Below are 101524 nucleotides of genomic sequence, written 5' to 3' on the forward strand. Positions count from 1 at the left end.
CTATGCCCCCAGCTAAGACAAAGCTGGAACTCGATTGAAAACTGAGTTCTATAACAGAACTCTTCCTATGGGGCCATGCTGTCACCTCTGTAGTTCTTCAGACCTTGTACTGAGAGTGCCTTTGCTCACCCAGTCTCCAGTGCCGTGGCCCAGACTGTGACTGGGTTAGCAAAGGGCTTCACCTCCCTCACCCCTGACTCAAGGACACCACTATTGGTTCCATCTAGGAGAACTACAATCCTTTCGCACAGAAATTAGCAGATATGTTTTGGAAATGATTGCTAATGGAAAGAAGGAAATAGGAACAGTTTCCCAAAGTATACAAGTCTCAAGAGTTTGTATTAGAGTACCAACTGCTCTCTGAACAAGCCCAAAATCTCAGTGACTTAAAAAAATTTTATTTCTTGGGGCGCCTGGGTGGCGCAGTCGTTAAGTGTCTGCCTTCGGCTCAGGGCGTGATCCCGGCGTTCTCAGATCGAGCCCCACATCAGGCTCCTCCGCTATGAGCCTACTTCTTCCTCTCCCATTCCCCCTGCTTGTGTTCCCTCTCTCGCTGGCTGTCTCTATCTCTGTCAAATAAATAAATAAATAAAATCTTAAAAAAAAATACTAAAAATAAAATAAAAAAATTTTATTTCTTGATCATGTGATAGTGCTATGTGGGTGAGCAGGGGTGAGAAAGGAGGCACACATGCAGAAGGCTTTGTTCCAGTCGCTCGGGAACTGAGGCTTACTAGTCAGCCGATAGGGTCCATGGCCCCAAAGTAGGTTAAGAATCCCTGATCTAGTGGCTTCTCTAGGGCCTCATAGGCTTCCATCAGTTCCTTGGATTTAGTGGGCCGATGAGGGAGGAAACAGTGTGATGAATCACTTGTAAAGTTGAAGGGGAGATAAGAAATGACTTACATCACCTCTCTCCTCTTTCCATTGACTAGAACTCAGTAATATGGACCCACGTAACTGCAGTGAACACTGGGAAATGTAGTCTCTCTGGGTGCCCAGGAAGAAAAGGAAACGGGCGTTAGCAAACACACAATATTATCTCCGCTACGCTGTCAAGCACACATTTAGTGGATTATACCAACCATAACACAACTACTAAATGATACAATACTAAATGAGAGAATGACACTACGTGCTACAAATACTGTAAATTTGTAAAAATGCAAATACAGGAATACTTTAGACATTGCAGGTTCAGTTCCAGACCCCAATACAGCGAATACCATAGTAAAGTGAGTCAAATGAATCTCTTGATTTCCCAGTGCATATAAAAATCATATTTACACTATACTGTCATCTGTTAACTGTGCAACAGTATGTCTACAAAACAGTATGATGAAAAACTCTTTTATTGCTGGGGCACCTGGGTCGCTCAGTCAGTTGGGTGTCTGACTCTTGGTTTTGGCTTGGGTCATGATCTCGGGGTTGTGGGATCAAGCTCCACGTCGGGCTCCACGCTCAGTAGTCTGCTTGAAATTCTCTCCCTCTGCCCTTCACCCCACTCGCGTGTGTTCTCTAAATATTTTGAAAAAAAAATCTTTTATTGCTAAAAATGCTAACCATCATCTGAGCTCTCAGCGAGTTGGTGGAGGGTTTTGCCTCAATGTCAACGGCTGCTGACTGATCAGGGTGCTGGTTGTGGTAATTTCTTAAATTAAGGGGACAGTGAAGTTTGCCACATCGACTGACTCTTCCTTTCATGAGTGATTTCTCTGTAGCGTGGAATGCAGTTCGATAGCACTTTGCCCACAGCGGAACTTCTTTCAAAGTTACAGTCAGTCCTCTCAAACCCTGCCTCTGCTTTATCAATAAGTTTATGTGATATTCTCCATCCGCTGTCATCATCTCAACAATCTTCAGGGTCTTCACCGGGAGGAGATTCCATCTCAAGAATCCACGGTCTTGGCTCATCCACAGCTCCTCATCTGTTCAAGTTTTATCATGAGATCACAGCAATTCAAATATAATAATGACAGAAAAGCCTGAAACACAGCCACGACGTGAGCAAACACTGTCGCAAGAAATGCAGTATCTGCAAGGTGCAACGAAGGGAGGTCTGCCTGTACCGTAAAAATGCCAGGTAGTAAACTTTATTTCACAAGCAGCACATGATACTACAACAATAGGAGACGATGGAACAACATGAAGTGAGACGATACCAAATACTGGATGGTACAAGGATACCCATACCAGGCATCTGTTCACGGAAGAAGCACCTCCTTGCTCTGACGCAGGTGTGGCAGGACTGTCTGGCCAGAGACAGCTGCAGAGGCTTGGCCTCGGGGTCCTCTCTCTGCCCTGCCCAGAGACCAGTTAAAAGGAGCAGCCTCCCTGGCAGAAGAGAGGGCGAGACGGCCTTGGAAAGGGTAGTAACACTCGTCTCCCATGAGCTGAGAGGAAAAAGGCAACGGAGGGCTTTCTGAGCTTTTACTGAAGCTTTTTTTTTTTTTTTTTTAAAGATTTTATTTATTTATTTGACAGAGATAGAGACAGCCAGCGAGAGAGGGAACACAAGCAGGGGGAGTGGGAGAGGAAGAAGCAGGCTCATAGTGGAGGAGCCCGATGTGGGGCTCGATCCCGGAACGCCGGGATCACGCCCTGAGCCGAAGGCAGACGCTCAACCGCTGTGCCACCCAGGCGCCCCTTACTGAAGCTTTTGTACAACTCCCCCGGTGTCATTTTCCAAAATTATCTAACTCTAAGGCATGTTCTTTTTTCTGAAGTAATTTCTTGGCTTCCACGTCACCCTTAAGTAAGTCGATTGATTCACCTGACTGACGAGCCAAGTGGTTGACATGATCACTGGTGCCCAGTTCCAGCGATAAGATGGCGCCTCCCGAGAGGGCTCAGAGGGCCATGTGTAGGTCACTGTTCCAGACCCTACTGCAAACCCGCAGCGGCACCACCCTGAGCCCCATACACAGGAAGTTAGATGCCAAAAAGGACTTTGAGGTCAGCCAAAGTGAGCTTCTTGACAGATTTGCCAGATCCTGATAGGACCTGTTTGGCCAACGTTTTCTTCTTCTCTTGGAGGTGTAGGATCTTCTCTTCCACTGTTCCCTCACAAATAAATCTAAAAAACAGATAAGCAAATACTCAGAAACCCAGAACAGCATATTTAATAACATATTCAAACTTCTACTTATGCTTTAGTTTTTACGTGACATTTCTTCCTTTACTCGGGTTTTCTTAGGTTTGGTTAAAAACTCCATGTTTACGAGATCCAAACGACCTTGACTCACATGTGCCTGTTTAAATGATGCAACTCAAATTATGTTTCATTTCCTTCTGAAGCTAAGGTAATTGGAAAAACGCCAAAATAGGCAGATGGTATCCCTAAACAAAAAAGTGCAGAGATCCAGCTTTCACCCAAAACGCACAACCTTGATCAAGTCAGAAGGTCTTAAAGCTTATCAAGTTCCTGCCAGGTGTATGTGTGCCGGTGTAAGCACAGTGTCTTATTTCTTGGCTAATTCACACTGAAAACAGTTTTTACCACCTGAAGAAATGCCGCTGTTGTCACGCCCTCATTCGACAAGCACCGACTGAACTTTTACAACGTGCCAAGTGCTATGTTAGGTGTGGGGACGGAGAGACGTATACGGTCCAGTCATGCGCTCTCACAAAGAACACCGGAAGAGAGGCATGAAAATAAACCACCCTACGAGCCGGAAAGTGCTACAGAAATATGTCCCGTGTGCACAACGAGTAAAAGGAAACGTCTGGCTCTACTGAAGACTGAACTCGTTACGTGTGGCTTGTGGGATAAGCAAGGGTCTGCCAGACGGAACAGAGGGAGGGCGTCCTAGGGAACGGGAATGTGGAAAAATCATGGCCGAGTTTAGAACACGGTTAGGTCGGAGGAAGATCAGGCGGTCCAGTCTGGCCAGGGCAAAAGTCAAAAGGACTCCACCATGTTGCAGAGCAATGGCGGAAGCTCGAGAGGCTGGTGGGGGCCAGGTCATGCGTGGCTTCACGTATCATGCTAAGAAATTTAGATGTGGAAGAGGGAGGGCGCAGTTTGCATTGGATACAGGGACACTATTCACACAGATGAGGGATTCAGAAGCACCGAGAGGAAGGAGGTGGTATCTCACTTCAGTCTGCGACTTCTGAGTTCCTAGACCATGTCACAGTACTTGCTGCATAGTGACTGCTCCACAGGTGTTAGATTTAGGAGCTGAATGAGACGAGTGCACGAGTGAACGATAATGGGGACGTGCACACTCGGATTCAGAGAGTTAGCAGGGATTTGGGTATCTAGGTCTGATGCTGGAGACCTCGGGGAAGAAGGCTCAGACTTTGGACTGCCTGGAGTGGACAGGATTACTAAGGGAGGTGCACACAGGATGAGGTGAGAGCTAACGACAGGGAAACCAGCATGATCGCTGTGGAATTCCCGTAACAGGACTGGTTTCAGCGGAGCAACAGGGGTGAAAGGCTGAGGAGTGAATACGAGAGGTAAGCAAGTCAAGACGGTCAGTGATTTCTAATTCTTCAGGAAACCCGGCTGCTAGACTGGATTGTAGCATTAATGCTGCTCGTGGTTTTTAAGGAAGGAAAGTCCTGAAGAGAGGGACATTCTCAAAGTCGTTGGCTTGTGCGCTTCAAAAACGTCAATGTCATAAAACACAAAGGAAGACGGAGGTATTGCCCCAAATTAAAGGAGACAGAAGAGTCAGGGCAACTCAATGCTACGCAGGCTCTAGGATTTTCCTTTGCTGCGAGGGAGCTCACGGGACAAGCGGCAAAGCGGAATGCAGCCCACAGCTGAGATAGTAGCATTGTATCAGTGTTAACGTTCTGACGTGGGGCATCTTACTGCGGCTATGTAAGAGAGTGTCCTCAGTTTACGGAAACACACCTTGAAGTGTTTAAGGGTAAAGGAGCATCACGGCTGCAACGGACTCTCAAATGGTGCAGAAAGAAGTCTACGTTCACACGCACACGTGGGACAGCACGCGAGCAGTTTCCGGTATTATTTTCACAAACAAGATTTTGGGGGATATTATTCTTTTAAGAACTTTTACATTCATTTCTCCATGTCCGAAATTATGTCAAAATAAAAGTTAAAAGCAAAAAACTAATAAATAAAGGGTAGGGCTACTTTCCCTAGCCCTAATACACAAGGCTTTTCTTCTCCTGCAGGGACCAACCCCAAGGTCACCCCCAAATTGCTTGTGTTCCCTTCTGGACTGTGAGTACCAAGGAGGCCATGCCTCGGGAGCTCCAGCAGGCAAGCGGTCACCAAATACTTTACGTTCTGTTAAAACACGACCCAAGAAAGACTTGTACAAAAGGAAAGCTTGTGAAGGGGCCTAAGTTCCGGGGGGCCTTTACTCACTTGTGAACGACAACATCTTTCTGCTGCCCGACTCTGTAAATTCGGTCACAGGCCTGGTCTTCAAGTGATGGATTCCTGTGAGAAGAGAGGCAAGGCTCAAAGGTGCTGCCACCTGGACTGGGTGGGCAAGTCTCCTGGGCAGAGCCAGCCTGCAGCTATTTCTGGATGGCTCTGCAGCTACAAATGGTGGTCGTGATTTTAAAGGGTTGAAAAAAACCAAATAAACAAAAAACCCACAGTGATGAATACAGGACAGGGACCTATGTGGCCTGCAAGGTCTAAAACAGTTACCATCTGGCCGAAAATATTTACAGAGATAGTTTGCAAATCCCTGTCTTTGGCTATGTTGGCCCCAGGAAGGCTAGTGTCAGATACCTTCTTTCCCTCGAATGAGAAACTCAGGTCAGTTTGCCAGTAGAAACTCAGCACCACCGTCAGCTGACGACTGTAAGTAACACAGGTGAAACCAATGCTCCAATTCGGTCACTAACTAGTTGGACGAACTTGGGCAAATCACCTCACCTCAACCCTCTGCACTTTAGATTGCTACTTGGAAACGTGAGGGCTGCCTAATGATAGGGAACACCTTTCTTTTTCTTTCTTTTTTTTTGTAAAGATTTTATTTATTTATTTGAGAGAGAGCGAGAGCACAAGCCGGGGCGAGGGGCGGTTGGTGCAGAGGGAGAAGCAGACTCCCCGCTGAGCAGAGAGCCCAATGCAACGTGGGGCACAATCCCAGGACCCCGGGATCATAACCTGAGCCAAAGGCAGAAGCTTAACTGACTGAGCCACCCAGGAGCCCCGAAACACCTTTTTCACTTTTAATATTCTGGGATTCAACTAAAGAGACTTAATTTCTTTCCTTCTTTATAGATCCTACCAACTCCAAACTAGTTTCTCATCTTACCCCTTTAAAATCTTGGACAACATTTCTCCATTTCAGAAAACAGCATTTATTTTTTTAAGATCTTATTTTTAAGTAATCTCCACACCCAACAGAGGGCTCAAACTCACAGCCCTGCGATCAGCAGTGGCACGCTCTACCGACTGAGCCAGCCGGGCACCCCCAGAAACCAGCATGTAACTCCCACTCTGCTTTCCTCCCTCAAACGTATCACGGAGTCCTAAGACCTAAACACATCCTCCCGGAAGATGATCCCAGGTTGGCCTCCGTGCGTCAATCTGGGCCGCCTGGAGAAGCAGATGAACGTGCAGCAGTCTCCGCTTGGCATAATTAGAAAACCCCAAACTGAGACTAATTATGACATTTTTCTCCTACCAACACACAAACTCATTTATCTTATTTCCGGGAAAGTTGCGGTTACGCTCCCCATGTTGCTACTACATGCGCGGCCAAGGGCCTTGTGTTAAGTGTATTCCGAAACTAACTAGAAAATTCCTTCTCCTTTTCCTGTTGGAGTAAAGCTGCTTCTTCTTTTCCAGGGCTGAGATTTCCCTGGATGTCCACAAATGGCATGAAATGTGGTGTTCTGAAGAGGTAAAACTGAGTGCTGTAGCTCTGAGCCACGGGAGAAAACCTTCTTCCCAGTTTCCATGGAAACAGATGTAAGATTAACAATAAGGTGAATGCTATTTTAAGCAGTCATTTGAAGCCTTGCTTGCTCAGGAAGTCAGGGCCATCAACAGCCGCACACCCTGTACAGACCAGTACCTGTACACAGGCAGGCAGCAGGGGTTTCCACATGACACAAAAAGAGCATCCTCACCAGGAGTCAGCACCCTCCTCGGGCACCCTGACCCCCCCCCCCCCCCAATGCTAGGACAAGGCAAGAAAAATCCAGTCATTACCAGTGCATATCCAGAAGAAAAAGGTGGTTTCCTCCAGTCAGGTTTAGACCCACACCTCCAGCCGACAGAGAGATGAGCATAACCTGAGAAAGAAAGCGCCGCATTCCCTTTATACAGACCTGATCTCGTAATACATCCCTCCCTCTGTCTCAGGTTCAAGCCCAAGACCAATACAGATAAGTACCATGCTCCTATCAGATTTCCCTCTGCTGTCAAAAACCTCTGAGATGCACTCTCCCGTGCCTCACCTTTAAGAAAACTCTCACTTCCTATTTTCTTGTGACTCAACCTCAAAACACGAATTGTCTGCCTGCCAAAATACACACACGCTACAATTTAGAGCACTGGGGGTGCCCAGCTCAACGAACTTTCCATTAACCAGATTCCGTCCACTCCCTTGGTCTCTGCACCCCCACCCCCCGCCATTGCTACTCTTCCTGCCGCCTCCCCCCCAAGGCCACCAGTGTTTTCCACGTTCTTGCTGTCCCTCCACGTCTCCCCACACTTCCTCGTATCAAATTCCCACCTACCCTTCAAGGCTTGCCTCCTCCACAAAGATCGCTCCAGCCAACCAGCTCTGCTCTTCCTCTGCTTTCAGCCCTCGTATTTCACTCTCTTTAAAGTACCTGCACGCTTCGATGCGCACCCCAATAAATGTCTAATAAATTCAAAGCGCGTGGAGGGATCAAGGCAACGAGCGTGTATGCTCGGAGCGGCTACACTGTAGTTCTCGCTGTGCTAACTAAGAACGAGGTGCGCTCCGTGACAGCTCTGCTGTGACCCACTCGTACCTGGGGGCCCCTGGAGCTGTTAAAGGCCTCCACCAAGTCCATTCTCTGTTTGGGGTTGACAGAGCCGTCGATGGTGGCAAAAGTCAGGCCATGCCTCTTCAGGTGCCACGCTACGACCTGCAGCATGCTGGTCCACTGGGAGACCACGACACTGGAAGGAAGGGTCACACAAAAACATCAACCCCCCGAAGACATGAACCAAATTCACCGGCAGGGTCTCAACACCTCTTGAGAGTAACACCACGTTACTCTTGATTCAGTCATCAAATGTGGACCAGGAAAGGCCTTCTGCAAAGGCACACGCTTAGGTCACACTTTAAGGTGAGGATGCTTCCAGTTGTTTCCAGATCCAGGGTGTAATTGGTCTCATGCTAAATGAGGTCACAATAAAGCGGCAGCCGGCCTAAAATAAGGACTGCAGCCTCCTATTATTTGGAGATCTGTGGTCCTGCAGGAAAGGGATATACGGGCCGCCCTCCCTTTGCCAGCCACATCTAGCTGCTGGGACGTCTCTACCCCACACCCCATGCTATGCTTTAACTAGGGTTCTAAGTTTTTAAATCAAAATATCCACATATACAAACGCAGATCCCTAACACACATGAAAGGGTAACAAATAATGAATGGATCCAGGCACCCAGCTCCAGAACATTCCCAGCACTGTGGGGCTCCCTGTCTGATCACACAGCTCATCCTGCCTTTTGCACCTGTTACTCCCTTGCTTTTCTTTAGCTGCTTCTCTACTTTAAACACTTCTCCAGATGCTTAGCTCACTCTGACCCTCCAGTGACTTCCTTCTCAATCAGTGCTACAAATATTTTAACTAGAAATCAGAGAGAATGTGTGCTGTAACCTCAATGCTTTCTGCTGAGGAGGATTCAAGGTCCTGGATTTATAAAAAGCTGAGATTTAGAACTATCAGCAATATCAAAGTTTCTTGATTTATCACAAACAATACTTGGATAATAAAATAACACATTTACCTCTTTTGGGACGCTGAATTTCCTCGGATTGCCTCCAATTCCACCAACAGAGATGAAACCTGGGAAATGTTATTTAGTATATGTAAGTTGTAGCAAATTCGCTTTTCTCCATCATCCCTCACCTGAACTACTGAAGTGGCTTCTCTCCCTCTGGTCTGACCCCACCATAAGCCACTCTCCTCTCTGCAGCCCAAGGGCTGTTTCTAAAATGCCATTCTTTCACTTCCTTACCCTGGCTGCAGCCCCCGCAGGGCCTTCCCACTGAGCAGCAAGCCCCAGCTTCTGACATGACCTACCAGCTCCATGCTGCTCTGGCCTCAGCTTATGTCTCCAGCCTCCTGGCTCACTACCCCCTCCTCAAATGATGCTCCCGTCCTACCAAAGTTCTTCCTCTGCTAAGACATGCTTTGTCTCATCTTCGTCCACTCTGTCCCCTCCGCCTAGAACACCCTTCCATGTCAGATCAACGTCACTTCCTGGAAGTCCTCTCTAACCCCAAAGTATGGGTTAGGGGCCCACTGCCTACCTGCTACTAGGGCTTTCATTCCTATTATCATGGTCTTTTCCACCCCACCCCTTGTATATCAATCATCTCTTGCTATCATGACTTGACGTGCTCCAAGGAAGCAGAGCCAGCATAGGACAGGTTCGTTTCTGGTTCACACCCCTAGCATCAAGCACGTAGCTGAACCAGAGAAGGTACTCTCTGAACATGTGCAGAAACAGAAAGAGCAAGAGCTTTACCCAGTTTAGGGCCCGCTCCAAGGCTGCTGAAGAAGAGGAACCGCCCAGTCAGAGAGACACTTGCTAAGTTTTCCCCCAAAAGCTTTCTGAGTATTTATCACTCCCCCAGAGCACATTCGAGTCCACGAGGGAGCGGCTGGGCAGAACACATGAGCTCGACTTGGAGAGCAGCTGGACTCATCCCTCCCAACCGCTAATGCAAATGACCTTTTGAAAGCCTCGACGGGCCCTGGAGTTCATCTCCAGGACGGTGGAGGAAGAAGAAAGCTGGACAGGGAATCGGGAGATGAAGAGAGTTCTTCTGTTGTACCCTTCGGGACTCCTGGTGAAGAGTGCAGATGCCTCACGGCTGAAACAAGGGGCCGCCCGGACGGACTCTGGGGTGCCCTCAGTACCTACATCCACGCTGCCCTTGTTCGAGTGCTCACCTCCAGAGGTCCCCACCCCCCACAAGGCTGCCTTCCAATCTCAACAATGTGCTGGACAGGAAGTGAGGACAGCACCGGACCATTCTGAATCCGGAAGGAGAAAGAAAAGCGCCTGGTGTCCTGGCGACTTGAGGTTGTGTAAGTGTTTGGACTGCCATACAGAAACGCTGGCAATGGGTATTTTGAGACAACTTTAGTGGGAGAGCCGGACTCACGGTCCATGAGCTGGCGTCAAATTCCAGGAACATTCTGCATGGGTTTAGGTGTGCGCTGCCAAACTCCCTTCCCTGCGTGCAACAACCTTAAATGGTTTGAACCACTGTTAATGGGCTCGCATTAAAAAGCCCTGTGAACAAGTATTACCCAAGTATTAGATGAGGCACACAAAGTATGGGGACTCTAAGTTTTCATCCAGCAGCTAACTCTGAAGGTGCCAGGACATGAAGTTGGTCCACAAACCGTGTTCTTCCTATGTTTCTTTCACTTACTAGTGGTGAAGACCTCAGTAAATGTTTTCAAAATTTAATTAAAAGTAATTCTTAAGTAACAGCATTCCCGTGGCAGTGACCTCATTTCTAGTTACATTTAAAGAAAAAAAAAAAAAAAGCCTTTGAAGAGAAGTTGAGGCTGGGAATGGCCGCTTGAGACAGCAGCTGAGAGAGCCTAGCCCCACTCTCAGGGTACGCAGACTGATGGCGTATGCTCCAAGCCAGCCAACAGAAAGGCAGGACTCAAGTTACAGCACACCTCAGCCTCCCTCTGCTACAACGCTTCTGCCTTGAAAAGCTGTAATGAAAATAGGACAAAATGACTAATGAAGATAGAAGGCAATTTAGGAAATAATACTCACAGATGGATGCATTTCAACAAGTCCAAGCAATTGGCGCTTAGATGTATTACACAGTCTCTGGGGTCAAGCCTTTGTTGTTTTCCTTTAAAGCTTTCCCACAACAAATTGCTCACTCACGGAGGCCCTGTCACTGCTGTAAACCTGATAGGCAACTTTCCCAGTGATCCATGACAGAAAACCTGCCTTGCTGCTGGGGCTGGCCCAAATCACTCTCTGAAAGCCCACTATGTAATAAGACTCGTTTATTCGTGAAATAAAATGAGAATTTAAGACTGGAGGGGGAATTGGACCAGCTCAAATCTAATAGTTCCAGCGCTGCCATGCAATGGCTGTACGCACTCAGACAAACATGTCGCTCTCACGCACGGAAAATGTGAGAGGAAATCCAAGTTTTTCTACCAGAACAGAGGTGACAAAAGTACCTTGCTGCTCACTCTTGTGTTCTCAAAAAGCTCTGCCTTGAACTGTTCACCGTTAAGGGAAATGATGGGAGACGGCTCCGTGTCACAGAGTTCAGACAACGTCATAGCACTGAGCTGCTCTTCCAGAGAAAGGGCGAGGCCCTCACTTTTCAGTTCTGCTGGGTCCAGGGCCTGAAGGGAATACAGGAAGAGGACGGGGGGACAGGTGGACAGTTGAGGCAGCAAGCCATGTTATTTGCCAATGAAGTGACGACTGTTTAGCATTTCATACAGCAAAATGTCTTCTAATTCACCATCGGTATCTCCTCAGAGAAACCCTGATTAAAATGTAATCTTGCAAGTTTTTCACCAGATGAAAGATAAATCAAATGATGGAACTTCTTAGAGATTTGCCAGACAGATTACATGATCATTCTGTTTTCCCCAGCTAAAGCAGTATAGTTAATTAAGCTATTGATAATCAAAACACATTACCACAGCTCCTCAAAAAGACTAACAGACTCATCTTAATTATGGATGTGCCTCCATCCAACGTAAAGACAACTTTTCCAATTGCATAAATACTTGCTTTTTCATGACTAGCCTTAAAAGCCCCAATACTGCCTGAAGGCAGAAAGAACTAGCAGCTAAACTGGCTTTATGACATCCTAAAATACCGAAGTATTCATGAATGGTTTACCAAAATGACACTTTCCCTTCTAAAATAAAGTTTATTTACAAAAACAAAACAATAAAAGCTGTTCCAACACTATGGGAATTATCTCAAGATCAATAAAAACTAATATAAAGTAAAATAAAGCAGCTTCCTCTTCTCCGCCCCACCAGAAAACAGAAACACCCCAAATGCCATTCCCCTCGACCCGCAGACACTGTGGGGGAGCACACGAAAGGCCCTTCTTACCGACTTCAGCAGAGACAGGTGACAGCAACACTGGCGAAGTCTCAGCAACTGGGTCAACAGCACGTGGGGGGTGCCGGATCTCTGCGGGTCTGCCACCACCCGGGGCCCGGGCCCACTGGACCCAAACTCCTGGGCCACTTCCATGAAGGAACACAAATCACAGGAAACAAGACAAGGTTTAAAACAGTAATATGGGGAAGAAGCACAAACTGAAAGAGGCCATCTTGAACTTCTCTGATCTGCGAGTCAATAATATAGCTGTAACTGACCTCTCCATCAAGGAAGCCAAACGAAATACTGGTTTTCTTTATGGACCTAGTTGCGTTTTAATAATGCGGATTTCAAGAGTAACTTAAAAGAAGTTGAGATCACCAGGTCTGGCGATCGCTGATCAGCTTATTTTACTCTGGTCTGAGGTTCCCAGCTAAGGTCAAGTCTCTGATACCAAGCATTCATTACGTCCTGTAGCCGTAACTTTACCAGATCTAAAACCACATTTTCATTACTTGTACGTACTCATGAATGTCCCACGACTTACCTTTCCTGAACGGATTATCAGGGCTTCTTCCGGATTGGTTGCCCCCGCATTCATGCCCTTTTAGATAGGATCGCAGAGCTGACCTGCCTCAGATTGAAAGAGAAAATGCACTTGTAATGTTTGCTAAGACCAAAGAGGTTTACCAATGGTCACTGCTTAACTGTAGGATCTTGACTAAAACTTGTTAAATAAAGTCAGGCTCATGGCGGGCACTGGCCAAAGGTAAGAAAATTAATTATTTTAAAAGCCAAATCATTTTTAATTAAGTGTCAATAAACATATTAAGAGTATAAATATTATGTTTGATGATAACTTACTGTTAATTTATAACATATTACTGTAATGTTAATATTAATTAGTATTGGCTTATATTTATCAATAAATACGATAATATTACATCAGGTTTACAAAGAGAAAAAAAACATAGTCACATTAGAAGTAGACGTACCAAGTGGGAGAGGGTAAATCTAGAATTTCAGGAAGGACAAGAGGTTTAGAGAAAGTACAAAGAACAGGTGACAAGAAGGATTACAGAGCAGTTTGTTGTTTTAAGTTCCAATGAGATGCTGAGTAACAGGTCAAAGGTCAAAGAGATGTTCTTTCCCAATATGGCCCCATAGGATCAGGTCACTGGTGTACAGTGACCACACTGCTTGGCTCCCACGCAAGGAAGCCAATGGAGAACAGGGTGAGTGTGTATACAAGACACAGGTGAGCGAGGGAGCAGGTGAGGAGAGAAAGGGAGATTTAAAAACCAACACAAACAAACAGAAAAAGGAACACAGACATCCAAGTCATCAATAATACTATAAATGCAGTCTGAAGAAACCTGACCCTTAACTCACTCCCAAGCAAAGACCGGAATCACACAACAATCAATGGGAGGTGCTTCCTCATTGCACACACCTTGATCTTGCCAAAAGGACACTGTAAACATTCTCTTCATCGTCAGAAAGCTTTAAATGGTGCACTTGAAATTTCCGCTGGGGCAGCATCACCTGGAGGAGAAGAAATCAGCTGGTGAAGTCAGACAAATGACCTGGGCTTTGCAGAGTACCTTCCCCACGGAGGACACTGGAAACCTAGTCAACCCCTGGGCAGCACTCCCACCTGCCCTAAAAACAGGATGGCTGTGACACATGGCCACCTAGGGCCCCCTCACATGCAGATGGGACAGTCCGAGGCTGCCAAGCAAAGCAGATGGCTGTTCAAGCCAAGGGGAGGACGTATCAGCCTCCTTCCCTGGCCTCCCCCAGGGACACGTATAAAGACATTACCAAGGGCTGGCCCGTGGAGTCCAGCTGATCTTTTGTTCTCCTCAGCAAAAGGCTCTTGGTTAAAATACTTAAGCGTTCTCCTCCTTTCTTTGAACCATTGTCAACCTGGCTCTTCCACAGCCGGAAATCATCGAATGGAGAACAACGAAGAAATCTTTTTGTTGTTGAAGAAGAAGACAGTAGGAAAGAAGAATTGGAGAATGGTTTAAGGAGTAAATAGGGGTCCAAGGAAACACAGCAGATGAGAAACAAATCCAATTTTCTGTTACATCCTTCATTCAATCATTTTTTAACAGTGAATTTCATAGCAAAGTTCTGAGAGACACATCAAAAGAATCTAAGTCGATAACAAAACCGTATTATAAAATGTGAATTTTCCCATTAACGATGTCTGTATCGTCAAAACAGGACATATAACCAATAGCTGGAATTTATTCCTAAAGCTTCAAAGGCCGGCAAAGAAATTCCATATCCTCTTATGGGCTGACTTGAATAAAAGCAAAGGCTTTAAAATGAGCATTCTTTTCTGTTTGCTTCGAATAAATAGTAGGCCTGACCCTAGGCCATACGCTTTAAAGCAGAAAAAGCCCAAAACATTCACTGGGCTGAAGAAAGAGGACTTTTGTTCCCTTTCATTTTAATCCATCCTATATTTTTCCATATATAGGGGCTGGATGTAATCATAGCCCTGTATCTGCGAGTCCATCAACCGATTATCTCCTAATAAATATGAATTCTTTTGCCCTTTAAAGGTCGAGAAGCTTGCCCTCCGCTCCATGAGATAATCTGGTGCACACTCTGGAGCTTTGTCGTGAGATATGGGATAACGATGAAGGGTTAACTGACATGGTTCGCATTTACATAATCCGGAGGAGTTCTACTCACTTGAGCAGGGAATACATGTCCAACAAGGTGTTCTGAATGGGGGTTCCGGTGACAGCCCAGCGGGCCTGGGCTTGGAGACTGCACACAGCCATGGAAGTCTGCACTCGGGGGTTCCTCACACAGTGAGCTTCATCCAATATGATTCGAGCCCAGACTATTTGCAGCAAAGGTGTTTTCACACTGTCCTGGAAGAAACCCAAGCGCCATCATCAAGGGTATGGGAAAATGTACGTGTCTTCAAGAAGAGAAGGGGAAATAATGAACAAGTACTGAGGATCCACTCTTACTATCCAGTTTGAGGGCTGAGATCAGGTATACCGAAATGAGAATTAAGCTGAAGAAACCAAAGTGGAGACGGGGTAGAAATTAACAAGTCGACCCGAGAGTCCCAATCCTTGAGTTTAAGACGCTTAAGGGCGGGGGCACCTGGGTGGTGCAGTCGGTTGGGCCTCCGACTCTTGGTTTTGGCTCAGGTAGTGAGCTCAGGAGGAGGGGATCGAGCCCTGCATCAGGAGTCTGCTTGAAATTCTCTCTCTCCCTCTCTGCCCCTCTTGCTCATACTCGCTCTTTCTCTCTCTCAAATAAATAAATCTTTAATTAAAAAAAAAAGATACTTAAGAGTCAAGTGTTTTGAGTTTTCAAGTTAAAACTCAAAAGTGAGCAACAGCCGTGGGTCAGGACTACGCCAAGTGTCGAGCCTGGAAATTCACTCATTTCAATAAAATACTTACTAAATTGACAAAAATTCACTAAAAATTTACTGCAAGTCTACTTTTATAACGTAAGATACAAAATCAGACATAAAAGATAGTTCCCAGCCTCAAGGAACTCACAGTGTAGCGGGAAGAAAAACAAGCAGAAAGATTAATTACAGCACGATGTTTATATATTAAGTCCCACTGGATAATCCAATACATGCTGGAGGACCCTCGTCAGCGTGGTTCACTGCTGTATCCCTGATAGCTGAAATAGCATCTGGCACATAGCAGATACCCGGTATTGGCTGAATGTGTGCAGGGCTATGACATCAATAAGCACAAGGTGCTAGGAGAGGCATTTAACCAAAGGATTAAAGGATTCTTGAAGCAGGTGAAAAAAACACCCAAATTAATGTGGAAAAGGCACGAGGCAAAGCCTTCCATTCAGAGAGCGCGCAAAGGCACAGCAGCGTGACAGAGCAGGGCAGACACAGGTCCCCTGGTACTGCGCATGCGCTGAAACAGGGAGGGCTGGGGCGCAGGAGACAAGGGAGGGGCAAGTAAGGCAGGGTCATAAAAAGCCCCATACATCATGTAAAGGAACTCCAGTTTTATCCTGAAAGCAATGAGGAACCACTGAGGAATCTGAATAGTTCATTATCAACAAGAGTTGGTCTGACTGGAGAAGCATTCTAGAGATTTCCTCAAATACGGAGATCGGACGAAAAATAACATGCAAAAGATTCGTTGTGGGAAGAGCACTGTATTTTCAGGAGAAAAACGGCCCACAGTAACTAGGCAATAAAGCCTCTACGCTGTGTAACTGAGACGACCTTGGACGCCCTAGCAAACACTCAGGGTTTTCGACTGGTTATCGTTTAGCCTCGGGCCCCTTTGTGGCCTCCTTGTTTGCAACCTCTTTCCCTGAGAGGCAGAAGAGAGGCAGGCAATCACGACTTAACACAAAAATACTAGTACTCAAATCCCAGTCTTCACATTAAATATAAAGAATACCCTAAGAGTATACCCAGAGGACTCTAAAATACAGCGCGACAGGTGGGGCTTCCCACATTCACGTGAGGAGCACCACTATGACTGGGACGTCGTGAACATTCGTTCCACACAACAATGACCTACTGTGGCGAACCTCAACCTCTACTCCTGACAAAGTCTATCTAGAATAAACAGGAAAGGAAGAGAGGAAAGAACTTTCCGTTTCCACATGTGGAATGTGTAGGCCATTCCTGCCCGCACAGGAAGGTACCTTTGCTGTGTGTGACGCTGCGGAAAGACTCCGGTTAACTTATGAGGTGCGGCTCCCAGACTCACCTTCCCCACGCTGGGGTTTGCCCCAGGGATCACTCCCTCTTCTTTCTGTGTGGGAATCTCCTTGGCCAGAAGGTTATAGGTAGTGATCACGATGTCATATGTAGAGAGGCTGCACAGACAGGACACCAAGCAAACAGTAAACAATCCCTCCATGACTGACAGGAGAGGTGGAGTTGATCCCTTTATAAAAATGCCTGCAGCTGCAAGGACAGTTGGCAGAATTCATTAACTCATGTCCTCAATCCACACATACATGGTTTGGGAGAGGTAAGTTTTACTCACTTGCCTTACGTCTTACCTCTGATCATTGTTAATAGTCTGGTTACTATAGCTAAATGGCCTCCCTGTTCCCCTCCCATGAGTCAGAAAGAAAAATCTCTGGCTGGAGTCCTATAAAGCTGGATAGGATCTGGCAACAACAGAAGCAGGGTAGGGAATTAACATTTAGTAATGATTTGAGCTAGATTGATGCTGAAGGTCCAGGGAAGTAAGAAACCCTCAAAGCATTGTCATCTAGATCTGCTCTTGCGCCTTATCATTCTATAACGGATTTCTGAAAACCCATTAATCCAGCCTTGACATTTGGGTAAAAAAATACATGCTGTAAAGCTTTGCGTTTACCTTGCCTATACTCTTTACATGTAAAGATTCTTAACAAAAGGCACAAATCTTTTTTCCAATGAACTTAATATTGTGCACCTGGGGGAACATCCATAAATACTTTTTTGATAAAAATGATATGCCTAATTCAGAGGGAGCACTGTCTACACGTTGACTTAGCATCATACAGAGAAAGAAGAAGGATTAAGGATGATTCCAGTCAACCAGTACATTCTGAATACCAAACCAGCTATGACTGAAGTGCCAATCAAGTAAGCTTTCCTGTTTATTCTAATAACTATCTAGAACAGGGGTGCCTGAGTGGCTCAGTTAGTTAAGCGTCTGCCTTCGGCTCAGGTCATGATCCCACGGTCCTGGGATGGAGCCCCATGTTGGGCTCCCTGCTCAGCAAGGAGTCTGCTTCTTCATCTCCTGCCCCTGCTTGTGTGCACTCTCTCTCGAATAAATAAAATCTTTAAAAAAAATAGAACAAAGGCCAGTCACTGGCAGTACTCTGCTGGAGAAGGCACGCAGGCCTGTCACTGCTGCCCCATCTGCTAAAGTGACCCTCACTCATGAGAGTGGGTATAAGACTGAGGACCCCCAATTTTGCAACTCACCCCTGAAAGACTACTGCCCTGTTCTTTAGGAGATAAAATATCCAATATGACAGGTTGGGGGGATTATTCAGAAGCAGAAACAACTCTATTCTTGACTAGATCAGCAAGTATTCAACCCAGCCCATCATATTACAATTAGGAACAAAAACCAATATCTTTAGGGGAGCCCGGCTCGCTTGGTTGGTGGAGCATGTGACTCTTGATCTCGGGGTTGGAAGTTCGAGCCCTACGATGAGTGTGGAGATTACTTAAAAATAAAATCTTAAAATACAAAAAAATCCTTTAAAACCAAAAGGCAAAGACTAGGACTAAAATTACCATCTGGGGAAACATTTTCCTTCCTCCTTCCTAATCCTCCCCCTTCAGGAATTCAGTTAGGTCTAATCCTAAAGTGTTGAATCTAAAACTTCTTAGATGGTTCCTATATGAAAAACACAGCCAGCCGATACCAACTAATCATTAATATTCTACCAAAATCCTCTTTAAGACTGGGCTGGTTGCATACACACAAATGGAAAAAGACTGTGAATTTGGAATCAGAAATTCAACGAGGATGAAATAACCGTGGCAGAGCCTCGTGTGCCAGGGCTCCCTGGCCAAGAGCTCAGGCATCTCAGGCCACCTTGCACGGCAGCTCTCGTTGTGGATGGCGACAAGGATACAGCAGAAGAACACCATTCTCTTTCAAGATGCATCTCTTAGCACAGGTGAAGGATGCTGGGTGACAACGGTGCCTTCAGTCTGCACAAGTATCATTAGTCCTGACTACACGAGAGCTCAGGGAGAATAGGGAAGGCCAGTATGGCCGCTCCAGCCAAGAGGCTGAGGGCTCGCACTGACTGCCATGTTTCTGCACTTACACTTTTGCACGTTGATCCCGATTGGGCCCATGATAGAGACAGACTCTTAGCGTGTTGTTGCTCACACGTTTCATCACCTCGTTTTTCCAGTGATGGATCAGGGAAGCAGGACAGATGATCAGCGTTCCACGGGAAGTGAACTCACAGGAGTCTTGAGGGGAAAAAAATCAACACCTCATTGCTATCATCAAATAATCTTTAACTCTAAAGGTATCTCCTCTTCTTCTTGATTTTTATTCCTTCAGTCAATATTTTTAACAAACTGCTGCTCTTATTTCCACACACAGCGTATAATAGAACGGGAAATGAAAGGGGTGGTCTTTTAACTCAAAACACTTCTTTATTTTCCCCTGTAAAAAGGTCAGACAGAGCGAGTAGCTAAAGAGAGAGAGGAAAGGGTGCGGCACCGGGCCTCGGTCTAAAAAAACCGAGGTGCTTCCACAGTGGTCTAGAGGTAGAAGCAGGATCATTTCCTACCTCGTCCTGAGTTGATCCCCCTGATAAGGGGGTATTATTACTTTTTGCTGAAAAGCATAACTTAATTACATCCACATTATAAGTACAAAACCCCTAAGACAGGGAAAGATTACGTGGGAGCCAGTTAGTGATGGAGTATTTGTACCACTGCCCCCCCACAATCTCTTCGCGTGTACACAGTGTCACTCCTGTGCCTAGGGACACAGGACCCAGCTGCCACCGTGCTCAGGAGAGGCCCAGAGAGAGGACCGCCAGATGTGCGCCCGGCCTGCCAACCGAGCAATGTCCTTGCGTACATGGCAAGTCACGTGTGATGTGGTGTTGCCGACACATTTCATACAGAACCTCTAAAGTACCAGAACAGTGGTTTTAGCTTTACGACAGAGGTGAGGTGAGACAGAAATTGTCTAGAATTGGGAAACTCACAGACTTTCAGAAAACATGGAAACAGCTGCTGCTATGGCGGCTAAAATCGGAGCTTGCGACAGACCCTCCTTAAACAAATTATATATTAACTCATTTGGCCTGCCGTGGAGTTGTGTCCTCAACATTAACAAAAATCATCATCAGGGCCATTCCAGAGCCTCGGCTTTCTCTACGCACTTTTTTCTTTTTTTTTTTTTTTTTTTTTTTTTTTTTTAAAGATTTTATTTATTTATTTTGACAGAGAGAGATAGCCAGCAAGAGAGGGAACACAAGTAGGGGGAATGGGAGAGGAAGAAGCAGGCTCCCAGCGGAGGAGCCCGATGTGGGACTCGATCCTGGAACGCCAGGATCACGCCCTGAGCCGAAGGCAGCCGCCTAACGACTGCGCTACCCAGGCGCCCCTACGCACTTTTTTCTAATCACAGGTCAGGGTAAGTTTATAACCAAAGGGGAAATGATCACTGGTAATGAGCAGACTCAGCCTCGGAAACGGTGCCACAGTTCAGAGTCTAACACCGGTTTTCTAACGGATTAGTGACATATGACCAGATGTATTCTTTCATAGCTTAAACATGTCCACTCTCTGCTGACTCAGACAATTTAGGAAATAAGACGCTACGAAGGCATTTGTGTTACCATCTCTGGAAAGCCAAGTCAATGCCGTGTTTTTGTCCCCTGCTTTGTTCTTCTCTTGATTCTTCTGGGTCAGGATGAGTGCAATCATTGTCAGGGTTTTCCCTAATCCCATATCATCCGCTGGAAAAGGAAAACCAAAAGTCAGAGAGTTTATTACTTCGGGCGAAGAATCCCCTCCACTTCAAGAGAAGAAACCACCGGCAGAGCTTAGCCCTTGTTGTGCTGCTGCTACTGGTCCAGGCGCTATTCTTTCCGACCCTGAACAAACCCTTGACCTTGTGCACGAAGAGGAACCCTAGTCCCTGCTCGTCATCTAGATCAAAGACATTCACCAGGACTTTTGTGAAACGTAAAGCTTATTATTTAGACCCTATTCCAGTGCGCGTTATATTCCTGCTTATCTAATGCAATCACTGGTATCTGTCTCAGTTTGGTGATACTGTCTAGTCTTTTAATTTTTCACTCCCCCGAAGCAGAAAGATCCAGCAGACGGAGTCCATTCAAAACAGTCCTCCATTCCCTTAACTTACTCATCAAAGAACGGCATAAACTAACCTTTCTCGGGTCCTGTCATTGTGCTGGTCCCTGAACTTCCCGCACTGAATTTTCTATTTACGCACGATAAAATATTCTTGTCCTCACTGTAACAGTTTAAATGACCATGCTGACATAAGCAGAAGTCAAAGGTCACAGCATGGGTTCTGGTTCAAATTCTGGCCCTGCGACTGTGTAGACAAGGAGTTAACATAGCAGGCCTCACCAGCACCCTCCGGAAGGCCTGCTGACAGGGCTGGCCCTGGGCTGGCATCTGGGAACTCCAATTCAAGCAGGGTTCCCACCACTCCCAGAACTTCTAAGAATGGCTCACTGTGCCTGCACCGCGTGCCCAAACATTATGGTTTATGCTGAACATCTGCTTTTCTTCTGGAAACCTGGCATTTCAGGACCAACCAGGCCTGAAGCTGCCCGTGTGACCAGCTCCCAGTAAACACCCGGGGCCCAAACTCCCCCACTTGCCAACATTTTACACGTGTCATCACAGCTCACCCCGTGTGATTTCACTGCAAAAGGCCTCTGGAAGCTTCCACCTGGTATCCCCTGAGCGTTGCCCCGTGGGCCTTTTCTCTTTGAGATTTTGAGTTATAACACATCAAAATGATTTTGTCTCTTTACTTTGTAATAAACCCTAGCCAGGAGTACGACTATACACTGTGCATCCTCCTTGCAAATCATCGAGCCTGGAGGTGGTCCTGGGGAGCCCCGCCACAGCCACTTACTAGCCACTGTGGCCATCTGTCATGTTTCCTAGAGCACCTTGGAAAATTTTAGTTTGATGAGTCTCCAAAGCAGAACACAGAACGCTTGCTTTCCAAGTTCCCTTGCACCTAAGGCCCTGGCAGCACGACTTGGCTCTGGAGAGCACATGTACTCACACGAGATTTCGACTCAGACAAGCAACTTGAGAAAAGAGGTTCCCTGTGAAATCCTTTCTGCAGGAAGGGGTGGAGACAGGAGTCTCTGACTCTGGTGGGCGGTGGGGGGGAGGGCAACGCTTTCCTTTAGAGCCTGATGGAGCAAAGCAGCCACGACAGTTCCCACAAGACGCTCAGGTTCTTACTTGGCTTTGGCCATGCTCCTAGACGTCTGGCCTCCAGCCCGGCTCTCCACATCTCCAGAGACTCCCTGTGCCAGCAGAGAATGAACGCTTCCTCTGCTTAATTAGCCACAGTCAGCTTGTACCGCCTGCAGCCACGACCTGACTGATCCTACAGCTGTGTACTCGACCATGTTGCTTTGCCACCCTGCACCTCAGTTTCTTCATCTGTAAAAGGGGCTGCACCGTGCCCACCCCAGAGCTGCTGACAGGATCAAATGAGACAACATACAATACGTATGTTGGCTCCTATCATAACAACAGACTCACCCAAAATTCCTCCGTGTGGCTTCTGGCTTTCCCGCCATAGCAACCAGGCCAATGCCTGCTTCTGATGCAGCAGCAAGGGGACCTGACAAAGGGAAGAACCAAAAGCTGAGTATAAATTCCCAGAAAGGGCTGGACCCTGACTACACGGACTCTACGCTCTCCTCTCCTCTTTTCTCCCAATATGCCAACTGTCATGGGGCTGCTCACTGCACCTCGGAGGTCCTTGACTCCACCTCCCACCCAGGGTGACCGTACGTCCTGGTCTGCCCGGGACAGACTTGCCCCTACTGGCCGCATGTCTACAAGAGCGTCCCCCACCCCCTCAAGTCACAGTCTCGCTCTGTCTGCTTTAATCAGCCTGGCAGTTTCTACTGCCTCCAGCCAAGACCTCTGCCCGGCCACCTTCCTTTCACTGATGAAGCCGTTCCGATGGTTCTTCCTCATTCTCTCTTAAATGCGACTCTCCTCTCTGCAGGCAATGTCCCGATCTGTACCGTGAGTCATGAATTTCAACAGCCCTTTGGCGGACACCCCCTTGCAGTCTTTTCTTAACTCAGTTCATCTCCTCCTCCGGGACGAAAACAACCTTCAGCCAACACTGGCTCAAGACCCTACGTGATTTTGTGCCAGCTCCTGCGCAAGGCTAGGTGAGCTGCTTCCCTGTGCCGGGCTGCCCCACAAGGGAGACCCCCGCTCAGGGACGTCACCTGCTGCTCCCCGTCTTCACTTGCCAGTGCTACTCCCGCCATCTTCTCTCCAGCCGGAGTGTCTGGCTTCTACCCTCTGTGTTTCCCCCAGGCTTGCAACTTCGTGAAGACACGGGGTAGGCAGGCAACGAAGAATTCTTTACCTACGGTGGCTTTTCCCTTATTTTGTATACCGTCCGCAGTCCATTACGGTGCACATTTCACCTCTGTTTTCGTGTCGTTTTCTAGTTGTTTCATATATGTTGTCGATGCACTTCCCCCCAACTAGTTCCTTAAGAGCACCAAGTCCTTTGCACCCTTGTGGTACCTACCGGAGCTCAATAAACGGGTCTTTTATTGCTATCGACCGCCAGAACTTATTGGCTTTAAGGAAAAAAAAGTAGGTTTTGTACTTTTTTCTCACTGTGAACCAGGAGGAGAAAATACTAGAAGGGAAGCCACGAAACTGTTATCTGTAGGAAAGATCCATCAGGAGGGCACTCTGCGGGCAGCCCCGCAGGGTCTCCCCGTCCGCGGCGCAGGGACACTTGGAGAGGACACTCGGCACCACGAGGCTCCCCCAGCTCACCTTCAGCCCAGCCGGGTCCTCCGCCACAGCCGTCTCACCGGGCCGCGACTCAAGTGACGCGTGCAGCTCATCGATGGCTTTACTTATGATTTTCCACGTGGCATGAGGGCCGTCTTGTTTCGTAGGGCCTGCGTACAGACAGGTGGTATCTAAAGATGTCACAGGTGCTCCACTCAGCACTTTATGATTGGGGGGGGTCAGAGGGAGGGACAAGCAGACTCCCCCGCTGAGTACAGAGCCCAACACAGGGCTTGATCTCACAACCCTGAGATCACAACCTGAGGCGAAATCAAGAGTCGGACGCTTCACTGACTGAGCCACCCAGGCGCCCGAAACAAGTGCATTTTCTGTTCCTTTTTAGGCTGGCCTCGGCTGTATCCGGCACTGAGTCTATTTCTTACCTCTGTTAACTATGGCTCTTCCACCTTCCCCCTTTCTTCCTTTCTCTGCTTCCTTGCTTCTCTCCTTTCCCTTTCTAGATCTCTAGCAGTCCTCAGCTGGGAGAAAACTGAGTTAGTTTGCCCAGGCGCTGCCAGCCAGCCTGACCAGTGAGCTCAAGTCCCGTCTCCTGACAGCAAACTGACCCATCCTAGGACATGTGATCTTTATTTGCAGTGACTTCTGAGCCATCGTGTTTGGGAAAGTTCAGGACGGAAACTCATTTAAATAGGGTGTCACTGCTCTCGGCGGGTCTTTGGTCATCAGCTTGACGTCTGTCGCTTCTCTGCTCTGCCTTAACACACGCACAGGGGCAAATGTGCCCGCTGGTCTGCCTCCCTCATCATGGTGTAAGTCTGAGTTTTCCTTCATAAACATTTCCGAGAGATTCCCACGTGCCGGCCCCTGGGCTGACTGATCACGGCCCGCGAACAAGGTCAGTGAGCAAGGCAGGCACAGCAGTCTAAACAAACACTGTGCAAAGCTCAGCTGAGCATCCCAGTCTGTATCAGACGGGCAACTTACAACTCCAGAATGGCTTCTCCTTCACATGGCCATGGAGACATCTCCCGGGCAGCATTTAACTTGTAGGGGCAGCTAGTCACACCAGGGCCTGGCCCTTGGAGCTTACCTCCAAAGCACCAACCGGATTCCCCAGCAGCTCCCGGGCAGGCAGCCCTCAGTCCCTGAGAACCCAGAGACTGCAGACCCTGACCCTGCAGGGGTTGGGCAGGCACCAAGTGAGGGGGGTCAGTGGTAGTTTTGGTGGAGTTTCTCTGTTGCAGTCCTGGAGTGTTACTCTTCTCATTAGTGTCTGCTCAAAAAAAACAAGGACAGAACAGGCTACAGTTCAGGAAAGCAAAGGAACTGTATGTGTGAGAGGAGGTCAAGAGAAGTTGGGATCACTACCACTCCAACGAGCTGGGGAAGACCTCAAGAGCACAGCACTGAAAATTCCTTAAATGATGGGAAAGAGTTGAGTCCACAGGAAATGAAGGAAGTTTTTATAAAACACAAGTGTAATTTTAAAAAGCTCAGAAGTAGATAATCAAATGGAAAGGTGAATGAATCAACATATTCTTTATCGTAAGGGCTTCTCGAATGTCTGTTGTAAAGTTCCTGTGAACCCCGAGTTCTGCGGGCCATTTTACCTGGCTCTGGGGAGAGGGCAAGAGCACCAAGGGCTTCCTCCAACTCCTGAATTTGCTTGAGCAACTTCTGACCCTTGTCTGGAAGAGCCTGGATGTCCACCGACTTCAGTGTGCTCTGAAAAACAGATCCTCTAAGATGATCTCTCGTCCCAAGTTGTTAGAAAGACAGTTTCAGATTAAAGAAGCCTAAGATGTGAAAACTCTGAAATTAGGGTCCTTTAAGTATATGTGTGAAAACCAGGGTTTGTTTTGTTTTGTTTTTTTGCAGATTTTATTTATTTATTGGACAGAGAGAGAGACAGCCAGAGAGAGAGGGAACACTAGCAGGGGGAGTGGGAGAGGAAGAAGCAGGCTCCCAGCGGAGGAGCCTGATACGGGGCTTGATCCCATAACGCCAGGATCACGCCCTGAGCCAGAGGCAGACACTTAACAACTGAGCCATCCAGGTGCCCCTGTTTTGTTTTGTTTTTTTTTAAACCCAACTGATTTACCCATCCTGAAAATATAAACCCAGGGAAAGACAGAACCTAAATATCTACCTACAAGACCTTTCTCATGTTGACATATTTCACTTGCTTGTGGCCCCCAGCAAGCAATGCTCTGCACTTAAAAACAAAGCACACAGCAGGTCAGTAGTTACCTTCTTTTGCTTCAGTTGTGTTGTGAGGTACACACGCTGGGCTGCTGGGTCTGAAGGCTCTACCTTCCTGGAAACACCTGAGGCAGGAGATGCTTTTCTTTGCACGCTTTGACCAGAGAATGGAAGGTTCCCCACCTTCCGGGAGTCCAGAGTTGAGTCAAAGAACAAGGGAGGCTTAGAGGAACCGAGAGCAGCATTATTCTCCTCACGGTCACCATGGCTGGAGGCCGCTTGTGGCCTCTGCCCCAGGGAGCGGCCCGTGCCCGGTGGTGCACGCGTCGAGGCTGGTCCCGGAGCAGGGCCGTCCCCAGGCTCCGGCTGCCGGGTGGTCTGCGAGCTTGGGTCGTCCCTTGCCTTTGTTTCTCCTGCCTCCCGGCTCTTGGGGTGCTCTTTGCTCACGTGTTCCCCTTTCCGGGCCTTGCTCACTGGGTTCTGACTATGAATAATTCCAGGCAAAGGCTTGGTTTCCTTTTCCCTCAGAGGCTCTGATTTTTTTTGGACACGATGACTCTCAACGTCCGATTTCTCCTGAAGAGGCCCAGATGGTTTTCCCTGCTCCTCACCACGGCACTGCTTGGATTTAACCTCAGAAAGGTTTCTTGTGTGCGTCCCTTCAGTCTCCTTTGCTTCACACTGAAACTCTGTCTTCTCTCGCTGCTGCTCTTGAGGTATAGATTGTTTTTTCTTTACCTCCAGGCCAGATGAGAGATCTTGCTTCATCCGGCAGTTGGATTCGGGCTTCTGTTCCTTCTTTTGATCCAAGAGCACATCTCCCTTGTCCTTTTGCTTCTTATCAGCCATCTTCTCCTCACCTTCGCCTTTGGTGAACTGTTTCCAGAGGGACGGTTCTTGATTCTTGTCCAGTACCTTGAACGGGTTTCTCTGCTGGGTGGAAAGATAATGAAGAGGCTCAGAGGCATGGTGAGACTTGCTGGTTACAGAATGTTCTTTGGAACGAGGCTCCTAAAAGACAAAGAAAATAATCTTAATATATTATATATTAACGCGAGCATCATATTTAGAATGCCTTTTTTCCAGAGGAAATGGAAACAGTAGTCCAATATTTCGGAACATTCCTGGGACTGTTTCTGCCTCTTGGAAAGACTACGTGCCTAACTCAGAGTATTAGTTTCTGAACAGTTACTTTCAATGCTCGGCTCCTCTGTCTGTGACCACTGCTTTCCCGGGCCTCAAGGTCAAGTAGTGACCAAATCAAGTGCTTCTGCAGTTGTAATAGCCACAATGTACACCTTTCACAAAAAATTATTCTCTCGAGATGACTTTATCCCCAAACACATACAATGTCCTATGCTTGCTTTGAGCTTGGCTTTAGGAAGGTTTCAGTGTAGGAATCCCGAGTCACAAGTCTGAGCTACACCTCGACCAATGGAATTCTCACTGCTTCCCTGCGCCAAGCCCCCTTTTGCACTGGGCATCAGTCGGTCTCTCACGGTCTCGGAGTTTACGAATGACACCTCGTTTATACCAACATCAAGGAGATACCAATCTCTAAAAAGATGAAGTCAGTCACGTAAATCTAAATTTTTTCCTAAATAGAACAGTGACTATATTTAAGACCTTGAAAAATATTTAAGTGAAATAGGAGGCAAATAATTAAATCTCCACTATAACCAAACAGTCCTTGGAAGACAGGAGCGATTCCTACCTGCCATGGGATACTTCCGCACCACTGCTTCCCCGCCGCCTTACTTCTAAGGCACTGGAAGAACAATCTAATGAAGTATAAAAAACAAGCAATCAAGGCTGTGGAAATCCATTACGACAAGATAAACTTCTTTTTCATCCAAGAAAACATCTTGCAACTATTTGGCGCAAGTTTTGGAAGGTCACTTGAAACCAATTACTCCTATATTTACATTTAAAAATTCTCTACTGCACGGTGTTATGTATAAGGGCTAAGAAGTGAAAGAAAAGAGGTGTCATGGACACCAAGATGTAAACAGGTTTATTCTTTTTACGCTGCACAGGACTAAAACAGAAAGATGATCAGCAGTGGGAGCTAAAATCAGAAAAAGAGAGATAACCAGACATTAGGTATCCCCGATGGGAAACCATGATACGACCTATACAGTAAACAAAACAAAACTAAGCCAAACCAAAACAAACAAAAACAAACCCGGATCAGGTCAAACCCCCAGATTCAATTACCAATTTACGGGAAATACAAACAACAGGAACACACAGAGCTCAGCCACGGGGATGTGATCTGTAAAATCTTGACAGTGAGAAATGCTCTATGACGAACAACTGCCTTCCTTCCAAAAATAAATTACAAGGGAGAAAAACAACGGAGAGAGAATTCCAGAGACTTCAAAGACATATCAATCAATTGCAACTGTGAGCTTTATTTATTGATTTAAACAAATAAACAGAAATTATTAAAAATAAATTACTTAGGACATCTACAAAGGTCCTGGAAATCTGCACTCCAACTGGTTAAAAAGAGAGAAAGAATCCCTATCTCTTAGAGCCATTCACTGAAACGTTTACAGAAGAAATGATGGTATCTGGGATCTGTTCCAAAATATGGCAGGAGCTGGGCGGTGGAAGCAGTTAGAGTACACACGGAACAAAACTGGCATGAGTTGGTAATGGTTGAAGCTCATACGCTTCATTATTCTATCTTGCCTACTTGTATATATTTGCAATTTCCCATTAAAAAAAAAAAGATTGTTATTCAGACATACAACCCTATACAAAGATGGTCCCCGCACCAGTAAACACAGCCTACACACCCACTACACAGAAATGGTTACGCTGCTCCATTCACAAACGAAACCACACACATGCTCTCCGGCACCCCAAATTTTGCATGGGATTCTCCCTCTATCCAAAGGATGTCCTCCTTATCCCTATCTGCCTACCACTTCCCCCATCACCAGTTGGCAAAGTCCTACATGTCCCTCAATGTCCAGTTCAAGCCATACCTCCTCTTTAGCAAGGTTTTCCCACATTTCCTTCCCTGTTCATTCACTGTATTGTTTCTGTATTTCTGTTGCATTTAGTTGTATTACACTCATATCTGCCTATCTACCTGACTATATTTTCAGCAACTGGAAGGCTATAATCATATGTGATCTCTTTATTCCCAACTATGCTTTGCCTTTTGTACATAATTGTTAATCACGGAATTAAATAGAGCCAGCTGATTTTTTCCTTACCCAAAATGATTCCTCAAACGCATTTAATAATCAAAGAAGAGCTTTCAAATACCATTTTACTTAATTGTTTAACTAGGTAATAAACTCAACCAGAAAGTATAAAACGGCCATGAAAAGGATCCTCTCACGGTACCCTACATGCCCAGTTCCCATCTCTTCCAAGTACTGATTCCTATTAGCTTTCTGTTTACCTTTCCAGAGATTTTAAAATGTATATTCAGATCAATACAAATATATGAATCTTAATTTCTTCTTCCACGCAAATGGATAGCATAGTATACATACTACTAAATACCTTGCCTTTTTTTTTAACAATGTCTTCAAGATTTTTCTAGAAGAACATATAAAGGGGATGTGTGTGTGTGTGTGTGTGTGTGTGTGTGTGTGTATTTTTTCCCCTACAGCTGCACAGTTTCCCACTATCTAGAATTCCATTATTAATTTAACCAGAACGCTCCTGATAGACAGTTTGGTTGTTTCCAATGTTGTGCTACTAAAACAATGTCACAATGAATCTTAATACATCTGTAGGGTAGCTCCTTATTTCTCATATTGTATACTACAGCCTTCTCAGTTTTTCCTGATCAATTACCTTCTAGATTTTACTTACTGCTGTTGTAGAACTCATTAAGTTCCATTTTTACCTACATTAATCCTTTCTTTCAGTTTAATTTTTTGCTCTTTTTCTAACTTCTTAAATTAGTCCCATGATATACAACGTGAATCATGACAGTCTGAGTCCTAATTCAAACTCCCCTGATGTCATTATCTCACCTGGACATTTAAGCAAAGATTAGCCTCAAATGAACACGTTTCCATAAAAGTCAAACTAAAAAGAAAATAGGTTCAGCCCTTCTCATACAAACTCTCAATTCTCCCATTCAAACCCACAATTTTCTGAAAAAAATTTACTGGTCTCTTTAGTTTTTCTCACTGCAATAGGATATTATATTGAACACGTGTAATAAAATTTCTGAAATGCTTCGAATGCGAAACAATTCAAAGTATTGGCAACTATTAGACCATACCACTCCTTATAAAAGCAAATCAAGAATAAATTGCTGCTGTTTCAAGTGTATCAAGCACCTGAAATCTTCACCGACAAGAACATTTCATAAATCATATCTATTTGAAAGCCCAAGCCACTGCAGACTTTCAAAAGGGCAGGACTTGGAGACCAAGAAAGGAGAAAAGAATGCATCTACCATGCAATTACTAAGCATCTACTGTGTTCTAGCCACAGTGCTAAAAATGCTTGTACTTGTATTTTTATTAAAACCAATCTGGGTGGGCTTCTCTGTTTTTAGGATAAAGAGTTTGTTATGTTTATTAAATTGCAAATCAACAGAGAAAGCAATGGAAATATATTCTTAGAGAAAGCAAATATTGATTCCGCTATGAAGAACAGCGTACTTTCTGCAGTATGTTCATTATTTTCCAGGACATAAGTAATAAACAATAATGATAAACACTAGAGGAAGCCAGACCTCTTCAATGCTTCACGAGAAGGCATATCCTCCCTTCTGCCTGAAGGCTGATTGTCCAACCCAGACTTACACTGTCAGGCATGTTCACTTCAGCCAGGCCCGGATTCTCTCCAGCTCCAGAGTCATCCTCCCTTGGTTTGAATCCCAGCCTTACTAAATAATTAGCTCTGAATCCTCAGATACCTCATGGAGATATCTGTGCCAGTTTCCTTGCCTCTAAAATGGCCACAAAAAAAAAAAAAAAAAAAGAAAAGAAAAAGTACCTACCTCGTATGATCACTGTGAAGACTACATGCATTGATACATGTAAAGATAAGGTTCAGATCAACACCTGACTCATATCAAGGGCTTGCTAAGCAATAACAATCTTAGTTCACTCTCTGACCCTCTTGCTTATTCCTATATCCACACTTCCGCTTATAGCCCCCAAATATTCCTTATCTTTTATATAATGTATCCAAATTTTAAAGGTCATTCAAGGCCAAGCTCATGTCTCAACTCCTACACTTTCTCAGTAACTTGCACCAACATTTACCCCTTACTGCGGGTCTCACGAGATCACAGAAGCGCCTGCATTTGAACACATCCAATTTGGTGCTACGACATGTAGATCGTGCTGGCCGCCAGCCTTCGTGTGTAGGACTGCTCCCCCAGTGGTGTCAGAGCTCCTTAGAATACAGGTTCCCTTGTTTATACGTGCCAGCACTAGAGAAACACAAAGCTGGATTTCTACCGCATCCTCTTACATTGAAATTCAGGATGGAACAAATACATAAATGTAAAAAATGCAACTGTACATGTTCTGGGGAGAAAAAGAGAGACGAATTTTTTTTTTTTAATCCTAACGTGAAGAAGGCTTTTCTAAGTGGGACCTAAAGCCCTGCAGCTGAGAGGTAAAAGATTTAAATTCTGGCCACGTGAAAGTTTTAAACTTCCCCCTGAGGGGGCCACTGAGGAACAGCCCTGGAAAAAAAAGTTCTAAACTTTCATATGGTAAAACTACCATTAGCAAAATTATAAGACAAAAGGCAAAGTGGGAAAAGTAATTGTGACCCATATTACAAAGAGCTAATATCCTTCACGTACAAGGATCCCTTCCATTGCGCAGCACAGTGCGTGACACTCCACAGCATAGATACTGGACAGGATGTACTAGCTTTATTGAGGGGGCCTTTTAGGGGCGGGAGGACCTGAGGTGCTTGTGCACGGGCCTGGCTTATACCCAAATTTCTCCCTGTCAACTGCCCAGAAAATCATCACTGGGCTCTATCATCTGCCCCCCATTTTTACCCAATAACCAACCACACAAGCAGTCTGCTAGACATGCAAAGATTCAAGTGTTATTAAAAATAAAATATTCTGAACATCCCACAACGACCAGTTATTTAAAGAACTAAAACTTGTTTTACTTCGTTATAGATAAAAGAATACTTTCATCTACTTTGATTCTCTATTCTTGAGAAGTTGGAAGACAAAGGAGAGGACGGGGGAACGGGAGGGGAGCAAACAGGAACTCAGGAAGCTCAATGACAACGTCCAACATTTGTGAACCAAGGTGTGTGTGCCCCATTATTCAAGTCAAGGCAAGAGTTCTTCCCTCTGGTTCTAGTGAGTGACTGTTCAGTGTCCCTAAACAGAGGGCCAAGGCTGAGGGCCAGTCAAATGCTGGTGAGGAGCACCACCTGGTGTTTAAGTTCCAGAATTGCACACAAATGCACCCACGTGCCAAGGGATGAAAAATGGGCATCTCGGCCCCCCAGGGGCTTACACCTCCTTCCCATGACTCTGCTGCACCTGTCTCCTAGTCTGGTTATGCTTTAAACATACTGGAATTAAGTCAAAGATGTAAAGTACTTTAAGTTCGGTTTTCATTAGAAAACATTATATTCCCTGAGGTCATTCTCCAGAGTACAGGGGTTCTGGCTAAATGCCGTTACTATCTGCTAAGAAAGTCGTCTACTGGTGTACCTAATTCTGTTAAAATTTTCAGTCTGTACTACCTATCAGGGTACTTGTTTGTTTTTTGTTTTTTATTTATTGTGTGTTGTGTAACTATTTTATTTGTCTTAAAACAACCTTTTTAAACCTCCAGTAATTACCTTCTAGTAATAATGTTCTAGACTTGGGCTAAAGGAAAAACATTTGCATACTTTACTTTTCTATTTTATTTATTTTTTTATGGGGGGGGAGGGGGAGAGGGAGACAGAGAATCTTAAGCAGGCCCCACGCCTAGGGAGAAGCTCAACGCAGGGCTCGATCTCACGACTGGGAGATCATGACCTGAGCCAAAATCAAGAGTCGGACGCTTAACCAAATGAGCCCCCCAGGTGTCCCTTTACTTTTCTATTTTAAAATAATGATCAGCTCTCAGCCTCATCTACCTAGTATAAAGAATGTTCATGATAAATTCTCCAAATTCCATCTTGAGCCTAGACCTTTCTTTGGAGCTGCACTCACTTTTCTAGCTGGTTTCATATATACATAAGACGTGATTAGTTCAAAGCTGTCTGTGTTGGCCACACATCCCAATCCTCTATTGATGTTACCTTTCTTTCCCTGTCTTGCTTAATGGTGAACTCATTACCCGTAAATCCAAACTTAACAACCATTGACTGAGTGCTGACAGCGAACCAAACGCCACACCCCATGCACTATACCCATGACCTCACCGAATCCTCACAATCCAGGGAAGTGGGGACTGTGAGGAACCCTATTCCTGAGGGGAAAATGAGGGAGAAAGGCACATGATTAAATGCCCTACCAAAAAACTGTCTTACTGATTTTCTTTCAGGAAGTTTTCTGCAATCTAAGTGCATCCAACCCCACTGCCAATGCATCAATCCAAGCACAACTTTCACGAGAGACTGAAGTGGGTACATCTAGAATCTGCTAGACTGAGGTTTGCATCCCAGCAATGCCACTTGACAACCCTGGGACCTGCTTCCTTTCCCCGACCTCTCCCAATGTTAGTTGCCTCATCATCCTATCATAGAAGAGTCTATGGCGGTAAGCGCCCCTAACGTCAGCTCTTCCCAAAACGATCCATACAGACTCAGTGTAACACCAATAAGGTTTTCTAAGGAAATTTAGAAGTTGATGATACATTTTATATGCAAATGACCCAGAAGAGCCAATCTTGAAAAAAGAAGAATGTTAAGACTCACACTATCTTATCTGATTGTATCAGGACAGGCAAAAGGACCAGCAGAACAGATTAGCAAGTTCAAACAGATCCATAACATGGTAGTCACCGATTTTTTACAAAGTGCCAAGCATTTCCATGGGGAAAGAAAAGTCTTTCAAAACAGTGCTAAGACAACTGAAAAACATTCATTCAGTAATATATGGAAAAATAAATGAACTACTCCTGTCTCATAAGAGACCCAAAATTAAGTTGAAGTAGGTGACAGACTAAACAGAAAAGCCATCAAGAAAGCAAACTATAAAACCTCTAGAAGAAACCCTCGGAGAAATTTGTGATCTTCCGGCAGGCGAAGATTTCTTAGAATGTTTTCAGAGAAAACATAAAGCGCAAAGCACAAAAACATGATAAACTGGACTCTATAAAAACTAAAAACTTCTGCTTTTCAAAAGAGTTAAGAAAATGAAAACCAAACACTTGGAGAAAATATTCATTATATATGTATTTGCCAAAGTACTTGTACAGGAAATATGTAAAGAACTCTTCCAATTCAATAATAAAAAGACAACACAATTTTTAAAATGGGCAAAAATCCCCCAAAGTTACACTTTATGATTCCACTGATGTAACATTTCTGAAATGACAAATTTTAGAAATGGACATCAGATTCCTGGTTGCAAGAGATGAGGTGGAGGGAGTCAGGGTAGAGGAATTCAGTGGCGAAGGAACTGTCCCATATCTTGACTGTGATGGTACATACAAAAAATCTACACATTAACTATAGAACTAAATCTATACACACACACATCAGTACAAGGAAAACTGTTTTCACAAATAAGATCAATGGACAGAATCGATAACCTGATTGTAATATTATATACTATTTATATACACTTTGCAAAATGTTCCATTAGGTAAAGTCTACAGGGGATCTTTTTGTACTATTTCTTATAAATGCATGAGAATCTACAATTACCTCAATAAAATTTTCAATGAAAGAAATGGGCAAAAGATTTAAACAGATACTTCACCAAAGAAGATACACAGATGACAAATAAGCACAAGAAACTGATACTCACAAAATGGAATTCGACTCAGCAATAATGATGAATTACTGATACACACAACCACAGGGATGAATTTCACAGATACTGTTACATAAAAGAAGCCAGACATAAACGAAGGAATCAAAACAGTGGTTGCCTACGGTGGAAGGGGAGGATTAACTAGAAGGGGGTCCAGTGGCACTTAATGGGATAACAGAAATATTTCTGTATTTGACTGAGGCTTGGTTATATCAATTTCTCAAACTCAACTGTTGAACACTTAAAATCTATGCATCCTACTGTACCCACAACTCAAATAATAAAAAGAGCAATATAGGCAATATTCAGCTATGTACAAATTGTGAAGATGGTACTGAAATGCCAATATCGGGGGTGGGAGGATTGATCTAGAATATATAAATTCTGAACTGCACAGAATATCATATAATGACCATCATATCTGGCCCCTCCCTTCCTGGTTAGCCTTATCTTCTGAAATCTCTACTCAAACACATGCTAAATTATTACCAAACCAAATGCTCGCAATTCCTGGTTATTTCCTAACTCTATATCCTAAGGCAGGGTATTGATCTGTTAAATAGGACCCTTTTCTTGCCCCTACTGAATTCCTACTTACCTTTCAATACTCATGACAAATATCACCTGCCACCTATATAGATTTCCCTGCCTTACCTCTGAGTTTTCCTAAAAAAGGGTAACCAACATTTATTGAGTGCTTAACATACTTTAGACATTTTTAGACATTACTTCATTCTATTACTAGAATGTAAAAGTTGACAAGTCACGGCAAGTTAATTACTGTTGGTGGGCCGATGTTACTGGCTCCTGAAGAGCTGGAGAGGGAGGAAGGTAGAGCCGTTGATCTGAAATTAACCAGATTCGCAAATTAACCAGTTGCTCAGCAGTGAGGGAGGGACAGCTCAGAAGGCATTCAATACATACAGAAATCCTCTTTGTTAAAAATGATTTTTACAGAAGAGTCAATCCTAGGAAAACACACCTGGCTGTAACTCTTCCAGGCAAAGAAAGAAGCAAACACACTTAGATGTTCCTTTTGGACACTTACCTATATTCTTCCTTGCCTGGCGGTAGAAGCAAACCCTGAAGCCCTACCACACAGTCCTCATGCAATAAACAATGAGAAACAGGAATACTAGAGGGGAGAAAAAAAAGGAAATTTTGTTTTAGGAGACAACAGAAATCAACCGTCTAAAATTAAATGCAAACTATGGGTTTTATTTATGTATTTGTTTATTTTTGAGAGACAGAGAGAGTGCGCATGCACGCACGCACACAGGTGATGGGGGAGGCAGCGGCAAAGAGAGAAGAGAGTCTCAAGCAGGCTCATGCCCAGTGCCAAGCTGACTCGGGACTCAATCACATGACCCTGAGATCATGACCAGAGCCAAAATCAATAGCCCAAGGCTTAACCGACTAAACCACCCAAGCGCCCCTAGTTTGTAAACCCCATACATATGTACATCTATGTGCATTCCTCTGGGGAAAGGCTCCGCAGCTTTCATTTTTTTTCCCACTCCCCTCAAAGACAGGATGACAATAAATACGCCTTTTTCCTGATGACTCAAAAGCTCAAAACTATACTGTGTTCTGCGACCTCTTCATTGTGAGATCCCCCAGGAACGGCTGAAGTATCTAAGACTGGCTGTGAATCTTCCCCAAGTTCTTCCATTATCCTCTCTCCCATAACAATCTGTTTAGGAGCAGGCTCTCCTAACCTGTTTCATGTCTGGCTTAAGTCTTTTTAACTCTCTTTTCCAACTTATAATGAGAATGTATATATGACACATGAGGCTACATAGTTTTGAGTGGAGATCTAAAGTACTCTCACATGACCTGTGGCGCTTGTTTCTTCCCTTGTTTTGCATATATCCTGGTTACCAGATATATCCCAAATCAGTCACGTTTCTCATATAACTGTAATCAAGTCAAATATTATATTGTACTAGTTTGATAGCAGTATTCCATATAACGGTTTGTTTCTTTTTCTTTTTTAACGATTTTATTTTCAAGTAACCTTGACACCCAACATGGGCTCTAACTCACAACCCCTAGATCCCATGCTCCACCAGCTGAGCCAGCCAGGCGCCCCAAAGGTATTTTTTTTTTAACATAAAACTGAATCTTATGCTACGTTAATGCTTATTTCCTATAAATCTGAACATGCTTCCATGTTTCATGAAACTTAAGCTAGGTACAGAACCTAAGAAACTCAGTACAGAAATTATAAATAAATAGTAAATCCTGCTTAATGATATGTTGTTGATTGCTTAACTGGCTTGTCCCCTATCTTAAGATTTGGCACTGCTTTTCTCAAAAGCATTTCAGATTTAACTAAACTGGATAATTTCTTTCCGATAAAAGGACAACTTACTAGAGGGCTAAGAAAGTATTTCCTCTAAAAACTTATTTGCCAATCTGAAAACAGATACAAACTCTTTCACTTAGCTTCAAAGCACAACAAAGACACAAATCATCTAAATCACGTAAGGGAAACATAAGTTAATATATACATGTTAAAAAATACTTTATATTCTAGTATTGATATCGACTTTGGGCCTTATATGAGATGGAGAAAATTTATGTTTCTCTACCAAATTAATTAGAGAGCAGGAAAAAATGTTTAATGTGATAAGGTTTAAAAATTCATATAGGCTGTGGACCTTATTAACACTTTATGACAATAGTATTAACTTTTCTCACTTTAAGAAGCTGCTTAACATTTCTGGGTCTCAGGTTCCAATTTTGTAAAACCAGAATGCCGGTCAGGTATCTGATTTTCTTTCAGCGTTAATCCCTAACGTAACCTGTTTCTTTGGATTATCAATCTCACACTTTAAATACAAAGAATCTTTTTTTTTCTTTTTTTAGATAGAGAGAGGGCACAAGGGGGTGGGAGGCAGAAAGACAGAATCTTAAGCAGGTTCCATACCCAGTGGGCAGCCCCAAGCAGGGCTCGATCTCAGGTCCCTAAGATCATGACCCCAGCGGAAATTAAGAATCAGATGCTTAACCAGCTGAGCCACTCAGTCGCCCCCAGAGAATCCTATTTAAAAAAGGAGTTGATAATCTGACCACCCCCAAGTTTTAACCTCAGACATTTAAAAACAAGTTCGGCCTGAAACTAGTGCAAAACGGGGACCAATTATTTTCTACTATGTCTGCATGTCCTCACTTAGCTGGGAGAGGCAATGTCCGAGCAGAAGTCCTGACAAGCAAGAAGAAACCGAGAGCTGGAAAGGACCATAAGGTTCCAGATGTAGTTGACCCTCCATTTTACAGGTGGGCGAAACGGAGGCCCAGAGAGGGTGAGTAAGCTGCCCAGGGCCAAACAAGCAGGAACGGAGCGCCTCCTAAACACGCTACGCTGCCCTGGGATCACCAACTTCTTAAAAGCCCTGGCTGCACAGACCAGGGTCCCCACCTCTCCTAGTGCCTGTGGCGCCGGGCGGAGGGGAGCTAGCGCTGGCAGACAGTCCTGCCCAGCTCGAGACTTACTCGGCTGCAAGCACGAAGCTGCAGGTGTTAGCCGGGCACACATAGAAGCTCTTTCCTTTATTCGGGCCATCGCGGACGCCGGTCTTAAGAAAGCAGACGATCCCTGAAGAGAGGAGGTTGACAACGATTACGTCAAGCTAGACTGACAGACCCCGGGGGCCCCTAAAAGAGGCGGACCCCTTACCGTGCTCGGAACACTTAACTGCTTCCATGAGCGTTCTAGTCTCCAATTCCACGGAGCCCGCCCCCAATGCCTGCTTCCGTCTTTTATTCCACCCGCCTCGCTCAGGAGCCAATCAGCATCGATCTTCTGCAGGCTCAACCCCCATAATTCACCGCGCGGGGCCTTAACCCGCCAACCCCGCGGGCGCCCTGAATTTAAATAGTGGGGCGTGGCTGAAGTTGTCGGGGCATTTTGGAGGGTGGCTGGGCGTTTTGGCCAGGGGCTTTCCGGGGGCGGGGCTTCTCTTGGCTGGTGCTGGGAGCGGAAAGGACGAAGCTGTGTCCGGGGGAGACTCCAGCTTATAATTGAGACCAAGAGGCGGCCCTAGAGGGAGCACGCGTTGCAACTACACAGGCGAGCTCTGCGAGGAAGGCACCCTTCTGCTGGTGGGCTGCGGCGCCCGGAGCTTCGCGGTGGTCTCCGACCCGGGGCCCGGGCGCGGTCCCGGGGGAGGGGAGGCCGGGAGAAGCTGCTGCCCCGAGAGGAGCCTGTGAACTTGCAGGGCTGGGGCGCGGTGGTGTGCGGGCTCCTGGGCGCGTAAGCTGCGCGGTAACCCGAAAAGTCTGGGGGAGAGCAGGCACAAAGCCTTCTGTTGCACCCCCTCCAGCAATCCTTTTAACTTTGCATTGCGCTTTAGACTTAGAGTGCTCACACACCCACGTCTCTCTTGACTCGGCAGCCCGGTGAGATGGGCAGCATGATATGGAAGACCCCGAGGTTCATAGAAATTTGAGTGACTCGACCAAGGTCACGGAATGAGTGAGTGGGCGATCCACGGACAGGTGCCCCGGGGACTGCGCAGCTGCTTCCTGTGGACTGAATGTTCTCTAGGCCCTCTTTATGCAGGAACCCTGAGTTGGAGAAGTCAAAGTGGAAACAGCAGGGAAGAAATAGATAACCTTTGATGAAAGCTACTCTGTATATTTTGTATTGTCAAACTTGTCCTATTAGTATGCTTTTGTAATGTTAAACGAGGCTGAAGTTAAAGAAAAGAAAGGGAACTATTTGAAATGGTAATCAGAGCTATTAGCAAAAAGGGAGGAATAGAAATCAGAGACATATTGCAATAGAGATGGATTCATATTACAGCTATTGAGAACCATATGCCCGGACATATGGTGTGACACATGCAACTGTTCTTATGGGACAGTAGGACAGAAAATCTGTAATGTCTAGGAAATCCAGGTTATATGATAAATGTAAGTTGGAGGGGGAGACGGGAGGCAGGGGCTTCACAGGAGGGGAGACAAACCTGAGGTATCATTGTTAATTAAATAAGTACTTATTAAGTAGCTTTTTGTTTATCCAGTGTGAACGAGGTGCTCAAGAAATACAGAATTCATTTATTAACACACAAGGTTTGAAACAATTATTCTAACCACAAGGAACTTCATATATGAAGGAGGCTGAGTTAGCACACATCAAACACTTAAATAACAAAGTAAAATAGAATTTCAACGTCAAGATGAGTTAGTAAACACTGTAAGTCTAGATAAAGGTGGGTTTGGAAGCAAAGTGGAGGTAGTTTATACATAACCGCCTCTCTGAAACACCTATCGATAAACTTAGAAATAAGGCAGGAACAAAAAACAAATAATAAATAGAGGCATTTTCCTTGTACCCAGATTATAATTCTTTCATTGAGAGATTTTTGTGTGTATATCTACCGGATGCTGTATTGGGAGAAGTAGACCGTGAGTACTGGAGCTGCAGGATGGGGAGCATGGTAATTTAATTATTTCTTGAATAGATAAGCTTTTGGAAACAAATAAGACAAAATCAGGGCCTCCTAAAAAGCCCATTAAAGGAGCTCTTCCTCTGCAGGATCTAAGGCAATGTCTCAATTACAGAAAGGAGAGATATTTCTGCCATAAATTTGGGATATGCGAGATCAAAATGTTCAGGCTCCAGGCGGTTTATCCCACCTAACCATATTTATGAGAGTGAGAAAACAAACAAGGCGGTCCTTGGGTGAAAGGTGGCCATAATATAAGGAATGAGGCATAAGCTATAAGGAATTATATAATATATGCTTTTCAAAATATACATTAGTGTACATGTATTAACTTTTATTCTTAATTTATGTTTAATTTATATTCTAATTAGCCTGCAGACCCCTGAAGAGAATGTGTTTCATTGACCTCTATTTTGAGTAAAGTTTGAGAGTTTTTTTTTTAAAGAAGTTTTTCTTTTTTAAGATTTTATTTATTTATTGGGGCGCCTGGGTGGCTCAGTCGTTAAGCATCTGCCTTGGGCTCAGGTCATGATCCCGGGGTCCTGGGATCCAGCCCTGCATAGGGCTCCCTGCTCAGCTTCTCCCTCTCCCACTCCCCCTCCTTGTGTTCCCTCTCTCGCTTTGTCTCTCTCTGTCAAATAAATCTTTAAAAAAAAAAAAAAGATTTTATTTATTTATTTGTCAGAGAGAGAGCACAAGCAGGGAAAGCAGAAGGCAGAGGGAGAAACAGGCTGCCTGATGGGGGACTCAGATCTCAGGACTCTGGGATCATGACCTGAGCCCTGAGCTGAAGGCAGACACCCAACCGACTGAGCCACCCAGGTGTCCTATAAAGTTGAGAGTTTTATTTTGTTTCCCTTTAAAGCTTAATTTGTTCAAAAGGAATACCTAGGCTAGGTTCTAAAGCTAGATGGTTTAAATCCATAGGGTAATGATCCAGTAAATTCTCCCTATGGGGCTGGTCAAATGCAAAGTATATGATGGAATTATTCTAAAATGAATTGTGGTAATGGCTGCATAACTGTATATGGTTACCGAGACTCGGACAACTGTATATGTTAGAGAATTTTATGGTATCTAAATTATCCCTCAATAAAGCTGTTAAAAACAAACAAAAACTCAATGTATGAGTCATGCCAGAATATCTGCCTGGAAAATAAAAGCTAAGGTCATCTCGATATTTTGACATCCTCAGGAAATAGAATGGGTGAAGGAGTAATATAGTAGACACTCATTAGTTTCAGATAGCGTGCTGGCTGGCATATATTAAACATGCCAGGCACCTGTAAGGAACTGGTGGTGAGAGGATCAGCTACAACAGTCATCCCTTGACGTCCTTGTCACTCTGTATTGTTTAAAAATAATCAGTGAGAGTGCCTGAGTGGCTTAGTCTGTTATGCGTCTGCCTTCAGCTCAGGTCATGATCTCAGGATCCTGGGATGGAGTCCCACATCAGGCTCCCTGCTCAGCTGGGGGTCTGCTCGTCCCTCTCCCCCTGCCCCTCGCCCTGCTCATGCACGCTCTCACTCTCTCTCTCTCTCTCAAATAAAATCTTTAAAAAAAAATCAGTGATCCCAAGTTATTTGTAAAATTCCAGCTTCTCTGCAGCCTTTGGCTTTACTCAGTATTTTAATAATTAAGTTGTTCAAATGTGTTTTTCCAATCAGTTGATAATTCTAAGAAATACATTTTGTTTTCTGAACTTCTGTCTTTCAGGGGTTTTGCTTAATCATTTTGGGGGTGGGGTGGGGAGAAGTAACTACTTCGAAATGTCAGATAAAGGATTTTTGCCCAGGAGGCACGTGATTATTGGTGGGAACCATTGCAGCCCACTATTTTCTGAAGAGTATTCTGAGTGTTTTTATGTCCATTTTCACATTTGGTTGTCACGCCGACCTTGGCAGTGAGTATTCTTTATCCCTTTTAAAGAGTAGAAGACTAAAGTTCAGAGTAGTTAGGAACTTATCCCAACGCCATGCTCCTAACTGCTGTCTTACAGAGAGCCTCTGCTTGAACTTGGGGACCAGTTAGGACCCACATATTAATCTTGTTTGGGCTCAAAGTCACAAAGCTCAGGGGCTGGAAGCTGTTTTTTGAGATTCCCAATCCAGTTCTTGCCACTACAGTATGTTTTTGAAGCATTAATTATTCAGCGATCCATTCCGATATTTAACCTACACACAACCAGGCACTGAGGTATTTGTGGTATACAGACATGGCTCAACAAATTCAAGGTTAAAAAAAAAAAAAAAAAAAAAGCAAACCAAGTGGTGTCATTTTCTAGATGATCACGAGGTGGCGGCATTTGAACATAAACACAAGGCCCTCCTCTTCTATTTCATTCTTTTTGTTTAAGGATATGTAAGTGTAACTGGATTTCCTTTCATATTGTGCCTTTCAAAGATAGGACCATTTTAAACTCATCCTTTGACATAGGCACCTTCAGGATGATGTTATGTTAAGGATAAATCTGGTTATCATTTGTAAAGCCAAGAGACTTAACAAATTCTTTTGTTGTACCATATTTCTTATTAGATGCCAAATGTCACTCGTCTTAAAATGCTGTCCCCAAAATGGTTCAGAGTGCCCCTTCCTTCATCTACGTGTGTGTGTGTGTGTGTGTGTGTGTGTGTTTGGTAAGTGTACAATTCAATACTTTTTCAGTAAACTTATAAAGTTGTGCAGCCATCACCATAATCCAGTTTAAGAACGTTTCTATCACCCCCCACACTTCCCTCAAACCCACGCATAGTAATCCTAACACCCCCAGTACCAAGCAACCACTGATCTGCTGTCTTTATACGTCTGCCTTTTCTGGACATTTCATGTAAATGGAATATACAGCATGGAAGCTACCGCCTCTGTCTTCATGAAGCACGATGCTTTTGAGGTTCCTCCAGATGTTGTAGCATGTATCCACCTTTTATTCTTTTTATTGCAGAAGAGTATTCCATTGTATTCACTCCTCAGCTGATAAATATTGGGTTGTTTTCCCTTTGGGGTTGTTAGGAATAATGTTGCTATGAATATTAACAAGTGTTTGTGTGGACATTTGTTTTCATTGCGCTCAGGTACACGCTGATGGGTGGAATTTCTGGTCGTGCGGTAAATTTAGGTTTCGCTTTTTAAGAAATTGCCCCACTGTTTTCCAAAGTGGCTGAAGCACTTTGAGTAGGGTATAAAGTTTCCAGCCTCCGCACATCCTCACCAACACTTGCTATTGACTGCCTTTTTTTCATGATAGTCATTCTCCTACTTGTGAAGTGGGATCTCCTTTGGGTTTTAATTTGCATTTCCTGATGACTTTCGACGTTGAGCTCCTTTTCATGTGCTTATTAGCCATCCTCTTCCTCTTTTGCAGTGGTTTTGAAAGGCTTTTTCCTTTAAAGATTTGTATGGAACTTAAACTAAAACCTAAGTAAAAATGACATCAATCGTTATTAATCCAAGGAGATCAAAGAAAGAGTTATGGTGTATAATGTTAAGTAACACAATTACATATGCAATGATCATAGTCATGTGAAAAATGCTTAACTACAACAAACTATTAACTTTTATTTTTGAGACAGAGAGAGAAAGAGAGAGAGAACCCTGAGCATGCACGGGATGAGGGCAGGGGCAGAGGGAGAGGAAATGAGAGAATCTTAATCAGGGTCCACAGCCAGCACAAAGGACTGCACGTGGGGCTCCACGCAGAGCTTGAAGCGGGATGAAGGTGGGGGGTGGGGAGTTGCTGGATCTCAGGACCCTAAAATCGTGACCTGAGCCGAAACCAAGAGTCAGATGCTTAACCAAATGAGCCACCCAGCTGCCCCACAACAATTAACTTTTAAGACTACATATTGTATGGTTCCATTCCCATGGCTCTGAGAGGTTGGGTTGGGAGATGGGTGCGATTTTATTTTGTGCAACTCACATGTGTTACCCTTAGGATTGAAAAAAAATCCAAATGTCTTTCCATTCAAAGCAGAGGCATAGGAAAAAATGAGGGAATGACCCAAACAACAATCATGCTTATTTAAGATGGTAGGGTTATCGGTGGCTCTTTTATTTTTTTTCCATGTTTCTGTACAGCATGTGATGCTGTCAGCCTGTCGGCGGAAAAGCAGTTGGAGGACCCACATCTCCACACCTCTACCACTGCGCCTCTTAAAAACTCCTTCACTTCTCAGTCCTGCTGGCTGGTCCTGACCTTTCTATAGTCCTTTCTTTCTTTTATTGTCTTTTTTCCCTCCCATCCACTTTTTGGTATCTCACTTCAAACCTTATAGCAAGATAATCTTTTCCCCTATTCCCTTAATTCTATATGTTTTATTTTGCTTAATTCCAACCTTATCCTCAACCCAGATTCCAAATATCAGTAGAAAGCAAGGACACTTCTCACTCATTCCCTAAAACCCTTGCCTCTTCACAAGTTACAGACACCCTAGTCTCAGGACCTCGGTGACTGTGCCCTGGTGTCACTGTGAGTTGCATTTCTTCAGGCACTAGGGTAGATTCCAGATTCTCAAGTGGAGAATGAAGAGTTCACTCTGAAGACTTTTGCCATGAAGTTTTGAGCCTCCCCAGGTGCTGGGATCTTCGGGCCTGAGCAAACTCTGGCAGAGTTCTGGCTGGCTCCGCGCCATCTCTTTGCCGAGTTAACCTAGGGGCTGGAGGAGAACAGCCTCTGTTTTCTGCTGCTGTTCTTCTGTACTAGAATGGTCTTACAGAACTCATCAACCTTTTAAAAACATGAATCGATTCCCTTACTCTTTGCTTAAAACACTTCGACTCGGAAACTCTCCATTCAACTTAGAAAAAAAGTTTAAATGCTCATCCTGGCTCATGGAGGGCCCCATGTGACCTTGGCCCTGTCTGCTTCTCTCTCTCTCTCACCTTCTGCCCTTCTCCTCCCCGCCGCCTGTGTTCCAGCCATCCTGACCAGCTCTCCTTGCCTCACTGCGCCTGGCTTTGTCCTACCTTAAGGCTGTTGTTCATGTTGTGCTTTCTGCCTGGAACGTTTTCCTAGTTCTTTCAAAGCCTTAGACCCTAGGTCTTCAGGTCTCAGCTGAAGTATCCCCTCAGTGAGAGTTTCCATGACTACTTAATCTAAGGAGATCCTTCCTTGCTCTTCTCTGCCTCAGCACCTTGTTTGCGTTGTGCATAACATTTAGTTAGCTTGTTGCTGTTTCCTTGTTGATGGTCTGTCTCTTCCTCATAGATTATATACATAGGTGCCAAGAGAGCAGGGACTGGTTCCGTTTTGCTCACCACAGTATGTAGAAATTCAATACATATCTGCTAAGTGAAATAAACTAAACCACAGAGGGGAAGGGACCTAGAGCCACCTAGCTTGCCCACCCAATCCCCTCCCACATCATCCCTAATGGATTCAGCAAAGGAACTTTGGGTCACAGCAAATTCTCTATCAAAATGGCAGTTAGTTCTAATGTATATGGAGGAGGAATCTGTCTTTCCGTCCGAAGCTTCCGCTTACATATTATCTGGAGTTACGCATCATACACTTAATTCTTTTCAATGTCACTTCCAAATCTCTGAATGCAGCTCTCTCATCCTCCCCACATCTCCTCGTATTCCCAGTCCTCAGAGAGTCTGCTCCAATTGCTGCAATCATTTCTCTCCCCTCCGGACCCCCCTACCAGCACTTTTCAATGAATGTTTGCTTCATTTGAGGCATCGCCAATAGAATTCAATATGAAGAATCCTGTGGGATAATGATCTCCTTTATTTTAGATATGACCATGATACGCATGCAGTATAAAGCAGCAAAAAATTTCTCTCTCCTTTCTAACAAATATGTCACGCTAGTAATTCCTATCAAGTGTGCAATCAACCAGAACCACAGCTTTCATTTTTCACGCATGAACTCGCATCTCCTTTACCTGGTGCATCTAATTGCCTGAACTTAACTCTGGGTTCTATCTTTCACCCTGTTAGTGTGGCTCCATCATTCTAACCTGTCTAGATCTCTTTGAATCTTGCTCCTGTCAGCTGACCTATTAGTGCTATCTCCTGACTCCGTGTCAACAGAACACTTGACAAGCTTACTCCCTTGGACGCCATCTGAGTTGCCAGGAGAAATGCTGAAGCAGGCAGAGCACTTCAGCACGACCTGGGGAGCTCTTCTCCGAGTAAACTTGGTGCCTAAGGCATTCTGACTTGGGCCATTGCGGAGTGCCATGTGGCTCCTTCCGGTTTGAGTGCCTTGCTGCCGCTCGTGCATGCTCTCTACCCGTCCCTTGACTTACCAGCCTGCGAAGTGGAGCGGAAGCGGAAGTGAGGTTAATGTGGGCGATTTTTTTTTTTTTTTTTTTTTTTTTTTTTGATGAGCGTCACAGGAAGAGGCCTGGAAGCTGCAGGGGGATGTGGTTCTTCAGGACATAGGCCCTTGCCTGGCGCCAGCCTAGTGATTCATTCAGCCACACCATCTCCCGTCTCGTCGACTTGCCTGACAACATCTTTCACTTCTCACTTCTTATCTAATCTGCCACCTCCCTCCTGGTTCTCTCTCCAGCTTTCCATGCCTTTGGATGAGGGCCAACTGGTTCTAGGTGAGGGATTTGCTCCAGTCCAACAATGGGAAGAAGGAGAGTTAATAACTCTTTTGATGAAGATCTGAGACGGCCTTCCTGGGTAGCCCAGGGCATCCCCTTCAAAAGATGGAGCTCTTCCTAGCTCTTCACTTCTCCTTTAGAGCTTTCCCACCCTCCCTTTCCTGGACCGACTTCCACCTTACTCTAAGTAGAGGTCCTCCACACAGCAGACAGAGCTTCTGGTCCTCCCCAGTAGCCGGAAGACAGCGAGGGCTGGCCTTCCTGCTGAGGGGCTTGCCGCCTCTCCTGGCATCTGGAAGTTTCTTCCTGTAAGCAGGCAGCCTCCTTCCTTCTCCCAGTGGGTGGGTTCCTTCAGACCCTGCTGGTGCCTGGTGCTGGGGATGTGACCGACCCACCTCAGCCAGAGAGAAGAGCTTGGGTGGGGCCGGGGCTGTGAGGTGGTGCTTTCTGTGGTTTGTTGGCTTTTTTTTTCTGCTTTCTCACTCTTATGCTAATTGCCTGATTCTTCTCTCCCATTCCTCTTTTTCTCCCACTTTCCCCACTACCCCTCCTGCCAACCCTCAACACTTCTCCTTCAGTCCAGCATTAAAGAGGGGCCGTGGAAGACGACTTGCGCAGGTTCTGTGTATGCCTGCCTGGAGCTCTGCAGGCATGTTCAAGCAATCCCTTTCCATCCTCACGCTTTTTTTTCGGATGACACAATTTCTGCCCTTTCCTAATTGCCTATGTCTGACAGAACAGCTGGAACATGGCTAAGCGGTAGGTGGGGAAGTGCTGCCCACGTGAGCAGCGTTGATGTTAAGCTGTATACCCTACCCGAGTGTGTGCACGTACAATAGAAAACACCAAATAACTTACTCCCTCTGAACCACGCTAACAGGCATGAAGAACACAGGTACAGAGCAAACCACAGTTCAGCTCGTTAATTACGCTGTCAATTCTTCTATGGACTGAATTGTGTCTCCCCCAAATTCATGTGATGAAGCTCTACTTCCCAGTGTGATGGTATTTGGAAGTGGGGCCATTGGGAGATAATTAGGTTAAATAACGCCCTGAGGATGAGGCCCTGATGATGGGATTAGTGCCCTTATAAGAGAGACTCTCTTCCTGTGTGTGTGTGTGTGTGTGTGTGTGTCTGTCTGTCTGTCTGTCTGTTTCTCTTTCTCTGTCATATGAGGACATAGCAAGAAGTTGGCAGTCTACGAGCTGGGAAGAGGCCCTTGCCAGTTGGCTGGCATCTTGATCTGGGACTTTGAGGCTCCAGAACTGTGAGAAGCTGAAGTTCTGTTGTTTAAGCCACCCAGTCTACGGTATTTTGTTATGGCGGCCTGTGCTGACTAAAACAAATTCCCAAGCTAATTATTTGCTACCTGCCATAACATTTGTTTTCCAAATGTGCCATTTGCACTCAAATCTACATGCAAATTGAATTAGCTAATTAATACAGGTATAAAGTACCTTAGGATAGGAGTCTCTGGTGATTCCATTCCCCATTAATTCCCATGTATTTATATATCTTCACTTGCAACTGCTGGATTAAACTACCCTGGCTCTTCATTTAACTATAAAGCACTCAGACAATTTTGTCCAAATGTTCCTCTGTCCGCATTGCCTTGATATGCTGACTCTTTCCAGCAACTTCATACTTATCCTTCTCTAAATTAGGCTCTTGGGCTGTGCACCCAAACAATGATCCTGTTTTGTAGCAAAGCCCATGCTTGCATTTCATGTCCATGCCCTGCTCTGTCCACTACCGTGTTAAGAACTAGAATGTCAAATGTAGGTATCTGGTTTCCTTTTCAGGAATAGAAAGGATTAGAATGCCCAGCTTGTCCATGGTGATAACAGTGATACCTAACGTTCATGAATTCTAACTCCTGTACGTGCATATCTCATTTAACCCTTCCAACAGACTCCATGAAGTAATGGGCATCCCCTCCTTGTATGGTCGAGGTAAGTGGGACAAAGGGAGATTAACTGGCAAAGACGACACAGCCAGTGATGGACGTCAGGATTTGCGTGCAGGCAGTCTGAATCCGGAGCTCACCTTCCCAACTGTTAAGAAACCGGATGTATTCATTGGACATACTATCTAAAAGGAGCAAAGAGTCAAAGTGGAGAACCCTAAGAGGGAGGAGTTTAGCGGCCTCCATTTTATCTCCCTGCCTCTTACTTCCCACATGGGCCCACGCTCTGACGATTGCTTTTGTGTGAAAGGATTACTAAATATCACAGTCCCCATTTAGCCTGCTGTTGCCAGCTGGGAAGTCTCTTGGTTTACTCTGTTTGAATGACCCCTAGTTAATACTACACTGAATACCTTCCCTCGGTCAGGAAAAGTTTCAAGTGAGGAATTTGGACCTAAAACTTAGACTTTAGAATTTGGTATGTGTGTATTAGGACCCGACGTTGGACAGAGCCAGTAACCCTTCTTCAATGTCAAAGCTAAGGCTAGGCACTCTAGACTCCTGTTCCACTGCTCCAGCTTTGCATTAACAGTGATGGATTTTCACAGCATCCCCATTTGTCAGTTCTAGGACTAGAAGGTTTTGGGGCCATAGAGAGTAATAAAGGCCATTCTGACATCAGTGCCATCTTTTTGGGCTGGTCCTATCTTGGGTATTGGGAACAGAAGATCTTCAAAGAATTTTCTGCCACCAGCAGGGTGGTACAAATAGCTGCCATCAGACCATTAAACAATACACAGATTCACTAAAGATAGACTCAAGAACTTGTAGCATTTGCCTTCAGTCATGGGAACTCATAACAAAAACATGCATTGGGTTAAATGGGCATCTGCAGCAACCAGGGCAAAGAGTGCAAGGGGATCCCCTGTTTTCTAGTCCAAATTCATCTCCCTTTTTTAGAGCAAACTGGCACTTAGCGTGTGACAAAGCAAGCACCTATCATTATTTTTTCTGTCCCAATGGTCCTCCTGTTCTACCATGGGTGTACAGATCTTCGCTCAAAATGAGAGGGTAGCGTCTTTACAACTAGAGGAAGCATACTGTGAGAGACTGTTGCTTTTGGAGTTAATGCACCTGGGTTGAAATAATAGCTATGCCACTCATACTTAAAGCATGATATTTAACTGCTTTTTCCTAGTTTATGGTTTAATCTCAGCTTCACAAGTTCGTCATAAAGAGCCAGTCCTCGTAACTCGTGATGGCTGCCCAATATAGTGAACGTTAACTCCTTTCTCCTTTCCTCTCAGAGAGAGTGGATGATGTCCATTGTTTTTGCATTCCTAGCTCCTAGCATACGTCTTGGCACATGTGGAATATCAGAAAATGTTTGTGCAGTAAATATATCTTATGTCCCTTTACATTAAGATCCCTCACTCTGGGTTGGTCATTGAGTTGGTTCTCAAATACTTTTTGAAAGAGAGATGTTGTTTTAAAAAATGTAGGTTTAAGTTATTTACACACTGTAAGTTATTTAAGTTATATATTATTATATTTCTATAAGTTGTATATTATTTACAGAAATTCTTCTATCTTAAGAAAACAGCTTAGTAAATTTTTACATAGGTATACACCCATGAAACCATGAAACTTTACCTAGATAAAGATAAGATACACCCATGAAACTTTACCTAAAGATAGAAAAACATTTCAGTTTCCCCCGAAGGTTCTTCATGCTACTTCCCAATCAATATGCCCCCTGCCAGCGGCAATGATTATTCTGACTTCTGTCACCATAGATTTGTTTTGCTGGTTCTTGGACTTCAAATAAACCGAATCATATAGTGCATACCCTTTCATGTCTGGCTTCTTTCACTAAAAAAAAATTGCTGTGCTATTCATCCATGGTGTCATATAGGTCAGTAGTTTGCTCATTTTTATTACTGTGTAGTATTCCACAGTATAAATAAATTCTGTATCCATTCACCTCTTGATGAACAGTGGGGTTGTTTCCAGGTTTTAGCAAAGACGGATAAAGCTGTGAGTAGTCTCGTATACATCTTTTGGTGGATATAGGTATTCATTTCTCTTGGGTAAATGCAAGGAGCAGAACTGCTAAGTCATAGGGCAGGTATATGTTTAACTCATCAAAAACTACCAAACTATTTTACAAAATAGTTGAGCCGATTTACACTGCCACAGCAATGTATTAAGTTCTGGTAACTCTGAATTTTTACCTGTGTTTGATATTGTCTTTTACATTTTTAATTATCCTGATGATAGAGGTATCTCATTGGTGTCTTAATTTGCAGTTTACTGCTGATTGATGATGTCGAGCATCTTTTCAGATGCTGTGGCCATGGAGGTGCACTACTCAAATCTCCCTTCAAGAGAACCTTCTGCAGGAAACAGAGCTGACTGACAGCTTCCAGCAGCTAGATCTTCACATCTGTCACCATGCTCATGCTGACGCCACATTTTCCCAGGGCTGCTTCCAGTCAAAGGCTAAGCATGGCAGGGATACTAGAGCTAAGCTGTTTCTGCCCAGTGGGGGCAGTCCTCCACCAGCCAACCTTTGTACAAGAGACTCCCATCAGCTGACCCAGATTATCTCAAAATTGCCCTGAGTCTGAAGTTCTTCCTATGTAATCCTTCATCCTTCCCTGTTTCCTTTTATAGATGTCAAACCTGCATCCCAGTCCAGGGCCCTCCCCACCTTCTCCAGCCCCACCCCTTTCTCCTGCATAGGCATTTCCCTCAGTAGACCCCTTGCACATCTCATTCCATCTTGGCATATGCTTCCTGAAGCCTGAACTGATATATATGGTTCCTGACTGTTCTGATAATTCTCTTTTGTAAAATCCCTGTCCAAGTCTTTTGCCTATTTTTAAATTGAGTTTCAGGCTCCCCCTCTTTTTTTAAAAAAAATGGATTTGTAGGAGTTCTGTTTATACTCTGGATGTAAGTCTTTATTAGATATGTTTTGTGACTATCTTCCCCCCCCATCCATGGCTTGTGTAATCACTTTATTAATGATGTCTTTGATGAACAGAAATGTTTTATTTTAGTGATGTCCAATTAATTATTTTCTTTTGTAGTATGAAATGTGAGGTAGATGTCAAGGTTCATTTTTTTTCATACAACTCTCCGGTTGTATCAGCATCATTTATTAGAAGAAGAATGATTTCCCCACTGCAATGGCACCTATAATGGAAATTAGGTAAATGTACATATGTAGGTATATTTCTGGATTCTATTCTGTTCCATTGGTTTCCTTGTTTATACTTGCCCCTATAACACACTGGTCTAAAAAAAAATACTACCACACTGTATTTATTTTTTTAAGTAACCTCCATGACCAACATGGGGCTCAAACTCACAACCCTGAGATTGAGTCACATGTTCCACCAACTGAACCAGCCAGGTGTCCCTATAACACACTATTTTGATTATAGCTTTATAGAAGGTCCTGGAACTTGAGAGTGTAATTCCTCCAACTTTTTCTTTGTAAATATTGTCTATCCTAGATTATTATATTTTTATTTATTAGAATGAGCTAGCCAATTTCTAAAATTACCTGGAATTTTGATTAGGATTCCATTAAATCCGGGTTCCTTATCAACACTTGAAATTTTGGGCCAGGCAATTATTTGCTGTGGGGAAAGGTGTCTGTCCTGTTCACTGGAGGATGACTGGCAGCATCCCTGGCCACTAGGTGCCAGTAGCAATCCCCTACCCCAGGCTGTGCCACACAAAAACACGTGTCCATAAATTGCCCAATGTCCTTTGGAGAGCACAACCGCCACACCCTCCCTCTCCCACTGATAACCACTGCACCAACTCTATAGAACAATTCAGAGAAAATGGACTTCTCAACAGTGCTGAGACTTTCAACCCACGAAAATGGATTATCTCTCCATATAAAATTGAAGCACACACTTTCAACACCCTGTACCATTGTGACCTTAAAGGCATAATGAATTTGGGTTTTCATTTACTGGTTATTTATGACATATGAGCTTATTCATACCTCCTATCCAAAGTGGTCTTCCATCTCAGCAAATTGTTTAATGTGATAATTATGCTTCTCATCAAAATACCTCTATTTGAAAGTCAGAGCTGATCTGGAAGGAGCCTTGGTTTTGAAGACGACATTGTAGAGGCTCCAAGTATCTAACAAGTAAATTAAACATAAAAGCAAGCATCAAAAGATAAGGTAAGCGCCTCTGGCTGTCTCAGTCAGTGAAGAATGTGACTCTTGATCTTGGGGTTGTGAGTTCAAGCCCCACATTGGGTGTAGAGATTACTTAAAAATAAAATCTTTAAGGGGCGCCTGGGTGGCGCAGTCAGTTAAGCGTCTGCCTTGGGCTCAGGTCATGATCTCATGGTCCTGGGATCCAGCCCCACAAAAGCCCCTCATGGGGATCCCTGCTCAGAGGGGAGTCTGCTTCTCCCTCTCCTTCTGCCCCTCCCCCTGCTTATGCTCGCTCTCTCCCTCTCTCTCTCTTGCTCTCACACACTCTCTCTCAAATAAATAAAGTCTTTAAAAAAAAAAAAAGGTAAGGCAAACGGAAAGCCAGCTAAGTGAAAAGATATAACTCCCTTACCTCTACATTTACCAATAGAAAATTAGGTTAACAAATATTTATTAAACAGAAGAAGAATCTCATAACATGTTATCATTGTATTTAACAAATATACATTAGCTACCTCTATGAGCTTGATGCAGTACTTGAAACTTCTGATAATTCAGTCCAGTCCTCAAACCTCACAAAGTTGGTTTTATCCCTGTTACCCAAATTAGGAAAGTGGAGGTTGTTTCCTGAGCTTGGCTGCCCTGCTTTGCCTTGGTACTGCCCCAGCCCTCACTCATCCCCTACCCGTCATCTGTGGGGCTGCTTTTTCAATTCCCCTAATGGAGAGCTGCTCCTCGCCAGCAAAATAACATTCAATGGCTCACCATTGTCCACCAAATAAAGCCCAAGTTTTTGTGCTTGGTCAAGATCTGTTCTCTTGCCCCTTCTCACTCGAAACTGTCCACATTTAACATCTCCCATTGCTCCATAAATCTGACACTTACATCAACCAAAGCTGTTCTATACACTTTGCTTTTCATGGAGCTGCCTCTCTCCCCAGACTACTGTTTATCCCAACTTCTCCTGTCAAAATATTTCCTGACTTTAAAGCCTAGTGCAAATGACATCTCCTTTGTGAAGTTGTCTCTGATTTCTCTATTGCCACAGCACTTTACTGCATCCGGGTAAAAATTAATAGCCAACATAACAGTAGTCCCAGCTGAGTCTGCAGGGAATGCAAACGTCCCTGGATCTGTCTGATGAGTGGGAGGACTCCCCAGAAGTACATGTTGCATGACTCAACTGCAGGGGAGAAGGGGGCCTGGGATGAAGATGTACTAACAGGTTCCCAGGAGTTGAGCATGGGAAATGGAAAACAGCATGATGCCTCTCTATCCCAGACTGGGCCCAGACTGGCTGGTGCTGGACCCTATGGAGCAAGGAGGTACTGGGCAACAGCTAAAGGACCTGTTTTCACGATCTTTAGAGACATGGGGGCACAAGCAATTTTGGTTTTGTTTGCAATCCAGAGTGTGATATGAGGACAGAATGAAAGGTGTTTTTCCTTGTTGACCAATGAACGCCGTCCAGCGTTGACACCTCATATGTTCCAGCATTCCAGCTGCAGTGGGAGCCCATAGATCTGAGCAGAGCAGCAGGAAACCATGTGGGAGTGGACCTGTTTATGAGCTCATATGGATTCCCCGAATGCTATGGAATCCCCAGAAATACTCAAAGAACGCTTTATAGATGGCCAAGACCCCGTGTAAGTAGTTTGCGGGCAAAAGTCTATAGTATTTGAGAATTGTTGATTTAATTTCATTTATGGGCACAGACAGGTGAGGCCTGAAAAAAAAACCTGGTTATGCCCACATTCACTTATGACTTAAAATGGTTTACAACTTATCTCCATGTAAGTATCTGATTCCATGCTCATAACAACCATGCGAGATGGATATTATTTTCACTAGATGGTCCCCATCTCTGTGACTTTAAGCATAGTGTCTACTGTGGGAAGCGTCTAGGATTGGTTGCCAGCAAACCTAAATCGGAGCTCTCACTCTTCTGGATGATCCTGGATCCACCCAACCCCTCTAAGCGTCCCTGTCTTACCTGTAGGACGGGAATTACAACCCCTTTTGCATGGGGTGCCCTGAAACTCTGAGATGATGAACAACTTCTGTGCAATTGTAAGAAAGCATTATCGCACTTGACTTTCTACCATTGTATTCATGTTCTGCCTACATCAGCTGTTTCCTAGACATGTCTTCAGAGACTAAAAAGAACAAAAACAGCCTATTCGTGCCTTAGTCACCTCCACGTCATCTCATCCCGCACAGAGCAAGAGCGCCTCCGGGGTGCTGAGCATTCCATCTCTAGTAGGAGCGGCAGAGGATTCACACTTGACAACGGCTTGGACCAGACACCAATCTGGAGAACCTGTATCTGGAGAATCGGTTAATCAGGTGTATAACAGATACCGATACAACAGGTCAGGGGTCCCAGGAACACAGGGCATGGTTAAGACAGAGCATTAGCCACTGAAACACAGCAGGGTTGGAAAACTTTTTCTTAAAGGGCCAGAGAGTAAACATTTTAGGCATCCAGTCTCCATGGGAACTACTCACCTCTGCTGTTTTGTGATGACAGCGGCCTGAGGTAATATGCAGACAAACGGGAGTCGCTGTCTTCCAACAACTTGTGTTTTAAAACGGGTGGTGGGCCGCGCTTGGCCTGTGGGCCATAGGTAGCCAACTCCAGAGACAGGTTTGTTCTGTTGCCAAGGAGGACTGAAAACCCAAGACGCTGAAAGGAAAACCAGGTGCTGACATAGAATGGAAAAGTTTAAATCGGTGAATAAAAGTGAAGTTCTCCACTAAGTGTTAGAGGGTAAAATGGAACGAGTGCCTCTTTGGAAAGAGAAGAGGTTTCATGTAAAACGTCTACTGACTTAGGTGAACACAAATTTTATTCGGTTCAAAAAAGAGAAAAGACGACTTTGGGGTTTAGTTGCCTAAAAATTCACAATGGGCCAAATAGCACAACGTGGCTTCTTAGAACATCCAGCGTGCTGTCTGAAAGCACAGCAGCCAGAAGAAACAAGGTGACGGCCTGGGGGGACCGGAGCTGTGTCTGGCTGAGTCCCCACGGGACCCCTCACACCTCTCCCGGGGCCGGGATGCTCGGCTCCGGTCAGCGCAGTTGGACATCCCGGTGTCCGCTCCATGCCTTGTCTGCGTCGGATTCAAACGCAAAGAAGTGGCTGGTGAGCTCTGAGCTGAAAGGCGGGACCCAGGTGAGGAGAGAGGGAAGGAGTCAGGGGAAAGACGACCCCAGGCAGGGGGCAGCACTAGAATCCACTCTGATTATCTGACGGGGTTCCATTCTGCTCCCTTTCCCTTCAAAATCCCAATTAAAATACAGGTTTCTGAGGGGGGGAAAAAGGCAGGGGGCACCATACTTTTCCAAGAAGTCTTAACTTTAGCTTTGTTTTCTGGAAAATATGCCACCCTACCTGAAAGGGACGAGACAAATGTGTTGACACATTTAAGGAAAACACTTGGAGTATTTTAAATGAGCCCATAAAGGGAGATGAGCGGAAGGGACCTATAGGTCTACACTGGGGTTCTCATAGCCGCCGATGCTCCCGTTGCAAAGGAACTAATTATGTTTGGAGAAGACATGTGTGCTTGATAAAATAATTAAAAATAAATTGCTCTCCTTGGAAATGCAAATTAGTGAGTGATAAAACAACCCTGTTGGTCACATAGATAATAAATAGATACGTCTCCTCAAGTCTGTTAGGTGGCATTGATCGATTTCCAATTCTGGCTACAACAGGGCCTGAGCAGCTTTTGAAACAAAGATGAGGAAACCTCAGGCCCGGTGGGAACAGTTGTTATATCGTGGGGGACAGCTGTTGAAAGCCGTAGCCACGACACTCTCCAACCACCCCCGCCCCCCTGACCATTCCTGGCTGAAAACAGGGGACCCTGAGGAACCAGACTTGACCCACTGCTTCCCCTAAGTGCCTCACCCCTGCTGGGGGAGGAGGGGAAAGTGGCACTACCACAGTGCCCTGTGCTACAACCTAAGGCCATCAGGTCAAAGAAAATAAGGCATTGGCTCAGGGCCAGGACCCAGATGGATCTTTTGGCATGGGGAGGAAGGGGAGGTATGAGGCCTTGGGGGCTGATTAGAGCACTGCTGTAAAAGATGATTTTCCCCTTAGCAATGACCTAATGCTAATAGAGAAAAGGAAGGAAGGAAGGAAGGGGAAAGAAAAGAAGGAAGGAAGAAAGAAAAGAAGGAAGAAAGACTACGAAATGCTTTACAATTTCATCAAAGGACCAATACTGATCAGACACCCTCTATGCAGAACTTACTCCTGAGTAGCATTTATAGATGGGATGAGGGAAAGATGGGATTTCTGCTTTAAAGGAAGTCACGCTCACATTGGGAGGCAGATCGGATGTGAATGAAGGGCATATCCCCAATACCTTTTCCCTTGCTGACATCAGGCCCCTTCCTACACCTCTTATCTGGGGCAAAAGATAAACCTAGAGCCAGTGTGACTGGACCACTCCGCGTGCTTTCCCAGGAGTCAGCGACATAAGGGAGGAGAGAGCACAGGGCATTCTCACCCGGGCTTTGCCATGGGATCTCACCGAATACCCAAGAGGCTGTGTGAGGGAGGGTCTCTCCTTACAGACAGGGACCCTGAACCTCTGTGAGGTATGGCCAGTGGAAAACAGGGTAAATCACCTAGCTCCTGGGAGGATGCAAGGGGTAGATGAGGGTAATACACAAAGAAACACTTAGGTGAGGGACCCCCCATACACGCTCAATAAACATTCCCTCTGATTCCTAGGTAACTTGCCCAAGGCCACAGACGCCAAGAAGGACCAATCAGGATTCATTCACTTTCACTTGCTGCTCAGTCCGATTCCAAAGCCTGCACTTTCCCCGGGCTGCCCCAGGGCTGCGGGCGGCTCTCCGGATTCAATGGTCTTCCTCTTCCTCTTCCTTCCGGTTTGTTGTCCAGTCTCCAGCCCTTTTCAAGTTCACCCAGAGAGCCTTTTCTTTCTGTGCTTTTAGACTCAGTGCTGACAGCTTCCTGCCCTTGCGGTACAAGCAGAAGAGGGAAATGAACAGAAGAACCAATGGAACGCAGGGGCAGACCAGTAGGAAATAGAGTAAAGATGTTGATGAGCACACCCTGGAAGGAAACGTGGGCTCTGCAATGAAAAGGAGAACAATAAAGAAGATAATTAGTCTCCAACTTACCTGCACTAATAACGATAAACACCTGGGGGATTTACTGTTACAGGCAAACACAGGTAAAAACCACGGGGCCAAAGAGCAGTGGGTCCTTTAAATCACATGTGGGCAGAAAGGGGGAAGCGGTGGGGAGAAGAGAAGTCCAGAATGGTGCTTTTCCAGCCTCGCTGCCTTCACCCAGCAAGTTCCAACCACTGGGGCTCCAATGACCTACTTAAAACCAACAGCCGCGAAGAAAAACAAAACAAAAAAGAAAACCTCTCCTTTAATCTTCTATCCTCAGAAAAGAGATCTATAATTCAGCCCTCGTTCTCAACTCTGTTGCCGGTCCTGAATTTTTAACTGAGTTATTCCCACCGCTGCTTCTTCTGTGCGGGTGCACACATGCACACACGCGTGCACAACATGTGCGTGTGTGCACACTCACGCAGCCTGTGGTCCTTACCCAACAGCACCCACAGTGAGCAGCTCCATCCCTCCCTGACTCTCCAGAGGGGTCTCCCTTGGGCACCCTCCTTTGGGCTCTTTTCCTGTGTGGCTCTCACTATTGCCTCCAACCGGCACACTCTCTGCACCCTAATCCTCCGGGTCCTTCTGACCCAGTTCAGATGACGCTTCCTCCCCAGGGTCATCCTACCCGCCTCAGGCACAGTCTGCCTGGATCCTCTTCTCCCGCACCCCTCGGTGTAGACCTCTTCTGTTCCTAGAGTAGTGGTGGGTAGGATACTTAACCATCACCTTTGTTTCATCAGTTACTTGAGTATGCCTGATAGTGTCATTTGTTTCCATGTCCCCTACAGGGCCTGGCACACCATGCCTGTTCACTTCCACTGATCTGAATTGAATCGGACTGAGTGCCACCACACGGGCAAAGACACTGTATAAAGGCAGGCTGAGGCACATGACCATGGGGCAGTTGCAGCCCGTGGGGAAGCACCGTCAGCACGCAGACATGCAGAGCACTCACAGCCGCCCCAAAGTGGTTCCCGGCCACGTGTGCAGGGAAGCAAAGGGACAGGACTGCAAACACCGCAGATTCCAGGAAGCAGCGCCCAGAGTTACTCGTCAAAGGACCTGTGTCAGACTCTCCATGCGGAAACACACACGCTGGGAGAGACACCCACTCCCAAATGTAGTCTTCCAGCTACACGTATTTATGACAGGGTATCTGAAACCAGGGCTCTTCCAAAACATCGGGTGCTCATCGTAGCTGTGCTTTTATTGGAAAATCGTAATGACATAAGCAATTTCTTCTTCAAAGGTTAGGTTATAGGATTCATGGGATTATAGACTCCTAGAGATGTAAACAGCTTTAGAGGTCATTTCCACCAACCTCTGCTGCAAGAATTCTGTTCTCGGCATTGCTGAGGCATCTTACACCTTGAAGAACGTCTCTTTGTTGGAAGTCAAGAAAAGAATCTAAACATGTGTCCAGCTCCTGCATTGTGAACTCCTGAAGGACAGGGCCTATGTCTTGTGCATCTTTTTATCTTGCCAGCACTTGGTCCATGGGTCATCAATGGAAACTGATGAATGAATTAATTGCATGAGTAAATTATACCCACAGGAACCCAGGGTGGCTGCCAGCATGCTGCATGGAGTAAAGATCATCACTGAACATGGGCTGGCAGCTCTCAGGACTCACAAGTTGCTACAGGGGTTTGTGGCCTGGGTTTTCTCAGGTCTCATTTAGATTCTCCAGCCTAAATTTGGTTTTTGTTTTTGAAAGGGTGGGCAATGATAAAGCTAGACTTTTAATTCTTATCACCCCCTCTCTCCATATCCTACCTGACCCCTCTCTCCAAGGCCCTGTTTGACTCCAATAATTCTCCAGCTCTTATCTGAATATATTTGAGGGCGTGTGGATAAGGAGGAGGTACAGATGGAGATGCTGAAAGAGAATGGAGCTGTAGGGAACAGTGAGGAGGAGTACTGGCTTTGACACTCCCCACTACTTACACACAGAGTCGTGAGTGGCTACCATCTCCAAGAAAGCTGGGTTCACATTCTGGCTCTTCAACTTATTGTTATCGACATTGGACAAGTTACTTATTTTCAATAATGATTAGTTTCCTCATCTATCGAATGGGGATGATAATTTCTAGAGTTGTGATGAGATAATGCACAGTAAAGTATTTAACAGAGTGCCCAGCGCATTTGTTGAGTCAGTAAGAAATAAATTTTAGTTGTAATGCTAGTTAGAATGTTAGGAAAATCATAGGCAACTGTCTCTCAAGAGATGGGACAGAGAACAGGGCTGGACCAGCTGATTCCGCACACAGGGGCCACACGCTTGGCCATGTTCTTCCACTGGCCGAGACTCTCCCTTCAATCTCTGGTCCCTCTGTCTCCATGACTGGGTGACAATCCACTGAGAGTCTAATGACTACTCAGTAGGAGACTCTGACTTCCCTTCCTAGTCGTGGGTGGCAGAGAATTGGAAGGTGAGAGTTCATCTCGGTCTCACCGTTGCTAGATGATGGTGTGATCATGAGGGGATGGGGCAGGCACACAGAAGGTGAAATCTGGTACTTGGCTTTTTTTTTGCCACTGAGACTCTCACCTTCAGCACGAAGGGATTGCCGGAGGGCTTGACTATCTTAATGGGGAGGAGACTGCTCTATTTGGAGCAATCTGCCATCAAAGGATGGCAAAGTGCGCCTTCGCAGTGCTGAATTGGCCAACAGCTAGGAACTGTCAGCTCCAGTGCTTCTAAATTACCTCTTCTGGGAGGGCAGTGTTTGCTCTGGATCCCACGATCCCCATTTCCCACCATCTGCCTCTCACCCATATCTGGATTAGAATTAGTAACATTCAGAACCATTAAGGTTTGGCATTTTGGATCAATCCGAGTAAGTGTCCAATGCTCAAAGTACGAGGTCTGCAAGACAGAGCCAAATATGTAATGAGAACACTTCATCATGAGATTTAGTTCATAACTTGCTTCCACCCACAGCCAAACACACCACGAGGAGCACTCCTTTTTGAAATCACCTTGGAAATACTGAATTCAGCAGAAGAAAGACACAGGATAATGAGGGGGCTACCAACTCCTCTCCACCCCCACCAAAACTTTGGCAACTGACTATGCCAAGTGTGGCCACATGAAAGAGTTGACTCCTGCCAAGAAATAAAAGTAGGGTTAGGGAGCCTGATATGAGTGCGTCCCAGAATAAGTGATGCCTGACAGCATCCTTTTTCATTTGAAGACTCACCTGCTCATTGTTTCACCCAGCATTTTTTTAATACTATGTGCCAGTCTTTGTTGGAGGTACTGGGATAGCATAGATAAATTCTGTGGTCTCTCCAGAAACTTCAGTGTAGTAGGGGCACATATCTCCTTTGAAGGCTCACTTTCTAAGTTTATCCTTACCCAAATGGAAGTTGGGGAATAGTAGCAAACACCATACAATTACAACTAATCCAGTCCCCAGGAAGCCTTATAGTCTTGCCTATTAATTAATCACAGTGAATTCTCTAGAATAAGACATTTATGTCTGGGCTCTGAGGGTAAAGTAAAAAGACAAAGGTGTCTCTAGCCCCTACCTGGGCATAGTCATAGATAAGGAAATAAGACGGAGAAGCTGATGCAAGGTCCATTCCCCAGGGAAATTCCTCTTAACTTTTCTGCCTTCACTTGAGCCATATGCTCCACAGTTTAATTAGGTAGTCCTAAACTAACCTAACCTGAAATTGCCACTAGAGGTGGTGGAAAACCACTGGAGAAGTGAGAATTGGTAGCCTGTTATATCTGATCTGGACTTTATTAATACGTGGAGCAGGTCCTTACGAGGCGTGCGATTACACTGTCATACGGTAAGTCCTTGAGCATCTCTATGTGCCAGGCACTGTGCTGTGCTGGGAATGAGACATGCAGTCTTTGCCTTCTCAGAATGTACAGCCTGGCAGTGCTGATGGACATTAGACAGGTGTGATGACTAAGAGAACAAGGTAAGTCACTGAGAAGGTGGTGGTTAAGTTGGGAGGTGAAGGATCCATAGATGTTGACCAGAGAAAGATGACATGGAGGAGCATTCCAGACAGGATGAGGTCTATGTCGATGCAAGGTGTTGGACTGTTGGTCTAGCCTCTTCTAATCTTCCCCTCTGTCCTCGCCACTGCCTCTTTCCCCTCCAGAATGTAAACGTGCACAAGTCCCTACCACCTCCAAACCAAACCAGAACAAAGTGAAACTCCACTGACACCTCTCACCATGTTATTTTCTCTCTTGCCTTTCCATCAAAGCTCTTGAAAGTGTAATCTGTATTTGCTGTGTCCACTTTATCACTGCAGTCTGACTTTTCTCATTACTTGTCTGCAATTGCCCTACAGTGTGAAATCCAATGGTGTTTTCCCATTCTTATCTTAACTGACCTCTGCAATAGTTGAGTCTGTTGGTTTTCCCTTCCTTCTTGATACCTTCTCTGCTTTTGGTTTCTATGATACCACCACACTCTGGGTTTCCTCCTACCTCTTGGCTACTCCTTTCATTCTCCTTCACAGGCTCCTCTTCTGCACTCCCCCGATCAACGGTGATATATCTCAGGAATCCATCATCAGGCACCATTATTGGCTATAAGTTGATGCCTTCTAATCTATAACTCTGGCAAAGATCTCACTTGAAAGTCCCCATGTCTATTGGGTAGATCTCTTTGGATAATTCACACGTGCTTCAAACTTAGTTCCAGCCCAGCTTATTCACAATTGAACTAATTTCTCCTTTAGACCTTTCTCCTATATCCACCCATGTTAGAAATTTGCTATTCATCCTTGATTCTCCCTTTCTGCTCACGCACCCTCCACATATATCTAATCAGTATCTAACTCCTGCAGATGAGGCCTCCTGACACTGAATGCCCACCCTTCTCTCAGCTCTTAGGTGCACTGCCTAAATTCAGGCCTTCATCTCATCTCACCTGGGTTCCTACTATCAATTTCAGATAGTTCTCCCAACTCTGTGTCTGCCTCCCTTCCAGTTCATCTTTAACACAGCTCCCAATGGGAGCTTTCTAAAATGCAAATCTCATGATGTTCCTCGCCTGCCTGCACTAGTTTGTTGACACTCCATGATGTTCATGAATACGTTCACCATTCCCTTTGAGATCCGTACCCTCCCCATCTCACCGACTTCCTCTCTTGCCCTTGTGCCACAGCTTTTATGACCATCTTGCATAGTCTTTCCTTTTCCTAAAATATGTTCTTTTCCTTTTCATAGGCTGCATACCCTGGGGAACTTCCCGGATCTCCTCCCCACCCAGCCCTTTATCCCAGCCCTGCCTCTGTTCCTTCGTCCTGAGGCTACTACTTTGATGTCCCCTATCATTTTGGACTTCATCAGAATCTAAGCTCTTTGGGGAAAGACTCTGTAATACATGTTTTTGTGTTCTCAGATCCTCACATATAGTTACTTATTGAACAACTTAAAATATTTTTGTCACATACACGGATCTATCCATACGTATATATGTACTTGTGTGTGTGTGTGTGTGTGTGTGTGTGTGTGTGTGTAGCATGGTCGGTGGCATAAGGGGAAAGAGAGTTAACATTTTCTGAGTACTTACAATATTCTAGGGACTATGTTAGATACTTTATACACATTTGTATAATGATCCTCACGTTATGAGTAAGCTGAGATTCACAGAGGTTAAGTAACAGGGTATGATTTCAGAGCTCGTAGGTAGGTGGCAGGGCTGTGATTGGAGCCTAGGCTTGTCTGATTCCAAACCCTGGGATTTTTCATCCCCCCTCACTGCCTCTACAACTACGCAAATACCAGAAAGGAATAGACAGATAGAGGAAGCGAGATGCTATAATCGAGGATTGACTTGGGAACCCTTAACTGTGTTTATGATGAAAACCCTCAGCTTATCATGGCACAGGCTTTCAAGCTTCTTCAACTGTAAAGAATACAAAGACCACCGATTTTTAATGTTTTCTTTCCAGAGTTCATCTTTTTTAAAACCTTTCACCTGATTTCGAAGGATTCCACAAAGATTAACAGTATATATATGCTGTGAAGGATCCCATCTGTCTCAGAGGAGATGTGCTTTTTAGTCACAGAATAGATATTTCTTACACTTGTTATCTATTTATTCTGCTACAAAAAACTGCTGATGCTACAGGGCCTAGGAATTCCAGTGAGAAAACATGTATGGAATGTGCTCAGGGCTGTGGAACTTCCCATAATTGTTGGAATAGAAGAAAAGCCGATAGGAAGAAAAATTGTCTCTGGACACTTGGGAGAAGACTTCTGCCGAAGAATGGTCAGGGGAAGAAGATGATGAAGCCCCAGGGAACAAATCAGATAACTCTGGCTTCCACTCTAGAAGCCTGGCCAGGGCTGGGATGCAACTAACCTACTTCAGAGAAGTTGCCACCCATTCTGGGCAGCACCCTTTATCCCCGCTAAGGAGTGTCACCAAAGCCAGCCGATGTTTTAGGAATGTTGTCTTTCATTGATTCCTCCTACCTTCCTGGTGCGGGGCACTTAGAGCACATCTCTGAGTCTTCAGCATCCCTTTCCCAGTGTGCATTCAGTTTAGAGCTCACCTCTCACCCTCTCCTTAAACCCCACCAGAAAGAAGCAGCTCAGCCATGAGCTGGCTACATCAGCCAGCCCATTGATCACCAGGGAAGATTTACGGGTCTGGCTGGAGAAATTGTTGCTTTCGTTAACAAGTGCTTAATGAATGTCTATTACATGCTTGGCACTGGATTGGCAGGAAGGATGCTCTCCTCTCCTTCACAACCACCTGTTCTGCATCCCTGTGCACTCAGCTGAGTAGGATGGCCTTCCCACACAGAGAATGGCCACGCATTGGCCAAGGTATTCCAGCAGCTACCCTCCTTGCTGGACTCCGTAAACAAGTTCTATAGGGCACACTTCCTCCTTCAATGCCTGGCAAGCTGCCATTAGGAGAGGTACACCGAATGACTATCATCAAAATCCTGCTAATTTGTTGAACATATAGAGTGATAAGAATCTTGGCACTTACTCATTGAGAAAGGTTATGTTTTGTTTTTGAGGTGGGGAGCATTTAGATGTAGCTGACTTTGGTTCAACCAAATGAAACCTAAAGTCACCATGCCCCTATCCCTCATTTCAACTCCTACTGCAGATCTGAGCCTTCTGAACTGGAGAATCAGCCAAGAGGAAAAGATGTCTGCTGGGAACATTTTTGTTCTTTAAAGGGATACGATGTTGATGGCTTTTTTCTTTGGGAGGGGAAGGGGGGGAAGCAAGACAGATGCCCCTGACATTTAAATGGCTATGCCAAAACCTCACGTAGACCTTGTCTGTCCAAATGAGAAATGGAAACTATGACTGAGCGAAATGACAGTCACTTTCTTTAGGGAATCTGTAAATTGTTTTCAGCAAAACATAGCTGAGAGGGAAAGCACAAGAGGGGAGACGAAGATTCTCCTGACCACGAGCCAAGGCAGATTAGCCCCTCATTACCTGAAGGCAGCACTGTGAGCACCATAGGCTGTGACTCATCTGAGGCTTGGTTGACCCAGTTGCTTGGGCTGCCATGCAGCTGCCACTCTGTCACTCTGCACCAGTAGAGCCCAGCATCCTCCATCTCTACCCGATGAAGCTTCAGGACAAAGTCTGTATGGGATGAACGGTAACAGTGCAGATGCCTCCTGAGCCCCTCTTCTCCATACTCCAGCAAGCCATCATGCTGCAGGTGTACTAGTGTCTTCCTTCCAGAATTTTCCCTGTTCCGGTACCACATCACAGAGAACAGGGAAGCTGGGCTGCCAAAACTCTCCAGGCTGCAGTGGATGGCCACGTCTCCGTGCTCAGTAGCATTTTCTGTCCTGTACCCTTTGGAGACACGTACTTGACTTCCTAGGAAATAAAATGGCAATAAATTAGAGAAAAATCCAGATTTTTATGTTGGATACCTCCTCTGAAAAATCTAGCTCTTATTGAGGAGATGCCATCTTAAAATCCTTAGGCATTTAACATTTTTCCTGGACCCCTGTCCTTTCACATTTGCTAGAACATTCTGCGCTATGAATCAAACCACCCATTTTCCTTCTTCAGCCCTACCTCTTGTCTGCCGCAAACCTGTCCCTGAAACCACCCAGCTTCAGTGGGGGCCCTGCCCTGCTACTTTTACCCTTCCCTGGTCAACTCTTTCTTCTACTTCCCAAAGGGATCATTCAAAACTTCCAGCCATCCCCTCAAGCTGTTTACTGCACCACTGCCCCTCATTCTTAGCAAGTTACCCTCCTCTCTTACGCCCAGATATCATCTCAGTTCTCGACACAAAGAAGAGGCTATCTGAGAGACTGAACATCTTTATATAAGTGTTAGAATATCACTCAAGGAGAGATTTTAAATTATTGGATTAGACTAAGTTGGTTTTTTTTTTATTATGTTCCATTAGCCAACATATCATTAGTTTTTGATGTAGTGTTCAACGATTCACCAGTTGACTAAGTTTTAAACAGATTTTGACATTTACTTTTTAAAAAGTTCCCCTCCTAACCAGCAGGTGAGAACTTTGAATGAAGGCCAGAGTAGTTACAAACAAAATAAAGAAATTATAGTATACACTAAATTTTCAACTCTACTACAAACACATTTATTAATCTATCTCTAAAAGAATAACTTTGGGGTGCCTGGGTGGCTCAGTTGGTTAAGCATCTGCCTTTGGCTCAGGTCATGATCCCAGAGACCAGGGAATGAGTTCCACATTGAGCTCCCTGCTCAGCGGGGAGTCTGCTTCTCTCTCACCCCCTGCCCCCCCCACTTGTGCTCTCTCTCTCTCTCAAATAAATAAATAAACAAAAATCTTTAAAAAAAAATTTTAAAAAAGAATAACTTTGTCTGATCCTGGATTTGTTGTTGTTGTTACCATCCTTACTCTCTCCTTCCCTTCATGACAAAGCATGTGCAATATTAGTTTCTGTGATACTAAATCTGCTCCCTCATCTCAAATTCCTTCCTACTCGACTGCAATCAGGTTGCCAATTCCATCTCCACGCTCTGGCAAGATCCTCAGTATGGGCCCAATTTCCCAGGTCAAGATACTCTCATTTTGTTGTCTTCTCTGTAGGTTTCATCACTAAGTCCATTTTCTTCTTGAATTCCATCCTCTTTTGATTTCAGAGAAAATGTCTTTCCTACAATTCTGACCACTCCTTCTCAGTATCTTTCCCTGAGGACTCTTCCTTAACTCACACCCTACACCAGGGTGTACAGCTGGCCACCCCTAGCCAGCCACACCCTACCCACAGATATATTTTGTTTGACACCCTCAGAACTTGAAAAGAATTTGGATTAGTTGCGTACATTCTCAAATCGAGCGATGTCACACAAGAAAGGTTTTAGGCACTTCTTGATGTACTAAAAGATTAGACAACACTGAGCCCACATTTCTGGATGGGAGGTGTCTGCTAGCTTGAGCTAAGGAGTGGTTGCCTCCTTAGAGGGGTGTGCATACACTGTCGAAATTTGGCTTGGGCAACTGGGAGAAAGGGCTGCCAGCCACACAGATGGGGAGTGCAGAAGTATACACAAGTCTTGTGGGATGGCAAGGATGATAATGCTATTTGGGACATGCTGAGGGTAAGGATCTCAGAGGCATTCAAGTAGAAATGTACAACAGGCAGTTGGGTAGAAAGACCCGGAGCTAAGCATAAAGACCTACAGCAATTTCATCACAAAGGTGGTAGTTGAAACCAAAGCAGAATCTAAGAAGTTCTGAAGACAGCAGAGAATAATAAGACAAAGGGACCCAGGATCTGTCCCTGAGGAACACCCACATTTAGCAGGAAGAAGAAGGGCCTGAAGAACATGGAGAAGGGGAACCAGAGCGGCAGGAAGAGAGCCCCATGCTAAGCTACTGTTTTGCTCTGCTGCCCCCAACAGATTGTAAGCTCCTTAAGGCAAAAGCTGTGCTTTATTTTTCTTTGTATCTCTAATTGTCTAATTCATAGCAATGTTCATTATAATCTTATTTTTGGATGTTACATTGAAAATAAAATTTTAAGCACCAAACTAGATTAACTTATTTGCATTGTGCTGTTGGATCTCAGCCAGTTCCCAAACCTTAGCTGTGACATTCATTTAATTTTAATCAACATTGGAGGTGACCTAACTAATACCGAGAGATCTAATCAACCCTGCCCACATTTAGACCGCAGCACTTCTAGACCAATGCAAATGGATGGAACTTCTATTACATTTTTAAAGATCTCCTGAGGAAGAGGAGACTCCCTCAGTAAGCCATTCCAACAGTTAACTACTCTTATTCGCCTTATGTTTAGGCAGCCAAATGTTGAAAAGCAATTTCTCCACACATCCCTATAGAGTTGTACAGTTTCTGTTCACAGTGGGAGAAATATGCTTCGTATTACTCTTTCTTTGCCAAATTACAGTAGAGCCCCACTGGAATGACACAGCTTGTTATTACAGAGATCTAGAGATACGACACCCTGGGTAGCTCCATAGACCAGGCTGCCAGGCTGATAAGCAAACCAATCAAAGGGATCTTGTTCCCATCCAAGCTCCTGGAAGCCTCAGATTGATTCACCTTAAGTGACACCCGCCTCCTTTGCTGGACCACCGGGTCCTACATTCGTTGTGTAGGTGGACACTATTCCTATGACCCTGGGTCATAGTTCTGCCTTCACATGACCACTCCAGAGAAGAGCTGCCCAAGAGAAGATGGCAATCCTACAGCAAGACAGGTGAGGATATACTTGCGAGGTTTACCTGTGGGCCTGAGTTTCAATTCTGTCAGGCCTGACTTCTTTTCTCCAAGCTTGTGCCAAGTGCCATTTGTAGACAAGAGCCATTCCTCCACAGTGCAGTGGTATTTGCCTTGATCGCTGTCTTCCATGTTCACAATGTGTAGCTGAAACAAGTCTTGGGAAACTTTCTCAGTGTAGAATTTTTGTTTTCTCCGTGGGGTGGGAAATTCATCCCCATATTTTACAACATTGGTTTGGTCCATTTGCAGGATCCTCAGCCAAGTTGTGTTAGTGGAACTGGGAGAGAAGTACCAAATGACAGCCAACTGAAGGTCTCCGGTGGACCGGGACAAGACGCTACATTCTATGTCGGTGTTGGAGTTGATGAGGATCTCTCGGACTTGACTGCTCGAGTTCACTTGCAGCTTGCTCTCTAAATTAAAAGAATGGTGACAGTGATTTTTGTTACTTTGCTAGAAAATAGAATTTTAAGGTAGAAGGGATATTAGAGGTCAACTAGGGCAATGCCTCCTACATCCATTGGATGTGGGAATTCCTTCCCCAGCAGCCCCACTAACTGCCCACTGAGCCTCTGAACAGCTCACCAATTGACAAAACAGCCCATTCCATCTTTGGACATCTCTGCCACTAGAGAATTCTCTCTGATGTCAAGTTGCATTTTACCACTCCATACCTTCCAGTCACCGGTCCCGGTTCTACCCTTACCCGGCAGAGTGGGATAGGGAACATGGGGCAGCATGGAGTATCACACAGAAAACCAATCTCTTGCACATGATAATTCCTCACTATTGAAGCATAGACATCTTCTCTTCTGTCGCATTTCATAAATCAAAGTGAGAGAAAGTGGCCCTATTAGTTCTTTGTCTGTGTGCTCACTCTCCAGAATACTCCTGGATTCACAGTTCACTGATGTGTCCTTGTTTGTATCTGCCTTCAAATATGGGTAAACCAAAGGAAGTTGTACACGGGGCTATTAAAATTGTATGTCTCTTTGCAGCCAGTCAACTGTGGGAATCTCATACAGATATGGAGTCAATTATCCTTTTAATCCAGCAGCTTTTTTGCTGTCAGGAAGATCAATGCTACAAGCTGCCTTTCAAACCTTATTCTAACTTCTTGCTAATATCACTAATTCTACTTTTGTAACTGCTTCTTAAAGTTGCAGTAGGTCCCTTTCCTCTCCCTTCAACAAATATGTATTAAGCACATACTGTGTTATGTGCCAGACCATTCTGGCTCTGTGGATACCTCCCATCAGTGGATTCACAGTCTAGAGGGAGAAACTAGTACAGGCACAGAGACTTACAGATTACAAGACTGTGTCAGCCACGTGTGATGGAGGTATGCAGAAGTGGCTGTCAGAGCACAGGGCAGGACCATCTAATTCAAATATGGGTGAGGGGGAGGCTTCCTGGAGCAGAGATCTTGAAGCTAAGCCTTCATAGTTAATAGGAATTTGTCTGGTGGAGAAGAGGTTAAAGAGTTCCACACAAAACCTGTGACTTGAACAAAGACTGAAAGTGAGAGAAAACATAGGGTATTTTGAGGGCCTGCAAGTAGTTTGGTGTGGCCAGAGCTCAAGTTCAATATGGAAAGTAGAAGATGATGCTAGAGAATGGCAAAAATGGACAAGGCAAGAAACAACAATTGTTGGAGAGGATGTGGAGAAAGGGGATCCCTCCTACATTGTTGGTGGGAATGCAAGTTGGTACAGCCACTCTGGAAAACAGTGTGGAGGTCCCTTAAAAAGTGAGCTACCCTATGATCCAGCAATTGCACTACTGGGTATTTATCTCAAAGACACAGACATAGTGAAGAGAAGGGCCATATGCACCTCAATGTTCATAGAAGCATTGTCCACAATAGCTAAATTGTGGAAGAAGCCGAGATGCCCTTCAACAGATGACTGGATTAAGAAGATGTGGTCCATATATACAATGGAATATTACTCAGCTATCAGAAAGAATGATTATACAACATTTGCAGCAACATGGACGGCACTGGAGGAGATAATACTAAGTGAAATAAGTCAAGCAGAGAAAGACAATTATCATATGGTTTCTCTCATCTATGGAACATAAGAACTAGGAAGATCTGTAGGAGAAGAAAGGGATAAAGAAAGGGGGGTAATCAGAAGGGGGAATGAAGCATGAGAGACTATGGACTCTGAGGAACAAACTGAGGGCTTCAGAGGGGAGGGGGGTGGGGGAATGGGATAGACTGGTGATGGGTAGTAAGGAGGGCACGTATTGCATGGTGCACTGGGTGTTATACGCAGCTATAGGATCATGGAATCTTTACATCAGAAACCAGGGATGTACTGTATGGTGACTAACATAATATAATAAAAAATATTATAATAAAAAAAATAATAATAGAATCCCAAAACTGAGGGTTTTAGAGGGGAGAGGGCTGGGGGATGGGTTAGCCTGGTGATGGGTATTAAGGAGGGCACGTATTGCATGGAGCATTGGGTGTTATATGCAAACAATGAATCATGGAACACTACATCAAACACTAAGGATGTACTGTATGGTGACTAACATAACATAATAAAAAATTAAATAAAAAAATTAAATTATCAAAAAAAAGAAGAAGATGATGCTAGAAAGACGTAAATGTACCAGGTTATAAAGGATCTTGCAGGCCGTGCTGTGGGAGTCTGGATGAGGTGGATCTGGAGGCGTTGTGGTTTCTCACCTGGGCCACTGGTGGATGGTGAGGACATGGAGAACAGTGTAGGAGGAGTAGCTTTGGAAGAATAAGAATAGTGCTTTTATGTTTGGACTTACTGAGTGCAGATATGCCTTGGAGGTAATTGCATAACGAGTCTGGAGATCGAAAGAGAAGGCTTTCAGGGTAATGGATTTGAGAGTTATCAGTATATAGGTTGAACCAGGAGGAGGAATAAGCCCACGTCAGGAGACTGTACGGAATGAGAAGAGAGCAAGCTAAGGCTGAAACGCAAAGGAATGGATCTGTGAAGGAGGAGAATTTTGCGAAAGAGAATGAGAAGAAACAGAGTGTTATGAAAGGGACGAAGAAAATCTTGCGTCACGAGGCCAAGGAAAAAGGAAGTTTCAAGAAGAAAGGATTGGGTTGACAATTTCAAATACCACGGGAAGGACAAGGCAATTAAGGCATGAGTTAATCAACAAGGAGATCATCACTATTGCCGAAAATGTCACTCAGCAGCAGAGAGAATAATGGCTGTTACCATGTCTGAGCATCTGCTTGATGCGTCAGGCATTGTCCTGGACACATCACATATGTCACCACCTTTACAGCGCACAGCAGCAGTTTAGGGATGAGGTCCCCAGCCTTGGAGAGATTGAGTGACTTGCCCAAAGTGAAGCCGCTCGCCAGTGCCTGTCATGTGGAAATGATTTCAAAGGCTCTTGAACACAATGTCTTGAGAGAACAGAAGTCATAAAAGAAGATACGTGACCCAGCAGGGCTTTTGCCCAGGCTGTGTCCTTTTTTTTCCTTTTTTTTCCTTTTTTTTTTTTTTTTACCTCTGCTCTTTCACCAACTGATGAGGTAAATTATATTTGGCGATAATCAGATTCTCTCTTATACCTTAACATGTTAAACCAAGAGGATAAATGTATTCTAATGGAATTGACATTATTCATATCAGTAAGGGAGACAGTCCAAACACTGAATGATCAGTAAGGCACGGGCAGTGACCAATCCAAAGAATGCCTCCCTCTCCACAGGAGCCGGTCCGAGAAGCTCCCCGTTTTACCTTTCAGTTGCTGGGTAGTGGGGACTTATGGGAAGAGGGGGTAGGGGCGTGGAGCAATAGTTATTGGTAGTCAGCGTGGAGGTATGTCAATGTTTTAACAACCAGTGTGGCCATCCCATGTGTACTAACTTCCTGTAATCTGGATATCGGTTTTATACAGTGCTAATTTATACAGTCAAAACATGGGGGGAAAGCATGTTATGTTTTAACTCTATAACTTACCCAAAATAGGAGAAATTGTTTGTTTTTAAAGCAGGGATTACTTTCCTATGGTGTTTACCTGGTAAAGTGATGGCTATCATCAGTGAGTGAGAGACAGCAGAAGCCCTCGCGGGGCCACGTGTGCATAGGGAATTGCTGACGTATACTTCTACTTTGCACTGATAAACTCCTGCTTCTTCCTCGCTGGCATCATGGATTAGGAGTTGAGAACGAAATAAAGACTGGAAAACCTTTGTCTTCTTTTGGAACTGAGATAGGAAATCCCCCCACTCAATAGTGCCATTATGGGTGATTCGAACAAGTGGATGAAAGACTTGAGATCTTGCCGGCTGGAACTGCCACGTCACGGCGAGCAGCACCCCGAGGCTGGTGTAGTCAGCCTCTGCCACGCAGGACAGGCCAAAGGTCTTGGCTAATTCCACTTGGGGTTGACGGCTCATCAGCTTAACCCGTAAGCTGGACTCTGTGGGCAGAAATAAATGGGAAACGCCATGGTCAATGTGTTTATCAAATCCAAGTTTTCCTACTCACCACCTCTTCACATGGAACTGTGCATTCAGACGTTGGGAGCATCAGCTCTTTGGGGCTCAAAGTTGACTCACAGTACAGTCTGTCCTGAATGCTGTCCTCAATTTTCCTAAGTTGATCCTCTTCTAAGAGCGTTCCCAGCAGTGACAACAAACAGGCAGTGTTTCTCCAGCCTGCTGCTTAGACAGCTGCTCCTGAGTGGGTGGAGTGCTCCGCCCCCCATCTCCCCCCCAACGGGTGGCTGCCCTCCCCTTATTTCCACTCATGGGCTCTGCGTTCCTCCTTTGCACAGGCTTGAAGAGACCGTGCAAGCCCAGGGCTGCAGCGACAGAAGCCTGGATGTATGAGGCTCAGGTCCAGCGGGCACAGGTCCTCTACAGGTCTACTCCCGTTCATAGGCTTTTGTGTTCAGCTTTGACTAACAACCGACAAGTGGCAGCCTACAGAGGATCCTTACAGAGATGAGTCAACTTTAGAGATTAGTGGACAGACATGGCAGCCAGAGACTACGCTCTGTGTCCTGGGCTGTACGCGCCACAATGAGGGGTTTCGGGATGACACATCACCAAATTCCACCGCATCTCACTGCCAAGGAAGGTACCGCGGATACATGTAAGTTTAGAACAGGAGTTCTTTGACACTTACGAAGAGACTGGACAGTGACTGCCAACTTCTGAGTCCAGCTCCGACCTCTGGCCTGGTTCCAGGCACCCTCAGACACTCTGCACTCGTACACGCCACTGTCTGTGCTGCTGGTGGAGCTGATCTCCAGCTGGAAGGTGGCCCAGTCCATTTTCTGCAGCCTCGTGGGGCTCTGGTTATGGAGTTCCTCGGAGGGAGTGCCCAGGCGCACGGTACCGTCCTGCTGCACGCCAGCCACAAACTCCGGCTGCGTCTGTCCTCGTGGGAGGCGCCAAAATTCCACGGACAGGAGACTCTCAGCCCCATTGGCCTTGCAGAGGAGGGTTAATGCCTCTCCTTCCCACACTGCTTGCTGCTTGTTCGTGGTAGATAAGACCACATTTCTTGCTGTGGATTACAGATTTGAGAGGGGGAAAAAAAAGGATTTCAAGTAAATGAAAATTTTTCTAAAACACGGTGAAATCTCTTTAATTAGGCCTCGACTAGTTTGTGACAAATCAGATCAGGCTGTTGACTGCTGTTACCACCCCCGGAAAAGAGATTTGCAAAACACTTAAATAGTGGGAACAAGACAGCAGAAAAAAAATCAGGAGAACTTATTTACACTTAAACAATTTATAATTTGCCGTTCTTTTTAGTGATTTGTTAAATCAGTCCTTCATTAAGCACATCGAGTTGGGAAAACATCTGGTAATATTTTGTTAGATTAATTAGGGTGGGTGTGTGAGCCTGGAAGTAATGAAGCTATGTTTATTTAAATTTTTAGTTTTTTGGAATTTTATCTTTCACAGATCAAAATGATATTCCTCTCCCTACTTATCTTTCCCTAATTAGTATGTGTTTTGAACAGGAAAGGAGTATTGGTAATTAGATTTCTGTGCAAAAACTACCATTAGGGGTGCCCGGCTGGCTCAGTCCATAGAGCATGAGACCCTTGATCTCAGGGTCATGAGTTCGAGCCCCACGTTGGTTGTAGAGTTTATTTAAAAAAAAAAAAACAACAACACAAACAAAATACCACCATTAAAAACAATTACTTGGGGGATAATACACTCATAGATAGATTTCTCTTTTTCAAATCACATATTCTCATATATATACCATTGGTTGAAGGGAGATCCTTCTTATACCTGAACTATAATGTTAAACTACAAAATACAAATCTGGCTCCCAGATGGGACATTCAAGATATGCAGAAATGCAAACATTCATTCAACAGGTACTTCCTGTGCAAGGCTTTGTCCTGGGTGCTTTGTGGGCAAAGCAAAGACACCTCGGTAGCTCATGTATCTCAGGTTTAAGGCCAAGGTCCTGGGCCATCAGAATTATGTTGGGCGACAGTTATCCTCCCTGACCCTCGATTTTCTTTCCTGTATATACGAATGTAATAATAGCATCTATGTTATTGCGCTGTTGGGACGACTATAAGTGGTACATGCCAAAGGGCTTAGCCTGGCTGGCCAGGGAGAGTACTCAGTAAAGGGGAGCTATTAGCATTGGTCGTAATGACAGGCACTTAGTGAAAGTGAGGTAGTTCAAAGCCAAAAGAGAGAAAACAAAATAGAATGGGATGAGAAATCTAAATAGGATCTAAATGAATTGGCAAATTGTTCCTCCCTGCTAAGGAAGGAGTTCCGTTTTCTCCTGCCCTATGTATATCTGTATGTAAGTTACAAAGGCAGATGAAGGTCGATGTCCACAATAAGTTTAATACATGTCTTGAGGGGCGCCTGGGTGGTTCAGTGGGTTAAGCATCTGCCTTCGGCTCAGGTCATGATTTCAGCGCCCTGGGATCAAGCCCCACATCGGGCTCCCTGTTCAGGGGGGAGTTTGCTTCTCCCTCTCCCTCTGCAGCTCCCCCTGCTTGTGCTCTCTCTCTCTCTGTCAAATAAATAAATACCATCTTTTTAAAAAATACATGTATTTAATATTTTAATACATTTAATACTATTAAATAATTAAATGATTGTTATTAAGTAATTAAACAATTATTATTTAAATAATATTTAATAGTCTATATCTATATCTATCTAGATGCAAACCTGCTTCCAGATTTTGGGTAGTGGAGGCAGGATTATACTTGACGTTCTTTTTGGTTTTTTTTTGTTTTTTTTTTCTTTAAGATTTTTATTTATTTATGCGACAGAGAGACAGCCAGAGAGAGAGGGAACACAGCAGGGGAGTGAGAGAGGAAGAAGCAGGTTCCCAGCGGAGGAGCCCGATGTGGGACTCGATCCCGGAACGCCAGGATCACGCCCTGAGCCGAAGGCAGACGCTTAACGACTGCGCTATCCAGGCGCCCCTTGACGTTCTTTTTGAGTTAAAAATTGACTCATAACTGATGTTTAGAAAATAAAGAGGAAATTATTACTCATAATCTCACTACTTGAATATAACCATTATGGTTAGTTTCAACTAACATCATTTTTTTTTATGATTTTTTATTATATGTTAGTCACCATACAGTACATCCCCGGTTTCCGATGTAAAGCTTGATGATTCATTAGTTGCGTATAACACCCAGTGCACCATGCAATACGTGCCCTCCTTACTACCCATCACCAGTCTATCCCATTCCCCCACCCCCCTCCCCTCTGAGGCCCTCAGTCTGTTTCTCAGAGTCCTCAACTAACATCATTTTTTTAAAAGAAAAACATGAGGTTTCCTTGTTCATTACAGTCATTACTGCCTCTTGATAAGAAGTAATAATCTTATCAAGTGTGTGTAAGTTACACATTCACAGTGGTAGTGAGTACCCCCTTGTGTTTGAAATATTCATCAAATATGAATTTCATGATAAAACTCTGTTCATACTTTGGTTTGACTTTCAAAACTGAATGCTCAACAGGATCCTTAATAACTTTGCTAATAACTTTTTCTGTTTCCACATATCAGGCCCTGTTTGGACTCCAGTCTACACAAAGAAATGTTTTTAGCTTTAGAAGACCATCCTACTGATAGGCTTACAATCTGTGTGCCACAAAGCACACCTTCAGATCTCTTTGGCATAGATTCCCACATGCTGAATTTAAGAAAGGTTTACAAATATGTTTCAGCAGAGACTGAGATGAATGAAGCAGAGATTTAGCTACGTGTAAATATGTAAACCCGCCTACACAGTTCTTCCTGAATCCTAGAAAGTTAGACCAAATGTTTAGTGTGAAAACTAACACCAACACACTTCCTGGCGTGCCACTCTAGGCCAAAGCTGGTGTGCCTTCGTTGCTAGCAAATGGGGCGACAGAGAAGAGCGTGAAAGGGAAATTTATCTATCTTTGGAGATGCCGCCAATGAGAAGGTGAAACAAGGGTATCTCTATTTTTAGTTGGGTTTTGTTCTGTGCTCTTGGGCAGTTAATCTTTCTAGACTTTGAATATAATACCTAGCCCAGAGCATCCTAATATTAGTTGTAGGTTTGTCTGTTTTCTCTTCACACAAAAAGCACTGAGTGGTCAACCAAGTTGAAGGTCATCCAACCTTCATAAACTTGAAACGAGAGCTGAGTGGCCTTCCCCATTCGTGCCTATGATACTCAGACCCGTTTGGACAGGCATATCACGTTACAGCAAAATGCAGGGAATAGAGTCTGCCTGCTACCATTTACCTCTTCATTTCTTATTCTGAGTCATCCTTGGATGCAGAATTAAGACCTACTATCATTCTCTGTGTGGGTTAAGATAATAGAGGATGGACAAAGGCATCTGAAAGATGTTTAGGGGGCGGGGGGCATAATGTAGGTGTTTGATCCCCAGGAAGGAGGCTAAGTGTCATTCTTTCCTCTTAACATACTCATATCACACAGATAACAAAGAGAAGACAGAGAGTTTCATTAATACAGGCATTTTCCGCTCAGAAAAAAAACCCAATGTACAGAAATGAAGACTGATCGCAAATAGCATCAACGAATCGAAGACAGCAAGAAGGGACTTCAGGACAATCTAATTGTATGTCATTATTTTATATGTGAGGAAGCTGAGATTTAAAGAAGTTAAGGGTTGTGTCTGTGGTCACAGCCCATTTAAAGGCCCAGAAATAAGACTTAAGTCTTCAGCTAGTTTGGTTGCTTTTCTTTCTTCCACCTCAAAGCGATCTGACTGACACCCGACTCTTCGGGGGGAGGCCACTGTGTCCATGGATGCATCCTGGACTCACAAAGGAGGGAAGCAGAGAGCAGCCCTGGCATGTCTGGTTCTGACTTCACGTACCTGCTGGCGTTCTCAGATGCACATGGCGGTCGGGTGACTGCTTGCGCTGAAGCACCTGCCAGGAGCCCATCGGAGCTCTCGCCATCTCTGCCACGGCACATCTGTAGACGCCTTCATCCTCGGGGCCCGCAGAGAAGATCTTGAGAGCAAAAGCCTTGGGGCTGAACTTTGAAACCTGGAGCTGTCCCTGACTTGCTCTCTCTTTGTAGTCTCCTTTCAGGTCCAGAACACCCCCGGCGTCGATGCGGGCTATCTCATTACCATTGAAGAACCAAACACCCTGAAGCTGTGGGTCCCGGCCACCGCCTCCGACCAGGCAGACCAGTTCTAAGGATTTCCCTGCAGTAAATGTGCTCTCAGCTGAAATGTTGACTTGAAAATCTCTCACTAGGAAACAAAAGCAACGCAGGTATTTAGAGAAGCCACAGCATCTGTCCTTTTGGGACCACAGAGAGATAATACCCCTGTAAGGATAGTATGGGGATTGAATTTCATGTGGGAGTTGAGCTCTGAGGAGTAGGTCAGCCAAAGAAATGCCTAGAATCAAAAATGTCCTGGACTATTCCTTCAATCATTCAGAAAGAACAGCATACATAGTTTTCTGAATGCAATCCCGTTAAGCAAGACGTATGCATAGGAGTATAAAGTATACAGTAATGTATCTTTTTTGAATAAAAAATATTTTATAATATGTTGAACTACTGTAAATTGTGATTTCTTTGCTCTCTTTTTTTTGGCTAAGAACATCCGGTGGAATTTTCCTAAGTTAAAGCACATGTGATGTGATGTATGGCAAGTCCACAGCTAACATAATACCTAACAATGAAAAGCTGGAAGTTTTTCCTCTAAGATCAGGAAAAGACAAAGAGGTCCACTCTCACCACTTCTATCTGACATAGTACTGGAAGCCTTAGCCAGAGCAATTAGTCAGGAAAATAAATAAATAAATAAAGGGCATTCAAGCCAGAAGAATGAAGTAAAATCATCTGTTTGCAGATGACGTGATCTTATATATAGAAACCCCAAAAGACTCCACCAAAAAACTGTTAAAATTAATGATTTCAGTAAAGTTGCAGGACACAAAATCAACATACACAAAAAAATCAGTTCCATTTCTATACGCTAGCAACACGGTACTGGAAAAAGACATTAAGAAAACAATTTCCACAGATGGCCAATAAACACATGAAAAGATGTTCAACACCGCTCATCATCAGGGAAATGCAAATCAAAGCCATGATGAGATACCACTTCGCACCTGTCAGAACAGCTATTCTCAAAAAGACAAGAAATACCAAGTGTTGGAGAGGATGTGGCAACAGGGCAACACTTTTACACCACTAGTAAGAATGTAAATTGGTGCAGCCAATATTGAAAAGAGTATAGAGATTTCTCAGAAAATTAAAAATAGGGCGCCTGAGTGGCTCAGTAGGTTAGATGGCCAACTCTTGGTTTCGACTCAGGTCTGATCTCAGGTTCGTGAGATGGAGCCCTGCATCAGGCTCTGTGTGCAGCGCGAAGTCTGCTTGTCCCTCTCTCTCCCCTTCTGCTCCTCTCCATGAGTTCTCTCTCCCTCTCTCTCATCCAAATAAATAAATAAAATCTTTTTTAAAAAAACTAAACTAAAAATAGGATTACCATATGATCCAGCTATTCCACTTCTGGGCATTTATTCAAAGAACATAAAAGCACCAAGAAGATACATGCACCCCTATGTTCACTGCAACCTTATTTGTAATAGTCGACATATGGAAACCACCTAAGTGTCCATCGATGGATGAAGGGATAAAGAAAATGTGGTATACACACACACACAAAGGAATACTACTTAGCCATAAAAAGAAGGAAATCTTGCCGTTTGCAACACCATGGATGGACCTCGAAGGTATTACTCTAAGTGAATTAAATCAGGCAGAGAAAGACAAATACCATAGGATTTCACTTATATGTGGATTCTAAAAACCAAAACAAATGAACAAACAAAACAAAACAAAAATAAACTCATAGAGACAGAGGACAGATTTGTGGTTCCCAGAGGGGAAGGGTGTTGGGGACTAGGCGAAATGGGTGAAGGGGCTTGACTGTATAGTGATGGATTGTAACTGGACTTATGGTGCTGATCACTTGTAATGTATATAAGTATCAAATTATAGTGTTGCACACCTGAAACTTACATAATGTTGTATGCTAATTTTATCTCAGTAAAAAAATTCATTTGCAATAATGTCAAAAAGAAGAAAATACTTAGGAATAAATTTAACCAAGGAGGTGAAAGACATGTGCACTGAAAACTGTAAAATATTAATGAAAGAAATTAAAGATACAAATAAATGGAAATATATCCTGTGCTCATGGGTTGGGAGAACTAATAACATGTGTTGGCAGAGGATGTGGAGAAATGGATCAGGAGGACATGCACTATTAATGGGAAGGTAACAAATGGTGTGGAGGTTTCTCAAAAATTAAAAGTAGAACTACCATATAATCCAGTGATCCTGCTTCTGGGTATATATCCAAAGGACAATGAAATCAGGATCTCAAAGACATATCTGCATTCCCATATTTATTATTAATGATAGCAAAGATATGGACACAACCTAAGAGTCCACTGATGGATAGATGAATGAAGAGAATATATATATATATATATATATATATATATATATATATACACACACACACACACACTGAAATATTATTCAGCCATGAGAGAAAAGGAAATCCTGCTATTTTCAACAACATGGATCACCCTTGAGGACATTAGGCTAAGTGAAAGAAGCCAGACACAGAAAGACAGATACTGCAGGAACTCACTTATATGTGGCATCTAAGACTGCTGAGCTCATAAAAGCAGAGAGTAGAATGGTGGTTGCCAGGATCTGGGGAAGGGGGCACGGGGGAGATATTGATCAAAGGGTACAGAGTTTCCCTTATACAAGACAAGTTCTATAGATCTAATGTATAGCATGGCAACTGCAGTTAATGATACTGTGTTGCATACTTGAAATTTGCTGAGAATAGAGATCTTAAATGTTCTCACCATACACACATGCACACACCCACTACACACAAAAAATAATGATGTGAGATGATGGATATGTTAATTAGCTTGATTGTGGTAATATGTGTATCAAAACATGTACACCTTAAATATACACAATTTTTGTCAAAATAAATAAGTAAAAATAAATAAAGACTGTTTTACATAAAAAATTGTTCTCAAAGAGAAAAAAAAAAAACACATGCGATGTGACCTCACAGAACTCACTGAGTATAATGTGGACACTTAACATGTCCAACAGGACAATTTTTTAATGAAATAGAATAACACTCTTCCTAAAACAACAACAACAACAAATAATAATATTAGGGGCGCCTGTGTGGCTCAGTCAGTTAAGCATCTGCCTTTGGCTCAGGTCATGATCTTGGGTCCTGGGATCGAGCCCCGCATCAGGCTCTCTGTTCAGTGGGGAGTCTGCTTCTCCTTCTCCCTCTACCTGCTGCTTCCCCTGCTTGTGCTCTCTCTCTCTGTCAAATAAATAAATAAAATACTGAAAGAGAAAGAAAGAAAGAAAGAAAGAAAGAAAGAAAGAAAGAAAGAAAGAAAGGAAGAAAGAAAAAATCTTCAGTGATCTACCATTGGATCCCTGCTTTTAGCATGAATATGTGTGGTTTTCAAAACCTCTTCCTACAGGACCATTGCTTATGTAGAGAAAACAGGAATAACACCGAGGCTTCCGCTTGCTTTGATGAAAATGCCAATGGATCGTGAAGAGTAACACCATCCCAAGCAGGAAATGGGGTCAGGTGGAAGGAAATACTGGCAGTGACTAAGACAAGGCTCCATGTTGGAAACTGGAGCTACCCTGAGGCCCAGATGTCTGTGGTGTGGAGGCTTTGGAGAGACACACCTGCTTCGAGTACCAGCTCCACCTCTCACCAGCATTTTGCATGTCTGAGGCTCAGGTTCCTTGTTTTAAAAATGGGGAGTCGACCACTTGCCCCATAGGGTGAGGACTAAATGAGGTCAGATAGAGAAAGTCGGTAATGTAGATAAAGTGCTTACACAGGGCTTGGCAAGGATGGCAGCAAAACCATTTTCATGCAGGACTTGTGGAATCTGTCTAACCATTCTAACCATTCAACAGATCTTATCCCATAGAAAACCTGCCGTGGACAGACCCTAAATCATATGTCCCTCCTCTTATTTATGCTTCCCAGATGCCAAAACCAAAGAGTATTCAAACTTTCTAAATGGTTTTTTTAGACCCGCCAAAAGATTAGAAAAAAGCCAAAAAGATATCCCATAAATACCCACCATCCACATACTTACGAATTTCTTGAGAAGATCATTACCTGTTGGTCGGATCCTCAGAGCTGTTTGAGCTGTCTGCTTTCTCGTGATTAAAGTCCAGGTTTCATCTGGATCCTGAATCCATTCAGTTGCCTCACAGAACAGCTGGCCTTGATCTGAGGGCTGGAGGCTCCCTATGGACAGCCTGAAGGTGCTGACCCCAAGCTTGCCGAGCTGGACGTCACCAGCCGCAAACCTCTCTGTATATGAGGGCCCAGGGATCAACGTGAAATCTTTGGAGAGGGAAATAATCTTGGTAGTTTGGTTTCTTCCTCCATCCTGCATCAGGTACCAGGTGACAGAGAGGTGGGTGTGCTGAGCTGTGGCTTTGGAGGCTTCACAGGTAAGTTCTAATGATTCACCTTCCTCCTTACCGAGAGTCTGGGAACCCATGGTGGCAGAGAGGGTATCTGGAATAACTGGAAGCAAAGGCATAATGATAACCGACTGGCCCAGTAACCTGTCAGACAAGCCTGCTTGAATGAAGATGGGGCCCTGACCCACCATCCGTAAAGCACATACTTCGAGTTGCTTTTCCACCAGCCCTATGCTTTCCCTATTGCCAAGGGGAACATTGGCATCTGTATACATAGTCTGTGGAACTTGGCAAAACTAATGGCTCAGTGATGTATTGACCCTGACTTTACGTTTTTAGCATAGGCTGTGACCAATTTAGCTACTCAGACACAGAGTATTTAAAAGGGAAGAGCGCTGGGAGCTAGAAGACCTAGATTCTGATCCTAAATCTGTCCCTGTTTGACTACAGGAATTGGAGCAAGTCACTTCACTTCCTTATGCCTTAACCTGCTTCTTTGTAAAGTTCTGAAATAATCTCTTGTAATCATTCAGAGCCAAAACGCAACCCTTACCAAAGTTTTGGTAACCATCCTACTACCCTATCATTGTGTTCTTCCTCAGAGGAAATCACACAGCCTAAGTTTATGGGAAAACAACACTTAGATTCAATCCACGAAGATTTATTGAGCAACTACTCAGGGCTAGTCACTGTGCTGGGGGCTGAGATAAGTATTCTCCTGGAGCTCGAGGTGAGGAAGGAGTCCTTTAAGTAGCCAAATACCACATACCCTGGGTGAGCGCTAATAATAGTGATGTGAATAGAACATCAAGAGGAAACAAAGACGGGAAAACTGCCTGAGACAGTCAGGACAGACTTCACAGGAGGTAAGACCTAAACTGGGTCCCCAGGTATACGTGGAAGTTGGCTAGACTGAAAAAGGGGTGCTAAGATATTCTAGGCAAAGGAGCAAAATGGTAATTGAAAGGACTGTGAAGCTCTCTCTATGTAAATATGCTAGGGATTAGTAGTTTGGGAATATTCATTTCCAAGTGAATGTCTTGCCACTTGACCATATTAACAAGGGTTCTCTTCGCAAGTTAATGTCCTGCCTCCAAGAAGAGACATGACGTGGGGAGAACTCTCAGAGTTTTGTTGGATGCTGTTGCTACGATCACCCTGTGGCTAGCTGCGGACAAGGCCTTCGGAAGACCACCCGCTTTCTAATTCTTGGCAGCAAAGTTGACTGGAAGGATAAACTGAGAGTTTTAAAGAAGGAGAGATACCGATTTGTGACCCATCTGCAAAATATCCAGAGGGCTTCGAGGGCTCTCTTGCCAAAGCAAGGAGGACATGACGCGAAGCCATGTCACCTGCCAAGGCACTGTGATGGCGGGGCTCTGGCTTCTGGGGGGCTGGCCGGCACAAGAGGGCCCACGGCTTACCAATTAGCCTAGTCTTCGCGCTGTAATTGCCGTAGTATCTTTCGTCCGTGTTCGGCGTGTGACACTCATACTCGCCGGAATCCTTCGGCTGCAGCTCTGAGATGTGCAGGAAGACCGAGTTGCCCCGGACCCTCTCCACGTAGATCCCCCCGCTTCGCACACGCTGCGCGTACACCGCGTAAGAGAAGGCGGCATCCCTGGTGCTCACGATCTGGACTTCTTGGGTCGGGGCTTTGGGCAGGTACACAGACCACTGGAAATGCTGCTCAGCGGGTCCCTGGTGGCCAGTGACATTGCAGCCAATGCTGACGGGGTAGCCTGCCGCCCGAAACAGCGGTCCTTTCTGGACGGTTACTTCTCTCTGGCCAAGGCTGAGCTTAGCTTGCAAGGAGGAGAAAGAAAGGAGAATAAAAATAGATTAGGGCTCCAGTCCCCCGTGTGCCACCTTATTGCAGTGCCCTGTATTAGAGTTCTAGTAAATGAGATCACAGGTTATTAGCTATAATCAACTCAAATGTTCATACGTCTCCTTCGGGCTGAGGAGCAGGGTAATGGCTTGATGAGTTCGCTCTTCTCTCACAACTTCAACTTCCATAGCAATTCCTACTCACTTAAAAAAAAAGGTTAGTTTCAACAGTATTATAATTACTATAACTGGCAACACTTAGCGCCCAGTGCTCTCTAAGGCCCCTTATTTAAAGTCAATACGATGCACGATAATTCACCTTTTACGTTATTTTATGGGAAAATTCAGCAAATTCGTTCTTCAGGCTCTCATTCCCGGGTACCTGTTGGGCTGTTCTCTCTGAGATTGCTGGAGAGGGGGAATCTAACCGCCACACTTTCTCTGTCTCGCTAGTTGGTTGGAACTATTTGTAACTCCTGGCCAGGTCTGATGCAGGACTAGCTAAAATTAGCAGCTGAAAAGGCAGCAGCACTTCCTCTCTATACTGTGGAGGGTTTTTTTGTTTTGTCATTTTTTAAAGAGCCACTACAGCTTTATTGAAAACTTCATAAAAGACAGCCTGTCGAGTCCGCCAGGATCTGGGCTCAAAGTCACTTTGGTTCTTCTGTGACCCAAAGTGTTCAGTTGGGGCGACTATGGAGTGTTTCCTGTTGAGATACATCTCAGGTATTCGGTTTGAAGGAGAAAACATTCTCAAATGGCAACATTTTCTTTGACGTGCCCGTGTTCAAAATCAAGCATTTGCAGAAATGAAAAATGCATGTGTTTATGGATTAGGCTAATATAAAAGGCTAGTTTGTTGTCACAGAAAGAACAAAGAGCAAATGACAGAGATGCCCAAGGGTGTGCCCGATCTTTCACTAGGGGCCTGGGGCCCAGTGGAAGGAGAAGAGGAGGGGAAAGACATCAGAAGAGTCCCATGGGGAGCAGTTGCTGGTGTTGTGGAATGAACAGAATAGAGCTCAGAAGAAGATATGGAGGAGGGCACCTGGTGGCTCAGTCGTCAAGCACCTGCCTTCGGCTCAGATCATATTCCCGGGGTCCTGGGAACGAGCGGAACCAAAAGACTTGTTTAGGAATTAGGGAGCGATAAACTGGATTAGGGGAAGGGTTACATGAAGATTAATAGAAGGGGGTAAGGCTGGACAGGAATTTGGGGCCCAAATCATGAAGGTCTTGACTATCACTTCTAAAAGTTTGGACTTGACTGTTTAGGTGATGGGGAATCCACTGGAAGTGTTGGGAAGGTCTCAGGAAAATTAATCTGACAGCTGTGTAGGATGACGGAAGTTAGAAATAAACATTAGGAAATCATGGTAGCCCAGGAGAGAAGTGGTGACCGCAATAGGAATGCAAAGAAAGAGACTATAAGAGCCACGGTGGAGATAAAATCTAGAGAGTTTTTCAGTGTCTTGGATGCTTGGAGGTTAAGGGGTTGATGGAGGGATGGAAGGCAAGAAGAAATAAAAATGATGGTAGGTTTTATGAGGTCGACTGAGAGAATGATGATTCTGTTAATAGAAATAAGGGTATCATGGAGCACCTGGGTGGCTCAATGAGTTAAGCGTCTGACTCTTGCTTTCAGCTCAGGTCATGATCTCAGGGTTGTGAGATCAAGCCCTGCATCGAGCTCCATGCTCAGCACAGAGTCTGCTTGGGATTCTCTCTCTCCCTCTTCCACTGCCCCCCACCCTGCTCTCTAAATAAATAAGTAAATAAATCCTTAAAAAATAGAAATAAGGGTATCTGGAAGAGACTGTTGTGTTGAAGGGTAAGGGAGGAGAAAATTCTGTTTGATTTTGAAAATGCTAAATTTAAATACCATAAATTAAACAGGAAGGATATCCAGCAAACATTGGGAAATAATATTTAAGTGTATATATATATATTTGTACTTTGAAGTCTATTCAACCCTTTGAAAATCTTTGTAATCTAATCCTTTTAAGAAGTCTGTGATATTCGCACATTTAGCAATGACAAGCTTGTACCTGGTTGAGCCTGACTCGAACCTAGATTTGCAAATATGAAATCCCTGGCTGTCTCTATTGCTTCTCACTGCGTCCTGTGAATGCCTGTTCATAACCACGGAAGGTTCTGGGCCATGGGAGCAGATTAGGTTGGTTACAGTACTGGGCAGTGTTAGGGAACACGAGGAAGAGGGCTAAAGAGAGGTAGCTAGAGAGTCCTTCTATTTAGGGGACAGGGCGAGGAACACGCCCACAGAAGGAAGAGCCAGGGAGGTAGGAGAGCAGCCAGGACAGAGTAGCTTGGAAACCAAAGGAGGAAAAATGCTCCGCAAAAGGGCTCGTCTGCGGCTCCTGGGTGGCTCAGTCGGTTAAGTGTCTGCCTTCGGCTCAGGTCATGATTCCAAGGTCCAGAGATCAAGCCCTGCACTGGGCTCCTTGCTCCTCGAGGAGCCTGCTTCTTCCTCTCCTTCCCCCTGCTTGTGCTCTCTCTCTCTCTCTGTCAAATAGATAAATAAATAATCTTAAAAAAAAAAAAGGCCTTGTCTGCTTGCTGAATGCTGCTGTGAGGGTAAGGACCCTAATGTCAGGGGACAGTCCTTTTAGTTTGACGAGGACGAGATCAGCGGAGATCTTTGTAAAGGAGATTTCAATACAGCAGAGGCCGAGGATTTCAAGGATCAGAAGTGACTACAGGGAGTGGAAACTACTTCAAGAAGTTTTGCGGAGCCGGGAAACAGGAGAATAGGGTGGCAGCTGACAAGAGTAGCTGAAAGGGGAGAGGCAGGGAGGGCCGGCTGGACATGCTTAAGAGCAGAGGAGCTGCAGAGGGGAGTGATGGATGACGCCAGAGAGGGTCATGAATGAAGGAAGGTCCTAGTAGAGGCGTGAGGTCACTAACATGAGTGGGAAGGTACTGCTTTCCCAGAAAAGTGAAGCAAAAGCGTGGAAATTTCATACGTATTTTTAATGTGGAAAGGAATGGCTGACAGAGGTCAACTCAAATGGCTATGCACTGGGACCATACGCTGAAGCATCTCTTATAAAGACAATCTCGGTGGGAGTTGTTGCACCTATTTCTCCTCCTCCTCGGGAGTAAAATACTTCAGAGGACTGTTCTGTTGTTTTCTAACAGACAGAGGGTTAGAACCCTCTGCATAGCAGCTCAAATTCTCACTGACTGATGGACACACCGTACTGGGGCCACACTTTTGAAACCCAAACAATTCTCTGATGATACTGGCTTTTCTTCAGAAAGATCACTGGGATTGCCGAATTTACCACTACAGTATTATTTAAATGGAAGCTGTTAAGTTGGATTGTATAAAATGGCCCGTAACTAACCATTTTTTAAAAAGATTTATTTATTTTGACAGAGAGAGAGAGAGAGAGCACAAGCAGGGGCAGTGAAAGAGGGAGAAGCAGGCTTCCCACTGAGCAGGGAGCCCAACGTAGGGCTCGATCCCAGGACCCTGGGATCAGGACCTGAGCCGAAGGCAGATGTTTAACAACTGAGCCACCCAGGCGCCCCTAACTGACTATTTTTGATACACAAAAACAGCAACTTCAAATGATTCCACCTTATACAAGACCTACCTGGAGAATAGCAAACACAACAAGCAATATCTTTCTTTACACGTACAAAACCCCCATGCCCTTGAAGGCAGAAAGAACTTCCAACCAAAATATTTGCTTCTATGAATACAGTCTCAGTAAGGTTGAAGAAAAAATGGGTCCCTCCGTAGCACCCTCCCACATGAATGGTTTTTATATGTAGGGCAGCTAGTCAGGGTGAGGGGTGGCAGATCTAGACCAGGGAGGCAAAGCTGAGTGCTAAGTCCAAGAGCTCATTCACCGATAACATTAACTCTTCAAGTGCCGTGTTCTAACAGAATTAATCAATCTTTATGTTTATTAAAAAAATTAATTCGGAGAAAGTATACCTTTGCTAAACAATGCAACCGGTCAATTGACTAGCATTTAATTTCCTCCCTTATTTATAATTTTCCCTCCATAGTTGTCAGGACAAATAGGAGGCTTCCAAAGTTCTTTCGAGTTCCTTCCTGATTTATGTGCCTTTCACATAAAAACCATGGTTCTATACAAAATGAATGCTTTAGAGTGAGTCAAAACTTAGAAGCAATAAATACATGTCCCAGTTTGGATAATTGTTTACGTGGGTTAAGGAAAAGCTTCCAGGTTCTCTTTTTTGCACCTGGTTACTACTTGCCTTCACCCCAGACTTCCAGCCTACTCACCAGAATTTTTAAAAAAAAAGAGTGTGAAGGAGAGAACTTGCAATATCTGACTTGTTGCACAATGTTCACCCTGTTTTCCCATCTACGCAAGCCAAACACACAGTCCAAATACACAAAGCGTGTCTACTTAAGAATCACACTCTAAATAAATAAATAAATGAATATAATTTTAAAATAAATAAACAAATAATCATACTCAACAACCAAACAGGACAAATAGGAACGTACCAGCCACCAAGCTTTCTATCTGTTAACACTTGCCAAGACAGTCTGGTGGGCATCCATCACCCAGCAACTAACCAATCCTCTTTTTTTTTTTTTTTTAATAATGATTTTTTATTATATTATGTTAGTCACCATACAGTACATCCCCGGTTTTCGATGTAAGGCTCGATGATTCATTAGCTGTGTATAACACCCAGTGCACCATGCAATATGTGCCCTCCTTACTACCCATCACCAGTCTATCCCATTCCCCCACCCCCCTCCCCTCTGAGGCCCTCAGTTTGTTTCTCATAGTCCATAGTTTCTCATGTTTCATTCCCCCTTCTGATTACCCCCCCTTTCTTTATCCCTTTCTTCCCCTACTGATCATTCTAGTTCTTATGTTCCATAGATGAGAGAAATCATATGATAGTTGTCTTTCTCTGCTTGACTTATTTCACTAAGCATTATCTCCTCCAGTGCCGCCCATGTTGCAGCAAATGTTGAGAACTCGTTCTTTCTGATAGCTGAGTAATATTCCATTGTATATATGGACCACAACTTCTTAATCCAGTCATCTGTTGCAGGGCATCTCGGCTCCTTCCACGATTTAGCTATTGTGGACATTGCTGCTATGAACATTGGGGTGCATATGGCCCTTCTCTTCACTACGTCTGTATCTTTGGGGTAAACACCCAGTAGCGCAATGGCTGGATCATAGGGTAGCTCAATTTTTAACTTTTTAAGGGACCTCCACACTGTTTTCCAGAGTGGCTGTACCAACTTGCATTCCCACCAACAATGTAGGAGGGATCCCCTTTCTCCACATCCTCTCCAACAACTGTTGTTTCTTGCCTTGTCTATTTTTGCCATTCTAACTGGCGTAAGGTGGTATCTCAGTGTCTAACCAATCCTCTTAACTAACCCTGCAGGCCACCTCTCACCCCATCAGGCCCCAGATCGGATCCCTACCTCACATGATCTAATGTCTGCGGAAACACGAGCCCGGTTCAGTTCAAGCCAAAGCTTCTGAAGCAAGCCGTTGTGCTGAAGGCTGTCACTTCTTCATGCTTTAGCCACAGCTCTGGCCACACTGCTGATTAAGTTCACTACGATCCCAGTCACTCAAGTCCCTGTACAAACTCAGTCTAGTCTCTACAGCAGTTCTTAACCTGGGTCCACACGCAGGATTAAAAGGTCCATAAACTCAAGTGAAAAAAAAACCTACATCTTTATTTTCACTAGTCTTAATGAAAATTTAGCATTTCCTTCAGTCATGAGGGTAGACAACAAACCACAGATATGTTCACATCACATTACAGTTGTTGCAGATATCTTAAAATATTATTCATACTCATTACTCCTTTGAAGTTTGGTGGTTAACAGACCACCTCTAGATCTTGTTATGGAATCTGTAAAGAAGCCAATAAATGACTGCATCACCACTTAGAATGATGTTGATAATTGCATTTCAGTATGATGGACTTCCCCTATAATCCTGCACATTTTATTTTAGGCATTTAAACAATTATCCTAAGGTGGGATCTATAGGCCTCACTGGATGCTACAGGAACCCACAGCACAAAAAAAGTACCTGCCCCTGGTCTGGAACGATTCCATTTCCAGTCCAGGTCATCTGTTTTCCTGTTTACTTCCAAATCTCCCCTTTCTCCACCCTATTATAATATGTGTAAGTGCTCCTGGACCAGCTAAGACCTTCCATGTGCCCTTCAGCAGAGCCCAGTAAATCTTTTGGCCCCTTCTCAGTCCCTCAGAACGATTCCCACTTCAGCTCCCAGGATGTCCAGAACCTTCTTTTAGCTTTGCCTAAAACTACTAAGTGCTCTCATAAGCCCTTTCATCCAGCCACATCCCCAAGACAAACACATCAGACAAGACGTAAGGTCACCTCTCAGTCTGGGGAGCTGAGTCCTCACTTGCTCCAGGGATGGTTTAGCCCAGGAGGATAAGGTCAAGTCTGGGCAGCACAGACAAATGTGAACATCGGTGGGCCCAGGTTCACAGACTCAGCCAAGCATCGCACCTCCCTAGAACTCAAGGCCGCCGAGGTAGACCAGGAAACCATTATCGGTAAGTCAAAAATTAGAGCACACACCAGAGATGTGTGGCACAATTTTTGCCTGTAAATATCAAATTGTCCTTCTCCGCCACCCAGCAGCCTCCTGTTGACTAGCTCCTGGGACAACAGAGACATGCAGAATTATGACACTTACTCAGAAACAGAAAGAAAGATGCCACATGTGGGATGTGTGCCATTTGGCCCAGTACAGACCTTTCCTCGTGGTGTCACTGAAGTTGCTCAGACACTGAATGACAAATGCTGTGTCTCGCTACAAAGGTAAAGAGGAAGCAATGGTGTGGTTTGCAGCGCACTGGGAAACACAGATGGCTTGCAAAGAGCAAAACCGTTTGCATCATACGGCTCTTTGCTAATCACTTGAATCTGGGTGAGAAAAGTGAGTGATCTTCATGGGTAAGTGTATACAGATAAAAATAAGAAAAGGTGGGCCTCATCCTGGCTAAATGTGCATCATTAGTCCATCACAAGAGAATGTAGGTAAACCAAATAAATAAAAAAAAATCAAGCAGAAATGTTCTCTTCTTAGCCCTTCCCTCTCCTTCCCTCTTGGGAAGAAGGGCCCCCGGAAAACACGAATGTGGGGAGACACGAGGTGGTGGTAATGGCAACAGTCTCTGGAACCAGGCTGCCTGGGTTTGCATGCAGATTCTATTCGCAATATCTGTGTGATCTTAGAAAACTTACTAACACTCATCTGTAAAATGGAGATGCTAATAGTATGTACCCCATCAGATTGCCGTGTGGGTTGAATGAACTCATTCATGTCAAGCACTTAGAACGATATCTGGTACATAGTAAGTGCTGGGTGAATATCCACAGCCATCATGTGACATTTAAGTGAGTCTTCATCTGCCCAAGATGGGCCTGGCACCAAGATGGAGAGTAAATACCTAAATCTAACAGGTGGCACTGAACCCAGGCTAACTTATTCCTACTTAATCCTGGAAGACAAGATCATATAAGGAGGGGCTCACTGAAGACATTAGTTGCCTAGGTCAAGGATATATCTAGATAGGTCAGTAATAAACTGGTGTGCTTCAGGCCACAGTTTCAGGCAGATTCCTGCTCCATTCATCCATCCAACCATTTTTTTAGTACTTCTACATTTTGGGTGCTTTGGTAAATACTGCATGTACGAAGATGTTAACACCTCAGTCTTTGTTCTCAGGAAACTTCCACTTCGTCAGAGAACCACAATGCAAGGTTGCAAGCACAACCTTCAGTGCAGCCCCTAAACGGAGTTAGAAAGGTTGGCCGGCAGGAGGGAAGGACAGGATGCACTGGGCTGGGCCAAATGAGACAACCAGGGAGGAAGGCGGGCAGTTCCGGGCAGTTACAGCTGGGGGAGAAGCAGCCTAGTGTGAGTAATGATGCACCAGCCACACCTTCCTGTTTGAGTAAAGCTTGAGGCTGGTATGAAGGGAACAGGGTCTATAGTGGTAGGCTGGGGCAGATCTTACTGGGCCGTGCATGCCAGGCCCAGGACCTTGGCCTTTATCCCACAGACAAGGGGAGCTTTTGAAGTCTTCTTCTCCTTCTCCTTCTCCTTTTTCTCTTTCTTCTTTTTCTTCTTTAGGAGGAGAACGGCCTGATTGGGTTTTCCATGTTGTGTATTGCTAACTGGTTGAAAGACGAGGGAGGGAAGCAAGGCTAGAAGCAAGAAGGTCAGTTACAGGATTTTTGCAGTTTTCCATATAAGCAATGATGAGGTCCTGAATTAGGGCATTTAAAATATCGTAGAGGAACAGCTAGAGACACATTTGGAATTAGAGGGTAGCCTCTGATCTTAGGACCTCCTGTCTGGGATGGTGGAGCATGTGGAGGCAAGCGGGAGCACGACTGGCTCTCACACGAGGTAAGTTAGGTGAGGTCGCGTAGGACAAATACAAATAAAGAGGTATGGACATTGGAAGGAGGGAGAGAGCATAGCTGATTTGAGGAGAATGGGAAATCAGGCCAATCTTCAGGGGAAAGTTAACATTTTAAGACAGAACTTATTTTCCCAATGGCCATTATAGTAGAGTAGGGTAACATTCAACAAATTCAGGTCTGGAAGCCTCTAAATTCTACCGTTTTTAAGTTTTCACTTTCTCCCCCTCTGGACTTATTTATTAGTGATGATATCTAAAAATTAGCACTCCAAGATTAGTCAAACTACAAATATTAATCTCTTCAGTGAAAAGCTCTGTACTTCCCTTTCCAAGGTACTATGCAAGGCTTCGTGGAAGATGAGCCATTCCCTCCAGGAGCTTGAAATTTAACTTAATAAACAACTTAGATAAGACACAGTAGCCAGGGGGGCCTGGGTGGCTCAGTCGTTAAGCGTCTGCCTTCGGCTCAGGTCATGATCCCAGGGTCCTGGGATCGAGCCCCGCATCGCATTGGGCTCCCTGTTCAGCAGGGAGTCTGCTTCTACTTCTCCCACTCCCCCTGCTTGTGTTCCCTCTCTCGCTGTGTCTCTCTCTGTCCAATAAATAAATAAAATCTTTAAAAAAACAAAAAACAAAAACAGTAGCCAGTTGGCATGAGCTTCTAACCACGTGGGTCTCTTCACAGCAACACTTGAGTGCCCTCACACTATGGCGGCTGGCTTCAACCAGACCAAGTGATCCAAAAGACACAGACCAAGGAGGAAGGTGCAGTGCCTTTTATGGACTAGTCTTAAAGTTACACGCCATCACTTCCGCCTTAGTCTATTTGTTAAAAGTGAATCATTAATTCCAGCCCACACTCAAGGGGAGGGAAATTAGGCTGTGCCTTTTGAAAGGAGGAGTGTCGAGAATTTGTGGATGTAAAACCACCATAAACCTACTAAAAATTTTTAACATTTTTCCATATGTGTTTTATCATATGTGTGTGAGACTATGTTGTATTTGTTAGAGAGAAAGAAAAAGAAAGAAAGAAAGGAAGAGGGAAAGAGAGAGAGGAGGAGAGAGAGGGAGGGGCGGGGGGGAAGGGAGAGGAAGGAAGAGTAACCAAATGAGGCAGCACGTGTTGAGTATCCAATTTACGGCTCAAACAAGAAATCTCCTAAGAGTTAATAGGCTGGAGGGGCTGCTGTAGGCAGGGAGCAGCCATAGGTCATTCAGAAACGGCTGGTTTTAAGTAGGTCCTTGGGGATCCGGTATGATTCAAATAGGCAGAGGAGGGAGGGAAGGAAATTCCAATAGGGAGAAATGAAATGTACAAAGATACAGAGGCAGGGATGTGCAGGTTATATTCAGGGAACAATTAAAGGGTAGTTTACCTTGAATGGGCCTTTCAAACTTCCTCCCCAGGCTGTTGACTATAGTATCAGTGGGGCTCGACGTACAGTAATTTGTCCATCATTTCAGTGGGAGAAAATATGGGTCATCCCCCGGCACCGAAATTTTAGGCAAATACACTCTATCAGTTAGTTATTGCTGTGGAACAAACCACAACACTTTGGTGGCTGACAACAGTTAACATTTACTTTTGTTCACAAGCCCGTGGGTCACCTGTCCTGGACCAGCCTTGGCTTGTATCCCTCGCCCATCCCTCCAATAGGCTAGCCTGAGCAGGTTTTTATGGTGATGTCAGGGGTCCAAAAGAACTCGTGGAAACACAACAGCACTTTTTAAAGCTTCTCCTTTTATCACGGCTGCTAACACCTCATAGATTAAAGCAAGTCACATGGCCAAGTCCAAAGGCAAGAGATGGGTTAACAGGCTCCATCTTTTTAGTGAGGGGAACTGCAAAGTGACAGGGCAAAAGGAGAGGTAGAGACTTTGAACCACTGTTACAATCAATCGGCTACATGCACTGACAAGAGAATTCTTTTCAAAGTGAGCATTGACCCCAGAGACAATCATTGCCAATAATACACAGTATCGGTATTCCTGAAATACATTCAACCAAGTAAATGCTATACAACTTCTCATTTCTAGCTGTTGCCAAAAAAAATTTTTTTTCCTCTTTCCATTTTAAGTGGCTCCGTTTCTGCCAGAATTAACATTGACAGAGGGATGTCGCTTCTTTTCTGGAGGAAAAAAAGCGGAAGAAGCAGTTTTCTGTTGTCAAGGGGGAAAAAAGAAGAAAGAAAAAATAGAGCCAGGGAGACAGAGTGTTATTCTATTACCTTGGGAATCACTGCATTGTAATTCTATCAGCTGAAAAGAATGTAAAAACGCACTTCCTGAGTCAGATGGAGGGAGAGAGCCAGGAATGGACAGAGCGACACAGGAATGTACTAAAGAAAAAATTCTGTTCCAGTTCCTGGAAGATTAATAAAAAAAGAAATGTATTTTTTTTTCATATTTGACATGCACAAATATTCCACAGAAATCCCAGGTATTGTGGCCTCCTCTCTGAAGCATGTGGGCCCAAAACTATTTCAACAGGGACATTTTCACATAGGCAATTTTATAGAAGAGCTCACATCACCATGTGACAGGTATTACAAATCCCATTTTACAGATGAGGAAACTGAGGCTCAGAAAAATCAACTGGCCAAGATTGTATGGCTAGGAAATGGCTGCCTTCTTGCTCTTGGCTCAGTGCTTTTATTTTTTAATTCCAGTATAGTTAATATTCAGTGTTTTATCGGTTTCAGGTGTACAATATAGCGATCCAACAATTCCACACATCACCCAGTGCTTACCGTGACAAGTGTACTTTTTAATTCCCATCCCGTTTCACCCACCTCCCCTCTGGTAACCATCAGTGTGTTCTCTATAGTTCAGAGTCTGTTTCTTGGTCTGTCTTTTTTCCCTTTGTTTATTTTGTTTCTTAAATCCCACACGGGTGAAATCTGATGGTGTTTGTCTTTCTCTGACTTACTTCACTTAGCGTTATACCCTCTAGAGTCATTCATGGTGTTGCAAATGGCAAGATTTCTTTCTTTTTTATGGCTGAGTGATATTCCATGGTATATACATACCAGATCTTCTTTATCCATAATTCGGCTATTGTCAATAATGCTGCAGTAAACATAGCCATGCACATATCTTTTGGAATTAGTATTTTCGTATTCTTTGGGTAAACACCCAGTATAGGAATTACTAGGTCGTAAGGCAATTCTATTTTTTTTAATGTTTTTTTATTATGTTATGTTAGTTGTCATACAGTACATCCCCAGTTTCCGATGTAAAGTTCGATGATTCATTAGTTGCGTATAACACCCAGTGCACCATGCAATACGTGCCCTCCTTGCTACCCATCACCGGTCACTATGGACTATGAGAAACAAACTGAGGGCCTCAGAGGCAATTCTATTTTTAACTTTTGAGGAACCTCCACACTGTTTTCCACGATGGCCACATCAGTTTGCCTTCCCACCAACAGCGCGAGAGGGTTCCCCTTTCTCTACATCCCCACCAACACCTGTTTCTTGTGTTGTTGATTTTAGCCATTCTGACAGGTGTGAGGTGACAGTGCTCTTTCCATTGTACTTCTAGCTTGCCATTCTTGATTTCAGAAGGCAGGATGTGTGTGAGATAGAGTGTGACTGGAGGATGGTAAAGAAAAACCCCAAGGGGTCAGCAGGAAGCTGGGCATGATTCCCCCTGCTTGCGCTCTTACAATCCGGGTTAAACTGAGCGTCACTCCACAAGTGCTGAACTTGCCGGGATATAGGAAGCCCGGGGACTGAGCCTACATTCCTGGGACATCAAGCAATGACCCCACAGGAAGGGCTGGCGGTGACCTCAGTCAACGCCCTCGTGGAGCAGAGGAAGAAACAGGCCTTGAGGTGGCCCAGCTGCGAGCTGGCCCTGGGTGACGACCTTGCCCCTGAGCCATGACCTTGCCCCCATAATGGAGAATGATACCTAGGTCTCTTCCTACTTTCCCGGCTCCACCAAAAGCTGACAACTAGTCAACCTAGGCAGAAGAGCTGTTCAAGGTGCGTGGCAACCCCTCCTATCTGTGGGGAAAAGCCTGAACTGGACTTCCGTGGGCAGAGGCAAAAACCAGGGAAACCTGCTCGGAATTCTATCCATCCTCCTCCGATTGCACTCTCTCCAGGATCTTCCCTCAGCCCCGTGGGCCCCTTCTTACTGGATCCTCCTCCCAGCCCACCGCCAACGGCGTGGTCTTCTCCTGGGCTCTCAGCAGCCCTTTGCCCCTCACGCCGCTCTCATCCCCCATCTGTACGCAGACACCACAGATACACTTCCAACCGCACCTTCTCCCTTCGGGGCCAGACCAGCCACCTCGCTGGTAGAGCATCTCCATCTGAAGCTCCCCCAGGAAACTCAGACTGGAGCCTGACGCTGAAATCCTCGTCTTCTCTCTCGTCGGCGATTCTGTTGTGGTCGGATGCACCAATACCCACCCAGAGCCACGCTTGGCCTCCACACTCCACAGCCACTTATAAAGTCCCATCACTTCTTCCTCAAATCTTCTATGAACTCATCTTACCTGTTGCTGTCACAACCGAGGGCCTCAATTTTTCCGCTGGACTCATGCAGTTCACTTCATCTTCCGGCCTTGCCTACACACCCTACCCCCGATACCAGCGTGATCTAACATGTCAACATCGCCATGCATTCTCCTGATTCAAGTGTCCCAGTGACTCCCCGGGTATTTCTAGAAGATCAAGTCCAAACTCCTTGACTTGACCTTTACAAGCTGGCCCTTGCAAACTCTCCCACCACCTCGCCCTTCAGACACAGAACCACTTGTACTTTTGCTGTGTCTTACCATCATGTCTCTCCCACCTGTGCAAAGGCTATCCCCTCTGCTTTGAACCTTGCCCCCTCCCTACCTGGTAAATGCCTGTTCATTCAAGAAACTTAAAATCTAGGTTGGTAGACTGTATAATTTTTATATGATAATAACATGAATTACTTACGTGCCTCCCTCTCCTACGAGACCAGAAATTGCATAATGACAGGGTCCAGTGCTTACTCATCTTTCTATCTGTTCAACAAATACTTGCTGAGGGCTTAAAATATCCGGGCACTGTGGCTGGGTACTGATTCAGAACATGGACAGTCGTCTCCCCGCCTCGTCCACAGCTTCGCTTTGGGCAGGCAACACGGCCTTTTGCAAACAGACGATCCGCCTTCTGTCACGTGCTTCACCAGGTCAAGAGTAGCCTCACGCTGCGTCCCAGTGTCTATGTCATTCCCCTCACTTCACCTCACCACGTAGGCATGTACCATCTCACGTCAGCACAAGAAGGGTGAGTACAGGACAGTAAGATATTTTGAGAGAGACAAAAACCACATTTGCTAGTTGTATTATTGAATATTGTTATAACTGTTCTATTTTATTAGTGGCTCTTGTTGTTAACTTCTTACCGTGCCTAATTTATAAGTTAAACTGTATAAAGGTACTTACAGGAAAAAAAAGAAAAACATGGTAAATACAGGGTTCGGCCCTATCAGGGGTTTCAGGCATCCACTGGGGGTCCTGGAATGTGTCCTCTGAAGGTAAGGGGGGGGGCACCAGTGTGCAGACTTTGGAGTCAGAAAGGTCTGGGTTCCAATCTTGCTTCATTTGAGCAAATTAATGTCTGTCTGAATCTCCTTATCTCTGAGAATGGGAACTGTAACAGTAGAACTCCATTATCTGAGATAACTAGAGCTGTTCATCAATTAACAGAACACGTCAGGTGAAGCTGAGAACTGTATAAGGATTCCTGTGTGTCTTACACAGGGTATTCTCACCTCAACCAACACACTCATTCGCCAAGCTCTGGACAGAAGCCCAGGTCTTTCCTTTGGGTATGGGCCTGCTGTCCGGAGCCTCCTATCCCACCCCCGCATAAACCAAACCTATCGTGCCTTATCTAAAGCTTTCAGCTTTGATTTCTTTCAAACGAAGTCAGAATTTAGGATTTCTTTCAAATGAAGTCAGAATTTAACAAACATCTGTGAAGCCAACAAAGTATAGAATCCTTCCATATTTTGGTGGTTTGTTCCCCATCAGTCGTTAACAGCTTTGCCTGGACCTACTGATAGCTTTTTTTTTTTTTTTTTTTTTTTTTTGGCAAGTAATTTGCCAGGGCGCCTGGGTGGCTCAGTTAAGTGTCTGCCTTCAGCTCAGGTCATGATCCCGGGGTCCTGGGATCGAGTCCCTCATCGGGCTCCCTGCTCAGTGGGGAGCCTGCTTCTCCCTCTCCCTCTGCTGCTCCCCCTTCTTGTGCTCTCTGTCAAATAAATATATAAAATCTTAAAAAAAATAATAAAGCAATTTGCCTCTGCTGAGCCCTCCCAGAGAATTCATCTTACATTTACCAACACTTGGTTGGGAAGCTGCCGCTGGTGTATTGAATTAAGACTATGCGGGTTATGACCTGCTGAATGAAGGGCCACAAGCCACGCACACGGGGTCAGCAGGTAGCTTCCTCTGCACCCAAGCTCCCCAGGGTCGTTCTGACGGATGGTGTAGTGTCAGTGCACTCACACAAAGGAAGTCAAGTCACAAGATTTATTACTTACACATCCCAGGAGCAGGGGCGGGAGCAACGAGCTGGGGTCAGGGTAGCCCTCCACGCCAGGTCACGAGGGAGCAGGAGACAGAGAGCAGGGTAGCAAGCACCTGTTACTTTTAAGGAGCTCGGGGTAGAGGTCACTAACTTCTCTAGGGCTTGCCCCAACGTGGTTATTTGAAAAGGTACCCAGGGAAAAGCAAAGCAGGAACTACGGCAGGATTCCTAAACTCCAGTGCTTAGCTGAGTGTCCACATTCTGGGCGTGAGTAGTGCTGTTACCTGTCACATGCCTAGGCCTCTCCTCGCACCTCTGTGGCACTCACACTTCATCGGTGCCCATACTATGGAACAGATTTACGTAACCACAGTAAGCGGTGCTGGCGGTGGATACATGGAACAGGGAGGACTCAGGAGAACCTCAGCTCCGTGGGGGGAGCTCGGCCAGCCTCAGGTAGCAAGTGTATTAATCATGTCATTCTATACTGTTTTGTGTGGCTTTGATATCTGGGGCTCCTTGATCCCGGGGACTGCCCCTCCCGGAGCTAGCCAGTTCCCAGAGAGAGGAACTGATTCACCGTGAGCACGCCTTTCACGTCCAAAGCCACCGATCCAGAGCCCACCACCCTGCTACCCTCTCCATCGCTGCTCCCACTCAAGGCCACTGTTCCCTGCCCTGCTCACCCCACGACCAGGTACCAGAAAACTAGGGACAACCCCTGCACCCCAGAGCCCACTGAAATGATCCAAACGAATCACCCCTATGCCTGCGGACCCTGACTCGCCTGTTCTTCCTGTGAAAACCACAAGAAAGGCTGTTGCCCGTGCTTCTCCCTCCCTCCATCAACCGATGGCCCCTTGCCTTCCCCGTGTGGCCTTCCAGACTGTGGCGTGGTGCGCCCCCTCCCCTTGGGATCTGTGAGTAGAACACACTGTCTTGGTTCTGCCATGCCTGTACTACCTAATAACAACAAAACCTGTATCTTAAAAAAGGGGGCGCCACACGCATTGGGCTGTGGGTTGGAGGAAGGGAGTAGCTTCTCTCTGGATGATCCAGCTTCACGGAGAGCAGTTAAGAGAGCTTCTAGGGAGCCACCCTGGGACGCCTTCAGGCACTGAGCCTGGTCCATGGCACGGTGTAAGCATCCCAGTGTCGGCTATTGCCTTAATTAGGCCCTGGAGTCAGGGGGTGGGGGACACAGCAGGGAATGGTCCCTGCCCTCACACCACTTTCAGACTCCCAGAGCATTTGTCAGAGGACCCTCGCCTAGCCTAGAGGGGGCAGAAAAGGCTTCCTGGGCCCCGAAGGAGAAGTCCGAGCCACACGGGCAGGAAGAGGCTTCCAAGCAAGCAAACAGTATGTGCTGCGGCCTGCGGACCCCTAAGTAAGTGGCAAGTTCCCTGTGCTGATCAGCCCAATGCTGAGGCACACGGTACGTGTGTAAGTAAATTTTCGATTTGTTTTTAATTTAAACCGAGGCAAGAACAGTTTCAGTCATCAGTAGGGGACTGAGAAAACCCAGCTCTGACCATGTCCCATTCTGATGTGGGCAGCATCCCCCCCAGTTCAGCGAGCAGCACGCAGTGATGGGCCATTTCCCCCAGCGGAGCATTAATGGTGCATTGATAGAACGCATGTACCTTCTACGTGCCTGGAACTGCCAGTCTCTCAGCAAGGTTAGGAACGAGTACACAGCCCCAGCCCCTGAAGACCTCACAATTAGAGATGCTCCCTGCCCAGAGCCC

The 101524-nt window shown here is 44.9% G+C and overlaps 2 protein-coding genes across 2 annotated transcripts; both read right to left on the minus strand.

The window, feature by feature from the left end:
* Positions 1 to 634: 634 nt before the first annotated feature.
* TTF2 (transcription termination factor 2) lies at positions 635 to 38688 on the minus strand. The gene is made up of 23 exons (XM_026483657.4): positions 38628 to 38688; positions 38444 to 38546; positions 35994 to 36080; positions 27716 to 27782; positions 26050 to 27012; positions 25410 to 25524; positions 24890 to 25072; positions 23821 to 23948; positions 22546 to 22627; positions 20622 to 20741; positions 19083 to 19233; positions 17003 to 17111; positions 14976 to 15160; positions 14091 to 14244; positions 13720 to 13811; positions 12814 to 12896; positions 12276 to 12412; positions 11375 to 11545; positions 8931 to 8989; positions 7948 to 8098; positions 7157 to 7239; positions 5348 to 5422; positions 635 to 3076 (listed from the first exon to the last, which is right to left on the minus strand). Exons 1-23 carry the CDS (start codon positions 38653 to 38655, stop codon positions 2932 to 2934), a joined length of 3471 nt encoding a protein of 1156 aa, XP_026339442.2. The 5' UTR covers positions 38656 to 38688; the 3' UTR covers positions 635 to 2931.
* A 14879-nt stretch (positions 38689 to 53567) lies between these two features.
* CD101 (CD101 molecule) lies at positions 53568 to 91679 on the minus strand. The gene is made up of 9 exons (XM_026483659.4): positions 91515 to 91679; positions 84389 to 84769; positions 82651 to 83067; positions 78295 to 78681; positions 74093 to 74476; positions 72978 to 73382; positions 68951 to 69361; positions 65678 to 66073; positions 53568 to 58175 (listed from the first exon to the last, which is right to left on the minus strand). Exons 1-9 carry the CDS (start codon positions 91555 to 91557, stop codon positions 57940 to 57942), a joined length of 3060 nt encoding a protein of 1019 aa, XP_026339444.2. The 5' UTR covers positions 91558 to 91679; the 3' UTR covers positions 53568 to 57939.
* Between the last annotated feature and the right edge of the window lie 9845 nt (positions 91680 to 101524).

The sequence above is a fragment of the Ursus arctos genome, unplaced genomic scaffold, assembly GCF_023065955.2.
Source record: "Ursus arctos isolate Adak ecotype North America unplaced genomic scaffold, UrsArc2.0 scaffold_12, whole genome shotgun sequence".
Lineage (NCBI taxonomy): Eukaryota > Metazoa > Chordata > Mammalia > Carnivora > Ursidae > Ursus > Ursus arctos.

What these genes read in the sequence shown, in the direction of transcription:
- TTF2 (XM_026483657.4), bottom strand. Translation starts at nt 38,655, where the DNA reads ATGGAAGCAGTTAAGTGTTCCGAGCACG. An exon ending in GACATGTATTCCCTGCTCAA is followed by an intron (nt 14,245 to 14,975) that starts GTGAGTAGAACT and finishes AACAACAAAAAG; the next exon opens with ATTTCTTCGTTGTTCTCCAT. An exon ending in ACACAAGAGTGAGCAGCAAG is followed by an intron (nt 8,990 to 11,374) that starts GTACTTTTGTCA and finishes AACATTTCCCAG; the next exon opens with GTTTCATCTCTGTTGGTGGA.
- CD101 (XM_026483659.4), bottom strand. Translation starts at nt 91,557, where the DNA reads ATGGCACACATCCCACATGTGGCATCTTTCTTTCTGTTTCTGA. An exon ending in TCTGAGGATCCGACCAACAG is followed by an intron (nt 78,682 to 82,650) that starts GTAATGATCTTC and finishes TTTGTTTCCTAG; the next exon opens with TGAGAGATTTTCAAGTCAAC. An exon ending in ATTGAAACTCAGGCCCACAG is followed by an intron (nt 66,074 to 68,950) that starts GTAAACCTCGCA and finishes TTTATTTCCTAG; the next exon opens with GAAGTCAAGTACGTGTCTCC.